This window comes from Cetorhinus maximus, chromosome 25, assembly GCF_964194155.1.
Source record: "Cetorhinus maximus chromosome 25, sCetMax3.hap1.1, whole genome shotgun sequence".
NCBI classification, from domain to species: Eukaryota; Metazoa; Chordata; class Chondrichthyes; order Lamniformes; family Cetorhinidae; genus Cetorhinus; species Cetorhinus maximus.
Window position 1 is genome coordinate 20,131,093 of NC_135903.1, and position 111,941 is coordinate 20,243,033.

The following is a 111,941-nucleotide window of genomic DNA, read 5'->3' on the forward strand; positions in this document are numbered from 1 at the left end:
CGATGCCAACTTGTGAGATTTGCAGGTTTGTTTCTCCCACTGATGGGGAAGTGTATGTCCCTCCTGCTCCTGACTACACCTAGCAGTAACTTCAGCTGCACGTCATGGGTGCAGCCTTTGCTCCAAGTCCATCATCCATCTTCACCATTTCCAATTTACATTGGTGCATTGTTCCTTCAAATACAGCTGAGATCACCACACATGGGTGCGCATAACGTCCGCTGCACAGTTTGAAACCCAGAAGTCAAACTTAATCGGTGAGATTGAGTTGAGATCGCAGAGTCCTACATGGTTATTGAGTTGAGATTGCAGATTCCTACATGGTCATTTGACTTCCAGGTTTGACCAATGCAATTCCAACCCCCTGCTCGGAAGCCACTGTCATATTAATATTGGAGCCTCAGTCTCTGGACTCTGATATGAAGAATAGACACTTGGATGTGGCACAGGAGGGATGTTAGCTTTTCATGAACAGTAGCCAAACAGAAGAACATTCCCTCCTTCCCCGGTGGAAGGTAAGAGGAGAAAATTAAAGACAAGAACAAAACAAAATCATTAAATATAACTTTTTAGAAACAAAAATTTCTAACTCTCTGTTTTGAAAGATTATGTCACCACATTGATACATGTGTAGGATAAAGTAGTTTTTCCTCATAGCTAGACATTTTAAATTAGAATATAACAGTTAAGAAATATTAAAATATAAATGACATGACTTCAGCCACAATGTATTATTCTTTTTATCATGATATACCTCACTTACACTTTATTTTGCTTTGTAAGGGTAAGGTGTTATAACAGTTATCTTGCTGGATTAGTAGTTTAGAGTCTTGGACTAATAATCTCACTCTGGCAATTTCAGGATTTAAGTTCAATGAAAATGAAAAAAAAATCTGGAAATAAAAAAAGTTGGCATCAGTAAAAACATGGCCATAAAGCTAGACTGTTATAAAAATTAATGTCCTTTGGAGGAGGAAACCTGCCGCCCTTGCTCACTCGTCCATATGTGACTCCAGTCCGGCACCAAAATGATTGACTCTTAATTAACTTCTGAAGAAGTCTATCAAAACAATTATTTGCATCAAAGCACTACAAAGAATTACAACGGTTCAAGAAGGTAACCCATCACTACCTTCTCAGAGCAACTGGGGATGGGCAATAAATACCAGACTTACCAGTGATGCCCACATCTTGAGGGTGCATTTTTAAAACCCTTTATTCCTCTTGATACAAGAATAAATATAGTGGGGGCCTTTGGAATTACTCATGGAGAGCAGTACAATAGGGTATAAGTTCAACCAATGTTATACATGAAAATAAAAAGCAATCATAGTTAGCATTCAATGTCCCAGACTCCTCCATCACCATTGCTGGGCACGTCTTTTCCCACAGGTGAGACAGGCCCACCAGAGGTGGTGGCACAGTGGTGTATAGTCGGTAGGGAATGGGTCTAGGAGTCCTCAACATTGACTTTGGAACCCACAAAGTTACACGGCATCAGGTCAAACATGGGCAAGAAACCCTGCTGCTGCCGCCCACTGCTCTCCCTCAGCTGATGAATTAGTACTCCATGTTGAACACCACAAGGAAGAAGCACTGAGGGTAGCGTGGGCACAGACTAGAATTTCCATATTTATCACCAAAGAATGGCTTGGTAGCACTACTACTGACTAAGTTGGCCAGGTTTTGAAGGACAGAGTTACCAGACTGGGCTTGTGATGGGTGGTGAGAGAACCATCATGAGGGAAAAACTTACTTGATCTCGTGCTCATCAATCTACCTGCCGAAGAGGCATCTATCCATAACATTATTGGTGGGAATGCTGCCACACAGTCCTTGTGAAAACTAAGTCCCATCTGTACACTAAGGACACCCTCCATCATGTTGTGTGCTAAATGTGATAGATTCAGAACAGATCTAGCAGCTCAAAAGTGAGCAGTCATGATGCGCTTTGGGTTATCAGCAGCAGTATTGTATTCCAACACAATCTGTAACCTTATGACCCGGAATATCTTTCTTTAACATTACCATCACAGTCAAGGCAGAGGACCCTGGTTCAACGAGAACTGTAGAAGGGCAGTCCAGGAGCAGCATCAGGTTTACCTAGAAATAGGGCTTCTGCTGAAGCTAGAACAGAGACTAAATGCATTCTAAACAGCAGAGGTGGCATGCAGTACACAGAGCTAAATAATCCCATAATCATAGGATCAGATCAAAGCTCTGCAGTCCTGCCAAATCCAGTCATGAGAAGTGCTGGACAATAAAACAACTAAACGGAGGAGAAGGAGGAAGCTCCATGAACATCCCGAGCTTTAACTATGGTGGAACACAGCATGTGAGTGCAAAACACATTGCTAAAGCATTTGTAACCATCTTCACTCAGAAGTTTCATGTGGATGATAGGTCTTGGCCTTCTCCTGACATCCCCACATTACAGATGCCAGTCTTCAGCCAATTTAGTTTACGCCGTGTGACATCAACAGATGGCTAAGCACACTGAATACAGCAAAGCCTATCGAGCCCTTGGCAATAATGCCAAAGATTTGTACTCCAGCCTCAAGCCAAGCTGTTCCAGTACAGCTATGAGACTGGTATCTAACTGGCAAAGAGGAAAGTTGCATAGATTTGCAATCACCCTCAGCCAGAAGTGCTGAGTGGATGGTCCATCTTAGCCTCTTCCTGAGGTCCCCAGCATCAAAGATGTCAATCTTCAGCCAATACAATTCACTCCACGTGATCTCAAGAAATGGCTGAAGGCACTAGAACTGAAAAGGCTATGAGCCCTGACAACATCCTGGCAATAGTACTAAAGACTTGTGCTCTAGAACTAGCCGTGCCCAAAGCCAAGCTGTTCCAATACAGCTACAACACTGGCATCTACCTGACAATGCTTTGGTATGTCCTGTCCATAGAAAGCAGGACAAATCCAAATGGCCAATTTCCATCGCATCACCCTCCTCTCCATCATCAGCGAAGTGGTGGAAGGTGTTGTCGATAGTGCTATCAATCAGCCCTTATGCAGCAATAATCTGCTCACTGATGCTCAGTTTGGGTTCTGCCAGGGTCACTCAGCTCCTGACTTCATTACAGCCTGGTCCCAACATGAACAAAAGAGCTGAACTCCAGAGAGGTGGTGAGAGTGACTGCTCTTGACATCAATGCAGCATTTGACCAAGTGTGGCATCAAGGAGCCCTGTTAAAATCGAAGTCAATGGAAACCAGAGGGAAAGCTCTCCACTGGTTGGGGTCATACCTAGGACAGAGAAAGACTGTTGTGTTGTTGGAGGCCAGTCATCTCAGTCCCAGGATATTGCTGCAGGAGTTCCTCAGGGTAATTTCCCAGGCCCAACCATCTTCAGTTCCTTCATTCATTACCTTCCTTCCATTATAATGTTAAAAGTGGGGATATTTGCTGATGATTTCAGAAAGTTCCAGATAATTAATCAGTCCGTGTCAGCATACAACAACACCTGGACAACATTCAGGCTTGAGTCTGGTTACGAACTGACCACAAATCCTATCCCCGAATTACTTCTGCACATATTGGGCAGGATTTTACTGTCGGCGAGCAGAGGGCGGGGCCCACTCGCTGACGCATAAAATAACGCGCAGTGACGTCAGGCGGAACTTTTGACGTCACCGCGCCCTATTTAAATTTCCAGGTAGGCGGAGGTGCAGCAAAATCAGTTGTGCGCCCGCCGACCTGTCAATTGCCAATTGAAGCCATTGACAGAGTCAATTAAGTAATTAATGGACCTGCCCGTCCAACCTTAAGGTTAGTGGGCAGGCCAGGAGCCCCGGCGGGCATTAGAAAAAGCATGAAACCTCATCCACGGGTGGGATGAGGTTTCATGTGGGTTTTTAAAAATGTTAATAAAGTTTTTATAAAAATTATGGACATGTCCCAACTCCTGTGACAGTGTCATGTTAGGAAAATTTTATTATTCTATTTTTAGCTTTTTTACATTTAGAGTCGATCTCCCTGAGGCAGCACTTAGCCTCAGGGAGATGAGTGCGCTCTTTCATGCGCATGCGCAAAAGACTGCACTCTCGATTTTGGGATTTCCCACCCCCCCCGCCCGCACAGGGAGCGCACGGCGCTTCTGTGCAGACGTCGCGCTAGGCGGGCCTTAATTGGCCCACCCACGTAAAATGGCACTTAATCAGAAGCGTGCCTGTGCACGCCCGCCCTTCAACTTCGCCCCCAACAGGGGGAAAATCCTGCCCATTGAAATTTTAAGTAAGACGCGTTTTCTTAAAAAGGACATTCAAGCAAAAAGCTGTCTGAGACTGTAAGATAACCACTTTCCGGAAAATTCCTATGTGGATGACTTGATCAACTAGTTCAGAGAGAGCGGAATGTCACACCCTCTGCCTACTTCAGACAGAGGCACTTCAAAGGAAAAGATATAATGCAAACTGAACTGTAATCTCCTGTGGTTGTGCAGATGATGGAAAATGATTACCATTTCAGCCAAAACCACCTGCTGTTGAGTTATATCCCAGACTGTGAATGCGAACTGGGTTGAAAAGAAAACAGATCTGGGCAAAAGACATGTTTGTTTTTTGCCCTTTCAGGAATACACAAGGAAAGGGGTTTTAAAAAGCCAACTGTGGCATAGTTCTGTGCACTAGTCTGGTGTGTGTGTGCTGAGAAGGTCACAGCTCAAGAATACCACCTCGGTATCCCTGCATTTGCAGGTATAAAAGTCCTCTCTCTCTGATTGCTGGAAGCAAGTCACAAGTCAGCAAAGCCACAGTTGAAAAGAAAACTGGACAAATCCTTTCAGCTAACCTGAAGAATCTCCAACCCAACTGCTCAACTGCCAAAGTCAGCGCTACCAGAATCACCCTCAACTTAACGGCCACAACATTTTGCCATCTAATCCTCACAGACAAGCCAAAGGACTGATTGGTATATATATTTTTTTAACTTTAATTTTTGGACACAATTTCTCATTTCTAATCTGCGTGTATGTGTGTTACGTTTTTATTGTTTTTCCTTGCATTTAGTAACTAATAAACTCACTCTTTCTTTGACTCAAGACAGACGGTTAAATTGGCACCTTTTAAAACATAAATACATTTGGACTGGGAAAAGGTATTTACAAGGGAAGGGAGCCTTTTTAAATTAACCTTGTGCGACCAACCAAGGGGGTGAATAAAGGAGGTTTATCCCTCCTCACCCGGGAGCATAACAATTTGGGGCATCTTGTCCGGGATCATAACAAATTGGGGGATCCGTGCCCAGGGACCGGTCATAATAGCTTAAAGGTGGCAAGTGCCATTCACCCCACACAAGTGCCAGGCAATGACCATTTCTGACAAGAGATATTCCAACCATCTTCCTTTGACATTCAATGGCATTAACATTGCCAAATCCCCCATTATCAACATTCATGGGGTTACTATTGACCACAAACTTAACTGAACTAGCCACATAAATACTGTGGCTACAAGAACAAGTGACTCACCTCTGACTCTGTAAAGTCTGCCTAGCACCTGCAAAGCACACTCAGGATTGTGTTGGAATACTCTTCACTTGTCTGGATGAGTGTGGCTCTGACAACACTTAAGAAGCTCAGCACCACCCAGGACAAAGCAGCCGCTTGATTGGCACCACATCCACCATCTTAAATATTCACTCCCCCCATCAACGGCACTTCGTGGCTGTACCGTGTTCCATCTACAAGATGCACTGCAGCACTCGCCAAGGCTTCTTAGACAGCCTCTCCCAAACCTGCGACCTCTACCACCTAGAAGGACAAAGGTAGCATACACATGGGAATACCACCATCTGAAAAGTCTCCTCCAAGTCACAATCGGTAATACATTGTTGTTCCTTTACCATCACTGGGTCAAAATTCTGGAATTCCTTTCACCACACAGAGTGCAGTAGTTCCTGGTCTGTTCTTTCAAAACCATTGCTCAGGTAATCCCTGTAGTGACTTTGGTTTAAATAGGTGAACTCCAGTAATTACAGCTGCTTGCAAACTTGAGATAATAAAACATCACAAAACACTTCACAGGAGCATCATAAAACAGAATGTGACACTGAGCCACACAAATAAGATCAGGATAGGTGACCAAAAGCTTGGTCAATGAGGTAGGTTTTTAAGGATTGTCTTAAATATTGCTGAAAAAAGACATACTATCAAAGATCAAAGTCTTACATTCATCAGGTCAGCTCGCAAGAAATTACTGTTACTACTGTAAATAACTGTAATGGGGAACAACAATGTATACTGCATGAGAAGAGTGTGCTGATTGGTTGACAAGTGGACTCTGATTGGTATGTGTTGCCATGGAGAATGCAGCATGAAAAATTTAACCGCCCAGCTTTGTTTAAATTCAAACCCGGGCAGGTTGACTCTGATTGGTCAAAGCATTGGGCAGTTAGCTGTTCCATGCTGCATTCTCCATGGCAACGCCTCCACCGATCTGACTCCACTTGACAACAATTCAGCACTCTCCTCTCATGCAGTATAAATTGTTCCCCCATGACAGTTGGTAATTTCTTGTGAACTACCCTGATCAGTGCAAGATAAAAAGCTTAGACAGCATGTCTCTTTTTTCAGCAATACTCAAGTTCTGTACTACCAAATGACTCATTGTCTTAAAGGAGGAAAGCGAGGCAGACAGGTGTAGGGAGGATATTTCTGAGCTTAGGTCCTAGGTAACACAAGTCACAGCCATCAAAGGGGCAATTAAAATCAGGGATGTTCAAGAGGCCAAAATTAAGGGTATCTTGGAGGGCTGTGGAGCTGGCGGTAATTACGGAGTTAAGGATGGGCGAGGCCACAGGGGGGTTTGAATTTTAAAATCAAGACATTACTTGACCTGAAGTCAATCTAGGTCAGCCAGCACAAGGGTAATAGGTGAATGGGACTTGGTGTGAATTAAGACATGGGCAGAGTTTTAGGTGACCTCAAGTTTACAGAGATTCGAATGTGGGATATCAGCCAGGAGTCTGTTGGAATAGTATAGAGGTAACCAAGGCATGAAGGAGGGTTTCCGCAGCAGATAAGCTGAGACAGGGGCGAAGTGGGCCAATGTTAAAGAGGTGGCCTTAGTAATGGTGCAAAAATGAGGTTGGAAGCTCATCTCAGAATCAAATGTGACACCAAGGTTGCAAAAAGTGAACAGACTAGTTTAATCTCAGACTGTTGCCAGAGAGAGGGATGAACTCAGTAGCTAGGGAAGGGAATTTGGAGTGGGGACCAAAACAATGAATTCAGTTTTCCCAATATTTAATTGGAGGAAACTGAGTGGAACAATAATGCCATTGGCCGCATGTATTCTATTACTGTATTAACACTTGCTATATTTAACAAAATATTTGCTAAAAGATGTGTGCAGATTGGGAAGAGTCTCCACATACTGTGCCCCGAGTGACAGCATCAACATACTGCGACAAGTAGGTGCAGTTAAGACAATTCTCCAAATGATGTCAGCAATGGACACGTGGTGAAGAGAAGCATAGAGAGTGGGGGTGGTTCACTTCGAGATAGAAATGAGCATAGATAACTTTGTTGCGTCCTTTCTAATGTTGTGCCAAGGGGGTATAATAGAAGCGTAAACCCGTGTCGTTGAAGAAATCATTACATTAAGAAAGCGTTCACACTACCTAACTAATCGTTTTGTGCGTCCTAATGCTCCGCCCTGCTCGACTTCCTGTCACAGTCAAACGTAATTGAAGGCAGTGGAGAGGATTCCGAGAACGGCAATAAGGATGGCAGCTGGATCGTAAACACTTAATTGTGGGACTGGCAAAATTTAATTGGTTTTCGTTGGAGAAGAGCCAAAGTTTTCGGGTGATGCTACAGAAGAGCTCCTCCGACCGGCCACACTTCGGAATGTTAAACCTGTCCTGCTCGTAATTTGGCCAAGAGGAGAAAGGCAGACAGCGGAGCTGAGATGGTACCGGGGGGGTGGGGTAAGAGGGTATAATCTATAGCCCGGGTTACTCTGTGCTATATTCTTCCGCAACTCTCAGCAGCTGGTAGGAACCCAGGAACAAGTTGCTTCCCCGCCTTCTGCAGGATAGGAATGGGAAGGAGAAATAAGCTGGTTATATAATTTCTGGGCCATTTTGCTGCTGTTATTCACTCCTCCATTATGAAATAAAATTGTAAACATTCAACCCAAAGCACTCCATTCTCTAATTGCTTCTCGGTTGTTGACTCCAAATCTACACCAACCGCAAGAACTCTGCACGGCGAAAATTGCTGACGACATGGAAAGTGCGCAATTATCAATAAATAATTAAGTCTTTTTTTCACTCGAGCGCAGTAAATCCGGCTCGATTGTAACTCATGAGTAAAACTTGGCTATTGTTTTGTGCTTAAAACGCATTCCTATATCAAATACGTACAGTACCAGCTTATAAGGGGGGTAGGCTCAGTGGAAACCTATCCTCTAACATCACAACAACAGGAGGCACCAACACTGTGATGGACAGGTGCGTGGTAACTCCTCCGTTCCCAACCCAGGGCTTGTTTCATGTTTCCCTCGGTCTGGTCTCGCCCTCTGTTCACTCTTGCGACACAACTTGTTATGTTGATGTAGTTACAATGTGACACACAGCCATTCAGTGCACTAGACCCAGCTTGAAGACTGCCCAGTTCCGACTGAAGCAAGGAAGATTTCGCCGGGGACACTTCCAACTCGACTGGGATTATTTACCCGTTCCATCGCAGTCGGATAATGGTCCACATGTCAAGTCTTCTTGTGGGGGGGATATCACAACCGAGCCTGGCTGGGGAAGCCTTCGCTTCCAAGTCCTAGGACACTGCTCCCTTGACTATACTCAGTTTGCTTAGGGGGGTTCCCTTCCCATTTCAGTGGACTGGCATTTCCCTGGTGAATGAGAAGAGAATGGGGGTAACTTCCAATTTAAGAATTCCCCCAGGAGCCACCCCCTTTTCTGACCGTCCCTTTTAAATTTCCCGCCCCGTACTGTAGAAATTCATTAATTTATTTCAGGCAATTTTTATCTCGATTGGCTGGACAGGGGATGACGTGCAGGACAACAAAGGTGGAGTTGGAAATTAAATAAAAATGTAGCAAAGAAAGCTCAGGCTCGATGTTATATGTGTAAGAGCCGCACTTCCCTGCAACTAACTAACTATTCAACACTAGCAATTAGTCCGGGGACAGCAGCACTCTCTGCCGCTCCGGGGGCGAAGAGAACCAGCTCTTTTTATTTCAGCTGCAACTTTTCACCCCTCCCTAAAGAATAACAAACTTTTCCCCCCCTCCCCAAAAAAAAAACTTTGCGTCTCGCTGAAGATATTTTATTGCCTTTTTTATTATTATTATTATTTTATTTTTTGGAAGGGGGTGTTCTAAATGAACAATTGCTTCGCCAAAACTGCTTGCTTACAAGGTTGGGACATCTTTCTGCAAGGAGAGACGGGGCTGAATTGCAAGCCGGCTGGCGAAAGCAAGAGTAAGTCGGAGGAGCGCAGGGGGATGGGGGAAGGAGCTGATCCGGAAAAAGGGGATTGGAGAGGTCGGAAGTATCGCGAAGCATGCCGGCTCTCAACGGGGACTAGAAAGCGTCCACGCCCGGGGCCAGCGCCGTGGATCTGGCGAAGGTTCAGCCCGATCTTCCCCCCTTGTTGTTTTGCAAGACGCCGAGACGGGGAGGTAAGGGCTTGGTTTCTATTTTGTTTTTTTCCTCCACTCTGGTTTGCAAAAAAAAACAAGAATATATTATATATTTTTTTTTAAAAAATTGAAAATAAAAAAGGAATTTAAAAGGGAAGGCGAGAGAGAGAGAAAAAAAATTGCAAAAGGGAAGGAGTGCGTGAGATCCTGCCCAGAGAGAGAGAGAGAGAGAGCGAGCGAGCGAGCGGGGGATCGGCGCTGGGCTGTGCCGACACGGTCGCGCCGTGGAGCCGCCTCTTGTCGCCAGCAGCAGGAAGCTGGTTGGTTCGAGTGGCCGCGCCAGAGCAAGTTGTCTCGGATTCACTCTCTCTCTCGGTTCCGGCCCCTTTTGTCTCTCTCTCGCTCTGTGGCTGCTCCCGTGCTCGCCTCCCATTTTCCATCCCCTCTCCCTCTCCCACTCTCCTCTCCCTCCCGAGCCACTCAGAGTGCGAGAGGCTTCCCTGGGCTGCCCGAGTGAGTGCGGCCGCTCGCTCTACAAATCGGCGTTGGCTCGCTGGATCTTTTCTCTCTCCCTCTCTCTCTCTCTGTGTGTGTGTGTGTGTCGCGCTCCCTCTCTCTCCCTTTTCTCTCTTTCCCTCCCCTCCTCCTCCTCCTCCTTTCTCTGCGGATCTTCTGGTTGCAGTCGCTCCCCTCGTCCTTGGCTCGGCTCACCCAGGTTTTGTGGAGCGAGCGAGAGAAAAAAAAAAGGGGGGGGGTGGAAGCGAAAAAGAAAGACGGTGAGTAAAGTTACATCGGCGGGGGGCGGGGGGGGAGATACTTATTAAAAAATTTTTTTTTTTTTTTCAAATGTCTTAAAAATAATAACCGGTGGGGGTTTTTTGGGATTTGCTGCTTTTGTTCGGTTTGCGCCGGGGGGGGGGGGGGGTTTGTTTTTTTTGTATGTGTGGCGGGGGTTTGAGCCGCGCTTCTAACCCGGGCTGCGGCGCTCACATGGCGGATCCCAGTCCGAGCTGCGTCGCCTTCGAGTCCCTCGCCCAGGGTTGGGGCGGCGGCGGTGGTGGGGTTGTTGAGGGGGGGAGGAGGGGGGGGGAGAGAGAAACAGAGACTAAATTCCAGACTTTTCTTTTTCGTTTTGTTACTAAATTCCTGGAAATAATTTTTTTTTCGGGGGGGGGGGGGGGGGGGGAAATTGCATTTTTTAAAAAATCTTTAAATATTTTAATTTTCTTTCTCCCCCCCCCCCCCCCCCCCTCTCTCTGGATACTCCACCTTATTGTTACTGCTGCTGTTCTGGGGTGTTTTTTTTTGACAGCGGGGAGTCCGAGTCTCTCCCTCCCTCTCTCTCTCTCTGTATAACATGGCCGTGCCGAGCCCAGTGCAGCCGGAACTGAGGCGCCATGTCTGGGACGAGCTGCAGCCACGCGTCGGTCCCGAGCTGCGGGGGTTGGAACTCGGGCGGGGGGGGTGTTTTGGGGAGGGGGTTGCTGCCGCTGACCTTGGGAAGTCTCCAGCTCGGTGTTTGGTGCGGGTGGGGTTTTTTTTTTTTTGCCCCCTTTTTTTTGCCCAGGGCACCGGGGAGGAGGTGGGGAGGGAGGGAGGGAGGGAGGGGGGGTTGTTGAAGAGCTGGGCTGGGGCGGATGGAGGACAGAGAGAGACGCTTCTCGCTCTTGCCTTTCGTCAGCGTCTCTCTCTCACGTTCTTCCCTCCCCCTCTTGGAGGAGCTGCTGCTGCTGCTCTGGCCGCTGTTTATGCCTCTCGGTGTCCTCTCTCTTTACCGCCCCCCCCCCCCATCACCCGCCTCGACACTGCCGCCGCCTCCTTCTTCTCTCCCCCAGCCTCCAGCGGCTCTCGCCTCTCTCCTTTTGTCCGCTAGCGCAGCCCCCTCCCCCGCTCCTCTCCTCTCGGGCAGCCCCGCACACTCAAGCTGTGACTGGGCGGCTTTCCCGCAAGCTACAAAGCGCAGCTGCTCAGAACTGTTACTCTCGCTGGGACTGGAGGGAAAGGGGGTGGAGAAGGAAGAGGGAGGGAGAAGAGAACGTAAGCACCGGGGGTTTGACTAGAGTGACATGCGACAGACAGACACACACAGGGAGGGAAATGGCTATTGCAACCCTGCCCCTCCTGCCTAACCATTTCTCATTTGCTCCATTCCATTCAGGTATAGCTGGGTTGGATCTGTAAACCTGTGAGGAGTGGAGCAGCATGAACGGGGAGACAACCATGTCTGCCACTGTTGAGCTAAGCGATGCAAAAGAAGGTGAGTTGATTGGAGGGTATGTATTGAAAGAAGACCCCAGGGAATCTTTGTATACCTCCGAAAATTCAGAGCAACATTTGTGCAAAATAAAGATTTAGTTACACTCACATTCAGTCGGACTAAGATTTGCCACTGCCTTTATGAATTTTATATATAGGACTGCAGTATTCAGGCAACAATTGTGAAATTTGCCTTTTGTGTTGCACACCAAATCACGACTTTGACCAGGTATCAATACAACAATGTTCATAAAAATGTGTTGACAACACCCGGGACACGATAGCCACGTTCAGCCTTTGTTAGTAAAGATTTGGTTTGAAATACGGGTATCAAATGGAAAATGTTTAAAAAGCTGTATAGGACAGAGAGGGAAGTTGTTGAATTCCCCACTATTAACATCCTGGAGGGTTACCATTGACCAGAAACTAAATTGGACTAGCCATATAAATACTGTGGCTGCAAGAGCAGGTCAGAGGCTCGGAATCCAGCAGCGAGTAACTCAACTCCTGACTCCCCAAAGCCTGCCACTATCTACAAAGCACAAATCAGGAGTGTGATGGAATACTAAGATAAAAGCAAAAAACTGCGGATGCTGGAAATCCAAAACAAAAACAAAAATACCTGGAAAAACTCAGCAGATCTGGCAGCTCTCTGCAGATGCTGCCAGACCTGCTGAGTTTTTCCAGGTATTTTTGTTTTTGTGTGTGTGATGGAATACTCCACTTCTCTACCACCTAGAAAGACAAAAGCAACAGATTGCATCACCTGCAAGTTCTCCTTCAAGCCAGGCACCGTGCTGACTTGGAACTATATCGACATTCCTTCGCTGTCGCTGGGTCAAAAACCTGGAATTCCCTTAACTGCATTGTGGATGTACCTACACCACATGGACTGCAGCAGTTTAAGAAGGTCAATGGTCATTCAGGATGTGCAATAAATGCTAGCCTAGCTGATGATGCCCTCATCCTGAATGAATGAATGAATGAATAATAAAACAAGTAAGGGCTGAGATTTTTATTTGTACCTAAAATGTTGGAAGGAATATATTTATCATTTTGTACTCTGCTATATAAATGAGAATTTTATCAATGTATTCCAACTAATTTTTAATTTGCAGCAATCTTATTACTAATACCTTGCTCCATGTAATCTCATTTGGTTATTTCATGGTTAAATCATAACTGATTGTGCAAAAGCAAAATACTGCAGATGCTGGAAATTGGAAATAGAAACAGAAAATGCTGGCAGTTCTGATGAAAGGTCGCTGACCTGAAACATTAACTATCTCTCTTTCTCTCCATAGATGCTGTCTGACCTGAGTATTTCCAGCATTTTCTGTTTTTATTATCACGTATCCAAATCCTAACTGCTTACCCTTGTAAGAATTTTTTGAGGTTTTATAGACTTTTATAAACAGGCCCATTATCAGCTTCTGCTTCAAGAATTTTAGGGGGTTTTTTGGGGACTGTGACTTTGGGCTTTTATTGATCAGACCACTTCTGGTTTCATCATTTTTCATTTTAGTCAGTGCTTAGACCCAAGCTCAAAAAGCTCTGTTGCAATTGGTTCCATCTAGTGACTGACGATAATTGTTTAATTAACAATTCTCTTTTAACAGCACTCCATTTTTCATTGTGTACAGTCTATTACCAAATGTACTACAGGTTTCATTGAACACACTGAAGACTGGGGGCGAAATGGGACTGTCATTTGAAACATCACCCCTCAAATAAGTATTTGTATCCCAAGCCCTCATTGCACAAGACGTGGTCCAGGATAAGCAGGGAAAGAAATATAGAAGTCATTTGTTTCTGGAATGGACCAAGTACAAAGCACATTTCAAGCAATGCTCTACATTAATAGATGAGGCTGAGGGCTTTCTACTTTTGTTATCTAGGTGTCCAACATTAATGGAAAACCACTTTTGCCCTAGAGCCTTAAGCCAAGTGATTGAACAATCCATAAGTATACTTTCTCTATTTGTCTGAAATGGAGCCCATTCTCTCTATGTTGGCACACATTAGACTTATCCAGGTTGAGTTTAGACATTTTCATGAACTAAGAGTCAAGTGCAACAAATATGTAGGGCTACAAACCAGCTAAAACCATGCAGTGTACCAGAGCACTGGTAGGTTTTCTGCTGTTTGCCTAGTTAATACAGCTTGTAAACCATTGGAATCAGTGCAATACTGCAAGTCAATCTTCCGATGGCAGATGTAACTCTTGCAGCTATGTTGATCCCAAAGAAAATTCAAAATTCCTTCTTGATCTTTTCAACCCTGACACAGTGACAAGTTGGTGATCTGATGCTAGCAGGTTTGAGCCCCAATCAGGAGGATAGTAAGTGTCAAGGATTCCTCATGATCAGCAAGGTGACCATAAATTGTATCAAGTTCATTAACATCCTCCTCCTGATCACAGCATGGACCTCCCCTATAGAACAGTCATCATCCCACCAGTTAGGTGTGGAACTACAAGCAAAGCTGCTACTTGCTGTGAAGGCTTGGAGGTCTTTGAAATTTTAAGTCAGTGTTTTTGAATTCTTGGAGCTTTACAGTACTCATTGTACCTTGGTTCTGTTATTACCTTTTTCGGATTGCACCAAGACCGTGAGGATATTTTTCAGTTCTTGTTGACACTGGCTAAGATGCAATCTCTTTGGCCATAAAGATAATCTATTCAGCTTAGCCTGTAAAAGGTGAAGTAATTTTATTCCGTGTACTGCTGGTGTATAGAAAATCTCAATCCAGGGCAGGGCCCCTGAAATCTCTGGGGAAGAAAGTAAAATAAATGGAATTGAAAAGTATTATGTGTCACAACATAATGTTATGGTCATCCGCAAACTGTTAATGGCCCATATTTTGCAGTAAGAGTAACAATCAGACTATCAGTGCTCACCATTGTTGAAGAGCTAATTGGAGAGCAACATCTGATGACAGCATATTGTGCAGTTAAATGTGGAAATCAGGAATTTGCTGTTCGAATTCTATTGTTTCTCCCGGAGGCTTCTGTGTTTGTATCTCGCGCAGAGATTTGCAATTGAATACGCAAAAATGCGTGAAGTTGCCATATTCGCACACTACATATCAATGCACCTTCCAAGCTGCATGCATGTGTGGCCAGGCAGCAACCCCGAATGGGCCATGTACAACCAAGAAAAATTAAAGGTAGCATTACTAGATACCCAGTGGATTTCTAACAACCTGGTAAGTCTTAGTTACTGCTAAACAACCTCTCTAGCTCTGAAAATTAACTTTTACTAATTTGATGTTTCATTTTTTCAGGTTTTAATTGTTGGGGATTTAAAAAAAAATTAAAACATTTTGTTTTTACTTTGACTCTCTTCCTATCTTTCTCACCCTTCCTTTTTCATTTCTTGTACAGGATTTAGGATTGAATTAAATATTCCAACTTGAACTTCTGGTTCAGATTGCTTGCCTCAGTTAGAATTCTTCAATCTCTCTGAGATAGAGATGCAAAGCTGCTTGCACTATTCACCCAGGTCTCAGATCTCCTGCACATTATTTTGGATTTCTAATCACCACAAAGCTCATGGTAAACCTGTGAGCAAGTATAATGAATGGTGGCCACTGACACCTAGAGCATTGTGATGTCTTCTGTTGATACCATCAGGCATGCCTGTATGCAAACTCTCCATTTGATGGCACTATGTTGGGATGTTGCTTGCAGATCGGGAGATTTTGCTCAACAATCATGTTTAAATGATTTTGCATTTTTCATGGGAAATCTCGCTCAGGAGAACAAGTTGCAGTCATGTAGGAGAGTTTCTTGAAATACCCAAGGTAATTTCTCCTTGCTGCATATACAACCCATTAGTTTTTCAGTAGAAGAAACTGTTTCTTTTGTAAAATAGAAGATCCATCAATGACTTTGAACATTAGACAGGAAGTTCAACATTCTTCAAGGAAGATTTGTCTACTTTTCAGCAAAATCTGATTGTTGGCATTCCCCAGGTGGTTGAAAGAGGGAAGATCAACTATTTCTGAATCAAGGCCTCAGTGCATCGGGTTACTTAGGGTATTCACGGCAGTTATTGGTCTAATCAAGAATTGGTGTGAACATCACCACAGAAGTTCTGGGGAATAACTTGCATGGGGTGGAGTGTTTACCCTAAGGTGGATTCTGACAGCACCTTGAGAGTACCTGCACCAGATGGACTGCAGTGGTTCAAGAAGGTGAATCACGCCACCTTCTGAAGGACAATTAGGAATGGGTAACAAATGCCCACTTCCCATGAAAGAATAAAAAAAATTGAGGCAAAAATTTTTGCTAAAGGAACATTAGGACATACTCGAGAGTTGCAATGAGAGAACCCATATAGATTAGCCAAGGGTAGGAAGGGAAATAATCCAATTGTTGGGCACTATAGGCCTCAAATAGCACAGATGTGGAGAGCTGAAGATATGCAAAAGAACAGGACAACAATGGGTAAATTTATTGAGGATAGACTGGGATAAATGTAATGCATGACACCAACGTGGGGAAAACTTGAGAATGCACCCAGAACAGTTTCTTAAATCAGTGTTTCGTAGTTCAATAAAGGAAGAAGCAGGTCTTGATTCATTTCTGGGAAGTCAAGTTGGACAAATAATGTTATGAAGAAAAGAGAACGATTAGAAATAGTGACCACAACAAAAAGCACAATGTAGGAAGCAAACAAGAGTCAAAGATGAACTGGAAAAAGGCCAAGTTCAACAACATAATAGGGCAGTTGCTTAAAATTAAATAGACAGGATCATTAGCAAGGAGGTTAATGACCAGCAGTGATGTGTAAGAGTATAAAATATAGTTGCATTCAGTGAGAAGTGGGGGGATTCCATCATAGTGTTCATGGGTAAACGGCGATTGAAACTTGAGCTGAAAGTTAAAAATAGGCATGTGAATGGCTCACAATATTAAGATAATTATAAAAGATATAAAAAGCATAGATAAAATTGGAGGTTGGCAGGGCCAGAAGGAAATATGATTAGCTGATAAAATAAAATAGTTCAGAGGCTGGGTCTTGATTGTGGAACTGTTTTGGAGATACTGACTATTTTGGTTTTTAAAAATGATGATGGAATTGATAACAAAAGTGTACTAGAAGAGGGAATTAATAGAGCTAGGTGCATAAATTGAATCAGTTCTCTTGGCCCTGATGGCATTAACCCTAGGCCATTGGTGTTGATGGTAATGAAGGTCAGAGTGGAGGTAGCTGAGTCTCATTTTACAGTCCTCTGTAAATTTATGAATCATGCCACAGGACTGGTGAGAAGTTTAAGTAATGCCCTTGTTCAAGCGGGAGAGAAGGACAGAAGGGATAATTATGGACCAGTTAATTCAAGACCAGTTTGCGTGTTTGGAGTAAGCATCCAGGATTGGATGTCAGCATGACTTTGTAAATTGTGTTGGGGAAGAAATGACTAGTTGGATAGATAAAAGGAATGTGGCACGTATAATGTATATGGAATTTGCAGAAGGGATTTGCTAGTGTCTTGAGGCTTTTTTTTAGAAAGTTCAAGCATGTGGTATAAAAGGATACTCAGTTGGACAAGAACCAAAATTAGGGTTAATGATTAGCCAGGTTATAGAAACGTTGGCAATGGTCTACTCTGGGGTTAATGCTGAGTCCATTTTTATTCCAAGTAGATATTAATGCTTTGCATTCTAGTACAGAGAAGACAGCCTTGAAATTTGCTGATGACACAGAGGTTTGACGAATGGCAAGAGGAGCTTTAACAGACTTTAGGAAGACATAAACTGGTTAGCTATGTGGACAATTAGCAGATGCCCTTTGAATGCAGACAAATGTGAGGCAACATTTTGGGAGAAATGGGAGCCTGTTTAATGGAAAGAAGCTGAAAGATCTGAGTAAATGAAGGGATCAGGAGGTTCAAATGCATAACTTTTAGTGGGGTAGATTAATCTGTAAAATATTGGACAATTTGGATTTTTTAATTGCGGCAAAGTGGAAAAGTAAATATTGGCCTCCTTTCAATGCATCCTTTACAGAAAGGTTATTAAGGCCACGACAGAGCAAAAATTTACCCAGAAACTGCCAGGGATAGGAAGCTTTAGTTATATGGAGAGTGTGGAGCTTCTGGGATTATTTCCACCGGTGTAGAGAAGGTTTAATAAAAGTTTTTAATAATGAGTTTGTTAAGAGTGATAGCAAAATATATATTTCTTCTGGTTGGGGAGTTAGTTGACAGTGTTAAATTGATGGGCCCTATCGCTGAGGGAAGAAAGATGTCAGGAGAAATTCATTTACACGGAAGATTGTTGGGGCATGAAATGTTTTGCTACAGGAAGTATTGAGGCAGATGCCATTGCATTTCTCATAAGGACAAAATATTTCCCTGAAGTGGTCTTTTCCTGATTTTTGAAGTTTAATTGTATCTGAATAATTGGCAGTCAGAAGTTTTGATTTTTCAAGGAAGACAGAATTTCCTTCATAAATACGAAAAGACCCAACCAGAAGCCTTACAAGGTTTTGGCTCCATAGATAATTAGTGCAATTGTTTACTGTTGTGATTGTTGTACCATGCTCTATGATCTTCCCCAGTGCCATAAGATTATAGTCAACCATGAAACTGATCTAAGATCTTGAAATAAATATGCTAAACTCAGCTTTGTTCTGATATCTTCCTTCCTGTTACATGTTTTGTCGTGTAAATAGGCTTGAGTTTGAAGAAACATGGCTAGCACTGCTCTTGTAAGAGTAAGTGGAATAGCAGGGGGGATCTGAACCAACATAACCACAATATGTTTTATAAGAGTGAGTTGCCTATGAAAGAAGGACTTGGTGTTGTCAGAATTTTTATCCTTTCTGTTCAGCAACCTGCAAAGGTTATATGGAATGTTGTTACAGGTAGCCAAGGTGTAAGCATGTGAGTCTGATTCAGATGGTCCTGGACAAGTGGGGTTACCCGTTTATGGCTTTTGAATGAACTCAAAAAGCATAAGACAGTTGAATGTTCCCCTGCAACAGTGTGAAACAAACTTATGGTTGCTATAGGGCAAAGAGAAGTTTTATGCTATTCTAATTTCCAGCATAATTTACAAGGTGGAAAAGACAACTCTCATGCCCAATACTTGCTAAGGTTTACTTCTATCTTGAACAGATAGGAACAAAGTCCTAATTGTTTCATCACCATTCCATGTACAAAGGGTGTGCTAATGCATTGGCTGCTCTGCTCCTCACTCTCACCAGAACATTTCTACAGAGGCTACTTTTGACTTATTTAAGAACTGTTTTCTCCTTTTTAGTTATGTGCTTAATTAGATTCACAGAACAATTCCACTTTGAAAGCTCACAATAGAAAGTGGGTGCAGTATTTTGAGAGAATGGCCACAACCAAAATATTAAGCTTAAAAAATGTATTTGTTTCTAGAAATCTGTGCTGAAATGTTTTCTCTTGGATGCTTTCTCCAGTGTGTTATTTTGTTGATCAACGATATAGAGAGTGCACAAAGAAGCCAAGGACATTTGCAAACCTGGGGAGTTTTTTGTTTTGTTTTTATTTCTTTTCACTTCAACCCTTGCTCTTGCCCAATACTCTAGCTCCCACTGGAACATTGAGTATCAGGGCTGAGGTCATTGATACTATTAGCCTGGCTAAGGTCAGCTAACTCAGCACAGAATGAGAGTTGAACCTGGAACCCTTCTGATTGCTTTCCTATTAAGGGTTCATAGTTAAAGATTTCAAGTGACTTGCAAAGCTAGTATATCAGACTAGCTTGTATTCATTATCTTGAAGCCAGCATGGAAATATTTTTCACTTCCATTGCAAGCTTGCAAAGTGGGGGCTGCCTTGATACTAATTAGATGTACAAAACTGAGAAACTTGTGACTAATTGAGATTTATGATTTTTCTTGCATTTGTAAACGACTGGCACAGTCTTAACACATTGCAAGGTTACACTGACCCACGAAGCAAAAGGGTTTCTTTTGATAAGTATCTCACTTTTTTGTGTTGAACATTTGTTAGTGCAGCCACTTTGATATGTCTGTACTACCCTAGACCACAAAGATCATATCCATGGTATTTTAGCTAAATGGAAACTATCTTCAAACTGTCTTGGTGCTGATGAGTTCCTCTTTGGGTTCCTTGATACCGAAGTTAGGCAGGGTCCTCTAGCTATATGATTGTTTAAGGTGGAGTGTCCATTGTCAACAGCCATTCACTGATATTTAATTTCAGAGCACCTTATTGTTCGTTTTAAAGCTGTACTCTCCAACCTCTCTTCGTTAGGTGCCTTTGTTTAATTTAATGATTCTCACCCAATGCATGTTTTTTTCCTCTGCAGATTGGCCAAAAGAGGACCTCCTGGGCCTGCTGGACAGCATGCGGAGCATTGTCCCTTCTAATGATGTGATGAAGTTCAAAACAACAGAGTCACACATGGACTGGAACAAGGTGACTTTCGCCCATTATACAGCAGAGATGTGCAAACAGAAGTGGACAGAGATCTCGCATGAAGTAAGAGCCGATGCCTTTAGTGTTTAGCAGCCATACCTAACAAAACCTTAAACTGCTAAACTAATGTTAAAGTGTCCTCTTTTGTAATGATCCCCAGTATTCCAATAGACTGTACTTCAACTTGGACCATACTACTGGTTATATAACTTTTTATTCATTTGTTTAAATTCCACATACAGCTGTGTAAATAGGCAGTTCTTCAAGAATGTAGATCCTTAAAACTCAGTGTAATTTGGGATGATAGTTATTCCATTTACTGCTTAATTAATTGGAGCTGTTATCCAAGGATAAATTATTCACTTGTGAGTTCCTGATGCTTATCAAGAAATTCTGCAATGCTAGAACTTTATTTTCTGTCCAAATTCAGGGCCTGAGGTTGGGAAACAGCACAATATGTTTCCAGCACATATCAAAAGAGGAAAAGCACGAAATATGCTCCTTTGATCTCTAACGTCTAGACATTAGACCTTGTATAATTTGATTTCAGCTGCTAGGGTAACAATAGTGCTGATGATTTAATCTTAGTAGATAATCTGGAGGCCTTGTGGCACAGTGGGTAGCGTCCCTACCTATCAGGCAGAAATTCTGGGTTCAAGTCCCACACCGGGACTTGATGGCCAAGGGAGATGCATTCACACCGTGGTCAAACAGGTTGAGAATTAATTTCTAAGTTTTTCCAAGATATGTCAATGGCAGGAGGTAAGAGAGGGAGAGATTCCTGGTTAACTATGTGATGGAAAGAAATTATAGCCTCTGCCATCACTATCCATAGCTCTAGGCTACAACATGCATGTAAGTGAAAGTTGGACTTGGACTTGCACTTTTGTTGGGGAGGGCCTTCTTAGTTGGCTGGATGGCCAGTGTGGATCAGATTGGTGCCAACAGCATGGGGTTTGACCCCTGTTCCATTGGGATGGATTCAGGACCTCTCTTCTTGCCCTACTCATGATGGAGGTTGTGGCGCTGCGTGTTGGAATGCCTTTGGGCAGAGAACACAAGAAGAATGGATAATCCATTGGATGCCATTTACCTTCATTTTCAAAAGAATGATTAATGTTCCTTAGAGGTGGTTATTAAAAAAAATTAGATCTCATAGAATTACTGGATAGAAAGCTGGGTGAAATGAAAGAATTGTTTCAATTGGTGGGCATGATTAGGGTTAGATCACAACTCAAGTTCAACAATGAGTATGCTACTTTATATCAGTGATTTAAAGGATGGCTTAAATAACAGGATTTTAAAATTTGATAATGATGTGCAACTGTGATTTATTTTTTTAAATTACAAAGCCCACAATATTGTAGGGTGATTTTGATAAATTGGGCTAATGGGCAAATTAATGGTGGATGCTGTGTAATGTGGACAAACATGGTGTCGATGAATGTAGGATTGGGAAACTCCAGACATGCCTATACCAGACATTGTTGCCCATTCAAAGAAACTGTTCCAGAAATTCCTTGTGTACAAGAAGTGAGGTGGGTATTAATAAAACAAATAAGAGTTTCAGGTTGTACGGTTATGGTCATTGGACACGCAGTGCATACATGCCACATTGTATTCATTTTTAGTTGGTAAAAGATATTCTAAAGAGATGGAGACAAGGCTAGCAGATGACACCAGATCTTAAGAGCTCTTAGTTTTGAGGATATACTTGGATAGTTGGGTGATTTACTTTTGAAGCATGGGTTTGGAAGGGATATGATTGGATATTGTTCAAATATTTTTCAAACTGACAGTGATAGTAGGACTAGGTTATGCCAGTAAAATCCACAAGTAGAATTGGGTTAGATGTGGGACATATTTACAGAGAATAGTTGCCCTTGTAAATATTTCCCAAATGTGATGGAGAGTTGCTATAGTTCTGAAATAGAATGTCACAGAAGGTATTGCAGATCATTTAATTTTTTGCTTTGTGGACAACTACAGTTTCCTTTGCTTTGGGAAGTTGCAAAAGAATTACCTAGAGTTTTCCATGAAAAAAGAATTGCTTGATCTAATACATGGGACACTATGAGATTGCACTCTCTATTAGACTGGGTGACCTTGATGTGTTTTCTCTATATTGTTTCCCCTTTTTGATCTCACTGCCTTAAATGAGTCCCTTTGGCCTCCTCCCAAAAGCAACTGCGATGCAGTTCCAGAATGAGACCTTGTACATCAGTGGCTGAGAGGAAACCACATGGCTATCAGGCTGTTAACTCTTAAGTGGGCAAGTTGCCAGCGTTGACTCTCATTTGTTTATCCATTTGAGTGTGGTGCTTGAACAGCATTCAAAGAACCAGCTTTTTGAGGGGTTTTTTTTCCCAACTTCTCTGTTCAACTTTTAATTTGTGTTTAGGTGAGAAAGTTCCGCACTTTATCAGAACTCATTGTGGATGCACAGGAACATGTCAGGAATCCCTATAAAGGCAAAAAACTCAAGGTGAGCATTTGATCTGAGGAAACAAACCTGAATTCTTGTCATTATGTTTCTTGCTGTTTGCAGGGAAAGAAAAAAAAATGAGGCATTAATAAAATGTGCTTTGTAAACAGCCATTTTAAAATTCTGTTTTTCTCTATAATATTTTGAAGGGAGGAGGCGTGTGAAATGTATTTATTGTGAAGTCAGAAGTATTGCAGCCATGAAATGCAAAAATTTCATCAGGTTTTCTTTTGCACTGAGCAATTCACTTGAATACAACTACTGTCTTGTAACGTATTTTGATATGATAGTTTGATACATTTCAACTAGCACTAAGCTAATCTCTGATCTTGAACTGCCCTTTTGTAGTCTATTTTGATTCACCATGCACCATTAGAAGCTATTCATTGGGCACTTTTTAAAGAATTAGCTTAGCTTCTCTGCCATTTGCGGGTTAGGTGGCAGTGGAATAGCTTAGTGGAGAGTGGTGAGTAAACTAAAGCATTTTTGATGCACCTTGAGCTCTCCAGCTAAAAATGTATCAGATTGTTTCCTGCGCTCTGGCCTTGAGATTCACTAAGGCAAGGTGCTCACTATTTTCCTCTTTATAGAAAAAAATGCAAGAAAATGGGAGCAGTCAGATGATGAAGCTCAGATAACGAAACCTGTTGGAAGCATCTGAAAAATCTTGGATTTTTGCAGCTGCTGTTAATTTAGGATAGTTAACTGATGGCTTCTCATGATGTAGAAGATTCTAACCATGCCACCATGAAGCTCTTGTATTGTTTTGGGAATGTAGAACCAAGCTGGAATGGTCCTATATGTACCCTTCTCAGGCATGTTTGCGCTGCAGATGATGTCTTTCTCTCAAATCCAAAAGATGATACTGTAAAAATGCTGACGTTATTCCACTTGCTTTAAGTTGGAAGTAGTTAAGTTGATTTACATCCATTTTTTTTTGAAACCTTTGTTAATATAATTCTATTTGCCTGTTCCAGAAGTTGCTCTTGCATCATGGCTCATGGATAGAATTTCTAAGGATCTTTGGCTTCCCTGATAGTACCAGTTACCCCAACTGCTGTAAAATGCAACCTTGCCCATGTAATTACATTGTATAGGAAGTTTTCCTTCTGAGCCTTGGGTTTGGAGGCCTTGGTTTTCTGGATACTGGTTTGGCTTTCCAGGGTACCACATCAAGTCTCTGTCTCTAATTGCAGAGGCTATTGAGTTAAGAGCTTCGCGTATTTTGTAACGAAATATTTATCTACTGTGTAGTTGCCGCTGTCACACTTGCACTCTGTAGGTTGGGTAGTTAACCTGGAGGAAACCAGCCACTCAATTCAAATACGAAGGTGCTGTGCAATTTGGTTCAGGTATGTATATGGAAACTTATGAATTAAGCAGGAAGTCCTATTTTTGTTAGCTGAAAGAGGATTCTTAAGGTTTGCTTTAGGATCATTCGTAGGAAAGACAGTCCATCAGCTAATACTTAGGGGGAACATAATGTTTGCAGGTATGTACTGTTTTCTGCTATTTGTGCTGGCAAAGCTTAACTCTTTTTTAGAAAGCATTTTCTTACTGCTACCAGTCACTTGCACTAGTGTTGTTTCATTAATTTGGCAGTTAAGAGTGAAACAGATCTATTGTTATGCTCTGCTTTTCAAGATGAGGATCCTGCTGACTTGCATGATAGTCAGTGACCAAAGTAATCCTTAAAACAAAAGATTTGTCTATTCATTGTACACTGTAAGTTTATTTAATATCCAGGCTAGTGGATGCAGGGAATATGGACTCACCAATGACAAGAGTAAGACAGACATCAAAAATATCCAGAGTATGTTGTGATCCTTGACCAAACCCCCACCCCCCCCAAGTTTTTGGTAAGATTTGGTTAGGGACCAATAACGTTTTGTTTAAACTAGACAAAGTTTGAGATTCAAGACACTTGCTCAGTGAATAAAGCCACAAGATTCCATGGGTTTTGAACAAACAAAAGTAAACCTTACCATACAAGGTCAGAAAGATAAAACAATTTTCTAACATTCAGGATAAATATGAGGTACATGTGAATTAACATGCAAACTGTGGTAGAACACAATGCAATGAATGGAAGATGCGACCAAGACAAAGTCCATGCATTTCTCAACAACCCACCCGGATGTCTAAACGCTTGAGTCAATCAATCTCACTGAAACTCTGTCTCTCTCTCTCTCTCTCTCTCTCTCTCTCTCTCTCTCTCTCTCTCATGAGGAATTCCAGTCTTTACCTTTTGAAGATCTAATCTGGGAATTCTCTTAAAGTTACTCCAATTCAGACAGCATTGACAACAGCCCACCTTGCAGGGTTTCAGTCTTGTCTCTGGTGATTCTGTTCCCCTGGATTCCCAAGCACGCACTCAAGCACCAATTCACAAGTACAATTTCAGCTCTTTGGCCACGCCGAGCAGAACACTACTGCTCCAAAGGGGTACCTTTGCCTCAACGGCCCACAGCATGGAGTTACAAGCCTTCGGTTGCATCCTTGGATCTTCAGGGCTTCTCCTGAGCCCTCTTAACACATTAACGTGGGGAAGGAGTAGGCCACTTGGTCCCTCAAGCGTGCTCTGCCATTCAATAAGATCATGCCTGATCTGATTGTAACCTCCTGCCTATTCCCGATAACCTATCAGCCTCTTCTTAATCAAGAATCCATCTACCTCTGCCTTAATAATAGTCAAAGACCCTGCTTCCACTGCCTTTTAAGGAAGAGAGTTCCAAAGACTCATGACCCTCAGAGAAAAGAAATTCGCCTAATCTCTGTCTTAAATGAGTGACCCCTTTTTTAAACTGTGACCCCTAGTTCTAAATTCTCCCACAAGAGGAAACATCCACTCTCAGGACCTTAAAGGTTTCGATCAAGTCACTTTTCACTCATCTAAACTCAAGTGGATACAAGCCTCACCTGCCCAACCTTCCTTGTAAGGCAACTCGCCCATTCCCATTATTAGTCTCCTAAACCTCCTCTGAATTGCTTCTAACACACTTACATCTTTCTTTAAATAAGGAGACCAATACAGTACACTATACTCCAGATGTGGTATCATCAATGCCCTGTACAACTGAAGCATGACCTCCCTACTTTTGTACTCTGTTCCCCTCACAATAAATGATAACATTCTATTAGCTTTCCTAATTACCTGCATGCTGGCCTTTTATGATTCATGCACTAGAATGCCCAGATTCCTCTGAATCTCAGAGCTTTGCAATCTCTCACCATTTGGATAATATGCTTTTTTTATTCTTTCTGCCAAAATGGACAATTTCAGACTTGCCCACATTATAGTCCATTTCCCAGATCTTTGCCCACTCACTTAACCTATGCAATTTTGTAGCTTCCTTACATCTTCACAACTTACTTTCCTTCCTATCTTTGTGTCGTCAGCAAATTTAGCAACCATACCATCTGTCCTTTCATCCAAGTCATTTGTAAAATGTTTAGGCCCCAGCACTGATCCCTGTGGCACACTGCTCGTTACATCCTGCCAACCAGAAAAAGACCCACTTATGGCTACCCTCTGTTTCCTATTAGCTAGCCAATCTTCTGTCCATGCCAATATGTTACCCCCTACACTGAGCTTTTATTTTCTGCAATAAACTTTGATGTGGAGCCTTATCAGATGCGTTCTAGAAATCGAAGTACAGTACATCCACCAGTTCCCCTTTATCCACAGGGCATGTGACTCCTTCAAAGAACTCCAATAAATTGGTTAAACATGATTTCCCTTTCACAAAACCATGTTGGCTCTGCATGATTGCCTTGAATTTTTCTAAGTGACCTGCCATAACATCTTTCATAATAGCTTCTAACATTTTCCCAATGACAGATTTAAGCTAACTGCCCTGCAGTTTCCTGCTTTCTGTTGTCCTCCCTTTTTGAATAAAGGAATTACATTTGCTATTTTCCAATCTAATGAAAGCTTCCCCGAATCTAGGGAATTTTTTTGAAAATTAAAACTAATGCATCAACTACTTCACTAGCCACATTTTTCAAGACCCTAGGATGAAACCCATCAGGACCTGGGGCTTTGACAGCCCATGGCTCAGTACCACTTCTCTGGTGATTTACAATTTTCCTGAGTTCCTCCCTTCCATTTCCTGATTTACAGCTATTTCTGAGATGTTACTTGTACCCTCTATAACGAAGACCAATGCAAAATACCGTTTAATTTGTCTGCTGTCTCCTGACTTTCCATTATTAATTCCCCAGACTCACTTTCTATAGGACCAATGCTCACTTTAACTCTTTTCTTATTTAAATATCTATAGAAACTCTTACTATCCGCCTTTATTTTTCCAGCTAGCTTTCTCTCGTACGCTAACTTTTCCCTCATTAATCTTTTAGTCATTCTTTGCTGTTCTTTATATTCTGCCCAATCTTCTAACTTTCCACCCATCTTTGTGCAATTCTATGCTTTTTTTTAAAAGCCTTTGACCTTTTTAGTTAACCACAGATGGTGGGTCCTCCCCTTGAAAGTTTTCTTATTGGAATGTATCTATTCTGTGTATTCTGAAATACCCCTTTTAAAAGCCTGCCACTGCACCTCTATGGACCTACCTCTTAAGCTCATTTGCTAGTTCACTTTAGCTAGCTCCGCTTTCATTAATTTACCAGGGCTTCTCTCCCCTTTGGGATCTCTCCCTGTCCCTTTCCTGGGACTCTTATCCTCGATGGCGCTTGGCTCCCAGCCCCGTGTTTTTGTGCTATTTTCCACCTCTGCGCAGGCACGCTGGATCCATCCCTGTCCCAAAGAGCTTAAAAAGGCAGCATTGCACATGTGTAGTCTGCTCCCAGTCTGTGCAGGCACAGAAATTCCGAGGTTTGTTGTGACTTGGACTTCCCGACCTCTCTTCTCCGACAAGGGGACCTCTGTTCTCTGACAAGGGTAAGTATGGGTTTCATTACAAGTCTAAAAGGGCAGGAGGAATTTAAAAACACACTGTCCCTTTTTATATCATGAGCTACTTTCATGGTTCCAAGGTAAAATGCAAATAACTGTATATGAATTCAATAAATTTAATTGCCCGTGCAATGACTAAACCATTTCCTTTTCATAGAATATACCTTATTTCTCTTGGCATGCGTAATGTATTGTGTCAACTTCTGGCAGTTGTACCTCTACCTCCTAGAAGGATGGGAGCAGCAGGTACCAGGGAACACCACCTGCAAACTCTCCAAGTCACACATCATCTTGACTTGGAAATATGTTGCCATTGCTTTATCGTCGCTCGGTCAAAATCCTGAAATTCCCTACCCAACAGCACTATGGGTATACCTATGCCACATGGATTTCAGTGGTTCAAGAAGGTGGCAGTAGGGCATTTAAAGATGGGCAATACATGCTCACCTTACCAGCAATGCCCAAATCTGATGAATTTTTTAAAAAAAAATGCAATATGATTGACACAAGTTTAGGTTTGTGGACTGGATTTTCTTTCACTAGTCACTCCTGTAAATGTTGCTTACATCCTGTGATCATCCCAATGTGCATCTTTTACATTCAACACCGAGGTAAATGACTGGAATCATAATGCAGAACCCTTTGTGCACTATCTGCTGGGATTACCTCTGTGCCACCATACAGTTATGCTGTCTTTCAAAGCAGACTAATTACTCATTATACCAAGCCAAACCCATAGACTCTTGAAACAATAAATGGTTTTATCTGCATCAGGCAGATGTATTATGTAATATGTACATTTTTCTAATATGTAAAAATAATAAAGAACTCACTTGTTCTTTCTCTAAGCATTTAGAGACCCATTTCTTGTCCTGTAGCACTGTCTACTGAAATCTAGCTCAGCTACCTGCAGGCTCACTTTAACCTTTTTAAAATGCTGCCTTGTAAGGATGTTTATAAGATTCATATACTAATACAATTTAACTATAGGCTAGCTCCTAGTACACTGACTCTGACCCGAGGCTACTCGTGAAAATGGATTCCAGTCAAGTCATGATCCTACTTATTTTTCAAAAGTCACAATCAAAGCCTCAACCCCGTAAAAGTCAACCCTTCACATCCATACTAAGCATCTCCATTGAATATAAGCACCAGTACATTGAATATAGGCAGTCTCTAAGATGCTGGTCATTAAATGTGACAAGTAAAGTGAATTGACATCTTGGTCCTTCCATTGTTCCCAAGCAAGCAATGGCATATCTCATGAACCGATTAGACCAAAGAATCCTTCGTGAGGTATGCAAAGTCTAAAGTAGGAAGTATCGGTTAGACAATGTAATTGATGTACAGAAAGCAGAAGAGGGAAGGGAATTTCCAACAATGATTTAGAATCTGAAAGAATGAACTTCCACACATGTTAATTTTCAGTGCCAGAGAGGTTGTTTTGGCAGTAATTAAAATGTATTAAACCATTTAAAAACTCACTCACACATGAATGGACAAGACCGAACCTTTTCTAGGAGGTTTAGTGGGCACTTATCCCAGCTTTACGCAGTTGGATATATGTGAATATGGAGTCCCTTGGCAAGGTACTGGTATAACAAAGCTTTTGGAGGAGCTGGGCAACTCTGGCAACAACTTCTTGGATCTTGGTATTGATACATGTGTGAACACCAGAGGTTGCTGTTCAGTTTTGCTCCTTAATAACAATGTGAGGAAAAGGAGAGATTGGGTGTTAAACTCTTATCCACTATTTCTAGCAATACAGAATACAAACTGATAAATATAGAGAAATTTTTTTTGCCATAAATCTAATTTGCAAATGTGTCTGCATATCTTGCTAATATGGATCATAACATAAGCAATAGGAGCAGGAGTAGGCCATTCAGCCCCTCAAGCCTGTCCCACAATGCAATAAGATCATGGCTGATCTGCCCCCGGCCTCAGCTCCTAATATCCCTCAACTCCCTGATATTTCAAAAATCTACCTACCTCCTTTAAATACTTGCAGTGATCTAGCCTCCACAACTCTCTAGGGTTGGGAATTCCAGACATTCACTACCATCTGAGAGAAGAAACTCCATCACATCTCAGTTTTAAATGAGTCTCCCATTTTTCTGTATCTCTGTCCCCTAGTTTGAGATTCCCCCACTAGTGGAAACATCTTTCTCAACATCTACCCTGTCAAGCCCCCTCAGAATCTTGAATGTTTCAATAAGATCACCCCTCATTCTTCTAAACTCTAATGAATAAAGGCCTAACCTGTTTAGCCGTTCTTGATAAGTCAACTCCATCATCCCAAGAATCAGCCTCCTTTGACCTGCTTCCAATGCCAGTATATCCTTTCTTAAATACGGGGAAAAAACTGTACACCGTACTCCATGTGCGGCCTCACCAGCACCCTGTACAGTTGTAACAAGACTTCTCTATTTTTAAACTCCAATCCCCTAGCAACACAGGCTAAAATTCCATTTGGCGCTTTAATTACTTGCTGCACCTGAAATGCTAACTTTGTGTTTCATAAATGAACCTTCGGCAGTGTTACAAGTGTAGTGTTGATTTTTTTTTTCATAGTTGGAAACATTCCTCATAACTAAATGTGTTCTTTAATCCTTTGCAAAATGCATCCCTCAGCTTCTTGTGACTTGGGAATTGAAATTCCCATGCCGCTGTCCTTGCTGGCAGAGGGCACAGCTGACAGCTACTGCTGAAGAAAGATTCAGCTGCTGCCATACATCCTGCAGTCAAGATTGTTGCTGTGGCAGAAGAAATGGATGTTGAGTCCAGGGGTACTGGTCATGCAGATGACTGCATCTTGGATAGTGTCTGGTCACACCTTTTTTGGATAACTAGTTGGCATTCCATCATACTCCTGATTTTAACTTTGTACATGGTGAAAGACTTTGAGAAGTCAGGTGGTGAGGTACTTAAGAGATATCAAACCTCTGCCTCACTCTCTTGTAACCACATTGTTACTATGGCTGGACTTGTTAAGTTGCTGGTGAATTGTACCCACCCTCCTCCCCACACAAGATATTGATCTGAGTTTGGTAATGGGGTGCTGCAGAAAGTCCTCGGTTCGGTAGGTGTTTGGACTTGTCTTTTTTGGAAATGATCATCACATGGCACTTGCATGGTATAAATAATACCTGCCGCTTGTGAGCCCAGGCTTTGGATGTTCTCATGAATGATTGAAAAAGGATGAACAAATAAATGGTGTCATTTGTACTCCAAATGGTGATCTTTAAAATGGATTCAATTACACCAGTGAATTGAATGAGAACTTATCAAGAGATTAGCTTTGCCTGGAAATTACTTCATTAGAGGGAGAAAAAGTTTTTTAGGATGGTAGGGTTTGAAGTGTCTTGCGAATGTGCATTCTTGTGATGGAATTTGTAACTTAATGTTGTGCTATGTTTCTAGTGGTTTTACCTTTGGCTGTCATGCTACAAATTCATAATGATACTGCCAATAGTCTGGAAATGTCCCCCACTCTTAACTGAGATCAGTGAAAGCTGGATGTTCAGTAGCTAGTGTACTAACTGGGACTAGATGTAAATTGCAACATTTTTACCTTTTAAAATGCATTGGGATTTGGATCAAACTGCTTCAAATAATTGAGAGAATCTTTTTGCAGCGCAACCACAAATTGCAACAGAGAAACTGATTTTGAACTAAGGTGTCAACCTGTAGTCTTGAGTGCTTCAAAAGCCAAGTGGTAATGAGAACAAGATTCCAAGTGTTCTGTGTAAAATACCAGCTGTGGCTACCTCTTTTTATATATCTGGATGTCAGGTTTCTAAATTCTTTGCACATTCTCTCCCCATCTCCTGCTAGCCTGGTTTTGCTAAGCAATTTAAATAACGGCCTTCATAAATTGAAGGAGGAAGATGGGATTTATAACAAAAATATGCCAACTGCTAAATCAGTGATGAATGCCAATATCTCATTCATTTTTTTTACTTATTGCACTTCAAGAAACATTGCCTAGCTACAACAGTTGGAAACGTTTTCATGTGCTTTTTATAGATCCAAGTTATATAATTGCAACAAGGCTCTTGATTTAGTTGAAACATTCCAGTACTATCTGACTAAAATAATAAAATGCAGGTAATTGCAGCGTACATATCATCAGGCCACCAGTATGTTTCTTTTGCTGTTTAAATTAGTACCTAATTAGATGAGTCCTCTGTATCTGCTGGTGTAGAGTGTTCATTTCCTGCCCAAGGGAGAACCAAAGCTTCCTTTTATCTGCATGTTGTAATACCCGGTATGCAATAACTTTTGAGTTATTGCACTGAGAGATTCTAGTAGCAACCCAGCTAAGTCTTATTGACATAAAAATAGATAATGCTGGAAATACACAGCAGGTCAGGCAACATCTGTGAAGAGTGAAACCGTTAGCATTTCAGCTAAATGACCTTTTCATCAGAACTGGGAAAAGTTAGAAACAAAATAGGTTTTGAACAAGGGGTGGGTGGGACAAGGGCAAAGGGAAGGTCTGTGATAGGGTGGAAGACTGGAGAGATTGAATGACAGAAGAGTTGGTCTTCTAGAGCCATGGGGAATGGAGATGGGGCAAGAAAAGATGTGTCTAGGGCAGGTGTGCTGCTGTCTGAATTCCAAAGAAGAGAAAAACCGAAATATGCAAAGAAAAGGAAAGAAAAATGGGAGGTGTGGGGGGGACAGAGTTTACAGTCTGAAATTGTGGAACTCTGAGAATACAGTAGACTAGATTGTAAGAAGTACATGTGACATCCCATCATAATTTCCTTTGGTCCTGTCGGACCATAACTCTTACGTCATTCAGTCGTTGGTGGGGCCACATCTGGAGTACTGTGTACAATTTTGGTCTCCTTATTTAAGAAAAGGTATAAATGCTTTGGAAGCATTTGAGAGAAGGTTCACTTGACCTGGGATGAAGCGGTTATCCTATGAGGAAAGGCTGGGCCTGTATCCATTGGAGTTTTGAAGATTTGAGAGGTGATCTTATTGAAGCACACAAGATCCTGAGGGGCCCTGACAGGGTGGATACTGAAAGGATGCTTCCCTTTGTGGGAGAGACTAGAAACGAGGGGGTGCAGTTTAAAAATAGGAGGTCTCCCATTTAAGACAGAGATGAAGAATTTTTTTATCTTAAGGGTCGTGAATCTTTGGAACTCTCTTTCCCAGAGAGCGGTGGAGGCAGGGCCATTTAATATTTTTAAGGCACAGGTAGATAACTTTTGACTCCTTTGTTAGTCAAGAATCTATCAGGGGTAGGTGGAATGTGGAGTTGCGATCACAATCAGATCAGCCTCCACGGGCTGAATAACCTCTTAATTCGTATGTGACTCTCCTGTCTTCCACCCTATCACAGAACTTTTGTCCTTGTCCCACCCACCCATTACTCAAAACTTATTGCACCTCCAGCTTTTCCAATTCTGATGAAAGGTCAATGACCTGAAACATTAACTCTGTTTCTCTGTCCACTGATGCTGACTGATTTGCTGAGTATTTCCTGTTTTTCTTCCAGATTTCCTGCATCTGCGGTATTCTGCTTTTCAATTAAGTCTTATTGAAGTGTGTTCCCAACTAAAAAAAATCTCTTTTTGAATAGGCAATCCCAATTGAATAAGTAATAAGATAGTGGGTATGGGGAATAGGATACGGTGGAGAGGAGTTGCATTAGTGCAACTAGTATATGTCTCTGGCAGGTAGGGGGGTGCGGTAGCGTGTGGTTCACAAACCTACTTTGGAATAGTTTAAGTGAATGCTTTACCCTGCATCCATGTGTTAAACCTGAACTGGAAGTACTTCACTTTTTTTTCAGACTTTCTTCACTAAGCTCAGTGCTGAACTCACCATGAGCTCTGTCCATTTTTTCCCCCACACCTCCACCCTTACCGAAGACAATCAAATAAAGTCAAAATTGTAGGAGTTTTTTTTAAACTTTGCAATTGCAGTGCAACCAAAAAAAAATGCAATCTTTTGCAGATTCTGACAGTTAGTAGCAGCCATTTAATTCCAAACCTCCATGGAACCTAAAAAATAAAATTCCTTTACCTCCAGGTTCCCTAACATCATAAAACTTTTGAAGGGGAAATAAGCAACGGACATGCACACTCAATGGAATGAGTATAGATGAATAGAGGCACACGGTTCAAATATATAATTTCTTGAAAATGAGTGTGTTGGTAGATAAAGTGAAAAGGCTGTGTTTTCATCAAACCATGCTAGTAGGAAAGGAGTAAAAATAATTAACAATCATACTTACCATCATACTGCGCATGTTTGGATATCTGTGACATTCTGCATGAACCATTAAGAATGTTATAATGCTTTTTAAAAATTATTTCATGGAATTTGGGCATCGCTGGCAAGGCCAGCATTTGTTGCCTATCTCTAACTGCCGTTGAAGGTGGTGGTTAGCTGCTGCCTTGAACCGCTGCAGTCTTAACTTTTCTGTCGTGGGTTAGTACAATTGAGTGGCTTGCTAGGCTGCTTAAGGGCATTTAAGAGTCAACCACATTGCTGAGAGTCTGGAGTCATACACAGGCGAGACCAGGTAAGGACGGTAGATTTCCTTCCCTAAAGAACGTTAATGAGGTGCCTTTATGACAATCAGTGATAGTTTCGTGGTCACCATTACTTTCACTTACAGATATTTTATTTATTAAAGTTAAATTCCCCCAGCTTCCATGGTGGGATATCAATCTGTATTAGCCTGGGCCTCTGGATTATTGGTCCAGTTACATTGCCACTTCCCACCATCTCCTCCCAACTGTAGTGTTAGTGGCATTTTTGAAGTTAAAGCATTTTGTAAATGTAATTCTGCAGTGGGTGCTGAGGTGATGATGCAGTGCTGGTATGAAGGGACTGTCTCTCCCATTATTTGCAGAAACATCCTGATTTTCCCAAGAAGCCCCTCACACCTTATTTTCGATTCTTCATGGAGAAAAGAGCAAAATATGCAAAGCTTCATCCTGAAATGAGCAACTTGGATCTGACTAAAATTCTCTCCAAGAAATACAAGGAGCTACCAGAAAAGAAAAAGGTCAGTGTATGTCTCTGTGCCAACGCTGGTGCTCAAATCGTGAAGGAACTTCAGCTATGTCAATGCCACGAGTAGGAGTGTAAACCAAAAAAATATTTCAACACAGTAAGAGATTACCTCCCTCGTCGTATGCTTATTTTTCTTTTGTTGCTGCAGATGAAATATATTCAGGAGTTTCAGAAGGAGAAAGAAGACTTTGAACGTAATATGGTCAGATTCAGGTAACTTTGAAATAATTGATACTAGAGTAAGTTCTGTAAGCAGTGGGTTGATGTTTTATGTTTTAAAAGAGGTTGTATGAAAGTAGCTCAGGACATTAAAAATCTATGCTTATAGATATTGAGTGGGGGAATGGTGAAGGTGGGCAGGGAATAGAATAGAGGCTGAAGTGAGCTATCTAACATTCTTTCTGATAACCATATTGTTCTATAATTAATGGGTGGGATTAAGTGACGAGTCTTGATGCTGGAACCTGGAACTGTTTAATGAAAATTAATTCACTACTTGCCCTCTTGACTAATTGAAAGAGATTTGAGCTAGTGAAGTATGCATATGTGTAATTTTAGTTAATCAAATTACCCTGCAAGGGCAAGAAGTAATGCTAGCAATATTGGCTGATTACAATTTGTTTTTCTTTCTTGCACAGAGAGGACCATCCAGAACTATTGGAGAGCGTAAAGAGAACAGATGTTCCAGAAAAACCTAAAACACCCCAGCAGCTCTGGTATCTTCATGAGAAGAAGGCCTTCATGAAGCTGCATCCACAAGTAATAGACCTTACTTATTGTTTACGTGACTCGCTGGTTGGAGATGAATAATTGCACATTTTCTTTTAAGATGTGGACTTGCTATCCAAAAATCCTGCTTCCTGTGGCTGTCGTTTTTGGTCATGCTTTTCTTCTGCCATTGTAAATTGATGTCAATTTAATTTTGTTATATGTTATATGTTAAATATAGAGTCAATTTTTTCAAGTGCCCCTCCTAGCTGCCTGTGCGATTAGTTTTGTAGAAGATCAGAACACATCTTCATCATTCACTTTGAATTTTTGATTTTAACATGTAGAAATCCCTCCTTGTTTATCAAATGCTCTAACCAAATACTATGACTACCCCATATCTAAAGGATACTTAGTGGATGGAATAATAATGGTAAATTACCTGATTTAGTGCAATGTAAATACCTGGCTTGCTAAGAATCCCCCTCTCACCCCCACACTACTTCTGTATCCTGCTGAAGTGTTGCTCTGTATTAGGAATTAATGTTGACTTTCTTTGTATATTTGTATTGTTTGTTCACTAATCTGTGGTGTTCATTAATCTGCTGGCGATAAAGATCCTATACCTGTCCTGTGGCTTTAAGATAAGGCAACTGGGTGCCCAGAAGCTTGTCACGTTTTCCAGATGACCATTAATGCCAGCCAAGCTGAAGTTGCTTCTGAGTTAGTGTGAACTCACTTTCTTAGATATTTAGACTGACTGATATTGCACTTAGCGTCCAATAGGTCAAATTGATTAATCTCATCTACTTGTATTGATTCAGTCCTAACATTTCCTTGAGCCATTATTGTATAACAGTCCTGAGCCTTCGTAAGAGAAGTTAGAATCATGTTGGCATTAATTGAGGATCTCTCATCTATGCTGAGATGAATTAGCTCAGATAATCTGGTCCATGTTATTGGCATTGACTGCAGATGGGTTTCGACTAGTGTCTTAATCTTTTTCACAGCGTTGGCACCTGCCAGCAATACTGGACCCTCCATATCAATACCAGCGCAGATTGAAGCCAACTTATGCCTTTTCATATGAACAGAAAATCCTTGAAATACTCAGACAGCATCTAAAAGGTGCAAACAAATTTAATGCTTTGGATCATTGACCTTTCAACTGAAGGCCTTTTATATTTATCTCTCCTGATTCTCAAGAGGAAGAAAATTAAATGTGTCTGAGTACTTAACTAACAGCTCTTTTACTTTGGCCATATTTGAAGATTGAGTGACTTTTTTTAAAATAAATACTTGACAAATGGCCATTCAGTAGATGAAGCTTAAATCATTTCCCTCCACTGTGACTTGCTGTGGGAATACAATACCTTGTGGTCTCAACCTTGCATTAATTGTCATTTTTGTTGCAGTTGTCAACCCGTCCAAGTCAATGGTTGCTAGAAGAGAAGTGTTGTTATGACTAGTGATCAAATGATGTAATCATCACAGGGTAGACACCATGTAACAGTAAAACTTGTTTGTTTTCCCAGGCAACCATGAAGGATGTTAAAGAGGCACTGGGGAAGCAGTGGTCCCAGCTGTCTGACAAGAAACGACTGAAGTGGATTGGCAAAAGCTTGGAGCAACGTGAGCTGTATGAGGCAAGTAGATGCTGGCTAAACTGGTGGTGTTTGCATCGTAAAACTACAGGCTTGATTATGTAGAGTGGTGTGAAGAGGATAGGTCAGCGTATCCTACCTTTTTAAGATTTTCAGCAAAGACTTGTTGTTTTGATGGATAAAACTTCCCCTTTCTCATATGGGCTTGGGTAAGAATTTAATGGTAACGGATAAGTGCTCAAAACACCCAGATATGTCAATGTGGTGTCTGAGGATACCGCTTTGTGTCCTAAGCTTCCTAGTCTGCAGTCCCAAATGTCAGTCTTGTGAGTAGGATGCCAAGTTTTGGCGAGGTATTTTGCCAAGGAAAAGTAGGTGAATAGCTGTGGGCCGCTGTTGCATGCTTTGCGATTAGAAGCCCATCAGTAGGTTTACCTAGTTGGTTTCCCTTTCAGTTATATAGTGGCTCAAGTGCTATGGGCTAAACTGGGTATAAAACTTATTTACCCGATTGCTGTATTCATGGAGAAATGACAGAAGCCCACATTACGTAGAATAGTCCTCATGTATTGAATACAAACTAAAATTCCTATTAGAAATAGATCACCCATTATTTTATGCCCCTTTATTGCCATTCAGTGAGCCTTGCTAAGGCCAGGAGAAAGAACAGAATCAAACTTCACTCTAGATTAGTAGAAAAATAAGAGGGGCAAAGAGAATGTATGAGGGGAAAAAAAGCAATGAGTAACGTAAAAGAGAGCTCTCAAGTCTTTTATAAAGAGAGTGAAAAGTTAGTCAAAAGAAAGGTGGAACTGATTAAGGACCTAAAAAAGAAATCCTCCTGTGACATTAGATGGTATGGCTTGGGTGCTTAATGTGTCAAATGCTAAATAGAAAAGTCACCTGGTCTAGATGGAATGAATCCCAAATTGTCGAGGGAGGTAAGATTGGAAACAGCAGAGGATTTAACCACATTCTTTCAGCCCTCCTTGGATATAACAGTGGTACCAGAGGACTGGAAAGTTGCAAATGTTAAGTCCCTGTTCATAAAAAGGGAAAAAGAGTGTAACCAGGTAACTGCAAGCTAGTCGGTCTAATGTTGTTGATGGGGAAACTTCCAGAGAGCAAAGTCCGTGCCACGTTATTTGTCATTTGGCAGAACATGGGTTGATGCCAGACAACATGGGCTTGTTAAAGGAAAATCATGTCTAACTAACTTCATTTGACTTCAATGAAATACTGAAGAGGGTTGAAGAAGGTAGTGCTGTTGATGTTGTGTACATGGACTTTAAAAAGGTATTTGGTGAAGTGCCACATGATAGACTTGTTAGCAAAATTGAAGCATTAAAAGGGCAGTGCCTAGAAAATTAGATGTGTGACAGGAAGCAGAGAGTAGTAATGAACTAAGAACAAAATGCTGGAAATACTCAACAGGTCAGGCAGCATCCGTGGAGAGCAAAAGAGTTAATGTGTCAGTTCATCATAGCGAGCATAATTTCAAAAGTCTGCAGATGACACAAAACTTGGAAATGTAGTAGAGTGAGGAAAATAGCAGACTTCAGGAATAAATAAATGAAATGGGCAGGCACATGACAAATTTAATACAGGGAAGCGTGAAGTTTAGTATAAGCTAAATAGTACAATTATAAAGGAGTGCAAGAGCAGGGAGATCTGGGGGTTCACGTACACAAATTTGTGAAGGTGGCAGGACAAGTTGAATCATTTTTTATATGTGGAAGCAGAGCACAAAAGCAAGTTATGCTCAATCTTTTGTCAACCACTGTTAGACCTCAGCTAGAGGTCTCCAATTCTGGGCTCTGTGGTCTCTGATTTGGAAAGGGATGAGAGGCTGGCACCAGGAATGAGAGGTTTCAGTTCCCTGGGGAAGCAGGGATTGTTCTCCTTGGATTAGAGGGTGTTAAGGGGAGATTTAATAGAGATAAGAGTTTGTGAATTATTAGGGGTTTAGATAGTCGGTTAAGATTTAGATGAGTACTTGAAACGCCTTAGCATACAGGGCTACCGGCCAATTGCTGGAAAATGGGATTAGAATAGATAGGTGCTTGATGGCTAGCACGGATACGATGGGCCGACGGGCCTGTTTCCGTGCTGCATAACTCTATGACTCCATGGAGAGAGAGCTTCCAGTGGAAGGAGGGTCACTAACCAGGGGCTATAGATTTAAAATAATTGATAAAAGCTAGGGAGTGGTGAAGGGATTTATGATCTGAAAGGATGGCAGAAGCAGATTCAACAGTAATTTAGGAAATTGGATCTCCACTTACAAAGGAAAATGTTGCAGGCCTGTGGAGGAAGAGCAGAGGAGTGGGCCTGATTATCACTCTTAGATAGAGGCCTTTGCCAACTCTATGTTGTATGGTTCTATGATTACAATAGAATGAAAACCCTCATTGTCTCAGCAAACCCAAAATGAATAGCCACTTGGGCATAGTGCAGGAGGGTCATGCCTCAGTAGAAGAGAACAAAATTTGAAGCAGAAATTAAACTCTAAAATAGCTGGAAATCTGTTTTGTAAATAGCGTTAATACTGGTGAGTTATGGTCACTGCTTTAGATGGATTGTAATGGGAAAAGTGGGCATTTGTGATTACCAAATCAGTTTCAACATGGACCACATTCTGTTTGCAGGAAGCAATGAGAGATTATGTTATACGTCACCCAGAGCAAAGCATCAATCTGGATGATTTGACAAAAAATACACTGACTAAAGCTGAGCGACAGCTCAAGGACAAGTTTGATGGTCGACCCACAAAGCCACCGCCGTAAGTGTCCACCCTAAATGTGTATGATGGTAGCATCTTGACACTATGATCTGGTCCGGGAGATGTGGATTAGCCAAAAAAGGGTCAAAGTCATGGTTGATTTTAGGGTAGTTTACCAAGAAGTAACATCGTAGATATGATACATAAGCTAAATGAGCAGAAAGGCCATACGACCTGTAACAGGTGGGAGCGGTTTACTGGTCCCGAATCAGATGAATGGACAGGGGGATGCAGATTTCCTTTGGCTGAAGGTGGTTGTCACTTCCGGTGACCACCTGCTCCCAAATTGGACAAGTGAGTGAAGCTGATCTCAGTAGGTGGAGATGGCAGTCTTTTCTGCTCTAGTCTTCTTGAGATAACCAAAGTGTTATGCAACTCTCTTCCAGTCGTCTTCCATCCAAAGAAGACTGAAGACTTCCCTCCCCTCCTGAGCACTTTTTTCTAGAGGCTGGTGGATAACCCACATCAATCACTTGTTTGATCCCATTTATCCAAACACCGAGGGACAAGGACTCGAGGTTAAACTCCTCCTGTACCCATCACTCTGCTCCCAAAGTCTTCTCATGGCTTACTGCTTGCCAGGACATCCTGTTTAACCTTTACTCGGGCATTTGGTTTAGGTATGGATCATGAGATCCAAACGTGTCAGGTTTAGGAATGTCTTGTTTTAGAGCCTTTGCTAGAGTCCCATCCTTGACAGAGATAGCAGGCCTACATTGACCTGTGTTTGTCAGCCCAGCAGGCTGCTCTGGAATACTTTTTAATAAAGAAGAAAGAGAGAGTTGTTTCTATAATATTCACATTTCTTATTTTCTTTTTGCATTTCTTACAATGCACAAAACAGAATTGATTTGTTTATCTGAAACAGAGGCAGAAATATGCTGTATCCTGCATTTTGGTCAGCCAGATGTCTTGACACACTTAGAAATCCATCATGTTTGAGTTTTCAGATGAAGTTACTGGGAAATCTACATACACATGTAGAGTTTCTGTACATGCGCACTACTGCAGGGGCAAATTGCAAATGCCCAAATACAATAAGTTTAAATGCAAGTTGACTAAGACCAACCTTGTGGACCACAAATTGTACAAAGGGGTTATTGCTGGAACGTATATGAAATCAGCTAAAATCCGTTCACTTAATAGCAGCTTTCTGTTGCTTGTGCGCCACCCCGCCAAATGGGGCGTTGCTTAGCAATGTCACCTAGCAACAGAAGAACAGGAGTAGGCCTATCATCCCCTTGAGCCTGTTCTTCCATTCATTGGGTTCATAGCTGATCTCTGTCCTAACTCCATTTATCTTTTTTTGACTCCATACCCCTTAATGCTCTTGGCCAGTAAAGATTTATCACTCATATTTAAAATTATTTGTTGAACCAGCATGTAACAATTTGCAACAAAATTTATTTCCTAACTTCTGAATAGCCTCACTCTGATTTCAAGGCGATGTCCCCTTCTAGATTCCTCCCACCAGCGGAAAAAGGTTTCTCTCTCTCACTGTCTCTACCATTTCAATTCTTTCAAAATCCTAAAAAAAAACCTCAAAAGAAATCACCTCGTAACCTTCTGTATTCCAGGGAAAACAAGCCTGGTTTATTAAACTCCAGTGTCAGCTGTAGCTCCATTGATAGCACTCTAACCTCTTAGTCAGAAGGTTAAAGTCCTACTGCAGGATTTGAGCACAAAAATCAATGCTGGCACTCTGCTGCACTCTCAGCATTGCACTATCCTCCGAGGTGCCGTCTTTCAGATGAACTGTTAAACCAAGGCCTTGTCTGCCTCCTAAGATGGACGTAAAAGGTCTCCTAGCACTATTTTGATGAATAACAGGTGAGTTATCCCTGGTGTCCTAGCCAATATTTATCCCTCAATTAGTTTGCATGATGTTGACTGTCAAATCATAGTCACATTGCTCTTTGTGGGTGGTTGCTATTTGCAAATTGGCTACACATTTTCTACATTACAACAGTAACTACACTTCATAAGCAATCCATTGGCTGTAAAGTGCTTTGACACGTCTGGCAGTCATGAAAGGTGCTATGTAAAATGCAGGTCTGTTTCTTTTCTCATAATCTAACTCTTAGAGCCCTGTTAACATTCTGGTGAATCCGCATTGCTCACTTTCCAAGACTAATTATAACCTTCCTAAGATGCAGTGCCTAGAACTGTACACCGTACTCCCGAAGTGGTCTAGTCAGGGCTTTATATTGCTGTGGTAAAGCTTCCATCCCAGATATTCTAACCCTTTAATTATAACAGCAAACATTCCACAAATCTTATTGTTTTTTTTTGTACTTGACTACATTTTCTAGATCTGTGTACATAGGACCCCCCATCCCAAAATTTCGTTGGATCTCTACTCTTCCTAACTTTTGCACCACTTCACATAATTGGACCTGTCCCTTTTTTGTGGTCAAACATGGAAATTCTCATACTCGTCTGCATTTAAATCCATCTACCACAGTTCTGTTCACTCACTTAATCTATAAATGTTTTCACATAGTTTTATGCCCTTGTCTATATTACTTTGTGTCCAATATTTGTGGCCTCGGCAAACTTGGATATATGGCGCTCTCTTGTGTTTTTAAGTTGTTAGTAAATATCCTGAGTCGACCCTAACACACATCTTTGTGGGGCATCACTAGTCACTTCCTTTCAATCCAATTAAATACCCATTACTGTATCTCTGTCTTCTGCTGCGTAATCAATCTCCTCACCAAGCTGATGATTTGCTTTAAATTTCATGGACTTAAGATTTCTTAAAGAAAAACTAATCAAATGCTTTCTGGAAGTTCATATAAATATGCATAGATTGTAGCTTCTGCTATGTCCTCCCTTTTTCTCAATCAAGGTCGATGGGGCCTGAACTGTCTGCCACATTTCCCGCACTTCTGCTCTCACCTCTTGCCCTCCCTCCCAGAACCACGATAGGGTCCCCCTTGTCCTCACCTTCCACCCCATCAGCTCCTGTATTCAACAGATCATTTTCCACCACCACCAGCGTGATGCTACCATCAAACTAATCTTCCCCCCGCCCTTGCTGTCAGCATTTTGAAGTCTCTCTCTCTCTCTCTTTTTTTCCCCCCACCTCCACTCCTCGGTCATCCCCAATATCCTGTCACCTTTCCATGGCATCTTTCATGCAAACGCAAGAGATGTAACACTTGCCCTTATACCTCCTCTCCCCTCAATGCCCAAGACCCCTAATGCTCCTTCCAGATGAAGCTGCAGTTTACTTCTACTTTTAATCTAGTCTCCTGTATTTGCTGCTCACAATGTGGTTTCCTCTACCAAACGCAGATAGGGTGAACATTTTGCAGGACACCTCTGTTCAGTCTGCAAGCATGACCTTGAGCTAACCGTCACCTGTTGTTTTAATTCTCCACCTTGCTCCCATCTCTGTCCCCAGCCTATTACACTGTTCCAGTGAAGCTCAACGTAAGCTTGAGGAACAGTACCTCATCATTCAGTTAGGCACTTCCAAGCCTTCCGGACTCAACATTGAGTTCAACCATTTCGGACCATAATCTCTGCCCCATTTTGTTTCCTTTTCTTTGCTTGTTTCAGTTTTTCTCTTATTTTTGCTTTCAGTTAGCAACACTAGGCACACCTTTTGCTCCTTTTCTTGCACCATCACCATTCACTTTGGCCCTGGAAGACTAACTCTTCTGTCATTCGGCCTCTCCTGTCCTTCACCCTATCACAGACCTTCCCTTTGTCCTTGTCCCATCTGCCCCTTGCTCAAAACCTATTTCATTTCTAATTTTCCCAGCATTGATGAAAGGCTACAGACCTGAAATGTTAACATTGTTTCTCTCGTCACAGATGCTTCCTGACCTGCTGAGTACTTCCAGCATTTTCTGTTTTTATTTGATTTCCCGTGCCCTCATTATTCTGCTTTTCCATAGAACGTTCCCCTGTCTACTGCTTCAGTTATTTCCTCAAAAAAACAATAGTTAGACATGATCCACTTTAAGAAATCCATGTTGACTCTCTTTAATCAGCCGTAGAGCCAAAAGAGAAGAATCCTGTGCCCTAGTAACTAGTCTATCCCTCCAATTCCATTACTCTGCCAATCATGATGTGCCCTCGTTGACAGTGCCCTCAAGTAGTTGTGAAACTGACTGCTTCAGGAAGTTAATTTGGTTCCAAGCTCCCATTCTCAGCCATGTCATCTTGGAACAACTTGACTAAAAAGAGGTTGAACTTCAGGTCTAATGTCAGGTACCATTTTGAGAGGGAATTCCCAAGCAACTGTGCAGCACAATACCTCACCGATGTCTCCATTCTGTTTAGAAATGGCTATTCTCTGTATTGTGCCGAGCTAATGTCGAACATGAAAGATATTCCCAGCACAGAACGTATGGTACTGTGCAGCAAGCAGTGGAAGATGTTGTCTCAGAAAGAGAAGGATGCATATCAGAAACGATGTGAACAAGTAAGAATTTTGGCAATTCAATAAATTATAATCCGATGAGAGAGCTCTTTTACTAATGTGTTCAAAACTTTTAATCCTTTGAATCAAAAGTGGTCAATAATGAGTGACTTTTCTTTTAAACTTTTTTTTTGCTGCTTGTTTGACCATTCTAGTGAAACTGGCCTCCGTAAAGACGAAAATAGTAGAATGAGCCCCTGTGATCTGGCCGCTGGTTCCCTTCTGTTTGTAGATATTGGGATAGATATTGAATATGAGAGCTGTTGAAGTGGCTTGTTTCAAAATGGGTTGTTTAATGCTGCCATAACTTTCATTTGTAATAGATTAGGAACAGTTCAGACCATGGCATTATAAGATGTTGACATTTGGACTTGTTTTGTTTCCTTCCCACAGAAAAAGAAGGAATATGAAATTAACCTTCATCGGTTTTTGCTGGTAGGTGCCATTTCTATGATTCCCAGTCATGAGACTGCTATTGGATGGTGCCAAGAATAGATTGTAGATATTAACCTGTTGTTCTTTGGTGGAGTAGTGTGGGTGGAAGATCATGGGCTTGCATTCAATTCTGTATTATGTGCTATGATTTTCGTGTTTTTAAAAAAAAAAACTAAGCATTCTATCTTCTCGTGTGGCAGAGCCTCCCTGAGCATGAGCAACAGAGAGTCCTCTCTGAGGAGAAGATGATTGGAATAAACAAGAGAGCTGCAGGCAACTTGAAGCAGGGCGGAGTTAAAGGCATCCCATCACCACCTTTAGATGCCGCCAAGGTGCGTGTTCATTGGCTTCCCTTTTTAGCAACTTGGTTTGCATCTGAGTTGATGTATGTGAAATCTTCCAGAGAAGTGCATACAGTTTTGCATACAACAGTGGACCAGTCTATATATGAGCAGCATGCATGTACTCTTTTGCATATGGAGTGCTTTTCATAAGCTCAGGAATTCTAAAGGAAAGGCTAAACCTGTCTATAAAGAGGCAAGATCTTTTGCCTATTATTTTCCATTGATACCAAGGGAAAATTCACAATGGCATTTTGTGCCATGTGCCAATACAGTCCTGAGAGCTCTGAGTCAATCATTACTCCCATCGTCTCCAAGACACTGATACTTGGTCATTGCTCTAACAACCATCTCGCTCCTAAAATACCCACTGTCAGCAAGCTACCTGGTGTGGGAGGGTGGACATGACCACCAAGCCCAAACACATCCCTCACACCATTCATACATGTTCCACAAAGTTTGCAGATATCCAAGAGTGCTCAATCCCATTTCGTCACTGCCACAGCTGATTTTAACTTAAATGTAGAATTGAATCTGGAATAGTTCTTTGGATCTCGATTTTATATGGTTCCCCACACCATCAGTGACACAAATATTTACAGAGCTAGTGGGCCGTTCTAGTACCTCCGCACCACATAGATGTTTGCTTTAGATTTTGATCAGTCTTGATATCCATGTTTGCTTTTAATTGGGGCTGGAATTGCACTGAATCTGTTTTAACATTGAGGTGGAGGTACTCAGGATTTAGAGCAGTTTTTTTGTATTTGATTATCAGCATTTAACTACCACATAGCTTGATTTGTTTACTGGTCTGGCTTCATTGTAGGTATTGCTGGTCTGTTAGATCTGGTTGCTTCTGCTGACCTGTTTTGCATTGCAGTCTGTGGGTGAAGTTTCACAATCTAGCTTCTGTGTCATTGGGTCTTGTATGTGGTATTGAATTGTTACCTCGTCCCACTGATCATGCCAGGAGTGCAAAAACGGTTTGGGGGTGGAGTGGGAGGGGAAGAATCTTGCTGCAAAGCTATTTCTCTGCAAAGTTTAATGCGTTGGTTTTGAAAATGCTCTTATTCTGGATTTCTGTTTGTTTTTTTTGGTCAGTAAGTTGCTTTCTGTGGAGCATGTGTCCTGTTCAAGGTTCTTTTACTGTGAGAAATCTCACACTAAATGTTACTTTATTTTTTGTCATAAATAATGATTTCTCAATAGATATCTGACAGCATTTGGAATGTTTTCGATGGCTTTATTCTTGTTTGGGAGTTGTCTGTAAATGGCACCCACTGATGATGGGAGGTCACTGACAACCCCGTGCATTCTAGGTGATGCTACACTGTTGTGATAGTACAGTTGCTCGATATGAAGACTTTCTCTGACAATAGTTTTAAACTGGATGGCGAACTTCTTTAGTCCGTGCGTATACTGCATATATGGAAAGTGCGTGTGGCAAGAATCTTTGAAAGTTTAACATGGGTAAAGAAATTGTCATAGCTGGATAGGTTGCGATTTTATGTTCATTGTGGTTCAAAGGCTGACCTTCGACCCCTGCATAAGCACTGGGACCTCTTAGTGCATTCCTCAGTATCAGACACCCACACTTTCTAAAGATTGTTAGGATGAGAAAACATTGCTGCAAATGATGATGTTTGTAGCTGATACTTGGCTAAGGTTACCCTCACTTGCTGATTGAAAATCTGTTTTTGCATCTTTTTTAAATGTCTTGAAGTAATTTGTTTTGGCGTCAGAAACGTGTATTGAAAAGCATGTATATTGTTAGCTTCTTTTTCAGGTCTTCTACATTATGATGTTGGCTCCTCCAAATCCTCAGATCTGAGCATTGTCATGAGGGAGCTGATCACTCCCACCAAAATTTTTTTCATTGACTTTACCTTCGCCAGTTGTTCTTGTAGCATTGTACACCCCTTACTTTGATGTTTCTACTGCTTTGTCATACCCTGCTTATTGTCACTGCTCTAATGATCTTTGCCCTGCTCCTGCACACAACTTGTGCTCTGGTATTTGAATATCTGCTTTTAGCTTCTCTTTTTAGTCTGACCATTTGAGCTACGCGCATTCATCTTTGACTGTCAACTTTTTTGCAGCCTTTAAGCAACATTTTAAGCATTGATCCTTCAAGCTCAAAATATAATTTGTGCATATATCATTAATATACAGTCGACAGAAGATGAAGATGAAGAGGAAAGGTTTTCCAATCAATGCAGTTTCAAGGAAAGGCAGTGAATTGGCAATTTCAATTACAAACCAATAATGCCCAAGGACATGTAGTTGAGTGTATCAGCATTGAGCCTTGAACAAAAGAGAAAGCTTGCCTGTAGTCCAAACAGTTTTCAATACAGAGGCTTCCTGTTGGTGTTGGCATGTATCTTCCCCTCATTGGTGACCTAGCTCTGGCACTGTGGTACATCTCTGCTTTAGCTTTCTAGCAGAGAGCCACACAATACTTGGGAACAGTGTTGCTATTACTATGGAAATTAGGAACCTTGGACAGTTTGATGTGGACATTTGATGTTGCTGGAGAGATGCTTTCTTCAGTTTAGAAATGATGTTTTCATCTTCGAGTGCATAGGGAATCTCTGGTATTATCTGCTGACCTATACAAAGTTCTTCTGGAATCTATATGCATTTGACCTGGGGGCCTTTGAACAGATTCTTTATGCTCCTTGTTCAGGGAATTACAAGAATCCCAATTTTACAACTTCTTCAAAGATATTTGACAAGAAAGTCTATCCGTAGATTGCATTTGGAACTGGGGCTCTCCTCTAGATCCTGTAGCTTGCAGTACAGTGATCTTGGTCATGTAATCCTCAGGCACTTTGAAAAATAACTGCGGAGGTCTTGTTACGGATGCAGATTTGCTTTCATGATGGTAGCTCTTTTCTAGATGTGCAGAATGCTTTTGAGGTGTGCGTTTATGAAGAATCACTAACTTGTGTGGTGTAACCTACATGCATCTCTTCAGTCCTAGTGTGTGCTGCAAACTGCTCACAAATCTCCCAGATCCACTCTTAAACTAGCTATTCTGCAATATATATCTCTGATTTTTTTTTATATCAATGTTGCCTTAACTGTCAAACACAAGGGTGTTAGTAGTGGGAGGAATGAGAAGCCGTGTTCAAGTAGTAAGTTTGCGCACACTCTTGTGTGGCAACTTGGTATATCCTATATAAACCAAATGTCAGTGGATGAATGGTATAGACTTGCACCCATTGCTGTTTGTTTAAAAAGGCCTATGGGTGGGACAACATCCAAGTTAATTTTCTCAGTGGCTTTTGATGTCCTACTGAACACTGCTAACCTTCATCTTTCTGGTATTTTTTTCTGTTAAGTTTTTAATTGACTTCACTCCTTTCAATGATTTTTAACTCCAGCTTTGTGATGTATCATGGCTCAGAATACCTTTTCATTAGCTAATCTCTAAGCTGAAGGGGAGCCCTCATTGCCAAGTAGTTGGAAAAAATAAATGTAAACTTACCGTGATGGCTGAGAGGTTGCAAGTAATTGGAATGGGCCCAGCACTTCTCTGGTCACCATAGTAACCTCTAACACCTTTCTTTATTGTGGTTTGATGTTCAGCTGAATAAATATCTGAAAACCCTAAATAAACAAGTACCCAACCGATATGGTAGATGTGTGATTTATTTCTGTGTTGTGGCCTCTTTTTTTCCCCTAACCCAACGGATTGTTATGCTGCCTTACCATCTTCTGAACTGCTGGCTGGATATTATTGGTTTTCAAGTGGGAAATCTATATGCAACAGTTATTCCATAGCCAGAGTTGAGTGTTCACACAGTGTATATGTGTGGCAATTTGATATGATACCCACAGGCGTGGAGATGGCAGCTTGGTTCAGCTTTGCAGGATTTGGTTAAGACTACCTCAGCCCAACACCCCTGTTATTTTTTCCGGGGAGTTCTTCTGGGTGTCCAAGGTTTAGTTACAGCAGAGATTATCATTACATGGAATCTTCTGAGTGGTAAGTTCCAGATTTCCATTCCATTGCCTACAAAACCACTCATGCTCTTGAACTTCTGCTTGCCATGGGCAAAGGTCATTCAAAGATATATATCCAGGTGACCCCATTTAACTGGTTGGATGTTCGTAGAATTCAGTGAAGAGAGCCTTGTGGTTATCGTGGTCATATAATGTTGATTCTAATAGTGAATGCATAGATTTGCTCCCATGTTAAGCATATACATACGTAAGGACCCTTGAGCCAACTTGAAATATTCCTGCTGAGGTCTGGAATGGCTGTCCGTGATGTTGCTTGGTGTGAGAGTTTGCCACTTTGTACGCATTCTGTTTCAGTAATATTTGAAAAGGCCACTGGGAATCTTAGAGAAGAGAATGAAACGGCTTTGCATAACACTCTGCTCCCTCCTGCAGTTAGCTGAATGGGTGGAATTGGCAAGGGGATGAGTGACGGCAAGAAATCTTGAAGCTGCACCCACAAATCCTTTTAAGTACTCCGGGAGGGTCCTAATGCATTTTTAGTGTGCATCAGAAATGGAGGTAAACACTTTACACCATGGGACCCTTTGCAAAGAAAAGGGGTTTCAAGTGCAAGGAGTGTGAGGCCTGGCAGCTTGAAGGTAGAATAGTAAAGGAAGTGGAAGACCAGCTGCCAGAATAAGCAAATGGTTAAAGGGTCTCTTCTCACATTTGTTATCAGACTACTTCTGACAAACCAAAGCGTCCGATCTCTGCCATGTTCATTTTCTCGGAAGAGAAGCGCAAGAAGATGCAGGAGGAGGAGCCAGAGCTGTCGGAGAGTGAACTGACGAGAAAATTGGCCAGGATGTGGACTGAGCTGTCTGAGAAGAAAAAGGTAAAAATTATTTGAGTGGCTGATAGATACCATATGAGGGTCTAGGCAGGGGGTGACTACAGTATGGATATTCACCAGTCCAATACTTGTGCTCATTGATAGACTGGAAAATAGGCCGTTGAGACCTTTGGATGGTGAAAGACTTTAGTTACCACAGTAATGGATGAAGAAAATGTATTTGAGTTGACATTCTCTTCATTAGCTATTTGTTATTTCTAGATCCTGAATTCCATGGTCCTGGTTTTAAACAGCAATGGGTGCAGTTTGGCCTTTTGGAAGGCAGAATCCACTGGTATTTTGGATTATCCTATGAATGGATGGGAACAGCATGGTTGCAATTGAAGTACTCAAGTGACTGAACCAAAGGTTCTGCCTGTATATCATGGAGCTGGTTAATTCATAGTCTTTCCACACTACTCCAAAAGAAGCTTAACATGGAGAGCTGTAGCTCGGAACTAAGTTTGTAGCAACAGTAGTGTGCACAGACTTGAGTTAAGAAGTCTCAAGTGTGCAGTGGCTGATACTAGCCACAAGCAGACAGTCAGTGCTGAACTGAAAATCACCCTTCCCCTTATTTTAAACAAAATCAGAATTTCGGCCCTAGAATGGATGAAGTATCTCTTGCTTTTTCAATGTTCCGTCCTTTCTGGTCAGCTTCAAAAGGAAGACAGCTGTAGTTCTTCCTAGTGGATACTTGTTACTCTTGGAGTTCCTATAAATCTGTGTTTTGCCTTAAAGTACTAGAAACAAATTCTTGTTCCCAGAGTTTTCCGTGAATAGAACTGCAGTCAACACTAAGCTCATAGTGCATAGGGCTACAAAGATATCAGCAGGGCTTTCTCAACAAATCACTTCCTCCATACAGATGGTTTCCATGTCCTTTCTTTCAAGGTGAAAGTTTCCATGAGCACCTTTTTGTGTCTCTCTTCACACAGTAGCACCTATACTGGCCCATATTGCAATATATGTTCAGCCTTTACTGAGGAGTCTTTGTATGGACATGGGAATTGTATGTTCCTCCTGCATTAAAAATCTAGTCTCCTGATCACCTTTTATTCCCTCCTGTTATGCAAAATTGCACAAACCTTTGGTATATGTTTTTGCTGCTGGATGTGATGTTACTGGTTCTGTATTGGGTTTAGCTTGCATTTTTAGACAATATTGCAGTTGATGAGGAATGAATGGACATCCAAGTGTTTGTTTAATAGTTATTAGTGGGTGATTTTTAATTTTTATATTATTTCCACTATGGACAACCTGGCTGAAATCAGCCAGTACCATAATCAGCATCGCAGGAATCCTCCGCCTTGCAGCTTAGTGCTAGGTTCCTGCAGTAGGTCAACCAATAAGTGTAATGTGTGCTACGGTTCCAGCTTCATTTCTACAATATGTGCTGCGTTAGCTAATGTGGGGCATCACCAGTACATTCAGTGTCCCTGTTGCAAGGAGCAGGAAATTATCTAGAGTTGTGGTTTTTGATACCTTTCCAGTGATCCCTGCTATAAAATGCTCACGTACAGACATCGGTATACTAGGATCTGGTTTTGCTGTGAAGGCCACCTCACGGCTTTATGGCCCATTTGACACAATCTAGCATCTAACATGCAGTACCTATGGCTTTTGGGAGAGGTATGAGAGGGTCATTTTCTTAATGGAGCTCCCCAGCATGAATTACTGCCCATCACCTAGATGATGAAGAAAATGGTACAAGGGAAATGAGCAGAATCCCTGTGGAGTGCAACATTTAGTGCCTTTGTTTATTTGTAATTCTTTCTGCCTGTATTGAGGTTGACACCATAGCCACAGCAAGCTATTAACTGGAATGCATCATGTAACTTCATAAATAATGCCTGAAATAGAAAAATATTCAAGTCAGCTATGTTTACTTAAGATTTGAATCCTGCTTTTTAAGTGCTTATTTGCATTTGGTTTTTCTCCTGACAAGATGACATACAGGTTTCATTACTTGTGAAAGTATGCCAGGTTTATGTCATGGCTCCATTTTGTATCTGTTGTTCTGACAAGTTGGTCAAGATCCCATTCAATGTTTATGGCTTTTATATTGTCCCTTGTTGAGCCCTCTTTCCCATTCCTTCCCTCCCTCTCCCCTCCCCCTCTCTCTTCCTCCTTCTCCCTCCCTCCCCCTCTTCCCTCCTTCCTTCCTTCCTCTTCCCACCCTACCCCTAACTCACCACTTTGGGTTTTTTTTAACGTGATATGGGCGTTGCTGGCTATGCCAGCATTTATTGCCCACCTCCTTTTGTCCTTGAGAATGTGGTGGTAAGTCGCCGCCTCGAACTGCTGCAGTCCGTGGTGTAGGTACTCCCACAATGCTGTTGGAGAGGGAGCTACGGGATTTTGACTTAGCGACAGTGAAGGAATGGTCATATATTTCCTAGTCAGAATGGTGAGTGACTTGGAGGGGTACTTCCAGGTAGTGGTGTTCCCATGCATCTGCTGTCCTTGTCTTTCTAGATGGTACAGGTCGCTGGTTTAGAAGGTGTTGTCGTTGCTTGTGTGACTTGCATCATGAGTAAACAAGCATTTGGCTCATTGCTTAGAGGGTGTATTTGAGCGGGTTCTGATCTACTTGGAAGCTTTGACACTTATTTGCATTTGTGATATGGCTACACAGTAGACGAACGTGCAAAATATATTTTCTTGGTCCCATCTGCAGCACGGCTGTCTTGATAAAAGTTTAGCTTGCTCTGACAGCTCCAGATGATGGTTGGGTGGATGTTTCTATGCTTGTAGCTGGCGTTACAATTAGTCCTGGATTTTCCCCACCCCTCTTATCTTATCTGATCAGGAAGTATTTGGTCACTTTAGTTGTGATATAGTAGGAATTCTCAACACTCTCTGCAACACTATTACAGTGGGTGGCTGTTTTTGATCAGGCGGCTCAAGCTGACATAATTTCAGTAGTTGTGTGATTCAACCTGGTCTCGTTTGTAGTACTCGAGCAAAGGAATTTAACTAAACCTTGTGATAATTACCTTTCTTACCCTTTTGAAGGATGTGTTCAAAGCTCCCATCTTTTGGCTGTTTGAATCTTTAGCTTCATGTGTGTGTTCGAGAGAGAATTGGTGCAGTATTGGAATTGAGCTTTTATAGATGTTATTCTTTTGAATAGGGAATCACATGATTCCCACGGCGATGGTAGGAGTGCAGAATTTTGAAAGGAGAACCTATCTACCTGATCACTTTTTTTCATTTGTGAAGGTTAAAAATTATTTGAAGAAATAGGAGGACCATATTGTAATCCGTGATTTAACCTTCCAGCGGATAGTAGCTCTGATCTAATAGTAGGTTGCGTTGCATTCGGCGGCCTGGTTATGTTGTTTAGTGGAAGGAATTATATTTTGAAGGATCTAAAATGATGTTTTTGCTGCAACAGGAGAAGTATCGGCGCATGGAGGCAGCGGCAAAGGCCGAATCGGAACAGAAAAAGCAGGGCTATGGAAAAGATGGAAAAGGCTCTGCACTCCGAGGGAAGCTGCCTGAGCCGCCCAAGACTGCAGAAGAGATCTGGCAGCAGAATGTGATTGGAGATTATCTGGCCAAGTACAGGGTATGCACTGGGGTAGTCGAAAGAGAGGAAGTGACCATTTGGAATGGAGGAAGTGGGGCTAGGATAAGAGATTAGGCTACCTGCCAAGCCCAGAATGGACAGGATTGCACACACTGTTGAGAGGTTGTCATGGCAGCATGAGATATTCGGCACTTAACTATTTCAGTTTTTGCTGCACGTTTGTTCTCCCGACATGTAAGGATTTCCTGCTGTTGGAAATATCAACTCGAAATATTATACCAGCGTGGCTGCATTAATGTTGTTTGGTCTGTTCTGTGTGCCTTCTATACCCCAGAGGAGACCTATTCACGAGTGTGCTCTATCATATGCTTCCTCCTCCTCCGCCTCCTTGGATCGAGCGCCACATTTTATGCAAAGTTACTGTTGCGAAATCAGAGCTATAGTGCTTTAGTGTCATTTACCTATTCGTAAAAACTGATTTCTCTTGTTTAACTTGCCATAATACAGAAATGACTAACGAGTACCATAGCAGTTCTGTGCTATGTGGTTTGTGCCCTTGGATTACAGTGCTTTTGTTTACTCCTCAGTTTTTCTCTCTTAGCATTATGTCACTTTCATCTGGGAAAGATAGTTGCTTTTTTTAGGTCTGGCAGTCAATAAGCAAAGTTTTAAGATTTTTAATACTACCTTGTTCAACCTTCACACGTTTAAATTCTCTACCATCAAAAGGGGGGAAAATCCTTTTGGGGCACAGTCTTTTTATGATTTTGGATTTTGCCATAACTAGAATAATCTTAGGTGGTTGCCTGCATTCCTGTTCTACTTGAGAGTTGTCATCTAGAAAACACTCCTACCTTTCTCTCGCTTCTTTCATCTGCAATAGTTCCGTGACTGCTTTAGTATACAGGAAAAGCTTTGTCCATTAATCTGGACCAGATGAGAATGCATGTTGAATTCATATCCAATATTCTAGTTTGCATAATATTTTCTGTAAAAGGTTTCAACAGATCTTTAATTCTTCAGCAACATGGCAACATCATGAAACATGTTCCAAAGTCAACAACATGATCCATTATGACTGACTAATTTGCCAGATGGAAATTTTTAAGGCCACAATGATCTTCCTTGAATCTCAATGTAAAGTGACTTCTCATGTCTGGTTCTTGAAGAGTGCCGTCAACAGTCTAGATCTGACCCTGAAAACTAGCACCAATGAATTCAATTCCATCCCTGTTCAAAGTGCACCTCAGACCCAACAAACCTTTCCCCAGCTTCCAATTAAAAGGCTGCTCATGGTTAGCCGGTGTAACTAAAGGGCTGAACTGTCTGTCATTATGTTCATGTTGTGCCATGAATTGATTCTGCTGCAGCCAGTGACAGCTTGGAACCAGTTTACAGTTTTTCCTTTAATATAAAAGCACCCATCAGGGCTGATCCAGGATGAAGTTTATGACAGTACCTGAGCAGCACCAATGGCCTTCCTAAAAGAATGCTCTGTTTCAATTTGTTTAGGTACTTGATTCTCTGCCTTAAACTGTAACTCCTAGAAAGCTGAACTACTAATGCGATGTTTTTCAGTTAACTGAAGCCAGTATTTATGATTGTACTGGAGCATAACGCTTACACCTTGTACGTTTTCCCGGCATTTGTAATGCCTGCGTTATTTCCCTGTCAATGTCTTCCTAAAGTTCTATCTTGGGAATTAGTGCATTCATTTCTGTTTCCAGCTTTGACATGATTTTTGCCCAAGCTGTTAAGTATCCTATACTTGAGATAGCCTCATGGTTGTGCTGCTCTTGAGGCCTTGATTGAAATTCCTCCCTGAGGTGATCAGAACGCTACCTCCCTAAAGATTCAATTTCTACAGGACCCTTTCTTTTGAAATATGACTTTCTTTGATCTTTTAACTTGCTTGTAAAATAAACAATATTTGCTCTAGATGATTGATGTCCATGTTAGCAAAACTTTAAGGAACCCTGATTCTGAATGGGTTGCAGAATGCATTTTGCTGCATGGGTTGCTTTGGTATATTCAAAACCCATCTATGCAGATCTGGAACGACCTTGTTGCATTATTAAAGTCCCATCATGGCGTTTATGCATGAAGCAATCCCCACTGCTTTGATAGAAATTGTAGTTTGGTCCTTCCTTCAAAGGAGGATATTGATCCGAAAGCAAATTGTAACAAATAAAAGCTCTGCCTACTTTTGTGTACTGCTGTAGTAATGCTCATCTGCATATGGGCAGTCAATGAAACACATGAGTTACAGTATCTGTTTGTGGTCTTTCTAGTTTTAGATTCTTGGCTCCATACCAAGTTTCCACCCTTTTCCACCCAGATTGACTTGGATATTCAGAGATGAAGAATCACGGTCTAGTTTGCAGAAGATCTTTTGATTTAAAATCCTTGATTTAATGTTTGACAAGCTAGAATTCTTGTCAGCTTTCCTTAACCTACAACCTACTGGCTGACATTGCTGGCAGCAGCCTTATTTCCTTTCGTTTCTCAAATCATTTTCTGATTCTGACGAACCGCTCTATCTGACAAATGCTATTTAGATTTGCAATCTCTTGTTTGTAGCATATTGTTGCGTTCAAATGAGGCCACGTGTTTCATAAGGATTTTTCAATACAAACACAGGGCGAATCAGTTGTTTTCTTCACTAGTGTATCAGATGCTTAAGTCTGATTTCTTTTTGGTCTACAGCTTTTCTTACAATTGGAACTGATCAGTCTGCAGACCAGGAAATTGGATGTCATTGATCATGCTCTAGCGCACATCTTTTGTGTACAATCTACTCAACATTTGTGCAATCTACAGTGCTGCCTTCTCCACACTTTGCATAGTGCATGCAATCCCTTCCAGCCTCAGCCAATGTTCTTGAGGGTGAATGTCCCACCCTCGTTTCTTGGTAGACACACCAGTTATGCCCAATAAATTTTTTTGGGATTTGTTTAACCTGTACTCCAGAGAATTGGAATGGAGGTGGAGCATTGCACACTTATTTAGTAGCGCATGCTGTCAGATTGATTGTAATCTGAGCCGTGTCTTGACGTTGCAAAAAAATGCTGGGCTTCACGGTGTGTCTTTTGTTTTTTTTTAGAATGACCGCACTAAGGCTATAAGAGCGATGGAGGCTACTTGGAGTGCAATGGAGAAAAAGGAGAAATTAATGTGGATTAAAAAAGCAGCAGAGGATCAAAAGCGATATGAGGTATTCCTCTCTCTGTTCCTCTTACAGCAAGTTCTGTACCAAGGAGACTTGCTCTTGACTGACCAAGAATTGAACATTTTGCTCTTCAGCTAGTTTCATAGCAAGTATCTAACTGCTATACTTGTGTTTCTGCTCATGGGTATGTTAGAGGCCCACTGTGCAACAAATACTGAAGCAAGTATGAAGTGCCTCTGTTCTACAGCATCTGAATGGCCTCGTACTATCTCTTCATCTCTTGAGTACTTTTTTTTTAAATTCATCATAGGCTGAAAGTTTAGCCCTTATGGTGAGCTCTAAGTGCCCTGTGTGAAATCAGATGGAGCAGTCTCAGTGCAGATCCTTATCGGATTGACTCAACACCATTTGCCTCAGTGTGTAATCTCCAGCCGCAAGGATGGCTGGCAATGTATGTACACAGTGCAGCAGGGGAAATACTACCAGAAGCTTGCATTATTTGGGGCACAGAGTTACTCTGTATCCAACTGACACTGTGCTTGACTTGAATGCTTGATACAGACAGTAGTAAGGACATGTTCAGGATGTCTTGGTAATGCAGTTTTTCCAATAAAAGAACACTTATGGAAATTTTCATGATGCGTATAGGAGAAGTTGGAAAGTTTTTCAGTTCTGCTACCTGTATAAATAAGACAAAAAAAAGGCTTTTCTTGAGCTCAATAAGTTACTGAAGTCGAGACAGGGAGAAGGTGCCAAAATAATAATCAGAAAAGTTGTCGTAATGAAACATGCTGCTGAGTAAAAGGCCTGTCTGTCTGAGGACCTTCAAAGTGACTAGCTTGAGAGACTAGACACATCAGCCTAAATGGATATAGAGTGCTATAGGCAGAAGGATGGGAGTGCCCTTCATATTCAAGGGCATAAAACAATGACCATTTCACCAATTTGGTTCATTAAGATAGTATTGCCTTTGAATTAATCAAATCCTTTCATGGTGACCAAAACTAGGTTTGCCTATGCATTTTTGTGTGTTTGTCTGAAACATCATTTGTCCAGCTCTTATCTGTACATTTGTGTGCAGTGGAAAAATGGGAGTAGTGAGAAAATACCAAATCATGCGGTGGGAGTATGGTCATATTTTACCACTTCATATCTTCTTCCCAAACCATTACTAGCAACATTTGGCCGGTTCCATACAGCAGTCTTATATTAGTTAAAGGAGCCTTCAGTAACACTGTATCACCCACAGGACTGAGATCACAGGAAGATATTGTAGTAGGAGCAACCTGCTGCTGGTGTGATAGATGTGGAGAGAGGGAGCATGCTGCAAAGGAAGCTTTCATTGAAAATAATATCTTTGGCTGAATTACCAATAAACCTGTTTCAAGTTGTATTCTCACTAACAATCAAAATAATAATTGAACCCTACGAAACCCCAATGCTTGACTCAGTGACCTCAGACCAGCCAACAAGGGCTGGGAGATGTGGACTGTCTGTGATTTTATATCGGGTGGAGTCCAATAGTGATATCAATCCCTAGGTGCTTTGAAGAAAAAGCATAATAGCACTAGTCATTGCTTTACTTTTATGATATTTTAGTATTGTGACCAATCTGAAGAATGCATTTCCCCTTACAGTTATCTTGTAAAGTTTTAGAAGATTTGTATTAGTGCCATGTAAGTCTGATGGCATCGTGCAGTAGGTTCAATGATGAAGAGCATTCCTGACCTGGAAGTGGTGTTGGAGATGTACCCAAGTGGGTGAGATCAGTCCATGCAACATAATGGATGGGCAATGAAATACCAAAAATGACTGGTTTTCAGGTACAGTTGAGCACTGGTTTCTCACTGGAGTGAATTCTGCACATGTTCTGATAACTACCTGTTTGCATTCTTCTGTCACTCATAATATTCCAGCACCAAAACAGTGGTAGGAGCAGGATCCATCAGATGGTTGCCGTTTTTTCTCGGTAACAAGATTGGCTGGTGCATCGCACAAGTGCAGTAAAGGTGTGCTTGGGCTTAAGACTCACTAACAGAGTAGCAGGAGCTTTACTCTGTGTTTCTTAATGGCATCAAGTGCCATTCACTCCATCCCCGACACTGGCATTCCTCAACTTTCTGGAGATTACAATTGACCAAAATATATTTTTGGCTAATTGCTCACAGAGTTTAAGCTTCACACAACGTAACACTAAGCCATTGAGACCAGTTGCAGTGCATTTATGATCCCTGTTCTGTGCTTTAATTAGCCAATCCTTACCCAGGGCAGGAGTTGGGTATTAGAATTGGCTTTAGTTCTGCTCATTTAGGGTCATGGTGAGGAGAATAGCCTGGATTCCTTTTCCTGAGAGTTGTCCAGTGGCCCCTCCTATGTGTGCAAATCAGATCAGAGCAGGATTGGCCTCACAGGAAACTCCATGGCAGGAATGCTATTGATCTACCATCTACATTTTCATATGGAATTGGATGAGAGATTCAAATGGTTCTTTTGGCTGCAAGAACCATCACATCTAAGCCTGATTTGCTGTCTTTGCCCAGCATTCAGATATACACACACTTTCAGAGGCAGTCATCAGATAATCATCAGGAGCAGAAACCCTTGAATCATATTTCCCACCTTTCAATTTCTTCCCCACCCTTACAATTGACCCCAGCAACCTTGGCTATCAATTTTGCTGTTCTGCCATTTCTTTTACTGTACCCAGATATTGTGGTATAGGAAGAGAAGGTCTTTTGAGCAATGGCCTAAGGATGAAAAACAAATCGGTGAGTCCTGTTGTTTACTGCATCAGTGTCTGTTAATTTATTACTGATGCCTTCTGTTTTATAAATACTATTTCGCATTTCAGAAAGAATTAAGTGAAATCCGGACACCAGCAACAAACACAAACAAGAAAATGAAATTTGAAGGGGAACCGAAAAAGCCACCAATGTACGTACCTTAATTTTATTATCAAAATACACACAGTCACTAGCGAGAATTAGATTTAACCTTCAAATACTTAACAGCTTTTGTGGCATAACTGTAATTATCTCGGCTACAATGATAAATTATAAACTTTATGTTGGATTATTCTTTTTCATAAACAATCATTGTTCGTGTTGGAGATTTGGCAGCTGTAGACAGAGTGGAATGAGAGAGTCGGAAAAAGTGACTTGGGAGGGTTGTGATTGGCTGCGAAGGTCAGAACCAGAGGAAGCAGGGAGCAAGGGCATTACTGAAAGGATTGATTGTTAGTGTGGTTTGGTACTTTCATTTCCTGCAATAACTTTTGAGTCCTTTGCTATGAAGCTTCCCTGGCCATTTCGCCAGTTCTGTTTTAAGCGTTGATGGATTTGAATAAAACCTCAAGAGAAAGCCATGTAAAATGTGTTGCAGCGAGGCTGATGTATGTGATAACTCTAAAAAGCTGTACAGTGCTCGAGGGAAGAATTGTGGAGTTGTTGTTCACTGTACTGTAACATTTTCTAAAACAAAATTAACCTAAAATGTTCACCCTTATGATTTTAATTGGCCCATTGAGCTGAGAAATGTTCGTGATGACTGCCATTTCAGGAATGGTTACCAGAAATTTTCCCAGGAACTTCTCACAGGTGGCGAGCTGAACCATCTGAATCTGAAGGACCGGATGGTGGAGATTGGGAAAAGATGGAGGAAAGTCACCCAGGCTCAGAAGGACCGTTACAAGAAGATGGCAGAAGAACAGCAGTGCCAGTACAAAATCAATCTAGAAGCCTGGCTTAAGGTAGAAAATCTTCACCGTAACTGAAAGCAGGAGGGGGCTGTAGTTGGCAAGTTTGGATACATTTTACACCACCAGTGCAGGATGTATCTTTCACCAATCATCTATGAATGGGCCTCTGACTGAACAGATTTGAGTTCAGCTGGCTGCAACATTCAGTCACTTACTGTGATGTTTAAATTAAGGGCTGCTTGGGTGGGGGAATGGCGGGGAGCAATGGGACATTTAGCCTTGTGGAGTCTTTGAGGGTAAATGAGCACTGGTGAGGGAATGGATCGTGTTGATTTCCATTTACAATGTATAATAAAGTTAATAGTACATTAGATTGGCCCCCCATTTTCCTGGCCTTCACATTATCTAGTATTTAAGTCAGTACTGATGCATGTCGCTTAAAAGTGACTGTGTCCATGGGTACTGTACAGACTTAATTATTCACAGCCTTGTGATTGTAATGGTTTTTGAGTCTTTTTATTTTGAGACGGGTAAATGCAATAATTAATTATAAACGTTGCTTTGTTTCTTCAGAGCTTATCTCCCCAAGAGAGAGCCATGTACAAGGAATACACTTCAAATGTAAGTCAACTGACCAGCCATGTTTTGGGAAGCTTTGTGTTCAAAACCTAATAATTTATTTTTTGCAAGCTGGAGACGTTTTGACTTCATTCCTCTTCCAGCACGTACTGAAGTATTTTTTTTTCTGTTGACTGGCTATTAAGCACTGAAGCATACCATCTAAAGGCCTGTGAACTAACACATTGTCTGAATCTTAATTAAATTGATGACATACCGAGAACTTGAAAAATAAAGTACTTGGTCCAAAGTCCAATTTTGAAATGGTGACTTGTATTTGAGTTGTTTCCATGGGGATTAATAGTATTGAGTAAATCTGGGAGGAGGAGCTTGGCAAGGGCAATCTTGGGAGAATGTGGAAAATGAAGTATTTTTGAAGTTTAGTTGGTGGGTGAATAAAGTGTAGGGAGGGAAAGGTAGATGAATATTAATCATGATAATTGCAGTTTATTTTACTTTGATGCCTGAACTTGCTGTAATGTCATTGACAGAAACGTAAAAGTACCGCAAAGGCAGCCAGTCCAAATCCAAAAATGAAGATTACATTACCAACACAGAGTGCGAGTGTAAGTATCTACAGAGCTGAGTCTCCCTTACTGCACCTTGGATCTGATTAAGGCACTGCAAATATTCTTACTACTGAGCTAGTTGGTTGGAGAGACAAGTTGTGAAGTAGAGAATGTTGTAAATGGGCTGAGTGCGATACTCTGCTTACAAGAAGGTTCACCTTGTGCAGCAGAGTTGGTCATGACCATTTTGTGGGGGTGGAGGTGGGGAAGGGTTACCATCTTGAGCAAAAGGTATTGAACACGTTGCAATTTTCCTTGTATCTATCTTCCTGTTCACTGGCATTTAACTTAATTGAGTTTGCTGTTGGTAGAGACTTGATGAGGATTACTATTTGAAGAGGTCACTTTAGCAGTGTCTGCTGAAGGCTTGCTTGCATTGATGCATACTCCTGTTCTAATCAGCATATAATACAAACTTCTTCCATTTCCATATACTTGATTGCTGGAATGCTGCCAGCCACACTCTAGTAGCTGACTGAAGCTACAGCACCATAGGTGTAACAAATGCCACAAAATGGAATAATCTGACTGATTTCTGCTATTAGTATAGAGAAAAACAGTTGTGATATGGCTATGATGTAGCTTGCAATAGTAATAACTGGCCTCCACCTGAATGAGTAAAGTTTGCCACATCTAGCAAAATAAGCTCAGCAGTGTTTGCCCATCTGAGTTTAGAGTAGTTTAAAGCTTAGAGTACCAGCCCTTTGCCATTGCCATTGCCTGAAGCTAATATTCAGATTGACATAGGAACAGGAGTAAGCCATACAGTACCTCAAGCCTTCTCTGGCAATCAATTACAGGGTCAGCTGTATCTTGACCCAATTTAACTGCCTTTGATTCATATCCAGATAACAACTAGGTTCATCAAAGAAAATCTGACTCCAGTCTTGAAAATTTCAATCGACTCCGCCACCTCCTCCCCTCCACCACCCCCGTTCACAGCACTTAGGGGAGAGAATTCCACTACTAGTTTTGTGAAACCTGCTTCATGATTTCACTCTGAATGTCCTAGCTTTAAATTTTAAAGTTGAGCTACCCTACCCTTGTTCTGTGTTGTCCCATCAGAGGAAATAACTTCTCCATAATCTATTCTATTGAATCTTTTTAGAATGTTAAAAATCTCAAATTAGATCACACCTCAACTTTCGAAACTTGAGAGAACACCTTGATTATATAATTTGTCCTTGTAACTTAATCCTTTGAGCAGTAATAATTTTCTGGTGAATCTGTGTTAACCCTTCCAAGACCAGAATAATTCTTCCTGAGGTATATTCACAGAACTGAACCCAGTACTCCTGATAGGGTCTGAACAACTAAAGCACAATTGAACTATTCCAAACTGCCCGAGGGAAAAGGCCAACTTTCCATTAGCCTCTGATTAATTCTTGAACCTGTGTTTTTGGTTTTTTTTTAAGCGCACCTTGACACACACTTTTTCCCCTTTGGGGAATAATGGCAAGGTGGTGGAAGGATTCCTAGACTGACTATTAGTCCATTAAACCGTATCATGAATGCTGCTTCCGTGGTCGACAAGTCCTGGCGTGGACGTCAACCTGAAGCTTCTGGGCCAAAGGGATGCTACCACTGCGCCACAAGACCTCCATTTATTGAATTTGAATTTCACCAGCTGCTGTGATAGGGTTTGAACCTCTGCCCCAGAGCATTAGCCTGGTCCTTTGGTTTCTAGTCCAGTGACATTATCACTACGCCACCATGTCCTACAATAATGTAAGCACTATGCTACCGTTCTTGACCCCAAAACTCAAGCGACGACTTGAATAACAAGTGACAACACACGAGGGCTCGTTTGGGATTGTCCCAGAACCTGGGACTGTACCTGCTCACTCAAATCGCTTGCTCCTTCTCGGTTTCCAGTCTCTGATTTGTCTTTCTTGGATTCAAACTGAATGACCTCACACTTCCCACATTGAACTCCAATTGTTACAGTTTTAGCCATTCATTTAATCCCTTTTTTAAACTTTCTATTCTCATCTACACAACTTATATGCCTCCTAATTTAGTGTTAGCTGTAAACTTGGGGAAAATACAACTCCGCTATTCGAGCCACTAATATATGTGGTGCCAAGTTGGGGCCCCATTAGCTATCCCTGGGAAACACCACGATTCACATTCTGCCAATTGGTGTGTGACACTGGGGGTATTCATGCCAGTGAAGGGTAGCCGTTGTATGTTTAAACATTTTCTGTATCCCAGCTCTGCATCAACTGATCAAGCTCCATAGAACTGACTGCAGGAAATTTTGACAAAATTCTACAGGTGGGCTCCACTGCCTTGATGGTTAAATGCACCACCTGCAACGGTACTGTATGAATTGGACAAGAAAAGTGGCACATTTGGTTGCTGGTCACCACTGAATGAGTTGAAATAGCAGATTGGGTCCTACAGTTAACCTCCTCATAATCGGACTGGGCCATAGATGGGAAAAATCAGCCAGCACTACCATTTTTTATTGCTATCTGCTGAAGCAAAATTGACAAAGGCGATGATTTTGTCTTGACTGTTGGGCTGGACCTGTGGCTGTTAACCTTCTGCACAATTTGGTCAAGTTCAGAGTCTGCAGCAATAATTTTGTGCTCTTTGTTGTCCCTGTACTGGAGTGATCAGGTTTTCTTTGGAGTTGAAATAAAAAAAATTGAGCATGGAGGTCTGAATTATACAGAAATTATTAAATTAACATTATTTCATATTCAAATGTTTGATCTTTAGTCTTCAACATGGGATTTTATGTACCGTATGTTAAAGGAGAAATTAGCTCGAGTTCAAGTATTCAGAGTTCTTAACTGATTGCTGCAGGAGACTGAGGATTCTGATGAGGAGGATGACGATGACGACGACGACGACGACGATGATGAAGAAAAAGCCAATTCCTCAGATTCTGATGATTCCTCAGGTTCAGACAGTGACGAAGAAAGTGAGGAAGAGGATGATGCAGATGAGGTAAAATAATTTGCTTTACTCGAAATAAATAGCCGGGGGAATTGAATAGTTTAAGGATACTGTCTTCCGCCTCGTCGCTTCTTCCACCTCAAAATTTGGTTTTGAATCCAGCCTTCACCAGAATGAGAATTCCTTTACTTGGCTCTAAGGGCCCTCTTTTATATGAAATCTAAACCCAGTTCCTAGACAATAAAACTAATGTCCAGAAATCAGCAGAAAATAGTTAGTTACTCTGAAACAAGAGGTTGGCTGTCCCACCACCCACCCCTCAAAGATTACAGTTAAGTGTAACAAGACAGACTTGAAAGAATTTTACTCTGCATGTGGCTGATATAACTAATACGGGATTGTTGAATGATGGTTGGCCTTTAACACTCTCTCTTGTAGCTTTTATCTTAACTGTTTAGAGCTTGAAGTCAACTGGAGCCACCTTTTTATAAGGCAGAGAAAAGGACAATTGTCCTGACAATACCCAAGGTCATAATCAAAATATCCTGATTACGTACGTTGTTCTGTTCCACCTCCTAATTTGTCATTTTTATTTCTGAAACCAAGTTTCCTTAACAGACTATGGTGTCACTGTTTACTGCCCTCCCAATAAAGAAAGAAGGGGAAATAACTTTGATTATATATAACCTTTCACCGAGTCGGGATGTCTCTGCCAATTAAGAACTCTTTGAAATATAGTCACTATATAGCCCTGCATCTACATTAACCTATCCGTCCTTACAGATTTTCAGGGAGCTGTTGACCAGAAATGATCGTAAAAGAATTGGAATTAGTTCTGCTGTCTGAATCAGGCTGCTGTTTATAATCTGTGTTTATGGAGCAGGTGTTTGAATTGCTAGGAAATCAAGTTGCATCAAGGGGCCCTAGCAAAACCAGAGTCAATGGGAATCAGTGGTTGGGCGGGTGATGGGCGGAGAGGTGGAACTGGTTGGAGTGATACCTAGCGCAAAGGAAGATGGTTTGTGGTATTTGGAGGTCAATCATCTCAGCCCTGGGAATTTGCTGCAGGAGCTCCTCAGGGTAGCGTCCTCTGCCCCAACCATCTTCGACTGCTTCATCACTGATCTTCCCTCCATAATGTCAGAAGTGGGGAAGTTCGCTGATGATTGCACACTGTTCACCATTTACACCTTCTCATATTGAAGGTGTCCATATCCATATGCAGCAAGACCTGGACAACATTCAGGCTTGGGCTGACAAATGGCAAGTAACATTTGCACCATACAAATGCTAGGCAATGACTATCTCCAATAAGAGATAATCGAACTCTCTCTCCTTGACATTCAATGGCATTACTATCACTGAATCTCCCACTATCAATATCCTGGGGTAATTGACCAGAAACTGAACTGAACCAGCCATATAAATACTGTGGCTACAAGAGCAGGTCAGAGAATGGGAATTCTGCAAAGAGTAACTCATTTCCTGACTCCCCAAAGCCTGCCCACCGTCTACAAGGCACAAGTTAGGAGTGTGATGGAATGGTCTGCACTTGCCTGGATAGGTGCAGCTCCAACAACACTCGAGAACGTTGACACCATCCAGGACAAAGCAGCCTGCTTAATTGGCACCCCATCCACCACCTTAAACATTCGCTCCCTCCATCACCGAGGCACAGTGGCAGCCATCCACGAGATGCACTGCATTAACTCACCAAGACCCCTTCGACAACAACTTCTAAACCAGTGACCTTTACCACCTAGAAGGACAAGGGCAGCAGCCACATGGGAACACCACCACCTGCAAGTTTCCCTCCAAGCCTCACACAATCCTGACTTGGAAATATATTGCCATTCCTTCACTGTCGCTGGGTCAAAATCCTGGAACTCCCTCCCTAACAGCACTGTGGGTGTACCTACACCACATGGACTGCAGCGGTTCAAGAAGGCAGCTCACCACCACCTTCTGAAGGGCAACTAGGGGTGGGCAATAAATGCTGGCCTAGCTTGTGACACCCACATCCCGTGAACAAATTTTTTTTAAAGTTGACTGTTACATTTCCCAGTTGTGATGGCTGTATACGTTTGCATAGTTAACTTCTCAATTCCACTGGCATACAAACCTTGATTGTACTTTTCAATTGCGATAACTTGTTTCCCATTTGAGCCCCCATTTCTTACAGGGAGATGTCCCCTCATTTTTACTATTGAAAATAAATCAAGTGTGGTGCTACATAACCATTGCTTACTAAACATTGCTATGACTTTTCTTCCCAGAATGCAGAAGATGATGATGAGGAGGGTGAAGAGGAAGATGAAAATCAGTCTGACAGCAGCAGTAGTTCTTCATCAGAAGAGTCCTCCGACTCGGACTCTGACTGAAGTGCTCTGCGATCTTCCAGGCAGTACTGAAACTATCAGCCTAAAGAGCCCTCATGCCCGCTACCAGGACTGTTTGAGACAATTGGCAGAAGCAGACGCTCTAAAATCTGACTTGATCCAGCCATCATTGTCCAGTCGGTTCCATGGAACAAATTAACTGGGCTTTCCTGAGTTGCTTTCAGCTCATTGAAAACCACTAGTGATGCAAGTAAGAATGGACCAAATGGATAATTTGTAGGCGGTTTTTCCAGTAGAACAATCCCAGTTACAATCATTCTGAAATTCCTCTCCATCCATGTGCTATTGAGTGACATTCAGGGTTCAAACTTTTTAAAAACCTGATGTACAAATTCTCTGGTATGGCTTGGAGTACATCTTATGTAATCAGAAATACAGACACACAAGATTAAAATATTTGTGTGTTGAGTGTGAAGTCACTCACCCTATTTAAAGGTGGTATTTGGGTTATCAGGTCATTCATACTTGCATTGCAAAGCTTTGAATTTTTAATTTTTTTAACAAAAGAATGGTCACTGAAGTTGGATCCTGCCTCGTTTACCTGCCACCAGTTCTGGTCCTGTGTCCAATTTGTTTCGTGTTTAAGCAGAACTGAAAGATCAGCGTGGTTAGATAGCAAGTATTGAAGCTATCCATTCTTTAGTATTTCCATAAGCAGGGTATCCTGGTCTTTTACGTAAGGGTGCTTTTTATGGGCAAGGGATGGGCCTGACACTGGGAAAGGCCAGTGCTTCTGCATGGTCTGATTCGGCAAAGAGTATTTTGTGATGTTGCAGTTTGTAAATACAAAAGGATGTTTTTGAGGGAGGTTTCAGATTCAGTATTTTGTGAATTAAATCTCTCCTTGGTAATGTGAACAAAGTCATTGAGAGGTCTGCACCAAAGCAAGTGCTCATTCATTTTAACGGCAGAAGGAAGAAATAAGCTCCTGTTGCCCTGTGCCCTTCAAGATTGCAAAGGAATCTGTCGTCTTTACAGCCCACTTCTTTCTGGTTACTTAAAACTTTTATTTTTCTGCATGTGTAGTCTTTCCTTATTGTGTTTACTAATGGAGGATGTGACTGCATTACTGCAGAGAGGCCTGAGTATTTTGTATCATTTTAGTCTGTCAATCTGATTTGATTGAAGAGTCACTATATTGGTGGGAGTTAATCTTGATGTTCTAGATGCAGTTTAATGCTTGCAGCAGAGACTGCAAATAGCTTTTTTGTATTTTCAAATTCTGTTTTGTCACTTCTGAATGGAATGTACATTAGTTCTCTGGTCATCAAACCAAATGCAGAGCATATTGTGATAAGTTTTAATGGACAGTTTCATCCTCTGAATTTTAGAGTTGAAAGGTTGTACTGCCGGAGTCTTTTTTTAAAGAGAGACTACACAGAGCTGCTGAAGTTGGATCCTGTACATAGCCGCCTTGAGTTTGGAACACTACAGTACTGCCGTATCTCTTTTACTCACACAAGTCCAGCACTTTCTTTTGCATAACTCGTAATGAGACTATGTTCTGTTTGTAGTTTCTTTGCACACCAGAATTAAGGAGTAATTACAAATTCAGGGATTGAAAAGGAATCTTATCTCTTCCTGGTACAGGAAGCAACGTGAATAAATGTCCAAGTCCCAGCTCAGTAAGAGAGAGGCAGAATCAGATTTTTAAGTCTCTACAGCCAAACCATGCCCTCTCTTATTTCCTCATCATTGTTAACCTGAGAGAGATCAGTGTAAAAGCAGAGGGGGGGTGGTGTGGGGGTGGGGGGAGGGGGGTGGGAACCCTTTGCAACTGAGCCTTTTTCCGACTGCAGCTTTGCTTAAACTCCGGATCATGATTGAATACCTTATCAGCTTGTGCCCAGTTTCAGAGCAGGGTGGATGTCTTTTTAAAGGGTACTGAAAGAGGCACTTTGTTGTACTTGTGTTGGGTTTGAATGAGGATGTATGGTATCTGTATATAATGTTGTTTGTATTTTGCAGCTTTACTTTCCATTTTATTTTCTGGTTCTTACAGTAAGGTCAGGAGCACTGGGCGTGTGTACTGTAAGAGGTGAAATGAGTGCATTTTTGCACTCAACGTGAAACTGTGCTAGTAACCCATACGTACCATGTTACTTTTAGCTTCTGTGATCTTCTGGGAATTTTTCTAATATTTAAAGATTGTTTTGTAGAGAGAATGCCTCACTGAATTTGTATTTGCTGATTCTTGTAATTTGATGTTGGAACTTCTGAAACATTTTATAGGGAAAGCGTTCCTTTTGTTCAAGTGGTTATAAGCAACCATTAAAAAAAAATAAAAACGTGGTTGCTGGGTGAATACAATTATTTAAACTAATCCTGGTTACACAGGATTTTGATCAAGAAGAGAGTCTATCCCTGTTAATTCAGGCAGCAAAGAAAGAACATCAAGGATCTAAGTATGTCAAATCATTCTTCACTTGGAAAGAAATCCACATTAGTGGCAGCTGTACTGCAGATGGATTAGCGATCAGGATCATGGTAATAGAGTACAGCAGTAAAATGCAAACAGATGCTTCATTTCCAGCTGCCACTTTTATTCACTGGGAGGAAAGGCCACACAAATGGAGGCCCATGTTCCAATTCTCAAAATACACCATACGCTTCTCTTGCTGAGAATTCTTAAGATAGAACTCCACTGTTAGGGAATTGACATTCAGAGTATCTCTTTTTTGAAGGTTGAATCAGATGCCTTGTAAATGCTAAGTATATATCCAAAGTCTCCTCTTTTTGAGAAAACATTGCAGTACCTTGCAAAGCATCCAGCTGAACACTATCTCGAAGGATGATTGTCATTCATCAAAGAAGGAAGTTGCATTTATATTGCAACTTTCCTGACCTCAGAACATCTCAAAACAGTTTACAGCCAAGTTACTTTGCAACTGTGACTACATTTCAAATGTAAGGAAATACAGCAGCTACTTTGTATATAGCAAGGTCCCACAAAGAAATTAAATAATCAGATGAGTCATTTTAAACATGTTGAGGGATGAATATTGGCTAGGAAAGTGAACTCCCCTGATCTTCAAATAGTCCAGAGGGCAATCGAGGCCTTAACATCTCATTTGAAAGATAATTGTTAGTGCAGATTACATACTTAGTCTCAAGTAGAACTTCAATCATGACCACCTAACTCAGATGAGCGTGCTACCTATGTGGCAAGGCTGACATCTGGTAGTTCATTATATATTAAAGTGCTATCCACTGAGCTGCTGCTGTTAAATTATAATGTGCTGACTGCCCCCACTCCCCCACCTTTAGAACCACCTGTGAGGAAGAAGGTAGTCAGTCTATCCTTGTTAATAATTCAGACAGCAGAGAAAACATCAAGGATCTAAGAATGTCAAATCATTTTTTTGTCTGGAAAAAAAACCTACGTCAATAGCAGCTGTACTGCAGAGAAAAAGATGGATTAGCAATTGGAATTCAAGTCACGATGAATTTATAATTAGCATTGGAAGTGAAAAAGACAGAATGAAAACTGGTCATAATAGAGCATGGTAAGTGTTTAGTCTGTCCAAGCACTCCAATAATGGAATTGAAAGAATTGGGAAATAAAGGACAGCATGGGAAATTTCTCCCTAATTCAAAATGCAGAAAATGAGCAATCTTGGGGATAGAGCTGTATTTTCAATTTAAAAACTTCAACACAAGGTTTGGCCTCTGCTTTTGGTTCTGGTTGATGGATCATAGGTCATGTGTAACCGTGAGCAATTTGGAATATCAGAAGGGCAGTTATCTTAATATTTCGTGCACAGCAAGGTGAAGAATGCTAGGCAGCGGAACAATAACCACTGTCAACATCAAGCTGATGCTCTGGTACAGCATAATTTAGATGTAAAGCAAAATTGATCTTGCCCCTAACAATGTATCTGAACCCGAACTTCAGAAGAGCATCATTGTTTTACTTTTAGGTAGTTTATTGGTCTCTTTCCTCAGCACCCCTGTCCCCCACCCCCAAATATTTTCTGATTATAATTTGATATGTGCTGTGAACCTACGCACCGCAATCTGGGTTTCTTTGCCATGAGACAGATTTCTTCTGCATTTATATCAAGCAGATTGTGCTCTGGGTTATTTTGTTCTTGTGGACAGAGCATTAGCTTGTCTTTCAACTTTCACCAGGATGACTTAGCTAGATATGATGGAGCTTTGTCAGCACTTAACCCCCATCATGCCCATCAGATGCAAATCCCCTCCTTCCTGTCATCCTGGTATTCAGAGACCACAATGGCTCATGGAGTGGGTTGCAAGCCCATAATAACTCGGGTGGAAATTTTACCACTTGGCAAAGGTTCACACTAATTTGGATTTATCTACTCAAGCTGCATGTCATCATAAACATTGCACCCTGGTGGAAGCAACAAAGAGTTGAGCTTTCACTGGGTCAGTGATTAATGCTTGGATCACATCTATAATATTCTACAAGATGGATTGCAGTTTGGAGGCGGTTATTGTCATTGTCTAATGTTCATTATCACAATGGGTTAGAGGGTTAAATCGAGGACGTGTTGATAAACATGGCTTGTCATGTCGAGTATAGAAGATTGAGGGTTGATCTGATTTGCACTATTTGAAATGTAAAATGATTTAATGTAGAGAAACATTCTTCAGGAAGGGAGAATCAAAAATGAAGGGATAATAGGGCCATGGTATATAGATGGGAAATCGGGAAGCACTTATTCATTTAAAGGGTAGTAGAAATCTGGATTTTTTTCTCTCTAAGGAAAGCAGAGGATGTTGCAACAATTGGAGCTTTCAAAATTGTGACAGATTTTGTTTGGGTAATTTTACAGGACTATAAAGGTAGTCCTATAAATTGCACATAGGAAGCTGGTTGTGGTTGTTTGGAGGTCTGTCATCTTGGCCCCAGGACATCACTGCAGCAGTTCCTCAGGGTAGTGTCCTTGGCCCAACCATCTTCAGCTGCTTCATTGGTGACCTTCCATCATAAGGTCAGAAACGGGCATGTTCACCGATGATTGCACCATTCGTGACGACTTAGATACTGAAGCGGTCCATGTCCAAATGCAGCAACACCTGGACAACATTCAGGCTTGGGCTGACAAGTGGCAAGTAACATTCGTGCCATACAAATGTCAGACAATGACTATCTCTGACAAGAGAGAATCCAACCATCGCCCCTTGATGTTCAATGGCATTACCATCACTGAATCCCCCCACTATCAACATCCTAGGGGTTACTATTGACCAGAAACTTAACTGGATTAGCCATATAAATACTATGGCTAGAAGAACAGGTCGGGGACTAGGAATCGTGCAACAAGTAACTCACCACCTGACTCCCAAAACTTCTCCACCATATCCAAGGCATAAGTCAGGAGTGTGATGGAATACTCTCCACTTTCTGCGATGAGTGCAGCTCCCACAACACTCAAGAAGCTTGATGCCATCCAGGACAAAGCAGCACACTTGATTGGCACCACATCCACAAACATTCACTCCACCGTTGACGCACAGTAGCAGCAGTGTGTACCATCTACAAGATGCACTGCAGGAACTCACTAAGGCTCCTTAGGCAGCACCTTCCAAACCCACAACCACTACCATCTAGAAGGACAAGGGCAGCAGATAGATGGGAACACCACCACCTGGAAGTTCCCCTCCAAGTTACTCACCATCCTGGCTTGGAAATATATCACCGTTCCTTCACTGTCGCCGGGTCAAAATCCTGGAACCCCCTCTCTAACAGCACTGTGGGTGTAACTACACCACATGGGCTGCAAAGGTTCAAGAAGGCAGCTCACCACCACCTTTTCAAGGGCAGCTAGGCATAGGCAATAAATGCTGGCCCAGCCAGCGAAGCCCACATCCTGTGAACGAATAAAAAGATAAGTTGAGATATATCACCCACTATCAAATTGAATGGTGGATTGGGATCGAGTTTTGCTCCGTTTCCTACAACTAGATTGTACTTGAGGCAGAAATGTGTTTTCTTGAAATTTGACAAGTGGGCCACAATATTAGACCAGTAGACAAACGTAAAGCAACATATATTAAAGCAGTTGGTGTACTCTCACAATCGCATTTTTGAGGCATTTGAATGACAATGCAATGTAAATACAAATATTTTTTCTTTAAAACAATGATGTTGCTAGATGGAAAAAGCAGCACCACGTTCCTAAAGCTTCCCACTTATCCTGTCACATTCACTTATTTTAGAGTATTTCGGGTCCAAGCAAAGAAAGGCGTAATACAGTCATATTAGTCACTTTTTTTTCGATTTGGCTTTCTTAGGACTGGAGATAGGCAACATTCAAGTAGTGTATCCTTACCTGTCTTTCAGTTGAGGCAACCATTTATACAAGGCAATGACGTCAAGAAGAAAAATATAACATAAGGACGTGCACTAAATTGTTAGTGAAGAGAAAGTATGTATTTCTAGAAAGTGACACACAAGATATGAGCCCAGTCTCAATCTCACTGGTTTTAAGTAGCCTTGTGATTTAAGCAATGCGGTCCTATAATTTGGACTTCAATGGTTAGTATCTGGTTCGAGGTATAGGTCAGCAAATGAATGGACACATCAATGCAGGGCATTGGTAAATGGGTAAATTGCTCCTTATGCCAGGATGCTATTAAAATGTTGCATTTGTGTCATCAGAACCCCACTATGCTTTTTGCTTGATAACCACGCAGGAGTATAAAATGTCATATTGGACCATCACGAGATGTTTCTCACCGCTTTTAGTGAAGCTATCCAAGTAAAATTCTCTTAGCACTAGTTGACAAGAGGTAGTATAGATTTTTCAACAGGAACCCAGTTACACACTTTGCTCTCAATATTTTTCTACAATCTGCTCTCGTTCCTCGCTTTCTTCTCTGATGTCAACACAGAATTTGGCCTGGCCCATTGTCCTTCCATGCATCAGGAGCCCGTTGCAGGTGAAATCTGGCATTGCTCCCTTCAAAGATCCGGTGTGATACTTGGTTTTTGGGACAGTGTATTTAAGTGTGCCCGAATTTCTTAATTTGTACTGAACTGTCTTGCGCAGCAATCACTGTTCTTGCAGATTTCCTGTTTTCTTAGCTTCAAATAAAAGGATCATTTGCTAGTTGCTGTACTTTCTGGCATTCCTTCAGCGAGAAATAAGAGAGTTGCAGATTACAGCTTTATTCCATTCAGTGCTTTTCCGGGATTTGACATGCTTCTTCACAATCTTATTTTCAGGGCATTTGAATGGAATGTTTTGTATGATCACTTTTTTAAACCCGTATTTCATTTACATCAGCCAAGTAAATTCAGATCCATCAAACAGCGAAGTTACTTAGTGACTATGATCAATACAAGAGTTGCACATTGAGTTACACGATTCGAATGTTTTACTTTCCTTTCAGGAAGAATGCAGGCAAGAATGCGACGAAGAAAACGCAAATGAAACCTAGAATTCTGATTCTTTGCTGGGTGTAAAGGGAGTTTAGGAAATCCTACTTCGTGAGGTTCAGATGTTAATGTTGTACACGATCGCTTAACACTTTCCCATGGCAGGACCCTTCGTATCAATCTCTGTCCCCGTCTGGGTACAGCAAATGAGAGATATTCCCATTGGAGTGAGATGTCACTTTGCTCCTGTATAACCCTGGGGCTGGAAGCAGCAGCATTTGCTCCTGTATAACTCTGGGGCTGGAGCAGCAGCATTTACTCCTATAATTTTGGGGCTGGAAGCTGCTGCATTCGCTCCTATATAACCCTGGGGCTGGAGCAGCAGCATTTACTCCTATAATTTTGGGGCTGGAAGCAGCAGCATTCGCTCCTGTATAACCCTGGGGCTGGAAGCAGCAGCATTCACTCCTGTATAACCCTGGGGCTGGAAGCAGCAGCATTCGCTCCTGTATAACTCTGGGGCTGGAAGCAGCAGCATTCACTCCTGTATAACCCTGGGGCTGGAAACAGCAGCATTCGCTCCTGTATAACCCTGGGGCTGGAAACAGCAGCATTCGGTCCTGTATAACCCTGGGGCTGGAAGCAGCAGCATTCGGTCCTGTATAACCCTGGGGCTGGAAGCTGCATCATTCGGTCCTGTATAACCCTGGGGCTGGAAACAGCAGCATTCGGTCCTGTATAACCCTGGGGCTGGAAGCAGCAGCATTCGGTCCTGTATAACCCTGGGGCTGGAAGCAGCAGCATTCGGTCCTGTATAACCCTGGGGCTGGAAGCAGCAGCATTCGGTCCTGTATAACCCTGGGGCTGGAAGCTGCATCATTCGCTCCTGTATAAGCCTGGGGGGATTTTCCTGAGCAGCGCTCCGCGCAACCAAACTTGAAATGGGCTCTCCCTCCTCCCCCACTCCCCCCCCCCCCGCCCCGGGGACGGCCGGCCCTGCTCCCTCGGTGGTGATTGGCCGGGCGAGCGAGGAGGCGACTTGCCATTGGTGAATCCCCTTGTCGATCACTCCACCGCGAGGAGGAGGGAGGGGGCGGGGCCAGCGACGCGCTTCCGCTCTCAGGTTTGGCTGCACGCGGCCTGGGGCCGAGCGAGAGAAGCAGCGGCGGCGGCGCGGAGAGAGCGGCCCGGCCCTGGAGAAGAGGAGGAGGAGGACGGGGGGCGGAAATCAGAGCGGCTGCCGCCATCGCGACGCCTCCAGCACCGTGACGGCTCCTTGTGGGGGAGGGGGAAGCCGCCGTTCGCCGCTCTGCAAAATGGCAGCTCGGCTTTGAAGTGCGATTGCGCCCAGAGAGAGAGAGAGAGGGAGGAGGAGGAGGAGCCTCACCGGGCGCCGATCGGAAGCGACTCAGTTGGGGACGGAGCGAGATGCAGGAGGGCCCTGGGGTCGGGGGCGCTGCGGGGCTGCGGAGCTGCACCGTCCAGGATTGATTGGTCCGGAAGCAGTGGCGCTAGAGAGGCATCTGCAGGTAACAGCCCTGAGGAAAGGGGGAGGCTGGGGAGGTGGCGGCCTCCAGAGAGGATGATCAACATAGAGAGAGGCAGAGGGGACCCCCGGCCCCCAGACAGAGCCTGGATCGGGGGGTACACCGCCCCCCCCCCCCCAGACACGGGGACGGGGGAAAGACCACCCCCAGACAGCCTGGATTGGAGGGTAAACCCCACCCCAGACAGAGCCTGAATCGGGGGGAGGGGGGGTAGACCCCCCCCAGACAGAGCCTGGGACGGGGACGGGGACGGGGGAAAGACCACCCACAGACAGGAGGAGGGGGGTGAGGGGGGGGGGGGGGGGAGGACAGAGCCTGGGGCGGGTTCCCCAGACAACCTTGGTTGGGGGATGTGGGATCCCCACCAAAAAGGGCTTGGGGACCCCCACCATACAGGGCTTGGGCATTGTCAGGGGTCCCCAAGACAAAGCGTGGGCGGGGTTGACCCCCTGACAGGATCTGGGGTGGGGGCGCAGTGACCCTTCTGACAAGGCCTGTGGCGGGGCTCGGGGTACCCCCCCCAGGCAGGGCTAGGGGCATAGTCTGAGGAGGGCTGGATCTGCAGCACAGCTCAAGAATGGAATCTGAGAAAGTGGATGCTGCAAATGCTGAGACAGTGGGATCTCTAAGGAAGGAGGTTACAGTCTGAGAAATAGAATCAGCCTGGGAAAGAGGGTGCTGCAAGTATTGCCTGAGAGGGAGAACATCAATCCAGAGAGAGAAAATCTCTGACTTACTGAAAAGGCATCTGGCTAAGCACAGAAAGCAGGACACGCCAGATCTTTTCTAAAGAAATGTTTTGTGAATGGTACAATATAAATGGGGTGGGGGGAGGGCAGCAGGCAGTGGTGGTGGGTGAGAAGGCTCTGATTTCTTTTCTTTAAAATGTAAACTGAAATGGCCTGATTGTATTCTAGATTGTGATTTCTTTTACCTAATGTGCATGGATACCCATCACCTGGTTCAAGGGTCTCCAAACGGAGCTACCGAGAAAATCACACAGCTGGAGTTGGTCTTTGTCCACACATACACATTCCCCATAGGAACATACTGGACTTCCCAAGTCCTTCCTTCAGCACAGGTTGGTAAAAGCCAAGGCTTATGAGTCTGGCCTTCAACTGCCTAAAATCTCTATCAGCACAGACTGCTGGTAAGTTTTCCACACCTGCAGCCAGGACCATCTTTTCCACTGGGATATTGGCTTGAAGAGTTATCTGTGGCTGAGTGCGAAGGATCTCAGGTCTGTGTTAGGTCTACACCTTCAGTTCACAGTGAGACTCCCTCCCTGTTGCAGGATCATCAAGTTTACAACAGAGGTTTGGCATGAATTTTTTTCACAAAGCAAGATTACTAGGCATCATGCTTAACTGTGGGTTCAATTCTCTTGTAATGAATGTGTACTCATTAGCATGTCTTGCAGATCAATGTGACATATAACACAATTTTTATGGAAAATCTACCAAATTAAGACTTGCACACATCCCAGTTTGGCCCCGTTCTGACCTATTCCTTTATAGATTGCAGATCTTTCAATACATTTAAAGCCAAATTTGGTCAGCCTCAGTTACATTATGAACACTGACAATTTATGTAGTTGTAAGTAATATCAATGGAGAGCCAATGGGATTAATAGCAATGTTTTTGAGGACAACTAATATGTTAGCTTCCCATGTTTGCTATTTTACCTGTGGTACACCATGTAGAATAGAAAATAAACCCCACCCCCAAATAGTTTTATTGTAGCTTTCAGCCTCTTTGTTCTTTTTAAACTAACAGATTATCTTTTCTTTTTCTCAGTGTTCTCAGTGACCACCTTGTTACTATGTAGAAAGAAAATAGTACAGAGTACTGATTGCCAATGAAAATGGAGGAAATGTCAATATCTGGCCCGGAGAACAGCAAATCTGAGGTAAGGAGCAGGAGACTTGGGAGTTGGCCTTGTCTCAGGAACTATTTTGATACATTATGATTGTGCATGCTTGCTTGGCTTTAATGGGTGCATGGACGTGTATATCCAGTGAGTGATGACGCCTGCGTGAATGAGGGAATATGCGCTTGCCGGGGTTGAATGCTGTGAAAGGATATACAGATGTGTACCACGAGGGAATATATCTGTTGTGTATGATGTGTGAGCATATGATACATACAGAGTAATGATTCAAAACAGTAAATGTGTGAGTTACCTCAGGATCCCTTAAGCCATAACCAAGGGTTTGCATCACCTGTCGTAGAATTGAGTCTGATAGTTTATTAGTTACCGTCTGTGTGCGTTTTATTCCTGTTGTGGGTGTGGGGTGTATTTCAGGCTTTTCTTATGACTGTAAACTTCTCCCAACTTCTTCTTGTCGTTGATGACCTCTTCAATACCCCTTAATTTTTTTACAGTCTTTGAACACACTTCCAGCCATCTCTTCTCTTCCCGTATGTCTATTTTTCTCAGTGTGAGTCTGTCTGCCGCTCTTATGTCTACAAATGCCCCATTTCTCCTGTGCTTGTCTTGCACTCGTAGATAACCTTCTTTTATCGGGACCACATTTCTAAGGATTTGTTTAAGCTACTGGTTTCGTGTCAGAGGCAATAGTCAGATGAACCTGGAAAGGCAGATGTAGCTGAGCTATCTGCTGGGAAGCTGAGCTTCACCAGGGCACCAATTTTACAGGTTCCACTGGCACCTATAAACTTGGTGTTCCTGCTACAACAGTGAAATAACCATTTTCTCCTACTACAGAGTCAATTTTAATCTCTGAACATGTTGATGCTCTAATTCTGGTGCCTGACGTGGAACATACAGCAGGAATATGCTTCATTCATATTCGTCCTCGTGACAGACCTACTCTTGGATATTCCTCTGAGTTTCTTCTTATTCCCCAATCTTGACAATAGCTTCTTCATGTGGGAGACCCTTTTTGCTGTGATCTTTGCCTGTTGCATTTCACTTCTGACTCATATTACCAAAGAAAAGACTTGCATTGATACTGTGACTGCCATGATGTGGAGTAGAAACAAGCACGGTGTCCACTTCCCTTGTTTAAGGAGCCCTTTTTCCTCATCGTTTAAGCTTTGTTATTCTGAGAAACAGGCAAGGATACCTGTTTGGATTTGGTCTGCGAGATGCAATGAGAATTCATTTTTCCTATTTATTAGTAACGTTCTATGCATGAAAACTCAGAACTACAGATCTGACCAAACATTTAATCGTGCAATGATGCCGTTTTCTGCAATTAATTGAGGGATACATTGAACTCTCTTACCTGGCCAGTCATCTTTGTGCAGTCCCAGGCATTTGGTATTCTGCTGTGAAGCTCGCTCACAGATATCTGCTGTTCTCTGTAACTGAGTGTACAGATTCTTGATCAGCGAGTTGAATATGGTCTCCAGTGATGATGGATAATTGCAAAGTGAGCTTGTCACTCTGACAATCCGCTGGCGGATGATCAATGGGACAGCGCCTTCTTTTTACATTTTAGAGCATTCTGGGGTCAGAGGAAAGAAAACTTTGAGCAAATCTTGAACTTTGAAGGAGATTTTTCTTTGGCCACAAGCGAAGGTTAACATCCAGAGACCTGACTGCTCCTCAGATATGGAAAATGAATAGAGTGGCTGCAGATTGGCTGGTGAGTACGCTAACTGATTCCATCTTTTACTTTTTAGTCAGTATTTCTAAAGTGCGTGCCTGTCACTGGGTGCATGCCAGTCTCTGGGAGCTGATCTGCCCAGATGGACCACTCGCACTGACTAAGCTTGGAATAATTTTGCTCAGCTTCTCGGCATAATTTAGATTGGCTTAAATTTCTGTTCTCTAACCTAACAGAACAGATGACGCGAGAAGTCAGTTCATAAGAAGGTCGTTTTGTGCGAACTCTGCAGCCATGCCCAAGCTGAAACGGGTATCTTCAGAGAAGAAGCAGAAATACTGGCGGCAGCTGAAACGAGACCAGAGGCAGATGAGCAGAGAGCACAGTGACCAGGCCATGGAGTTTGATGCTACCCCTGAAAGTTCTGCAGAGCAGGCCAGTACCACAACACCCTCCTCTATTCCCTATCCCTGCATTTCATTGCTCACTGTCCCAGCGTTGAATTCTTTTGATGTTTATCACATGCTTCTTTATGTTGAGGATGCACTTTTGGTTCATTGAATGAATAAAGGTTCTGTCTTCAACATTGGATATCCGTGTATTCTGTTGCTTCATCTTTTGCAGTTTTATTTTAAATGGTAATTCCTGATTATTCACTGAGAGACTGCCATAAGGCTAGGCCCCTTAAAGAGGCATGGCCACCATCCTGACTGGGGGGCGTAGTCTCAGGATAAAGGGTCGGCCATTTCGCACTGAAATGGGGAGAAATTTCTTCACTCGGCCATTTGCGAATCTTTCGAATTCTCTACCCTAGATGGCTGTGGATGGTCAGTCATTGAGTATATTTCGGACTGAGATTGATAGCTTCTAGGGAATTAGGGATATGAGAATATGTCAAGAAAGTGGACTTGTTGTAGAAGTTCAGCCATGATTTTATTGAATGATGGAGCAGGCTCGAGGGACCATATAGCCTACTCCTCCTATTTCTTATGTTCGATCCCTCTCCTCAGTTGTGGCTACCAACTTCCAGACATTGTGAACTTGAGGCTCATAATGTGTCCTGCACGGGCATTGCCTGTGTTTATTGTGCGTTGCCTCTACTTGTGGCATTTCCATGGGGTCTCGGAATTGTTCTGCTGAATAATGAGAAATAAACCACAGTTTGTTCCACAGAAAGCTGCTCTGTTTGTTTTGTTTCCCCATGTACTTGACATTATTGTGGAAAAGGCAAAAAAAGGTGGGTAAGGAGCGGCTGATGTCACCCAGGCATTTAAAAGCACGAGCTGGAGTGTTGCGATATTATTGACAGGGCTTCGAAATGGTGTAATCATGATCTATAGAGTTTAAATAGAAGGATGACTGGCAGCTTGTTTGAGCCTTTTGGTCATGCAAGCAAGTGGCCTGACTGCCATCCATTGTTATCCTGAAATATTAGCAAATTCAGTAGAAAAATGGTAAATCTATATCTCGTGTGCCATCAACTTTCAGCTCATTGTGCACACTTGTGTGACATCGTGGCGTTATTTCTGTGTCCAGCTTGTGGTTTGCTGCTCTTTTCTGCAGAAGACTCATTGGAATATGCTGCAACTTGGTGCTGGGTCCAGTAGATGCCAGTGTGACGGATGGACCAATTTATTGCGGGATTAAGAAGTCAGCACAAGATGTGCAAGTGGTTAAATGTCCAGGAGTGCCCCCACTAAAGGCTGCTAGTGTGGTGCACTCTACTGGCAGAAAATCAGCATTCCAGTGCTTCGCTGGAGACTACTCCAGGGGAACTAAAAACTAGGAATTCTTTTGAGTTAAACAGCTTGTTATGTTTCTGAAAGTTGCTTCTCATTTTGTGATGACTATTGATAAAAATTTAGGAACTGATTAGGAACCAGCTTCCTCAATAAGGAAGCATATGTGAAGAGAGGCTGGTAGGCTTCCTTTGGCGTGTTTGGGGCGGCATCAGTTAGCCTCCCTAATAAGTGTTTTTCTTGTGAATCTCTTTCCATTTACCTGTGAGCTTTGTGTTTCAGGCCGTAGCTCATGAGATCTATTCTGATCTCGTAGATGATGCGTGTCTGGGACTTTGTTTTGAGGTGCATCGAGCTGTAAAGTGTGGTTATTTCTTTTTGGATGAAACGGACCCAGACAGCATGAAGGATTTTGGTAAGTGTGTTTGGTATGACTGGATGGATGCTTGCCTTGAATAATTAACGAGGTATTATTTTGTGTTCATGGCTCTTTGGCAAGAATTGGGAGCAGGAGTAGAGAATGGTTTATAGATGGGCATAGTGAATAAAGACACTACGCCATTGTGGTGCTGAGCCATTGAGATCGGGGGCATCCAGGATCAAGTCTTGGTCCATGCTGAGTTAGTTCATCTCAGTCAGGGTGACAATGGGATAATGTAATTGGCTGCAGAGCCCTGAGAGCAGTTTGAAGAAAAATCAGCTGAGGTTCCCACAGTGACACATGTTGGAAAATTGTGTTTGGGTGTTGAGCTAAAACTCAATGGCAGACTAAGAAAGTTTACACACAAAGGATGGCTGCTTGAGAGCTGGCCCCCATAGAATTGAGCTGGGAAGACTTTCAGGAGAAAACTTGGTAGGTGGAATTTTTCAGAGCATTTCAGAGACTCATTGAGCAAAGACTACATTCTGTTCAGGGTAACATCTTGATCTGTGGTTCCTTATAATGTCTTAATGTTTTACGTGAGCAATAACTAGTGTTTTAGGCTAACACATCCAGCATTTAGAACAGGCATTGGTAATTATCTTACAGTTTTTCTAAATTAATGCAGTACCTTAAATCAAGATAATTCCATACTCCTCATTCAGTTATCCTCCATGTATAGTACGTTAGCCGTGTATTATCAATGAGGAGACATTTGCAAGAACTCTGTCCCTTTAAGAGGTTGTTTATCAAATGTGCCCCTCTTTCCACAGTATATTTCATCATCCTGGTTTCACTTCTTTGTCCCCTTTGGCTAACTTGATTCCTGACCGTATGTAAAACCTACAGCTTTTTGTTATTTTTAATTTTATTCTGATTGTTCCTTCCACCCTAGGGAAAAGTTATAATGTTAACTTTGTTTAGGGCCCATGAAAGAGTTGGTGGTCTGCCTCTGCATCCAACCAAAATCGTAGTCTGAGGTGCAGTTTCTGATCTGCAATGCTGCAAAAACTTGTCCACTTGTACAAAGCTGTGAAGTTTTGTAAGGAAATCCTTGTTTAGAAAATGGCCGATATTCATATGTAGAAAACTCAGCTCAAAATCCTGAAGATTTGGGGAACAAGGATTGAAAATTAGCCTAAGAATGAGATAAATGCTCCATTTGATACAGCATTAGCAAAACTATGGCCAGGAGTCCTTGACTGAGTTGAATAAACAATGGAGCAACTGGCCCTATACCTAACTGGGGAAAAGCTAGGTACATAAATGATAAATGGTTAGTTAACTGCACCATAGATTTTGACTTTGGTTGGAGGTAGGAACAGACCCATGACAAGATGTCTTTACAGGATTTGGTCTTATTCTAATGCTAATTTATAATCGTCTTGTTTCCAAAATCCTATGAGTATTTAGTTGAGAATAACCTGAATGCAGCTACTGAGGAGCACAGTTAAATATCCATTGTCTCAATCTGTGCTTCCCTTCATCCTGAAGAAAGGCCAAAGTTTTTGGACCATTGGCAGGTGCCCTCATAATTATGCCATACATCATTAGGTTGGATTTGTCAATCGAGGGGATAGATAGGTGATTTCATCTGAGTACTGTACTTTGACACTTTTATAAGTTTGTGTTTCTTATGCACTGCATACAAAATGAAATCCTCTTGCTGGAATTATCACAGGTTCTGTCTTGGTGAGGATCTCATAGTTTAATGTCCCATACAAGGATCAGCATGATTTGGTGTTTGGAGAAGAGTGGGAGAAAATTAGTGGGTGGAACTTTCTTGGAGTTTCAAGGCTTCATTGAGTAAATAATGCATTCCGTTCACAGTGCCAGATAACCTTTCAGTAAGTAAGCAGTCTTGGTATAATATATAGAGGCATGTCAGGGTTACCTCAGAAGCCCAAGAGATTTATCCTGTGTTTCCTTTTCAAGTCAGAGGTGATCCAGCACACCTCATAAGAGGAGGAAGCATGTCTATGTGCTTGACTTATCTTGGACCAAATCTCAAGGTTCATTTTGTATTTCCAAGGAAGAGACTGTATTTTTATCCATCCACCATTTCTTTGATAGTGGATCATATAGGTATTCAAATATTTTTGCTGCTGTCGAAGCTCTAAGAAATCAAGCAGCCAGTGCATCTCATCAGGGGGAATGTGCAGCCTGCTTGAAGGGGTAAAGCACATATCTCCTCTGGTCTCAGTTCAGTGTCTGGGGACTGTTAGTAGGAGTAGGCTAGTTAGGAATTGTCTTTGAGAGTGCAGGAACAGGGTATTTCTAAGGATTTGAAGGATGCTTTTGAAGGTGGGAATTGGAGAGAGCTGTTGGGATTGCAGCTCAAGATTTACTGTTGACACAAGAAAACAGCACTGGTTTTGACCTTGCCATAAATTGCAGTAAAGAGAGGGAAGGCTAATCACATTGGCAATGTTTTTCAATCCACTAATTAGCGATGTTTACTTATGTGTTTCAGAAATTGTGGACCAGCCAGGCGTGGACATTTTTGGTCAAGTCTACAACCAGTGGAAGAACAAGGAATGCGAATGTCCAAACTGTAGTCGCAGTATTGCTGCCTCCCGCTTCGCTCCCCACCTGGAAAAGTGTTTGGGAATGGGCCGCAACAGCAGTCGGATTGCAAACAGGAGGTCAGCTAACTGCCTGAACTGATATTCTCTTGAGTTTGAGCGGTGAATCTAATAGGCAATTGCAGTCTAAAATGTGAACTTGCATATATTTCAGTGTGTTTTCTATTCTGGTTCTTAACTAGTTTCTCCACTCACAACTATTCTCGTATTTTCCAAGACTCCGACTAATTCCAGCTTCTCAAAGCCCCTTGTCTGATCTGGTTCCAGGGTTTAGTTCAGCTTTTCAAATCCTGTTTAATTTGATGTGTGGTGAAGCATACTACCTAATGTGGTTCAGTTCAGCTCCTGCATTACTAAGGTGTACAGTGCAAAACATAAGAGGTTTGTATATTTGTGTGAGCTAACATCTTCAATCGTCTTGATTTGTGACATCTTGGCTATCTTTCTTGATCCCCATTCAGAATGATACAGAACAGAAGCGGGCCATTTTGAGCCACGGGCTTGTTCTAGTGTTTCTCATCATGAGACTTATAGCCTAATCCTACTTTCCTGCTTATTTCCCATACCCCATAATATTTCTCCTTTTCAAGCAACTATTTGATTTCCTTTTTAAAATATTATGAGCCCTGCTTTAGCAAGTGTTTGTGGCAGAGAATTTGAAAAAAATACTTTTTTTTTTCTAGCCTCTTTAATTTTTTTTGTTATTTTAAATATGGGCCTTGTTATTGTTATCTTAGTGGAAAATACTTTATCACTATTTAAACTGTAATAACTCCTCAAAATTACAAGAACTCCCATCAGGTCAACCCATAAACTTCTTGGTGATTTCTCAAGATAGGGCTGGGATAAGTGATATTAAGGGAGTGATTGGGATTGGTGATGTAGCTGTACTAAGCATATGATATGTCTGACTGCTTAAACAACAATGTATCTTTGGATTTAAGCTCATGTTCTAATTCAGAAGTCTGCAATGCAGGATACATGCAAGTATTTGGACTTGCAGGCTTTTCTTTCATCTTTTCAGTGATTTCTGTTCTACTCCAGATAGGCAGTTGGTGAAGGATAGAATTGGAGCCTAATCTTTAAACACTTAAAAGCTTTTATTTACAGAGACATAGATTACAGACATGCACCTCCAAACCCAACAGCCACAGTTTCAGTCTGCTGCCATATAACTCTTTCGAGTTATCAACAGATCGCATGTAACTCTTTCGAGTACATTCACAGTTCTTGGTTTCCGGGAGTGGGACATGAACCCACAACCCTCTGATTCAAAGGCGAGGGTGCTATGAACTGAGCCACAGCTGACACAGTGAATCATCAGTTAATGTCCACCACCTGAATACAGTTAACAGTTTCAACAGGATCCAATACATGGAAGCATTTAGTAGGTGCATTCTCAAACCACTGTCTCCCGCCAATGTAAGATGGCCACGCAAGATGCCCTTGATACCCGTCTGCGCATTTGCACTTGTCCGCCCAGCCTGCCAAAGCTACCACATTTTGCGCTAAAATGTGAATGCTTGGGTAATGTGAATTAAGCAGTGTAAATTGGTGCCAACATTTTGAATTGTTGATAGCTTTAATTAAATGCCTTTGAGTTAGGATGCAGCAACTGTAGCAATGGGTGTTTCTCTGTAAATGATTGGTTTATGATCCGCATTCTGTTTATCCAACAGTGACTTTCCCTCTTACCTTTTAGCCAGATTAATCAGCCTTGGGATTTAATTTTGAAAGCTGCAGAGTGTTAACACGTCGTGGAACAGACGATGTGGCCCTGCACTGACAATATTAAGAGCAAATCCATTTTACTTTGCTGGGGACTGGGAGTGGGGCCAAGCGGGAATTACCCCAAGTCTCGTTCTTGTACCAATACCATCATTAAGGTGATAGTATTAATAATATAACAGTGTACTTTTCTCCGTCTCCTGATGGGGCTGAATTCTAAAGTGGTCTCATCACATCAAGTGTCTGACAAATGAAATGGTCAGGCACTTTATGGGGATGATTCGGGTCTTTTAATTTCTAATTGTGTGATTACAAATAAAATGGCAATGAACATCGCTAAAGTAAAGATGATGTACAGGGAGTGCATTAAAATCATTTCTCAATCGGTATACACTAAACAGACGCTAACTGTTGCCTACTCTGTTGCTCGCAATGACATAATGGAGTTAAACACTAGAACTGCGCATGCAAGGCGTTGGCAACAAACTCAGCCTTCTGAAACTTGCTGATAGCCTTATCTTTGATAATGGTTGCTAAGTACTATTCCTCCAAGAAATGCTTTGAATTGTTCATTTAGCCATCTCTTCTGTAAATTTCATTGGATGTAAATAAAAACTTGTTAATAGACACCATGCTCTAACAGCCATGGACATTAATTTAGACACCTCGCCATGGGGCTTTAACATAACAGTGTCTTTGGTGATATGCATTTTGTTTACGTTGTAGAATAGCCAGTAGCAACAACCTCAGCAAATCTGAAAGCGACCAAGAGGATAACGATGACATCAATGATAATGACTGGTCATACGGATCTGAGAAAAAAGGTAAACTTTATCACTACTTATTATCCTTAGGCCTTGGCTCCAAATATGCTTGACAGTATATACTGCCTATTGCTTTAAGTTTCCTGGTTGGTATTTTTCAGTTTAGCCTTGAATGCTTGCTGGTTTGGTGTGTCCTATAGCTAAAGTTTCAGTGTACCTAGAAATAGGTTCTTAGTTGACAAATTATGATCATCATGCCCTCTTAGGAACACCATATTTTAGAAACTATTATTCTGCATCAACTAACTTTTTATTTTTATTTTTTATTTCATCCAGCAAAGAAAAGGAAATCTGATAAGGTACGTACCTGCCTCAAGCTATTTGTATTTCAGGAGAAAGAAGGCTCCTATTTGTTGCCCCAATGGTACAACCAACCACTGCTGCTGCTACTTAAAGAGCTGCTTCTGTTTTTCAGAATCCCAACTCGCCACGGAGATCCAAATCTCTCAAACATAAAAATGGTGAGCTTGTTTTACAGAGCTGTTTCTGTTATTTTAAGAAATACACAACTATGGCAAACCTGGTACCTTTATTTTGCACTAGAACCCCTGGTTAAATGTAACTCCTCCAATGATTCAGCAGCTTAATGCAGTGTGTACCAAGTATGTATAGGTCGGGAATATTCCTGGTTCAATCCCTAATCTCTGTTTTGCATCAAGTGGTTGGATGAGATACAGTCTCCCCATAAGAATGGCAATTAAGGTTACTTCTGTATTTATTTATTGTCTAAATAATGAAACACTAGAATCAGAAACAATAGAGCACAAGGCATCATCCATATACATGCACTTAGCAGCAGAAAAATGCAAAGCATTCATCAAAGCACACTCTTCCTGTTCAAACTTTGTGAAGAGAGCACACTTTCAGGTGAGCTTTGTTGAAACATCCAGCTTTGAACTGTTGTTACTTTAGGTTTCAAGAATGCAAGTGACAATTGGACATACTTCCAATTTTTGTCACAGGATGCAACAATTGAAATAGTATTCCACTTCCCAGGGTAGCAAATCCTACTTGCTGAGCTCAAAGTTCAACAACAAACACAAATTTTAAAAACTGTAACCATCAGAGGCAGGTAAACACTATCAAATGAGAAAGGGAAACATCACTATTTAAGTTATCTATTACAAACCGTGCAGTGAGTAACCGTTGTTGGATAAATAGCCCGCTTGTGGCATTGCAGAAATGTATCATGTACCCAGATGACTAATTGGGTAAATTTGCTGGAGTATGGCACTGAGACATAGGCTTCACGTTTGATACTGACCAGTGCTGACTTGCTTCATCTCAGTAGAGTGATGGTGGGGATGCTTAATTGGTTTCATGCCAGTGAGCTAGATGGGAAAATTTGGGCATGGCTTCTGTTCCTGATTGCTATTTTGTGACTTTCCCTGCTGGATGTGCCTGTGTATAGATGTCGTGGATGATAGCAAGCCCTAGCTATGTCTAGATTGCTAACATTCACCCTGTAGGTTTATCCATGATGAGTAGCCACACCAGAAACCCACCGGACAGCTGCTGGCACCTGTAGAAATCATGGGGGAGAGGAGAAAGACGTGAAAGCCTTTTTTTAAATGCCATGTGAAATTGAGGTTTATTTTCCAATCAGAGAATGAAGCATTCCTTGCTCTTTTAGGTAAAACCTTGAAGTAGATGAGTGAGCTTTTCATCAAATTATTTCTGCCATCTCTCTGCAGGTGAACTCAGTGGAAACTCTGATCCATATAAGGTAATAATGCTTACTTCTGTTTCGCTTATTTGGTTGTGTATATGGCTCATATTTCCGTGTGATTATTTGATTGAAAAGTGGTGCATTATTCTGGGAAATGTCCCATTAGCTGACCCAACACAGAAATATAAAATGCTGCCTTTCTGGTTTGAAGTTATCATTGCAGTTAGGTTTTTGTATCATCAAAATATTTACGCACTCCTTCATTTACCACCATTTTAGTTTGTATAAAACTTTTAACGGAGTTTGAGTACTCAATGGGTGCTGTTCTTCTGATTCTGGCCTCTTGAGCACCCTGATTTTGCCTCCCTACATCTCTCCGTGTCTCTATCTCACTTTCTTCTTTCAAGACACACCTTTAGAACCTAAATCTTAGACCAAGCTTTTGGTCATCTGAACAACTATGTCCTTATGTGGCTCAGTGTCATATTTTGTTTTATAATGCTCCTGTGAAGCGCCTTGTGATGATTTATCGTGTTAAATGCACTATATAAATATAAGTTGTTGTTGAAGAGTCTCTGTTATCAATGATGTTGGCTATCTTTGACAAGACTCCACTTATCAATAATATTGGCAATTCACTTTGTGGAGGCTTTTTTTAGTTCAAGTAGCGCGTGCTTGGGCTGCTAAGCCAGTTCCAATTTGTGTGTTCCTTTTGCATCTATTAAGGGCCGTCTGTATTTGAAGTGCGTTTGAAGTATCTTTCTCCATGGGTTCATGGAAGTGATTTCGAAGGAACTGGAATTTTTCCCTGAACGGGAAATTTTCTGTCTTCCTATCTGTAGGCAAATGATCCGCAAATGGAGAGTTTGTCATGTGGAAAGAAATCCCTTAAAAGCCTGCATGATACAACACAGCTTGAATTCTACCAAGACTGCTTAAAATAGACTTTTTCAAATGTTTTCTTTTGTCATGGTCCACATAGAAGTGGCAATTAGAAAACAGTGGAAATATGCCTAGAAATTTTGACATGCTTACTCAATCCAAAATATAGTTTCAAATCAAATAATTCTGCCAGTTAGCTCATCAAATGAAATGTGTTTAATAAACATCTTGTGTAGGCTCACTTTCAAGTCCTGAGAATCAGTCAAATTTGAGTTGTCCTAAATGAAGCTGGGAAATTTTGTTTGCCGTTTGTGAAACATTATTTTCTTCATAGTTCAACTGAGGCCATGTTCTGGTACTTGCTACAGTGTTAGATTGTACCAGAAATGAAATCATGGTCTTTTGCAGTGAAACTGCCTTTTTGTCCAGCTTAAGACAGGTAACCATATGCTATAAGATGTTTTCAGTAATTGAGGGTATGTTGTATTAAGAGTTGAAAATCTTAGAGAGATATTGAAACATTGAATTCTACAGCAGGGGGTAATTCTACAGTAGTTGGAGGCCATTTGACCCATCATGCCTGGGCCAGGTCTTTGCAAGAACTATCATACGTGTGATTGCTATCTAGCTCTTTCTGTTCCTGGGAGAATTATACTGCAAACCACTGTTTCTGTGCCCTACTGAGGCTAGGAATCAGAATTTTCTAGATCTGTTCTAATTCTGTTGCGCTACCAGCTCCTTTTTCTAACTATTCCATCCCCCTTGCAGGTCTGAGGCTAAACCAGGATGTTTGCAAGCTTGGTGTCATATCTAACATCAAGATGAGCTTCCGACCACATGTTTGAACTATCACAAAGACCTCTTTTTTTCTACCTTAATAAGATCACTCGATTCCTCTCCTCCCTCAACTCAGCTGCTGCTGAAAACCTCATTCATGCTCTTGTTACTACTAGATTTGACTATTCCAACCCACTTCTGATTGGCCTCCCACGTTCTACCCTCCGTAAACTTCAGGTCATTCCAAATTCTGCCTGTGTTTTTACTCGTGCCAAGTCCTGTTCACCTACCAGCCTCGTGCTTGCTGACTCACATTGACTTGTGGTCAATATTTCAATTTTACAATCCTCATATTGTTTTTGGGTACCTCCAAGGCCTTCCACTCCCCATCTCTGCAGTCTCCTCCAGCCCCACAACACTCCTATGCTCATCTAATTCTGACCTTCTGAACATCCTGAATTTTAATTGGTCCACCATTGTTGGCCATACCTTCAGCTGCCTGGACCCTAATCCCTGGAACTCCCCCCCCCCCCCCCCCCCAACCCCAAACTTCTCTAGCAGTTTACCTCTCCTCCTTTTAAGAAGTTCTTTAAAAAACACCTCTTTGAGTGAACTTTTGGCCATTTGTCTTAATAATCGTTTGTAGCTCAGTGGCCACCTTTGTTTCATAATGCTCCTTTGAAGTGTCTTGAGACTGTTAATGACGCTATGTTTGCTATATAAATACAATTTGTTGTTGTTGAGATGGGTGACTGATTTGGACAGTCTTGGAGGAAAACTCAATAGGGGACATTGAGTAGCAGTCAGTGACCTAGGTTTCTCTGGTTTCTCGATCAGAACTGAAATCAGTTGATGATTGTTACCAATGATCAAATTTACAAGGTTGAATTGATATGTGAGCAGTTTTAGAAGAGGATGTCTGCTTGGTGGAGATGGGGTGATGGGTGAATGTCTACAGTGTGTATATGAACCCCTTTGCTTTAGAAACTAAAGAAACTCTGACTGAGACAGAGGAGGGTAATTACTTGCCCATCTTTTGATGATACGGAAGATTCCAAAAGAATTATACCTATAAAGACTTCTTTATGTAGCAGTGGTAATTACATGACTGCAGTAGGTAGAGACAGCACAGTCAAAAAATCCTTTATCAAAAACAAAGCTTGCCTCACTGTCTCTGACTAAGACTCTTACAAATTATTTTCCAGATTCTCTCTCAGGAGATGTGTACCCACTTTTCTGTGCAACAGTGTAATTTCTGATTTGCTGTAAGCAACACCTGCTGAAAATAGAAAGCAGTTGCATCCAGCTCCTGCTAGTCAAAATGTCAGATTTCAATACTGGTGCAAAGCAGTCTTTAGAAAAAGCATTAAACAACTGCCCTCTGGACCCAGCAATTTTGTTCTTAAGCAAACTGTGGCTAAATATATAGAACAGGTGAGCAGCCAAACATCACGACCAAGCTTCAGTCCTAAGATGCAATGTAAGCAATGCCTGAGATAGTCTTCTATTATTGGAAATGATTTGCTGTTCCCAAAGTTATCTGAAAATCAGTAAAATCTGAAATTGATGAGCTTTTAGTGTAGAACATGATAATTTGCTGTGATCAGATATTTTGTCCAGTGTGTCAGGTTCCAGGCTAACATTGCTGTTTCTGAAAATTTCTGATAACTCATGTCATCTACCCCTATGACTGGAAGCTAATAAGTTGGAGTTAGAAAGTATAGTCCATCTGAGCTGCAAAAGGTGTAGAAATGAAATGAAACTACTTCTACAGGCCTGAGAAACCTGCAGCAATGATAATGGCCACTAGCTATGAGGTTTTCTTGTTACTGACCAACAGTATCATTAAATAGGCCTCTACCACCAATTCCTGGCCTGCCGAATGTGGAAAAGGGATTTGTCTTTTTGGTCTTCTGGTCTTTCCAATCTTCCAGTCTTCTGCTTAGAAAGGGGTCAGGGGAAGGCCAACTTTTGGAGATCACCCTAAAATAGGTTTTCTTTTGGTGTTGGGGGCAGAAAATGAGGCAGGAGGATCAGTGACTTCTTTTCCAACTTCACTAGCCTGCCTGCCCTTAGCTTGCAACAGCAGCAGATGCAAACAATGCCCTCTTCCCCTCCCTTCCACCATCGCCTGCCCCCCCCCCCACTTACACCCCTCACCTCACCGCCCCCAGCAGAAGTCCTTGGACAGCTGATGGGACACAGACCCAGCTGAGGAGCTGAGCGTTTCCTAGATGAATTGAACAGGAAAATGGGGAATTAGTACAGGGAAAGGCTGAAAGACGTCTTGGACTCAATAGTAATATTTGTTTATGTTGTTCTCCGATGCAGTACAATAATAATTCTGGCATCAACTATGAAAACCTGGGTCCTGAAGAGTTACGTTCATTGCTTACAACGGTGAGTGTTAACTGATTGTGATAGGAGTGAATGATCTTGGAAAACTGGATAGCTCTTGAGATGCAGTGAAGATAATTTCAATGCCCACAGTTACTTGTGAGTTGTCACGTCCATTCGCTTGTGAATTCTCTTTAAGTTGCTTCTCCTCATCCCTCCCCACTTGGCTCTCATGCTCCACAGTGTTCAGTTTTATGTGAATGATCAGTCTGTTTTTAGCCAGATTCTATGGGACATTCTCAGTAAATCTGCCTCCTCTTTTTCAGCAATGTGGAGTCATCTCAGAACACACCAAGAAAATGTGCACAAGGTATGGACCTACAAATACCTTATCGTAGAAACAAGGCAGTCCAGTGGAGTTTCTGCAATGATACAGTAACCATTGCCTATCATATCTTTTAACCTGTCTCTTGAGAATCCCCTTAACAGAGGTCGTTAAACTCATGAAACTTGAATCAGTGGCAAGTCATTGAATTGGTAATGAAGCACATAGCGATGAGCTGCTATGCGCAGAGTAAAGAAAAACAAGGTGCACAAAGGACGTGAGGGCAAATAGCAATAGAGTAAAGAATGATTCAGAAATAGAATGGATTATACAGAGGGCATATGCAAAACAGAATTAAATGGATTTTAGAGTGCATGTAGCTAAATACAAGGAGCATAGCACATAAGGTTTGTAAGCTGCAGCACAAGTCACCATGGGGAACTATGGTATGGTGGCGATAACAGAGACCTGGCTTAAAGAAGGGAACGATTGGAAACATAATATTCCTGGCTACAAGTTATTCAGGAAAGATAAAGAAGGATAAAAGGGGGGAACAGTAGTGATCAAATAAACTAATGTAGCATTGGAAAGAGATGATATAAGAAGATAAATAATAGCAGTGTAGATCATTGGGTTCTTCAAGCCTATCATTGAGTATGATCATAGAATAATACAACTCTGATAGAGGCTATTCAACCCATTGAGTCTGTGGTGGCTTTTATGAAGAGCAATCCAATTGGTCCCACGTCCTGGTTCTTTCCCCTTTCTCCCTGCAATTTAATCCCTTCAATTATTTATCCATTTCCCTTTCATAGGCTACCATTGAGATTGTATTCTCCACCTATCAGGCAGAGCATTCCAAATCCTAACCATTCGGTGTGTAAAAATAATGGGCTGAATTTTATGCAGGTGGCAGAAGTACCCCTGCCGGAGCCTAAAGTGGGAGGTGACCCTGTTTCGGCCAACGACAGGGTCCCGGGGAGGCATATTGCTGGTAGTGGCCACCATTCAATTAAGGACAACAGCCCATCCCCAAGAGCTGCTGCTAGTGGCAACATTTGCTGAGGCTGCAACACCAGGGAGGGGGCACCTTAACCACCGGGTGCCCCCAAATACCGGGTAAGTGGGTTATGGGATAGCAGGGCTAGGCAGGCAGGATCTGTGAGGATGGGAGGAGCATTTGAGGATCAGTGATCATAATATCACCTGATTGAGAATAGTTACAGCAACAAGGAACAATTAAGTGTAAGAGTACCTAACTGGAGAAAATTAATTTTGGTGAGTATAAAAGAGATCTAGCCCAGGTGGATCGGGATTAAAAGTTGGTTTGCAAAATGGTAACTGAAAAATGAGAGGTCTTCAAAAAAGCAATGGTGTGGATACAGAGTAGACACTTTCACACGAGGGAGAAAAAGAGGAAGTCAATGCTAGATGACTAAGGTATAGGAGGAGAAATTTGATTGAGCAGCGCTATGCAGACTTCCTGGGGACAGTGGCCTATGCAGCCCATTCTGCTTTTCACTGAAGCAGCTCTATGTGAATAAAGTCTCATCCATGGAAACTAAAATGAAATAGGAAAGGAGGCTTAATGGCAAATGTAAGGTTCATAATACAGTAGGGAACCAAGCTGAATACTGAAAGTACAAAGGGAATCTAAAAAAGGAACATGTGGAGAAAAGTGAGAATGAGAATCAATTAGCAGCTAACATAAAACAGAACCCAAAGTCTTTTATAAACATACAAAGACCAAAAAGGCAAGTCAAAGGAAGGGTGGGGTTGAGTAGAAGCCAAAACAGAGGTCGTCTTTTGGAAGCAGAGGCTATGACTTAGTTACTAAGGGGGTGGATGTCGCATTCCCCCCACCCCTCTGAAACCATGTTGGCAATGCTGCAGGGCTCATTAACGAGGGCTGTGTGGGACTTGCAGCCTTCATTGGGGGAGAAGTCCTGCCCTCTGGAGCTGGTGGTGAATCCGATTGGTCAGCAGCTCTGTCAGTCCTGGTGATGCCAGGAAGGTGTCAGTGGCCGCTGCCGGGACTACAAGTGAGAATTGGAGCCCAAGGTCTAGGATTCCTGGAGAAGGTAACTCCGGGGTCTTGGGCCTGGAGGATTTGGGAGTGTTAGAGACAGGGGCAGTGGGGATGGGTTTAGGAGTAGGAGCGAAGTGGGGTTTCAGTCTAAGGCAGATGCCCTGCAATCACCAAAGGGCAGCCTCTAAAGTTCAACCCCCCTTCCCACCCTCTAACCATTTCAGGATAAAAATTGGGCTTCCTGCTCCCACTCTGGTGCCCACATCAAACGTATTATTGTGTGGGCAGCATATTATTAGTCAACAGGCTTGGTATTAAGTCCAATTGACCCTTAATTGGTAATTTTAATAGGGTGGGCCTGCCTGCCCGCCCGCCTCCCCACGGATGAGGTCCAGGATGGGCACCCACACCACTTTATATGCCCCCTCCCCATGAGAAACGCGCCCGCTGGGGGCACATAAAATTCAGCCCTAAATGTGTACTTTGCATCCATTGTCACAAGAGAAAAGGAAGCTTTCACTGTCACAGCAAAGGAGAAGGTAGTAGTGATGTTAGGTAAGATAAAGAGGAGGCACTTAAAAGGTTGGCAATACTCAAAGTAGATAAGTCACCTGTTCCAAATGTGATGCATCCTAAGTTACTTAGGGAAGTAAGGGTAGAAAGTGTACCTCTAGCCACAACCTTCCAATCTTCCTTAGATATCGGGCATGTACCCGAGGACTAGAGGATTGCAAATGTTACATTCTTGTTCAAAAAGGGGAGAGGAATAAACCTGGTAATTACATGCCAGCCAGCCTAATATTGTTCGTGGAGAAACTTAGACACAATAATCCAGTAGAAAATTAATTGACACTTGGAAAAGAGTAGGTTTATAAATGAAAGTCAGCACAAATTTGTTGAAGGCAAATCATGTTTAACTAATTTGATTGAGCTCTTTGATGAAGTAACGGAGAGGGTTAATACGATTGGAGCAGTTGATGTGCATATGGACTTATGAGGAATGAAAAACAATTAAGCAATGAGTTGTTGTGATTGGGAATGCACTGCCTCAAAGGATGGTGGAAGCAGATTCATTAGTAAGTTTGTAAAGGGAAATGGATAGATACTTGAAGGAGAAAATATATTAGGGATATAGGGAAACACGCATAGGAGTGGGGCAAAGAGCAGGCATGATGGGCCAAATGCTGTATCGTCCTATGGTTCTTTCATGAGTGAAGCATTTGTGAGACCCCCAAGAAATCACTCCATGCACTCATCTCAGGGTGGGTGCAACACTATAAATATCAGTATTTGTGTAGAGTAGTCAGTCCAATGATGTATTTGAAAATATGTTAAGAGTTTGAGGAAAAAAATCTTATTTGAAACTTTGTGGAATGAACAACAGCTTGTGGGATGAAGCCAACGCATTAAATAATGGTGATGGCTGATTATTGCTCACTGATGAAAATTACTCATAGCACAATGTTAATTGCCACACATATGGGAAAGCCCAACAGGACATTTTAAAAGCCACAGGGGGATTATAGAGTATCCAATGTTTGTAGCTCAGTTACAACAGAACTTGTTTGTGTGGATCATAAATGCACCTGTTGGGCTGAATGGCCTGTTTCTGTACTTTAAATACTATGATGGGAGAAACAGACGGTACCAGACAAGGCAACTATTATACATAGGACTAAGCTCACTCTAAATGCAGGCACAATCTGTACACTGTATATAGCACTAGGGTGGTATGTTTCTGTTTAACTACAACTTACTATTGGCTTTTAGATCATTGCGGTGCCCTCAACACACAGATGATCAGCGGCGATCTGTACGGGTCTATCTCCTGGGATCTTCAGTGTAAGTTCCGTTAAGTGAGGAAGTTAATTTGTTACAGCAAGTTTTAAAAAGGACTTACTTAGGCTTTTTCTTTGAATGTCTAGAGTCACATACTGAGATGTCTTAACTCCTAAAATTAAAACTGAGGATTTTCAGCTCAAATTTGTCATCCTACTCCGAACTGTTTAATGTGAATCAATCCTGACATTCACTTGCTCCTCAGATCTATCATTACAGTGTCCTAATTAACACTCAATATCATCTTTCTTCTCCCATCCATCAATGAAAATAGTGAAAAGAAAACTAATGTTGATTGTCCATGTACAGTTTTTAACTGTCATAAACTTATGACTTGCTTTGAGTTTGCTCTGAACCATTCACCAATATGATGAACTGTCCAGCAACCACACACACAGACAATACCCCTTAATGAAAATTGTCCTGTGACACTCAGTAGTTTTTTTCTTTCCATCTGGACCATGTCCTTCTTTGAAGTGAATAAGAGCACTGGAATTTAAAACAGTAAATCAGGATAATGGATTTGTGAAACACGTTACTATTCAAATGGACAAGCCGTTGAGGCAGACAATAAAAATGAGTTTGAGAGACATATTTATTCAGAGAGAGAGAGAGATTGAGGGATATGGTGAGGAAGTGGTTAAGTGGGATGGATATATTAAAAAGATCAGTCTTATTGATTTTGATGGCTTTTTTTTATTCATAAGCATATTTGTTTGGCATGGCTTGGAGTCATGCCAGGTCAAAAAGTTAAAATTCCCTGATCTCAAAACAGGAGGACAGAAGGAAGCAAAGCAATTTAATCCCATCGGCCCTGCAATGCAAAGAAAATTTAATTTACTGCAGCCATCTGCCTCTTCCTTTTGCTCTGTCTTTTCTCCATTGCTACTAATGAACCAAATTAAGGAGTACAATAATAATAATTACGATATGATTACAAAATGCTGAGGTTGCTCAGGCTGCCTTTTGCCTCATTTCAGATCCCTTCCGGAATCTGAAGTAAGCGTAGAAAATGAGAGTTATGATCCCTCAGAGAGCCAGAGTTTTATGAGCCGACTACAATGGGATGGCACATCAGACATTTCGCCTTCTGACTCAGCATCTTCCAAAGCAAGTGAGTGTCTTTTTATCTTAATGGTTGGCAATGCTGGACTAATTTTAAAAAAAATCTTCCACGGGACATGGGCGTCACTGGCTAGGCCATCATTTTTATTGCCCATTCCTAATTGCCCTTGTGAAGGTGGTGGTGAGCTGCCTTCTTGAACTGCTGTAGTCCATCTGGTGTAGGTATACCCACAAGCTGTTAGGGAGTTCCAGGATTTTGACCCAGTGATATAGTTTCAAGTCCGAATAGTGTGTGGCTTGGAGGGGAACTTGCAGTTGGCTACTCTTGTCCTTGTGGGTAGTAGAGGTTGCGGGTTTGGGTTGCTTGGTTGCTGTCAAAGGAGCCTCGGTGAGTTTGAGTGCATCTTGTAGATTGCACACACTGTGCCACTGTGCGTCGGTGGTGGAGGGAGTAGTTGTTGAAGGTGGTGGATGTGGTGCCTGTCGAGCAGGCTGCTTTGTCCTGGACAGTGTCGAGCTTCTTGAGTGTTATTGGAGCTGTACTCATCAGGAAAGTGGAGAGTATTCCATCACACTCCTGGCTTGTGCCTTGTAGATGGTAGACAGGATATGGGGAGTCTAGAGGTGAGTTACTGTCCACAGAATTCCCAGCCTCTGACCTGCTCTTGTAGCCACAATATTTATATAAACTAGTCCAGTTCAGCTTCTGGTCAATGGTAACCCCCCAGGATGTTAATAATAGGGGATTCAGTGATGGTGATGCCATTGAATGTCAAGGGGATATAGTTAATTCTTCCTTGTTGGAGATGGCCATTGCCTGGCACTTGTGTGGCACTAATGTTACTTGCCACTTATCAGCTCAAACCTGAATGGTGTCCAGACCTTGCTGCATATGGGCATGGACTGCTTTCAGTATCTGAGGAGTCATGAATGATGTTGAACATTGTGCAGTCATCAGAGAACATCCCCACTTCTGACCTTATGATAAATGACGGTCATTGATGAAGCACCTGAAGATGGTTGGACTTAGGACACTACCCTGAGGAACTCCTGCAGTGATGTCCTGGGCCTGAGATGATTGACCTCCAACAACCACAGCCATCTTCCTTTGTGCTAGGCATGACTCCAATCAGTTTTCCCCCTGATTCCCATTGAATCCAATTTTGCTAGGGCTCTTTGATGCCGCATTCGGTCAATTGGTGCCTTGATGTCAAAGGCAGTCACTCTCGCCTTAGCTCTTGAGTTCAGTTCTTTTGTCCACGTTTGGACTAAGGCTGTGATGAGGTTGGGAGCTGTGCAGCCCTGGTGGGAACCCCAACCTGAGTGTCAATGAGCAGGTTATTTCTAAGCAAGTGCCACATGATAGCGTTGTCGACGACTCCTTCCATCACTTTGCTGATGATTGAGGGTAGACTGATGGGGCGGTAATTTGTCGGGTTGGATTTGCCCTGCCTTTTGTGGACCGAACATACCTGGGCGGTTTTCCACATAGCTGGGTAGATGCCCATGTTGTAGCTGCACTGGAATAGTTTGGTTAAGGACACAGCTAGTTCTAAAGCACAAGTCTTCTGTACTATTGCTGGAATGTTGGTCGTGGCCCAAAGCCTTTGCATTATCTAGTGCCTTCAGCCATTTCTTGAGATCACATGGAGTGAATCAAATTGGCTGAAGATTGGCATCTGTGATGCTGGGGACCTCCGTAGGAGGCAGAGATGGATCATCCATTCGGCACTTCTGGCTGAAGATTGTTGCCTTATCTTTTGCACTGATGTTCTGGTCTCCCCCATCATTGAAGGTGGCAATATTCGTGGAGCCACTTCCCCCAATGAGTTGTTTAATTGTCCACCACCATTCACGACTGGATGTGGCAGGACTGCAGAGCTTAGATCTGATCCGTTGGTTGTGGAGTCTCTTAGCTCTGTCTATTGCACGCTGCTTTCACTATCTGGCATGCAATTGTCCTATGTTGTAGCTTCACCAGGTTGACGCCTCATTTTTAGGTACGCCTGGTGCTGCTCCTGGCATGCCCTCCTGTACTCCTCATTCAGCCAGGGTTGAAACCCTGATTTGATGGTAATGGTAGAGTGGGGTATATACAGGGCCATGAGGTTACACATTGTGGTTGTATATAATTCTGCTGCTCGTTTTTGTTGATTCCCTTACCACCTGCCACAGACCTAGTCTAGCAGCTATGCCCTTTAGGACTTGGCCAGCTTGGTTCATAACGGTGCTACTGAGTCACTCCTGGTTTTAGATATTGAAGTCATCCACCCAGAGTATCATTCTGTGCCTTTGCCACCCTCAATGCTTCCTCTGAGTATGCTCAACATGGAGTACTGATTCATCAGTTGAGGTGGGTTGGGGGAACGGTAGATGGTAATGAACAGGAAATTTTGTTTCCCCTATTTTGTCCTGATACTGTGAGACTTCACGGGGTCCAGAGTCAATGTTGACAACTCTGTCCTGACTTTATACCACTGTGGCACCACCTTTGGGGTGGTGATGGTGGGGCCTGGGACATTGTCCGTAAGGTATGATTCTGGGAATATGACTATGTCAAGCTGTTGCTTGACTATTCTATGGGACAGCTCTCCCAATTTTGGCACAAGCCCTTAGGCCTCAAGTAAGGAGAACTTTTCAGGGTTAATGGGGTTGTTTCCAGTGCTTAGGTCAATGGCGAGTGAGCCGTCCTTTTTGTAGGTTTTGATACCACTGAGTGCCTGGCTCGGCCATTTCAGAGGGCATTTAAGAATCAACCACGTTGCTGTGGGTCTGGAGTCACATGTAGGCCAGACCAGGTAAGGATGGCAGATTTCCTTCCCTAAAGTGAACCAATGGTTTCATGGTCACTATTACTGAGACTGGCTTCTTAATTCCAGATTTGTTATCTGAATTTAAATTCCACCAGCTGCCATGTTGGGATTCAAACCCATGTCCCCAGAGCATTAGCCTGCGTTACTAGCCCAATGAAATTACCACTATGCGACCGCCGCCTCTGAATGAAACAAAAGCTAGCCAGACCAGACTTGTATTATTCTGGGGAGCACAGTTATACATCCATTGCAGCTGTACTGAAGGATGCTTTGCTGAGGAATTGGTGTTTGTTTTACTATATTGGGACCACTATATACCACTGTTCCCTAACTTAACTAGCAGTTTTACTGGTTTGGGGGAAGATAAATTAACTTTTTTTTTTCATTTTCTCCCATTATGCCATTAGGATTCTGATCCGTGCTGTTGGACATGAGTTCATAAGTGCTGACTGCCCTTCTGGTATCTTGCTTAAATGTTCATTTTTGACCTGATAACCTAAAAAGTGAGTGTTGGTAGCATATCTTGACATTTGAGCCTTATCCTGTCCACACTTGCATTTCAAGCTCCAGAGGAATTGTGAAGTGCATACTTGACTCCTGCTGTGTCTTGGCAGTGGAGTATTGTTCCCTTTAAGCTGCTCCTGAACGAGTGCAGCTCTAATAGCACTCGAAGCTTGACACCATCCAGGACAAAGCAGCCCGCTTGATTGGCAGCCCATCCACAAACATTCACTCCCTCCATCACCTATGCACCTTGGCAGCAGTGTGTACCATCTACAGGATGCACTGCAGAAACTCACCAAGGCTTCTTAAACAGCACTTTCCAAATCCACAACTGCTACCACCTAGAAGGACAAGGGCAGCAGATATATGGGAACACCACCACCTGGAAGTTCCCCTCCAAGTCACCATTGTGACTTGGAAATATGTCACCATTCCTTCACTGTCGCTGGGTCAAAATCCTGGAACTCCCTCCCTAACAGCACTGTGGGTGTACCTATACCAAAGGGACTGCAGCGGTTGGAGAAGACAGCTCAACACCACCTTCTCAAGGGCAATTAGGGATGGGCATAAAATGCTCGCCTAGCCAGCGACGCCCACATCCTGTAAGTGAATTTTAAAAAGCAATCCGGAAGTTGCTGATCGGAGCGTACACAGTTCAGCTCCTTTAAGTTACCATGTGTGCACAGCCTGCAAAAAACAATTTAAAGGTCCATTGCACTAGAAAAAAAATTAGAGGGTACATTGTAGCAGAAATGATCCAGCATGACAAGTGATTATGACATTTCACACAATATATTGTGTACACCCCTTCTGGCATCACTGCTGGAAACCAGTTATAGTCCCATAGTTTAATTAGAATGCCTGGGACATTCGTGTTCTCCTGGCTAACTGGCATCTAAGTCAACAAGAATTTATTTCTAGTGAAGAACCCTCGTGGTGGTTGGAATTAGATTTCCTTTGCCTGCTGTAGCTTTTGATAGCCAGCTGACTACACCTGAAGCACAGTAAATGGTTTTCATGTTTGGTCTCTGGAAATGTGCAAAATGTTCTTCAGTATAGTGCAATCTGTTGTTAACAAGTTTTTATTGTTCCATGTGAAGGTACCAACAATTCTGACTCAAAGAAGAGCAAAAAAAAGAAGCCTCACCTCGGGCTCCCTAGTGCTCCTGGCATGAGCTCCAGTAAAAAGAAGAAACTGAAAGCACCGGCTCCGCCCACTCCGAGCATATATGATGACATCAACTGAAAGGAGTGGTGCGACTTTTTTTTTCTTCTCCTGTTCTGTCTCAACAAGTTTCACATTGGTGGTAACTGTGAAGAGATGGACATTGAACCACCCACTTCTTAAGAGGAGTGGATTGGCTTCAAGATTGTACCTGACCCTTGGACGCCTGTGGTGCTGAAGGCTTCATTCCATGATGGTTGACATTGTCTTTTCCTATTTATTATTCAAAGAATGAGGGATTTTGCTGGGTGTACAAAGCTGATGAAATGTTGCTATTGGATTGCATTAATTGTGTCTGGGTCTCCATGATGAATACTCATGCCTGAAGCTGCCCCTCGTTTCAGGCCTTCATCCAGATCAACCTCTATCCCTTGTTTGCCGGACCTGGCTATAAGTTTACAACATGTTTTTTTTCCATTGTGCAGAGTGCAACATTTTGTGATGCCTCACAGTGCTGGTCTTAAATATTTGTTGTACCAACTGTGTGAGGTTTGTCTTTTCAGCAGGGCACGGGTTATTCACTGTGTAACTTTGTAGAGTTACTGTGTATTTATCGAAGGTTAGGGTTTCTGATAGTAATGTTCTTCATAAAAGCTGTGGAGAGCAGGGCAGCAGTCAGGATAAATGCAGCACATAGAATTCAAAAGTTGAGTCAGTTTTGAAAAAATAACTTTCTCAAAGATGGATTTGATCTGATCATTTCCGGTAAATGATGTCAGCATCACAAGCAGGAACTTTTTGCTGGCTTATCCAGACTGTATTTCAAAAATATCTGTTCAGTGCACCTTTTATGGAAGCTCTAGCCTACTCCAAACTTTCTGCAAGATTAATTGAAATGTATGTGTAAATACTGCAAGGTATTACTCTCTGGTCTTGCAACAACTCCCAGGACGTCTATTCATGATTTGCAAGGATTGACCACTCTGAACCGTGGCCCAGCATTTCACTATGTGAATATTGGTAGCTGAGCAAAGGACAGAGATTGATTTCTTAATGAAACCAACATCTTGAAGGCCTTTGTGCTGATTATAATCTCTTGTGGGTTTGAAATGCAGTCTGGCAGTACCGTATCAGTTTCTTTCAACAGTCATCAGTTGGAATTGAGTCAAATGGCTGCCATTTTTGTCAGTTTTGTGTAAAGCAGCACAGCAGATGGATGGACACCAGCAAAACATGAAGTCCCTTTTGCTTAACACCAGATACTTCCAAGTGGTCAAGTCAGCAACTCATTACATCCTGTTTGTTATGTAGTGATCACCGTGACATAGCCTGACACCATGGTCCGGAATATTTTTTGCTAATGGATGGGTTACGTTCACTGCACATGGGTGCCCCTCATACTGGAAAGCCTTTGTCAGCAAATTCTTGTGAAACTGCCTTTCTTCCCATTCTTACAGATATCACAACATTGTTTGACCCAAATTGGGTACCCCGGTTTGAATGAGGAGTACTTGGCGAAAGAGGCATTAATTGTCACCACTTTTCAAAACAGCATGTCTTTTTGTGTGTGGGACCAAATTGGAGTAGACATTTCATTGTGTTTACATCTGAGAAGCTGGAAATTTAGTTTTTTTTCCAAAGTATATATATTAGCAAACCTAAGATGGGTGGGTCTCGATTGCTTCTTGACATTATAATCATTGGGAGAAGTGGTCTGTGTGTTGCTTCCTGCCAGGCAGCTTGATGTTGCCCAACACTAAAAGAAAAACCATTGCACTTTACGTCTGATTGTGTGTGTGCTGGATTCGGAAGGTTCTTCTGGACTTGATATGGCCCTTTCTCAGGGCCCTGAAAAAAGAACCGACACAACTGTTGTGAAATGCTTTGCAGATGAAACTGAATGATCTGTCGCAGATTTCGAAGAAAGGAAAACAAGAAGTAAATCATGAATGAATTTAGCAAATGCCTTGCATTTGTATTTTATGTTGTAGCCAGCTGACCTGCGTAACACATTGAGCATGTTCTTTTTGAATTATTATGTAACATGACTAAAACTTGTGCTTCCAGTTTTGTTGCATCTTGACTATAAACTATGTAAATCAAGGAATAACAGCAATGGAATGAATCCTTGCTATGCAGAGATGCTGCAGTCTATTTTTGATAGACAAATATAATCCATTCTGGGCCCTTACAGAGCATGGAAAAAATGGCCTATGATCAGGCTTTAATGACCACAAAATATTGGCCATAATTTTTTGCTTCTTTAAAATTGTGTGCTATGTGACTAAGACAAGAGGTATGTTCAGTAATACTGTAGCTGCCAAATATGAGAGCTGTGGTTATTGCTTTTCATATTAGCAACTTTATTTTAAAACAAATTTTAAATATATTTCAATTAACCAAATAATGTTTGATGCTTTTATTTCTGAATCCTTATATTTTTCCCTTTGACTCCTGCTGCAATTTGCAACTCCCTTGTATCCCCTTCTCAGGCTTGGAAATCAGGGCACTCAGAACCAGTCAGAAGGGTGTGTTTAGGGTGCAAGGAAGAGCTCTTCATTTCCTGGGTAACCTGGCCTTCCTAGGGAAGTGTGAATGCTCACGAGACTGGGATTTAAGATCCCTTTTAGTTCTTCTATAAGTGATTATTTGCCTTTTCTGTGTATTTGCATTGTAAGTTAGGGCTGGAGTACCACCTGCTGGTCAGAGAGGTCACTAGCCACCCATTGTATTCTCAATTGGGTTGTAGCTGTATACCTTGTGCTAGTTTCCAACAAAAATACTTGCTCCTGTGTCCCACTTATTAGTTCAATAGTTTATGCACCAGGTGCTTCTTGTGCCTTTCTAGTGCAATACTTAGATATTGATCAGAAGTGTATGTGTTACAGTCACGGGTCTGTTGTCAGTGAGCCTGATCAATTTCCAGATAGAAATTGAAATTATATGGATTGCTCAGCCTTGAATGCAAGCTATTGCATCTTCAGAGGGAAAAACAGACGTTAAGCATTAGGATGAAGTCTGGCCCAAGCCAATTTCCCCCATGCACTCAGAGGATCAAATGGTAAGATGGGTGGCCAGCCAGGGTAGATAAGTTGCTGTGATGTGCAGCATGGCATGTTACTAAACATTTTGGATAGAAATTGCTACCATCAGAATCCTCCTAATGAGGGTACTATTGTAACACTTAAGCAGTTGATAGTTTTAAATATTTTTACTAATGTCTTGATGTTCGAGTCTATATTTACTTCTGAATGGAATTATAAGGCTGATGCAGTTCATACTGGTGTTTATATACAAACACATACCTGTGAACATACTGTGCTTGAAAATGGAATTATTACCTCAACATAAAAAGATCTTTCCTTTTAATGATATTTGATAACTCATCAGGCTCCTTACTTTTAATGTTACAAAAGCTGTACTGTGCCTGGATAAGTAAAAACATTCACGCATCCTTTTGATGGACAGTAAGTAAATTCATATTTAAATGTTATATAGTGACTGTCTCTGTCATGATGCTGAGGTGGGAACCTCATGCAAATTATCCACTTGAACACCAAGCTCACTTTTATGTGGAAAAGTATAGACATTTGGCACTAGAGTAGTATTCATCATGCCAGCAACCCAACTCATACTAGCAGCATGTTTTACTTGCAATGATAACATTCCTATTGGTACTAAAGGCTTACTAATGGAGCTGGTGATGTTGGAATGCTCATTCAATCAATATTTTAAGATATTGGCACTGGCTTTTCTGTACTTTTGGTACTGTTGAATATAGTGACACTGCCAGGCATGTCTATGCTGTCTTGTACAGCTGGTTTGTCTAATTTCCTGTAACAGCACTGGTATGTCTACATTTGCATTAAATTGGTAGGTATGTCTATACTTGACACTGACAGATGTATGTACTATTACTAGTTTATTTTCTTTAAGTGAATACTGTGTGAATTTAGCAAGTTCCAATATTAAAGCCAACCGTGCTTCTGTTCTAAGACCCGAATGCTTGCATTGTGTGTGCGGGCAGGAGGTGTTAACCCGCAGACCCAAGGGGCATAGAGTAAGCTTGTAGACTTGCTATTTATAGACAAGGATTACGGTTAGCTATGCATACTTTGCTGTGTGGGATACAGAGAATCTAAATAGACTCACTGAATATGAGCAGGTACATCTGTGATTTCCACAGACAGCTAAAATCCCCTCTGTTCAATGAAACTTTAAAACTTTGTGAAAATAAGCACCCTTAATATCAACATTGTATTAGAAGCAGAGCTCGCTCTGGTAGCTGTATAGCACTGAAAGCCTCATGATGCCAATAGGTTTGTTTTTGTCTTTGGCTGTGAAACTGGAAACTCAAGTTTTATTTATTATTTGGATATAGGTTTGAGCAGGATAATGTGTATAATCAAGAGTTTTCGGGGTGGGGGGGAGGAAACAAGGTGTATAATTGGCTCAGTTTTTTTGTGACTTGTGCAGTGATTCTGAAATATGCATGCAGTTATATCTGTCAATAAACCTAGGGTCCTGTAAGTTTTAATTTGTCATACATATCCCCAAACAGAATGCTGGTTCACTGTATATTTCTGTAACCCATAGTGACTACATGCTGCTTCAGTGTAAATAAAGGTGTACAGTTGAATTCTGAATATTTTGATTTACTGTCTGTCTGGTTCTCAATAGTGGTTAGTTATTGACCTGCCAAATGAACTCCAATTTATTCTCATCTCTCTTTAACATAGAATATTTACAGCATAGGATGCTGCAATTCAACCTGTTGTCTCTATGCTGGCTCTCTGCAAGAACCAACTCACCTTGTCCCACCCCCACACGTTTTCCTGTTCAAATAATTATCCAATTCCTTTTTTACGGTCTTAAATCTGCCTCCAACCAACTCTCACGCAGTGCATTCCAGATCCTAACCACTCACTGAATAAAAACAAAAATACCTGGAAAAACTCAGCAGGTCTGACAGCATCTGCGGAGAGGAACACAGTTAACGTTTCGAGTCAGTATTACTCTTCAACAGTTCTGTTGAAGAGTCATACGGACTCGAAACGTTAACTGTGTTCCTCTCCGCAGATGCTGTCAGACCTGCTGAGTTTTTCCAGGTATTTTTGTTTTTGTTTTGGATTTCCAGCATCCGCAGTTTATTGCTTTTAACTCACTGAATATGTTTTTCCTCATGTCACCATTGCTTCTTTTGCCAATCATCTTCAATCGGTGTCCTCTGGTTCTTGATCATTCCACCACAGTTTCTCCCTATCTACTGTCCAGACCCCTAATGATTTTGAATAACTCTTAGCAAATCTAGTCTCCAAAGAGAACAGCTTCAGCTTCCCCAGTCTATCCATGTCACTGAAGTTCTTCAAACCTAGAACCATTCTCATAAACCTATTCTGCACCCTCTCTAATGCCTTCATATCCTTCCTAAAGTGTGGTGCACAGAACTGAACACACTAGTTAATGCCAAACCAGTGTTTTAGACAGGTTAATCACTTCTTCCTTTTGTACTGTGTGCCCGTGTTTATAAAGCTCAGGATCTTATATGTTTCATTAACTGCTCTCTTAACCTACCCTGCCACATCAATGATTTGTGCACCTATACCCCCCAGATCCCTTTGGAAATTGTACCCGTTATATTGCCCCCTCATTCTTCCTACCACAAACAGTCACACTACTGACTCTGTACAGGTTTGTTTATCAGGAAGTAAGGGGGCAACAGTTCTAAAGTGAGATGGTTCTGTTCTGGAATGGTCACTCGTCACATCACCGTTTAAAAGAAAACCTCCCATTTCTCAAAGGGCTAGCCAGTAACAGTGGGGAAACATCTATTGGGCAACAACTAGCCATAGAAATTACTTGGAGCAGGCAGTGCAACAACTAGCCATAGAAATTATTTGGAGCAGGCAGTGCAACTCCAAAGTAGCCACAATTTATATTGAGGATTTATACTTCCAGCATGTACAGCTGGAAGTTCATTGGTGGCAGTGCTGCACTTTGTGCTGAAAGGGTCAGCGGGTTATTGAAACTGTTAAGGGCTGATGAATATGATTACATCCTGCTTGATGACATCCACATTTGCAGAGCCCAGCAGTGCACATATATCAAGACCTGGGCTATGAATTGTTAAGGGCATTTTCCACCAGTCAGTCCAGCAGGTCACTGCTACTGAAGTGTTAATTAGTTTCTAATATCTGGTGCAGATCTGACCTGTGCTTCATAAGATCCTATAGGAAACAAGCAAAGAATTCCACCTAGCTCACTACCACTGGAGCAATAATATAATGCATTACATTAATATAACCCACTAATAAATTCAGGAAAAATGTCTTAGAATTGTTAGAATATGGAACTTGTAGTTGTTGAGACAAATGGATGCATTTAAGGAAAATTAGATAAATGAGGGAGAAAATAGAGTTAGATGACAAGTTTGAGGAGGCTTCAGATGGAATAAAAGACCTGTTTCTGTGCTGTATATTCTGTGTAATGACACAAAATAGACAATATCTGATCTTGATCTCCATAAACTCTTTAAAATATCAGTGAAAGATCAATATTATTTACCTCTTGTTCCAATATAGATTTCCATCCTGCAGTAAATTTGCTTGGTAACCTACCCTGAAACATTTGGTCTGCCAGTGTTATTTTGCTGTCAACTGGCACGATCGAGAGAGTGGCCGACTTCCCATCCATCTTTCCAGTGTGTAACTTAAGAGTAGTTGTTAATCTTGAAGCGCACCAACCCATTCACTCCACACACAAGGTGTATAAATTTCAGTTCAAAGGAGGCAGAGGTATGTTTAAAACAATTATGTCACTGCTGTGAGTAGAAAGAATACCTCTAAATTGTAACATCTTAGCATCAAATCACTAAAAATATATGCAACTTTATACATCCTACTTTCAAAAAAATGTATTCATGAATTGTTCAAAAAGAGAATGAGTTAAGAATCATAAACAATAGAAGAAATATGATCCAAGTCTTTAATTACAAAAAAGCAAACTGGTGATGTAAAGGTTTTTAAGATGTGGAATTTGTAGAAATGGGTAAAATATCCAAACTGGCAAGCAAGTCTGAAGTTAAAAATGAAGTGTGTTTCCCCACTTACAGGGTTAGATGTAGGAATTTCCTCCTCACCCTTAGTGAAACTAGCAGTGTCAATAAACTCCTTCAAAATGTTGAATATTTTGTTAATGAGATTATGGGGATAAATACAGCTGTAGATAAGTAAATACTTGATGGAACACTATATAGTGGAACTGCAAGTTGAATATTCTAGGCAGTATTGTTATAATAGCACCTGGAATTTTGAGAAATTAACTTTTGGGGCAATGGGATTCTCAAAGATTTTTTTAAAAATGTATTTAGTCACTTTCTTCAGGAAATTAAAGCCATGTCTTCACAGAGGAAGACACAAAACTTCCCAGAAATACTGGAGAACCAAGGGTCTAGTGAGGAGGAATTGAAGGAAATTAGTATTACTAAAACAATTGTGCTGGAGAAATTGATGGAACTGAAAGCAGATAAATTCCCAGGGCGCGATGATCTACGTCCCAGGGTACTAAAGGTGGCGGCCATGGAAGTAGCAGATGCATTGGTTGTCATCTTCCAAAACTGTAGATTCTGGAACAGTCCTAGAAGATTAGAGGGTGGCAAATGTAATCCCTCTATTTAAAAAAGGAGGAAAGGAGAAACTGAATTACAGACCAGTTAGCCTAACCTCAGTAGTAGGGAAAATGCTAGAGTATTATAAAGGATGTGATAACAGGACACTTTGTCCGATCCCATTGATATTTTCTAAGTTAACTTGGATTTATGAAAGGGAAATCATGTTTGATAAACCTACTGGAGTTTTTTTGAGGACATGACTAGCAGAATAGATAAGGGAGAACTGGTGTCTGTGGTGTATTTGGATTTTCAGAAAGCTTTTGTTAAAGTCCCACATAAGAGCTTAGCGTGTAAAATTAAAGCACATGGGATTAGGGGTAATATATTGGCATGAATTGAGAAAATTGGTTAGCAGACAGGAAACAGAGTAGGAATAAATAGGTCTTTTTCGGTGTGGCAGATGGGATCAGTGCTTGGGCCCCAGCTATTCACAATATATATCAATGATTTGGATGAAGGAGCCAAATGTAATATTTCTAAGTTTACTGACAACACGAAACTTGGCAGGAATGAGAGTGATGAGGTGGGTGTTAAGAGGCTTCAAGGCGATTTAGACAGGTTGAGCGAGTGGGCAAATACATGGCAGATGCAGTATAACGTGGATAAGTGTGAAATTATCCACTTTGGTAGGAAAAATAGAATGGCAGAGTATTATTTAAATGGTGATAGATTGGGAAATGTTGATGTATGAAGGGACCTGGGTGACCTACACCAATCACTTAAAGCAGTCATGCAGGTGCAGCAAGCAGTTAAGGTGGCAAGTGGTGTGTTGGCCTTCATTGCGAGGGGACTTGAGTACAGGAGCAAGGATGTCTTACTGCAGCTGTACAGGGTATTTGGTGAGACCACATCTGGAGTAGTGAGTGCAGTTTTGGTCTCCTTACCTAAGAAAGGATATACTTGCCACAGAGTGCATCAAAGGTTCACTATACTGATTCGTAGGATGGCAGGATTGTCACATGAGGAGAGATTGGGCCAACTGGGTTTAGAAGAATGAGAGGAGATCTTATTGAAACATAAAATTCTGACAGGGATGGACAGACTGGATGCAGGGATGATATTACCTCTGGCTGGGGTGGGGGGGCTCGAGAACAGGGGGTCACAGTCTCAGGATACAGAGTAGACCATTTAGGATTGAGATAAGGAGAAACTTCTTCAGAGGGTGGTGAACCTATGGAATTCTCTCCCACAGAAGGCTGTGGAGGCCAAGTCACTGAATATATTTAAGAAGGAAATAGAGAGACTTCTGGACTCTAAAGGCGTCAAGGGGTATGGGGCAGGAGTACAGTGTTGATATAGAGGATCAGCCATGATCATATTGAATGGCAGAGCAGGCTTGAAGGGCCTGCTCCTATTTTCTATATTTCTATGACAGCACAATTCCAGAAGCAACACACTTGGTGAACTAGATGCGTATGTAATGTCACTTAAAAGATGGTGTTTTAGAAGAGAGTGAAATGAATGAATAATTGAATTTAATATAAATAACTTGGATGAGGGGATCGAATGTATGGTAACTAAATTTGCCGATAACACCAAGATAGGTAGGAAAGTAATTTGTCACAAGGCGGTAAAGAGTCTACAAAGCGATATAGATAGGTTAAGTGAGTGGGGAAACATTTGGCAGATGGAGTATAATTTGGGAAAATGTGAATTTATCCACTTGGGCAGGAAGATTAGAAAAGCAGTATACTATTTAAATGGAGAGAGCTTGCAGGACTCTCTGGTACATAGTAATTTGGGTGTCCTGGTGCATGAATCACAAAAAATTAATATACAGGAACAGCAAGTGATTAGGAAGGCAGATAGAAATTTGGTGTTTATTGCAAGGGGAATTGAATATAAAAATAGGGAAGTTTTACTGCAGCTGTACAGGACTTTGCTGAGACCACATCTCGAGTACTGTGTACATTTTTGGTCTCCTTATTTGAAAAAGGATACAGAATAGGTCACTCAACTCGTACCTGGGATGAAGAGCTTATCTTATGAGGAAAGGCTGAACAAGGTTGGGCCTTTATCCGTTGGAATTTAGAAGAGTGAGAGGTAATAATGAAACATAAGATCCTGAGGGACTTGATAGGGTCGATACCGGGAGGATGTTTCCTCTTGTGGGGGAGACTAGAACTAGGAGACGCAGTTTAAAAATAAAAGGTCTCCCTTTTAAGATGGAGATGAGGAAGTTTTTCTCTCAGAGGGTCATTAGTCTGTGGAATTCTCTTTTTCAGAGAGCAGTGGAGGCTGGGTCATTGAATTTATTCAAGGTTGAGTTGGAAAGATTTTTGATCGACATCAGAGTCAAGGGTTACGGGGTGGGGCTGGAGGTGG

General features: G+C 41.9%; 2 protein-coding genes across 5 annotated transcripts; both read left to right on the forward strand.

Annotated features, from left to right (window-relative positions):
* Positions 1–8,682: 8,682 nt before the first annotated feature.
* ubtf (upstream binding transcription factor) lies at positions 8,683–69,064 on the forward strand. The gene is made up of 21 exons (XM_078529586.1): positions 8,683–9,651; positions 11,771–11,869; positions 20,180–20,352; positions 22,691–22,774; positions 34,570–34,725; positions 34,882–34,946; positions 35,372–35,492; positions 36,977–37,087; positions 39,694–39,827; positions 44,124–44,265; positions 44,656–44,697; positions 44,898–45,029; positions 49,726–49,881; positions 53,279–53,452; positions 56,517–56,627; positions 59,434–59,516; positions 60,141–60,330; positions 60,853–60,900; positions 61,389–61,463; positions 64,281–64,424; positions 66,650–69,064. Exons 2-21 carry the CDS (start codon positions 11,815–11,817, stop codon positions 66,752–66,754), a joined length of 2,301 nt encoding a protein of 766 aa, XP_078385712.1. The 5' UTR covers positions 8,683–9,651; positions 11,771–11,814; the 3' UTR covers positions 66,755–69,064.
* Positions 69,065–75,234: 6,170 nt separating this feature from the next.
* Positions 75,235–106,593, forward strand: atxn7l3a (ataxin 7 like 3a). Of its 4 annotated transcripts, XR_013573400.1 has the most exons (15): positions 75,235–75,652; positions 77,468–77,579; positions 79,482–79,680; positions 81,267–81,399; positions 83,879–84,050; positions 86,445–86,542; positions 86,819–86,841; positions 86,958–87,003; positions 88,237–88,268; positions 92,202–92,270; positions 92,534–92,577; positions 96,332–96,403; positions 97,381–97,514; positions 101,883–106,344; positions 106,387–106,593. XR_013573400.1 is itself a non-coding variant. In XM_078529591.1 (14 exons), exons 3-14 carry the CDS (start codon positions 79,540–79,542, stop codon positions 102,026–102,028), a joined length of 1,110 nt encoding a protein of 369 aa, XP_078385717.1. In that variant the 5' UTR covers positions 75,235–75,652; positions 77,468–77,579; positions 79,482–79,539; the 3' UTR covers positions 102,029–106,366. The 4 variants fall into 4 exon arrangements, 3 of the variants coding, with proteins under 3 accessions (XP_078385717.1, XP_078385719.1, XP_078385718.1); XM_078529591.1 differs by lacking the exon at positions 106,387–106,593 and having other exon boundaries at positions 101,883–106,366; XM_078529592.1 differs by lacking the exons at positions 75,235–75,652; positions 106,387–106,593 and adding an exon at positions 78,399–79,284 and having other exon boundaries at positions 77,465–77,579; positions 101,883–106,366.
* The last annotated feature ends 5,348 nt before the right edge of the window (positions 106,594–111,941 follow it).

What these genes read in the sequence shown, in the direction of transcription:
- ubtf (XM_078529586.1), top strand. Translation starts at nt 11,815, where the DNA reads ATGAACGGGGAGACAACCATGTCTGCCACTGTTGAGCTAAGCGATGCA. An exon ending in CGACCCACAAAGCCACCGCC is followed by an intron (nt 39,828 to 44,123) that starts GTAAGTGTCCAC and finishes CATTCTGTTTAG; the next exon opens with AAATGGCTATTCTCTGTATT. An exon ending in ACAAGGAATACACTTCAAAT is followed by an intron (nt 60,901 to 61,388) that starts GTAAGTCAACTG and finishes TGTCATTGACAG; the next exon opens with AAACGTAAAAGTACCGCAAA.
- atxn7l3a (XM_078529591.1), top strand. Translation starts at nt 79,540, where the DNA reads ATGCCCAAGCTGAAACGGGTATCTTCAGAGAAGAAGCAGAAATACTGG. An exon ending in AGAAAAGGAAATCTGATAAG is followed by an intron (nt 86,842 to 86,957) that starts GTACGTACCTGC and finishes TCTGTTTTTCAG; the next exon opens with AATCCCAACTCGCCACGGAG. An exon ending in TACGTTCATTGCTTACAACG is followed by an intron (nt 92,271 to 92,533) that starts GTGAGTGTTAAC and finishes CCTCTTTTTCAG; the next exon opens with CAATGTGGAGTCATCTCAGA.